Source organism: Mytilus galloprovincialis, chromosome 3 (genome assembly GCF_965363235.1).
Source record: "Mytilus galloprovincialis chromosome 3, xbMytGall1.hap1.1, whole genome shotgun sequence".
Classification (NCBI taxonomy): Eukaryota; Metazoa; Mollusca; class Bivalvia; order Mytilida; family Mytilidae; genus Mytilus; species Mytilus galloprovincialis.
Genome location: NC_134840.1, coordinates 55,149,688 through 55,280,283, shown reverse-complemented (window position 1 = coordinate 55,280,283; position 130,596 = coordinate 55,149,688). Strand labels below are relative to the sequence as shown.

Below are 130,596 nucleotides of genomic sequence, written 5' to 3'. Positions count from 1 at the left end.
AGGATTAAATTTTGTATTTACGCCAGGCGTGCATTTCGTCTACAAAAGACTCATCAGTGACGCTCGAATCCAAAAAAGTTTAAAAGGCCTAATAAAGGATGCAGTTGAAGAGCATGGAGGACCAAAATTCCTATAGGTTTTGCCAAATACAGCTAAGGTAATCTGTTCCTGAGATAGGACAGCCTTAGTATTTCAAAAATTCATTACTGTTTTATTACTAATTCTTGAGAATAGTAATAGTAATTGCATGTTTAGGTGGATTTTGTCATATCATATAAAGTGTGTCCTTTCAATTGACAGAGATTGCATTTCGATTTTTTAATAATTATTTCTTAATTTCCCATAGATAAAAAGTAAACTCACAAAAATACTGAACTCAATTCAAAAACGGAAAGACCATAATCAAATGGCAAAATCAAAAGCTCAAACACATCAAACGAATGGATAACAACTGTCATATTTCTGACTTGGTACAGGCATTTGCCTATGTAGGAAATGGTGATTTGAACCTGGTTTTATAGCTAGCTAGACCTATCACTTGTATGACAGTCGCATCAAACTTCATTATATTGACAACGATGTATGAACAAAACAAAGACATAAAGTCAGTATGTCAAAAATCGGGACAAAGCAGTCAAAGTTGTGTTATAATCTTAATCTCTATATGTAACAAAGAAGCACAAACAGAAATCTGGACAAAGCACATTAGCAAAAATTAAAGACAAGAATACACAAATTTACAATAGATATGAAGTTTGCGTAATACCTTAAAAGAATCGCACTGTTTTAATGCATTGTTTAACGATGTTCAGGGATGTTGTATACATTCGGACAAACAACTACTGTAGTTTCATTGGTTGGTTTAGCTATAGCTTAAAGTTTTATTTAAATAAATCTTTACCATCGATTAAGTTCTCGGAACAATTTTACATAGAAATAATGATTTTACTTTTCTTTGAGTGTGCGTATTTCTGATACTCATATATAGATACAATTTCCAAACACATTTTAGTTCAAGCAAGTCAATCAAAACACTAATTATGTATAACGTTAATGAACTTATTTCTGTGTAAATTTATAATTCTGACATTTTACTTTAGCTGATTTTTTCCTCTTTGGGAGGGTTTCGAAATTTTTAACACTTCTGCAGACATTTTGAAAATGACCGGAAATTCGGTTAAAATTATTTAAAATTTCCAGACTGTTTTATTATTGTAATTGTCTCCATCTCAGATAGTTTCAGGCAATATGTATTCACATACCGTAAGTGCTATCCATTTAGAAACCAAAAAAAATAATTTGAAACAATGATTTGGAGAGTCATTATCAAGATAATTTGATATTTAGTGTTGTAAAACGCATGTCATATTGTGATTTTCAGGTTTTTACCTTGTCTGATATGCAATCGGTCAATCAACCATCAACGGTTTTTAGATGTTCAATGTTTACACTGCTTATTCAGTGATGATCATTGATTCACATGCTTTAAACTAAAATAATAAACATAAGTTCAAGGATAAAATATTGGCTTTTGCAGGTTAATTGCTTGATGTAAAATAGCATCCAGAACTTTAAAACAGTTTCTAATCAGAATTAATATAACCCTTGTTGCACTGTAAATTATCTGATTGTATTTTCATATTTATATATGTTAGACAATTATTAATCATATAATATATGTCTGAGAAGATTTCTATGATGATTGAAATATTACTGTTTTCGACGTTCTTGTTGGTTTCGACGTCATTTCACCCTTTTCGACATAAGAAAATGCATGTACCAAGGCAAGAATATAAAAGTTGTTATCCATTCGTTTGATGTGTTTGAGTTTTTGATTTTGCCATTTGATTAGGAATTTTCCTCTAAGTTTAGTATTTATGTGATTTCACTGATTGCATAGACACTTAAACTCCACAACCTAATATAAGAGGACAAAATAAACTCATCTCAAAAGTTGAACTTGAAAATTCAAATTTTATAAAAAGTTTTAAAAAAGTAAAATCAGGAATAGGCAAACAAACATTTTGAAACCCTTGAATGGCATATAGTTCCCTACGTCTTTCTGTACTTATATAAGCTACAATTGCTGTTTGACTTACATCTAGTAACCAAAATACTGAACTCCGAGGAAAATTAAACTAGAGGCTCTCAAGAGCCTGTGTCGCTCACCTTGGTCTATGTGCATACTAAACAATGGATACATATAAATTCATGACAAAATTGTGTTTAGGTGATTGTGATGTGTTTGTAGATCTTTCTTTACTGGACATTCTTGTTGCTACAATTATCTCTATCTATAATGAACTTGGTCCAGTACTTACAGTTGAAAATATTTTCTAAAAATTTACAAAAAATTATGAAAATTGTTTAAAATTGACATTAATGGGCAATAACTCCTTAAGGGGTCAATTGACAATTTCGGTCATGAGACTTATTTGTAGATCTTATTTTACTGAACATTATTGCTGTTTACACTTTATCTCTATCTACAATAACATTTAAGATAATAACCAAAATCTGCAAAATTTCCTTAAAATTACTAATTTGGGGGCAGCAACCCAACAACTGGTTGTCCGATTTGTCTGAAAATTTCAGGGCAGATAGATCTTGACCTCATAAACAATTTTACCCCTCGTCAGATTTGCTCTAAATGCTTTGGTTTCAGAGATATAAGCCAAAATATACATTTCACCCCTATGTACTATTTTAGCCATGGTGGCCATCTTGGTTGGTTGACCGGGTATACCACACATTTTTCAAACCAGATACCCCAATAATGATTGTGGCCAAGTTTGGTTAAATTTGGCAAAGTAGTTTCAGAGGAGAAGATTTTTTTAAAAGAATACTAAAATTTTTGAAAATGGTTAAAAATTGACTATAAAGGGCAATAACTTCTTAAAGGGTCAACTGACAATTTTGGTCATGTTGACTTATTTGTAGATCTTACTTTGATGAACATTATTGCGGTTTACAGTTTATTTTTATCTATAATAATATTCAAGATAATAACCAAAAACAGCAAAATTTCCTTAAAATTACCAATTCAGGGGCAGCTACCCAAATACAGGTTGTCCCATTCATCTCAAAATTTCAGGGCAGATAGATCTTGACCTGATAAACAATTTATTGATTGTCAGATTTGCTCTAAATGCGTTGGTTTTTGAGTTATAAGCCAACTTGAAACTGTATTTTACCACTATGTTCTATTTTTAGCCATGACGGCCATCTTGGTTCGATGGCCAGGTCACCGGACACAATTTTTAAACTAGATACCCCGAAGATGATTGTGGCCAAGTTTGGATTAATTTGGCAAAGTAGTTTCAGAGGAGAAGATTTTTGTAAAAGATTACCAAGATTTACGAAAAATGGTTGAAAATTGACTATAAAGGGCAATAACGCCTAAAGGGGTCAACTGACCAATTCAGTCATGTTGACTTATTTGTAGATCTTACTTTGCTGAACATTATTGCTGATTACAGTTTATCTCTATCTATAATAATATTCAAGATAATAACCAAAAACAGCAAAATTTCCTTAAAATTACCAATTCAGGGGCTGCAACCCAAATACAGGTTGTCCCATTCATCTAAAAATTTCAGGGCAGATAGATCTTGACCTGATAGACAATTTATCGACATGTCAGATTTGCTCTACTGAAATGCTTTGGTTTTTGAGTTATAAGCCGAAAACTGTATTTTACCCCTATGTTCTATTTTTAGCCGTGGCGGCCATCTTGGTTCGATGGCCAGGTCACCGGACACAATTTTTAAACTAGATACCCCAAAGATGATTGTGGTCAAGTTTGGATTAATTTGGCAAAGTAGTTTCAGAGGAGAAGATTTTTGTAAAAGATTACCAAGATTTACGAAAAATGGTTGAAAATTGACTATAAAGGGCAATAACGCCTAAAGGGGTCAACTGACCAATTCGGTCATGTTGACTTATTAGTAGATCTTACTTTGCTGAACATTATTGCTGTTTACAGTTTATCTCTATCTATAATAATATTCAAGATAATAACCAAAAACAGCAAAATTTCCTTAAAATTACGAATTCAGGAGCAGCAACCCAACAACGAAATTTCAGGGCAGATAGATCTTTACCCGATAAACAATTTTATCCCATGTCAGATTTGCTCTAAATGCTTTGATTTCAGAGTTATAAGCCAAAATCTACATTTTACCCCTATGTTCTATTTTTAGCCATGGCGGCCATCTTGGTTGGTTGGCCGGGTCACGCCACACATATTTTTAAATGATGATTGTGGCCAAGTTTGGTTTAATTTTGCCCAGTAGTTTCAGAGGAGAAGATTTTTGTAAAAGCTAACGACGGACGACGACGGACGACGGACGCCAAGTGAAAAGCTCACTTGACCCTGAGCTAAAAAATAAAGTCATTTATCAAATGGCAAAATAAAAAATTCAAACACATCAAACGAATGGATAACATTTCCATAATCCTGATTGGTACAGCATTTTCTTATGTATACTTTGGTTTATTGTATATTGATATTTTTCTGTTATGATTTCTAATAAAACTTTATAGACCCGAATATCGTTTATTTATACCATTGAACAATTCTTGATGTCAAAAAAGAGAAATGATAAACAATAAGTATAGATTATCGGGTTTTCTACACATTGATATCGTTAAATATCAGCCGCGAGCCACAATGTGAACCTTTTTGGCGAGTGAGCGTAGCGAACGAGATAAAAAGTTTCACATTGTGTCAAGCGGCTGATATTTTACGATATCTATACGAAGAAACCCCGATTATCTTTTTATCGTTCTATTACTGGTCGTTTCTTTCTCCCTAAGACAGGGTTAACGCTTGACGCATTGTGACGTCGCTGATAACTTCTCCTCTCACATTGTGACGTCGCTGATAATGCCTGGTCTCGTTTTGAAGTCGTGATACGAAAATTATGGAGCAACAGAGCAGGGTGATATAGGCGGAGGGAAGGACGATAATAAAAAATATACCAACGTTACAAGGATATACATATACAATAACAAATTTACAAAGTTTTGCTTTGATTTGCAGGCCAACGTTAAAAAATCAAAGTAAATAAAAGATGCCATTTTTTTTTATCAAATGGCAAAATCATTGGACAATTCTTGATGTCAGAATAGAGAAAGGACATTGAAGTTTTTATACAGGAAAGTTTTCTGGTATTGGGCACCATTTTCTGTTTGACATCAATATGGAATATGTATATATAATGTAAAATAATCAGTATTCTGATTATAAAGTTGCCAATTGCATACATAATTCTTTGGATTCTATTGATAACAATAGTTAATAAATATAGTGTTTTTCTGGATTGACCTCCACAAGAAACGCTTAACCATATGCATTTAAAAATCACGGATGTATCAATACGTAGGAAATTTGGAAACTATTTGACAAAAAGGGAAACAGTCATGGAAAACTTCGCCTGAGGGAGTTGGAACCTAAGTGTTCTGTAGTATTTTTAATTTGAAATCGATATAATTAAAGATATCATTATCATTTTTTGCCCATTTCTTGTCTTCAATTTATAAAAGTTCTAGAACGTACTGTCGTGAAATATTTTTACCGATTTTCATTAATGCTTTACAGATCTTTCAATAGTTCAGCTTGACGTCAAATCAGACAAGAAGTATAAAGACTGAAACATATGAAATGATGATAGTAATAAAAAGGTAAGTGGCAGTCTACCCTTTTACTATGCATGAGAGATCTGTAATTGAAGTCTAACACAGTAGTCAATAAAAATCTACCTATATGACCAGTTTTATTCCAGACTATATAGATAATGTATGTATCTACATTTTGTGATTGGGCTTTATCTTTATATTTTCATTTATCAACTGTATTTTTGTAAAGCTGATATCATAAGCAACATGTCCTATGATCACTTTTCTTATATTTTTCGATGTTCACTTGTCTTAAATCAGATAATGAAGATCCGTCTTACAATGTTTTCAAGATGTGCTGTTCTTTGTTCTGCTCAAGTGTTTATCCAAATTTTCAATTACTACCATTAAGAATCGTTATTGGTTATAACCCCAACTGACCAATCCATTAAAAGACAATAAGTCTTGAAAAGCAATTTACCTCTAAAAACTCATCACACTGATAACAGATTTTTTCAGAGTTTTCACAGCTGCTTTAATATATTATTCATTAAAGATGGTATCATTAAATGACCACTATCAACTCATTTTATCATATTGTATCGAGAGTCTGAACTAATACTCACTGATGTTTGGGGCACCCTTATAATATAAAATTCATATTAAAACATTTGTCATGGAAACAGAAGACATTCATTTATATTGTTCCTAATCATCTTAAAAACAAATCTAAGGTCAAATCAAGGTAAATGAGTGCAGTATGAAGAACTATCTTAAAGAAATACGACGACATGTTTTAATAGAACATTTGTCTTTTATTTATGTTTCTCTTTAGATTTAAAACATGGTTACACATGCTGGATGATTACAACGTCCGAGCTAAAGTGGCATATTTGCAATTTACCTGTATGAAATAAGTAAAAGTAACTTTTTAATTACAATATTCAATTATACTGATAAAATTTCGGAAATGGGTCTAATGATAATTTCAATCATTTATATTTATGTTTCTTTTCCCATTTCTCCTCTGATAAGTTACCCGGACGAGATCCATGCTATATTCTATTAGAAAGGTGAGTTTCCCATGGTTTTAAAGCAGACAGATGGTCAGTGAATATTGAATACGATATATATTGGCATCATTTGTCAGCAGGCTACCTGTTGTTTGATTTTTTTTATGTGGAATTTATCGTAAGCACATGATTCCACTGACCATAAAATTATTTTTTTTCTTTGAAAAAAGGATCGATATTTTTTACTTCAAAAGATCAAATAAAAGAACGCGCTGCTTTAAATACGAAAGAAAAATATCCGCCAGTCGCAGAAGAACACATTTTTTAGATACCTGTCCGACGTTTTGTAACGTCGATGGTAAATTTTCTGCATATCATTGCAAATTAGTTTTGTATATAGATACTAAATGCACAACAATAATAGAAAGAGAATAACAAATGTCATCTATACACGATCAAAGTGACCCGGATCATATGCCCTGTGGTTGCCATATGTCGTGATGTTTTGACCCTTTTCCCTGAAGAAGCTTCCGGTCAAAACGGAAATGAAGTCACTTGTTGGTCAGTTTGACCAAAGATAAGAAGTGAACTGAAGTGTTTAATTTAGTAATGCATTGGCTGATTGTTTATAGATGTATTGATATGAAAGTGGTTGTCAATGACATGCAACAGTTTACAAAGACACGAAACATATCCATAGTCATCCGTGACACAGATAAGACAGTCGTTTAATAATATTAACATGATCATACATTTGGGTAGTGAGCAAATTTAGGGAAACTGCCAAAATCTGAACGCCGAATATTAATCAAGCTTCATACATACGATTTGTTGAGTAGTGTATTGTTAGGCATCTTAAGAGATTATGAACTTGGAGAAAAAAGTCTCACTAGTATTTGAAAAATAAAAGATTTAACTCCATTTAACGTAAACAAAGGGAACTGTAGAGTAAAACTGAATGACACATCAATCCAACTACATAGTTAAACTAACAAGACAATTAAAAAGCAATGGTCTTCAATAATGTGTTTCTAAATGCGATTCATAAATCAATAAACTATATTTTGTATTATAATCATATTCGGCTTTTCGTAGAGCGTTATATTTCAAGTTGAGGTTTTTTGGTTTATTCATACTTGCGCTTTCAAAAATACCTTGTCGTCTCGTTTACTTTTACACCTCATCTTCTTTAACTTTGTGGATATTAATTTGAATATACTTTATTTGAAAAGGCATCTAAAGGAGTTCTTATTTACATACAGACAATACTCGAGTTGAAGAGCAATTAATGAGGACCAAAATTCCTAAGTTTTTGCAAATACAGCTAACCGGTTCAAATAATGTACAAAAATGTATTTATTAAATACTTTCGTTGGTGAGATGAATTGATTGTTGCAATCACCTGCCATATACAAAGGTTTTCGAAGAAAGCAAAATCACATTCATATTAGAAATATACTATAGTTCCTTGGCTCTTTTATTCTACATACTTTTTAACCGTTCAATGTGGTAACAATAGGACAAGAGCGTGAAAGGTCATGGCACCAACCATTTTACAGGTGAAAGAGGAGTGACTGGCACTTTTTAAATATCCAAAGCAAGAAAAATATTAAAACCTCCGCTGTTCTTGGTGAAGAACGATAGGCTTATTTCCGTTTTGTCACAAAACATCTGACTTATGTTAAAATGATAATTCCAAATCTTCCACCTTCTTACTTTTGTATTTTCAAATGATCAGTGCCTGTTTTTTGCAACACACAAAACGATAATTTCAATATAACGGTAGTATACAGTTAATTTGGAGACAACATACCATACATGTATATATGGCTTTGTTTTGAAATAATGGACACGAGAGAATCAAAGTTTAGTTCTAAACAATCAGTGTGTGAATTAATTAATTTAAGATTTGTAACATATCTAACTATAATTTTGCTATTCTTTATGTCAAGTTCAATAGGACTAATGCGAACAAGATATTCATAAAACTGAACTGTCAAGTGAGGAGATATCATTTATATGGCGGAATGTGAAGATAAGGGAAAATACCGGCTTTTCTAAAAGCTCAAGTTTGAAACATGAACTAAAGGAACAAGTACAGTCGGTTTCCGCATGAATGCCGATTGTTGAAAAAAGACCGTACCAAATGTATTGTTAATATTGAAACACGAATTTTCATTGATAAAATACAACAGTAGTGAACTGATGTTCAAATTTCATAAATCTATTCAGAATACAACAAGTAACAAACGAAAAAATAAGGGAATCCCATTAACCCATAATGAAGCGAGGCTGGATGTGTTTACAGAGTAAGCTTTTCCTGATATGTTCTAAAGGTTCCAACAACCGCATGCAAGGTTGACCTTCAATGAATTTTTCTAATCGTTTTATATCTCATATGGTGATATAGTTCCTAATGTTTTGTGTATTTATATTTATATATTTATTCAGCATTTGCCCTAACATTTTTGAGTTGAAGCGTTAGCGTTAAAGGTGAAATTTTGGTTATTAAGGCTCTTCAAATTCGTAATATTTAACTATCCAATTTATGAAAAAGCAGTAACCTAAACAACTTTCACTGACAACTCTGGTACCTTTCCCCCTTAAACCAGTCTGTCCTTTCACTTACAATATTCTTTTTGTATTTTACTGTATTGTAATTTCAACCACTTTGTCAACCAATCAGAAAAATAAAAAATAAGTAGTAATATAGTGAATATAGTAAATAATGGTAATTAGGTACATAGTACGTACGTCTTGCAATTTAGAATAATAATGACACAATACAATTAACAATTGACAAGAAGCGCAATGATAGTGCGTCATATCTGCAATGAGAAATTAATGGGAAACACAATTAACAAGTAAAAACTATCCGATGAAGCTCTCAAGAAGTAAATAAGTATGACAATCCCTTTCGGAAGTTAACAACGCTTTATTTTTATTTGTAATAAGTGTAGTTCTGGAATACTGAAACAGTTTTTGTGAAATAGTTTAGCCAAAACCGCAATAATTTGTCCAATTATGGTCTAAAGATAAAGCTGATATCCAGAATTGTCCACCCTTAAAGGTTATTTTCCTATGCCATGTCACGTTAAATGTGTTATCAAATAGAAATGTTTATCCTATATGTAAGGTATAATAATCAACCTTATGTTTCTGTTGAGTTATGTTGTAAAAAGTAAAATCACAAAAATACCGAACTCTGAAAAAAAAAGAGAAGTCAATAATCAAATGGCAAAATCAAAAGCCTAAACACATCGAACGAATGGATAGCGACTGTCATAATTTTGGCTTGTTCCTGTCATTTTCTAATGTAGAAAATGGTGGAATAAACCTGGTTTTAAAGCTAGCTAAACATCCTCGAACTGAGTATTTTTGCGTTCTGTCATTTTTTGGGGTATTCTTTCGACTCCAATTTGCATTTGGTTAGAATCGGAGTTGTTGAGATATATATATATATATTGCGTTGACAACTCCTTTAAAATTCAAGTAGTTGTGAAATTTTGTTTTTTGATGCTTTAATTATTAATCTGCCTTAAGTTAATTATTCAAAAGTTAGTTTATTGTGTATTTTGAAGAGTATTGACTGAGAAACCTAAATTCAGAACAGTGTTGCCAAATACAGTCAGGAAAATCTCTCTTATACCGAACATACTGTTAAATAATTTAAATTTTGTAATCAGTGCAGTTATAAATATGTTCATATTAATGGTATGCCAATTCGACACAGAAGTGCTGACTACTGAGCTGGTGATACCACCGGGGAGGAAACGTACACCAACAGTGGCGACGACCAAGTGGTAGCAAAATAAAACTGATAAAAAATACAAGGCTTAGAATGTTGTACGCCAGTCGCCAATCTTCTTCTCCTTCTCAAAACTAGATATTTTATCGATGGTATTCGTTTTGATTTTTGTAATCGATTTATTATCCTGATTCATTTTACCATATTTTTTCTCCTATGGTTTATCACAATTACATTTGCATTATCTTAATATTATCTTTTAGATATTTGACAAAAACATTTAACCATTATTCTCCCTTTGGTTACTCTTGTCGTGTTTTATCTGAAAACATTGGAACCAAATTTAGCCGCGATTTAAGGATGTTCGCTACTCTGTTTAAAAATAACAAGCTTTTTAAAACACTGTTATGAATTAAATGTATATAAATAAAGAAACAATAAAAGCAGAAAAAAAACTATGAAAAAATAACAAGGATTTAATAAGATTTTTGAAATATGGCTTTTTGAACTTTATGTAAAACAATTATGAAAAGAAAAGTAGGGATTAGTGGGCATTTTTTTTTAATGGTAATACATAGATAAAACCAGAGGATTCCGAAAATCTGGCAAAAATTTAAAAAAAATAGAGAAGCAAACATCCTTAATCTATGAGTTTCTTGCTGGAGGTAAAAATACTTTGGAAAAATATGTTATTCGTATCGCATCATAACGATCTGTCATTCAAGGTTGTTTCTTAGAAGACAATTGTCTTTACTAGCTTATAATCACCGTATAATATATTTTTTACCACTAAATTCAAACTGATATTAATGGTACAAATGTTTATGCATCACATACGCATTTTGACCAATAATGTAGCATTAGTGATGTTTGAGGCTAAACCTTTTGAAAATCCGAAACCTATAAAAGACGTTTCAAGTTGAAGACTAACAGCTTACTTGGAAATGACGACTTCTTACAAAGTTACAAAATAGACCTAACTCATCTATTTTGTTTTTTAGTCTTGTGAATTGCGCATAAGTTAAAAAAAAAAAGTTGTGGTAATAAACGAGATGATATATGATATCAGTCGAGAATGGTGAACCCTACTTTCTCTTCAGGACACTCTTAGTTTAAACATATTCATGTATAGTGGATTGGGAAGTTTTTGCAACTTATATTAATCCCTTTCCACTTTGTGGGCGCGAGAGCTGCTTTGTAACGGCATTAACCTGCTCTTTTTCGAAATCTACAAGGGTGTCTTTTACGTGCAAGAGATATGTCGAACTCTTTCTTAAAACGGGTCAGCCATTTATCGTCCCCTTCCGATGGCTTATCGTCGTTTCCTCAAGACCATACTCGCAAATGGTGTTAAGGGAGAGCCGAAAATTCAGTCCCTGAAATTTTCTTCACGTAGCGGGGATCGCACCAGGAACCTATGTGTTAGTAGTCCGATGCACTAACCAAAACACAACGGCTCTCACGGGCACTCTTATACCCATTGTCTGGATTTTGAATTTAAAAATGCTTTAGCGGTTATACAAATGCATCAAACATTTTATACATGTACTAAGTCAGGAATGTGACAGTTGTTGACAATATGTTTGATGTGTTTGAGCTTTCTATTTTGCCATTTGATTAGGGATTGATTAACTTTTTAATCGACTATTTTTTTCAAATTAAGAAAAAAACTATGAATTACAATAAATCAAAGCCAAATTAAACAAAAAGTTTAATCCTCTCAAAAAAGTGCAAAATATTTTCAAGGTCCATAGATAAACTCATCATAGATACCAGGACTAAATTTAGTATATACGCCAGACGCGCGTTTCGTCTACAAAAGACTCATCAGTGACGCTCGAATCCAAAAAAGTTAAAAAGCATATTATTAGTCTGTGTTCAAGGAACTTAGTAGGCACTTGAGGAAAAGTCGGTGACCGGTATGCTTGACTTCTTTTTTTTTTTGTAGTGCATTTTTATCAATAATATTATGCAATGTCTTCCTTCTACTTTGTATAAAATGTAAGTAATTTTACAAGTTTTTACATAACATCTAATCAATTAAAGAAGCACAGGAGACATGTTCTTATTCAAACACACATAAGCATCAATATATTTCAGTTGAGCCGTATATTTTGTTCTTTATTTGGTCTTTTTAAAAGCATCACTGATATTTAAATAAATAGTTTAAGACAGTAGTTCTACGATTTTCAAATTTGTATGTAACATACAAAACTGATGTTATTTACGTGCATTAAACTTTTAATAACAATAACAAAAGAGGTAAATAATCCAAATATGCCAACTTGGTAACTTCATACATTTTTCGATACTGAATTCCACTTCTTTGTTTAAATTCAAACTTGATATCTCTTTTAGGTAACCCCATACACTATAAGTTATCTACAAATACAAAAAACAAAAACAAAAACAAAAAAAAAACAAAAACAAAAAGAGTATTGCTAACACTGCGAAATAAATTCAAATGAAAAAACGGGAGAAATATTGGAAATGTTCATTATTGGACACCTTGCCGATGAAAATTAAGGACTGATGGCATATAAACAAAACAAAACTAAATATATGTTAAAAAACTAAATAGGATTATCCTAAGAACATAAATGACAAAATACCATATTCAAATTTCAAGCTGACATAAATGAATGATAAAATGGAAAATGTAGATAACTAACATTATTACATTGGTTGCAATGAATTACATTGATTTCCCAGTTAAGTAAAAACCGATAATTTCACATGCGAAATAAACGTGGTCGTGACGTCATACTGTAACATAAAATATTGTCCTCCATGAAACATTGTCTGTCAGACAAATTTTCATATAAAATATTGTCCACTGACAGTATTTCATGACAATATTTCATTATGAAATACTGTCCTTGTCCATGAAATTTTGTCACCTCCTTCTGGACAATATTTCACTATGAAATTCTGTTCATGACAATACTTCACTATGAAATACTGGCTTTGAAAATATTTTTTAATTGAATTATTTCACAATTAGAAATTGTAAAAAAGCATGCAGCATGCACATTTTTAGATTTATAACTGAAATTGTTTTGTATAGTAGAGAATTTATATTATTGTTAATAGTGAGTTTCAAATTTGCATAGATACATTACAAATGGTTAATTATAGCTTAAAGAATTGTCTAACAAAGGTTTCATTTTATTACATTATACTGTACAAATATAAGTAATGTACTGACAATCGCTTATTTTGTAAATATAAACACAGGTACAAAAAAATGTATGTGTCGCAGAAAAAAATCCTATATACCTTCTCTAACATGAATATATGTTGATAACCTCCCCTTCATGAGACAAAATTTAATGACAATCTGTCTATGAAATATTGTCTCAATACTCACGAAATTTAACCAAAATATAACCTCCCTTTAACAGGACACAATTTCGTAGTATTTATCTATGAAATATTGTCTTAATTCCCACAAAATATAACCTCCCTTTAACAAGACAAAATTCCATAGTATTCATCTGTGAAATATTGTCTATATACAGACACAATTTCACTATGCAAATTTGTCCTTCTCTGGACATTTTTCCATAGACGAGGACAATATTTCATGATACATAGTTATGAAATATTGTCTTGTGGTACAATATTTCATAGGACAATATTTTGCTTTACAATACAACAATAGGCGTTGTCAAGACGTCGATAACGTCGGATCAAAACAAATTGTCCATGCGTAGGAAAAAGATATAGTTCCTTACATTTTCTACATTAATTTCATAAAAAAAAAAGCCATTTGCCAATGTAATCAGCACTCGTTTAATCCATAGCGGCGTTCGGTCACAAGTTGTCTTATTTTTGATATTCAAATACGGCGATTAGTTATACTATAATTCATTATTTAAGTACATGTATAGTACAGATTATACGCCTTCACGAGATGGTTTACATCTAGTATGTTATATGTATATACATATTCATGGATCTACAATCTGTCGATACCTGTAACTTGGCATTGCACAAGGTCATGTTTTTCTCTGGCTGTTTATGACGTCTTTACACTAAATCCATTGGATGTTGGATGTGTACGGATGGATTGTTTAGTCTTAGATGCATGATTTTTTTATTAGTTGTTAGTGGCTTTGAACTAGCTGTCAGATAACTGCGAGTACTCTCAGATCTGTTTATTGTGTCTTTTTGTGTCGGGATGTATAAGTACCGGGACACGTCTACTTGTATTTTTGTCCATCTGATGAGTTAAGCCTTTTTCAACTGATTTTTGTAGTTCGTTCTTATGTTGTACTGTTATCACGGGTGTCATTCGGTTTATCGAGAGAAATGATAGTGAAAGAATATCCAACGGCGGTCAAGTATTGAGAGACGATCGTGAAAGTTCTGGTAACGGATCGTGAAAGACATTTAATCGAGAAGACTTATGAAAGGTCAGTAAATATTATAATTAAATTAATTACACAGACACATTTACGACAAAATAAAACTGCCTGTCAAAATGGTTCAACATTATGATCAGTATGTGAGAATATCCAGTTTCAAAAGTACATAGTTATTACAAAACGACAAAAGGCAGATTGCTTCTCGACATTTCAATGACATAAAAAATGTAAACAAACACGATTTTTTCACAAATTCGACTAGAGAAACTACTTTTATCAGAATAAGGGTATTGTATTTGAATTAATTAAACGGTTCTCATAGTTATTTTGTATAAATATAATCTGAAACTTGGTAAATAAAGAACTATTTACACAAAATTGATTTTTTGGATCGTGAAAGATCACGTACCGCATTTTTGAAGATCGTGAAAAGGATCGTGAAAGATCTGATGCTACGAAGACGTTCAAATTATTCTTCAATTATATGACAATTGGTATTTGTTATTGATATAGAGAAAGGCTAGATAGGTCAACATCCTCAATAGGTTTAAGCATCTCAAATATTAATATTTTCAGAAAATGAAAAGAAAAAGAAATAACAACTACGGCAATAAGAAAAGACAATGGGTGACAAAACGCCGAAAAAAGCAATCCAGTGAAGTTGAGCCAATGGAAGAGGTTGAAGATGCAGATAACGTTACAGAAGCAACACACGAATATACAAATACATTAAAATTATTATTTGGGCATTTGTGAACATGGTGTTTGTAAAATAGATGGATGATTGTAGGATGAAGCTTTTTATTGTCATGTGAAGTACTCACTTATCACGAGTTATAGGATACCCACATTTTGTATATTGCATCCTATAAACTACATGTCCGTCAGACAGGATTCACCTGACCCTGAATTTGCCTCATTTCATGGATGAAGATTCATTTTAGTGGTCAAGTCCGTATCGAGGATTCGTTAAGCTTTAGGATAACTGTCTGTTGTTATGATTGTAAGGTGTACATTTTCGACTTGTGCAAGGTTTCAACTAACATTGAACTCATTATCATGCATCATTCGGCAATGTTTGTTTTATGTTGTTTGGCTTTTTGAATATATACCTGTATGCTAAAGCGACAAGGTGTTTCGTGTATGGTGTACATGTCTGTCTGCATGTTTCATTGACCATGATGACTTCAATTGTGTTTGATTTATTGAATGATTGTAAGATGTCTATGTCTGGCTGTCGGTCAGGGTTCATATACTTTTGACCTTATGTTCCGAATTAATTGGCCAAGCATAACTTTTACATGTGTCAGTTTCTAAGGTACTGTAAGGATCGGAACACATTTATTTGGTGTACGGGATATTTGTAGAGATCTGTATGGCATGGTTCATCTGATCTTGACCTTTTTTATGAAACATTGACAATCTTAAGCGCATTTGACACTTCTAGTAAAACCCTTGATATTATAGACGTTCAACAAATATACTATCATAAGTAAAGCAAACAAGACATTACAAAATGTTGGTTATCATTCAATTCCAAATTACACATGAAATGTGCTGTTTTTGCTATGATTTTTTGTTTGATGGATAACACTTTGGGTTAAACGTTGCATATCCATATTATTGGCTAACTAGAGTCGGTCTGCCTGAAGTGCACTAGACTGATTCACAGAGCTGAATCTTGCTCACTTATTTAAACACGTTACTAGAACACACCCGCGAAATCGCGGGCATATACAGCTTGTGAACTGTTGTAGGATGATTCTTTGTAAAAGATATTATGTATGGATAATTTCACAAAATGTATCAAAAGCCCTCTCCCTAAAGTCCGATATTTGTTTCCTTTCTGTTAAATTCAATTATTCTTCTCCTTTGCTACAATGCTTCTTTTGGTAAAAGTCAAATCAAATTAAAAATTTGCACCGTTTCAAACATGAAATAAATGTAACTTCTTATATATGGACCATTATTAGTCTTATAAAATATGCTTCTAGAACAATCCATCGGTGCTTTTTCTTTGAAGAGCCTTATTAACATTCCAATGGTAGGATATGAATCTTGTATAAATGACCAAGACCGACTAAGGCTAATTTGAGGGGTGGTCGGAGGGGTCCTGATCCCGAAATCCCGGGCTTAAAACAATGAAATCCCGAGATGCAGAATTGAAAGAAATTCATATCACGAAATCCCGAAATCGAAAAATATATTCCAGGATCCCGTAAGGATCAATCCCCAAATCCCGAGCTTTAAAACACCAAATCCCGACGCCTCGAAAAAGGTCCTGCCTCCCTCTAATCTCTACCTTACTTTCATTTTTGCCAAATCACTTTTTTCCCTTTCAACAATAAATTTGTATGTCCCTTTTATGGGTATTATGTTTCTAGTCTGTGCATCCGTGCGTTCGTTCGTTTGGTCGGTTGTCCGTCCGTTTCTCCCGCTTCAGGTTAAAGTTTGTGGTCGAGGTCGACTTTCTATACTAACATAGAAAGTCCCTGACAGAATACAGAGAGTCTCTATATATTAAAGTATTACAATCGTAGTTTACATGTAGATAAACGCGAACAATAATTGTCCTCTCTAAGGAGGTATAATAGTTGTGGTTCTTGCGATCTAAACACCATGATATGAAACACGAAAAATAATTGTCCTCTCTAAAGAGGTATAATAGGTGTGATTCTTGCGATCTAAACACCATGATATAGAGAACGCTCTGAATCGCTTATTTATTTTTCATTTTTGTTATCTATCATACGATTGGTTGTACTTGTGTCACATGTTTTACTTATTTTGATAGATATGCAACTGGTAAGACCCCTTAAACAGTAAACATTTCAAAGAAAACAGTAGACAGAATACAGACAGTCTCTATATTTAAAGTAATATAATCGTAATTTACATGTAGATAAACGCGAAAAAATAATTGTCCTCTATAAGGAGGTATAATAGTTGGGGTTCTTGCGATCTAAACACCATGTTATGGAGAACGCTCTAATTGGCTTATTTATTTTTCATTTTTGTAATCTATCGTACGATTGGTTGTATTTGTGCATGTTTCAAACCGGAAGTCTTATCCATGACTAAAATTTAGTCTGATGACGGAATCATATCCGGACTCCTTTTTTGTCGTTTTTCTCCCAAAATAACTCAATCTGAATAATCCTAAGAATGGATGACAAATGCGACTATACATGTTACATATAGAACACAGAGGCATGATGATGGATTTATTGTGGAAGGAAGAGAGGCGACACACAAAATGAGGTCTCCTCGTTTAATAGTATAGATTAGTTGTTGTTTTTTTTTAACTTTCGAGGTGAAGTGTTTAATAGAAAAAAGATAATAGAATGAAATTCAAAACAGTGTGGCTGTGGCCATTGATTGACACATTAAATTCATCCATTGACTGGGACAATTTACGTGAAGGTTTGTCTGTAACGACCACTGTTCACGACGTACCTACGATAGACATTTAAACTGTGGGGTCACCAAAGGTTTCTTAACGCCTTTAATTATAAAATAATTCGAAAAATTAATCAGGAATAAACTTTATGTTTTGATTTATATAATTGATATAAATCAAAACATCGTGTTATTTCTGATTAATTTTTCGAATTACTTTATTAAGGTGTTGAGAACCTTTGGTGACCCCATAGTTTAAGTGTCTTTAAAAAGTACATAGTGAGCAGTGGTCGTTACATATAAACGTTCACCTAAATTGTCCCAGTCAATGAATGAATTTAATGTGTCAATCAATGGCCACAGCCACACTGTTTTGAATTTCATTCTAGCTGTAATGTTCATCCTTATCAAAATAGTTACAGGCTTCAACCACTTGCAGATTTATCAAATGGTAAAAGAAATACTGATTTCTGAATACTAGTATTAAGTCTGGTCACGCATTTTCTTTCACGATCGAAATAATACGTTGCCTGATCTTTCACGATCAAGTTTGATGGAAATTCAACAAATTCAAGGTTTTCATAAACAAATTAACGCTTTTAATGGAAGAACATACTATAATTTTACTGTATTATCAGATACACCAAAGATTAAATTTCAAATATATCATGATATTCTGAAATATGACCATTATAGGTACAAAAAGGGTGTTATTTGTAATTAATTTTATAGACACGCATTGCGCCTTTTGTGTTTTTTCAAAAAGTGCTTCATATTTTCTTTATCTTCTTTCACAGTTATGTTGAGGAAGTTAAACCATTTTGACAGACATATTTTTTTGTTAGGATTTGTTCCGCGTTTTGAAAATTAAGCGATTTTTTCAAAGAATTTGAATTAGAATATACATTAAATGTCTTTCACGATCCGTTACCAGAACTTTCACGATCGTCTCTCAATACTTGACCGCCGTTGGATATTCTTTCACGACCATTTCTCTCGATAAACCGAATGACACCCGTGGTTATACCACTGTCCCAGGTTAGGGGGAGGGATGGGATCCCGCTAACATGTTTAACCCCGCCACATTATTTATGTATGTGCCTGTCCCAAGTCATGAGCCTGTAATTCAGTGGTTGTCGTTTGTTTATGTGTTACATATTTGTTTTTCGTTCATTTTTTTACATAAATAAGGCCGTTAGTTTTCTCGTTTGAATTGTTTTACATTATCTTATCGGGGCCTTTATAGCTCACTATGCGGTATGGGCTTTGCTCATTGTTGAAGGCCGTACGGTGACCTATAGTTGTTAATGTCTGTGTCATTTTGGTCTTTTGTGGATAGTACCACATCTTCTTTTTTATACAGTCATGGAATTTCCGTTTCAGTGATGAAGTCAGAAATATTCCGATGGACGTTACCACAAATTAATCCTATCATCTTTTCTCGAATGTAACCTGCCGTACAGAAATTTATCACGGGGTTTGTAACAATGGGAGCAACATTTGACACAGGATCTGTTTATCCTTCCCAAGCATATGAAATCACACTGATTGTGTCGGGGTTTGTATTTCTCTACATGATTAACATCATGCAAATTCATATTATTTTCTAAGATTATAGTGATAGTAGTTCAATTGACTTTTGATGTTGATGTTGATGTTTTGTTCTTGTTTTAAAGTGTTAAAAAAAATACAGTTATGTTTTTCCATGAAAAGGCTACCGTTCCATTATTGCCTTTTTTATGATTCAACTTCTGTATCAGAAGCCTGTCAACACTGAGGTTATGTTTTCACACACTTCACGTGATAGGTACATTCGACTCCAATCTTAATTAATAAGGATTATCAATTTTCAAGCTGATGGTCTGTGCTTCTCTTTGGACAGTCCATCTTGTTCCACCAATTAAAAATGACCGCCATGAAATAGCCAATTGTGCTGAAAGTGACATTAAATACCAACCCATCAATGAAAAACCTTGTCTGGTGCTGTTTTCCTTCAAATAGTTTCATTTTATTGTCGGTTTCTGAACATTTTCTTACCATTATGATTTCACCATGATATTTATTTCTCACTCCCTTTGCAATCGCTTTGAATTTAGAATTTATTATTTTTAATTACACTCTGTGTTATGCCTGCCCACAATGCAACTTTAAATTGATTTTTAACCGGATTTTTGTGACAAAAATGTCGGTTATTGATTTGGGGATGTACGGCGGGCGGCCGGGCGGGCGGGTGGGCGGTCGGGCTGTCGGGCGGGCGGGCGGCAATCAAATGTTGTCCGTGCATTAACTCATGAACCGTTCAACCAAAGCTTTTAAAATTTTAATATGTTATTCCTGACAACTATACGAAGGTCAAGTTCAATAATGGCGATTTTGACTTTTACCGTTCAGGAGTTATGGTTCTTGAAAGATTGAAAAATGGAGTTGTCCGTGCATTTACGCATGAACTGTTCTACCAAAGCTTCCCAAATTTTAATATGTTGTTACTAATGAAAGAATGGAGGTCAAGTTCAATAATGACGAATTTGACTTTTACCGTTCAGGAGTTATGGTTCTTGAAAGATTGAAAAATGGAGTTTCCAGTCGTGTCCGTGCATTTATGCATGAACTGTTCTACCAAAGCTTCCGAAATTTAAATATGCTGTTACTGATGACAAAATGGAGGTCAAGTTCAATAATGACGATTTTGACTTTTACCGTTCAGGAGTTATGGTTCTTGAAAGATTGAAAAATGGTTTTCCCGTCGTGTCCGTGCATTTTCTCATGAACCATTCAACTAAAGCTTTTGAAATTTTAATATGTTGTTACTGATGACAAAATAGAGGTCAAGTTCAATAATGACGATTTTGACTTTTACCGTTCAGGAGTTATGGTTCTTGAAAGATTGAAAAATGGAGTTGTCCGTGCATTTACGCATGAACTGTTCTACCAAAGCTTCCCAAATTTTAATATGTTGTTACTAATGAAAGAATGGAGGTCAAGTTCAATAATGACGAATTTGACTTTTACCGTTCAGGAGTTATGGTTCTTGAAAGATTGAAAAATGGAGTTTCCAGTCGTGTCCGTGCATTTATGCATGAACTGTTCTACCAAAGCTTCCGAAATTTAAATATGCTGTTACTGATGACAAAATGGAGGTCAAGTTCAATAATGACGATTTTGACTTTTACCGTTCAGGAGTTATGGTTCTTGAAAGATTGAAAAATGGTTTTTCCCGTCGTGTCCGTGCATTTTCTCATGAACCATTCAACTAAAGCTTTTGAAATTTTAATATGTTGTTACTGATGACAAAATAGAGGTCAAGTTCAATAATGACGATTTTGACTTTTACCGTTCAGGAGTTATGGTTCTTGAAAGATCGTAAAATGGCGTTTCCATTCAGGTTGTTGCATTTACTCATGAACCATTCAATCTAAGCTTTTCAAATTTTAATATGTTGATACTGATGACAAAATGGAGGTCAAATTTGATATTGACGATTTTCACTTTCACCATTCATCAGTAATGGTTCTTGTGATATTGCCAGGACACAAATAAATGTTAATAAATCCGGTTTGCTGTCGTTGTGACAGCCTCTTGTTTAAAACTATACAGAAGTAGTTGTACAATTAAATAACATATCATGAACACTTAATCCAGCTTTAAATATCCGATTGTATGACAATTCGAACTTTCATTAAGTACAGTTTAAGCATACTTTATTTTATAATAATCATTAAACGAGATCGTTTTCCTTCCTTTATGAAAAAGTTATACACTATAATCTGCAAGCAAATACTACAATCAGGGAGATATGATTGCTGAAGCTATTACTATTGTATTGGCGTCTGTATTCATTCTCTTCTGAAGACCAGATTATTAAGCTTATCGGAAAATGATTTACTGAAGTCGAATGAATAAAATTTATTAAATGCTCATCGCTTAAGTAGTGATCGCGTTTGACTTCAAATGAAAGATTCTTTCTGTTTGTAGCTATTGAATAAATCGGACATTATAAAAATGTACATAATCTGCAGATATCTGATTCCAATTTATTTCTGTTCATACATTCATCAAAGTAATAGATGAACAAAAAAGCTAAGTTTATATCTTCTTACAGTCCGCTTGTCATGAAATGCAATTGAGATGGGGTATTTTGCTATTCAGCTTTTTTTGTAACTTCAGGTCATGTCATATCATGTCTGCCGCCCTTCCAGGTTTGCTGTTAACATTTGTAGAGACATCTGCATCTATTGTACGCTTTTACCTTTGTTACATAATCGTTAATTTATTTCTGTCATGGGAACAAGTGATGAGCATTATGTAATTTAAAGCTGAGAAATACAGTCGCTTCAAACCAATTTTGACGAAATCACCAATTAAGTCTCCATATATAATGATCTGTATTCCCAGACAACATTTCCTGCAATATCACCATTGCTTTTGCTATTCTTCGTAGCTTCAAAATGTCAGAAGTACCAAATATCAGTTTTATTAGACTTTAAAACTAATAATGAAATCAAGCCAGCCTATCGTTGAAAAAAGATAAGCTTCATGAGAAAAGTTTGGAGCAACAGTACGTTGTAATTACTATTGTGGTACATGTATATCTATTATTGATAGAAAAGCAAGTCACTTTTGGAAATGTGAATGATATGTAGTTGTGGTCTTCGTCTGTTCTTTGTTCGGGTTGTTGTCTCTTTGACATATTTTCCATTTCCATTCTTAATTTTATTACGTGGTTAGATTGTCCTTGTTGTTGTTTCGTAAATACATTTTTTTCTATTCTGGTCTTAAAGTAATATTGTTTTCTATATTATGTTGTTTATAAGAGTTGACATATGAAAGTTAATGTCGCTTATGATAACAAAAAAATGGTGATTTGTTATTGTCTGTGTTAGGTCACTCTAAATTTTTCCAAAGATTATAACAAGATGAAATGACGAGTTTTGTTCCATACGATTTAGTTTAACACCCTTATGTTTTAGTTGTACAGGCCTTATTTCCAATCAGAAATCTGAATCTTTGCGTCCAGTTTGTTTAAAATTTCTCGTTTCATCCTCTCCCTATGGTTTATAAAATCCTAGTACGTTTGTCATTTTGTACTTTATGGTCTTTCTATTTAAGTGTTCTCTTGATTCATGCTACTGTTTTATGGTCAAGAAAAGTAATGGTACTGCAGAATGGATGCAGTTTCATGAAAGCTAACACTTTTTTTTATTATTCTAATTACTTTAACAAGCATTACGTAATTGGAAAATATTTTCAAATTATTTCCTATCATTTTGCTTTAATAGCTCTAAGATTGTTTGTCAGAGGATATTATACAACTTTTTAATCGACTCTTTTTTTTTTCAAATTAAGAAAAAAACTATGAATTACCGTAGGTTTTAACAAATCAAAGCCAAATTAAACAAAAAGTTTAATCCTCTCAAAAAAGTGCAAAATATTTTCAAGGTCCAAATTATTAGTCTGTGTTCAAGGAACTTAGTAGGCACTTGAGGAAAAGTCGGTGACCGGTATGCTTGACTTATTTTTTGTAGTGCTTTTTTATCAATAATATTATGCAATGTCTTCCTTCTATTATGAATAAAATGTAAATAATTTTACAAGTTTTTACATAACATCTAATCAATTAAAGAAGCACAGGAGACATGTTCTTATTCAAACACACATGCGCGTCAATATATTTCAGTTGAGCCGTATATTTTGTTCTTATTATAATGTTAATTTGGAGGACCCAACGATAAATTTATATATCTAGACTCAAATACCCATGAAATAAACATAAGTCTTTCACAGAGGGAATTCTGGTGATTAGAATTATCTCCCTTCCATACTAACTCTTCAAGGTTTGGCACATTTACCTACGAAAACGTTATCAATGATGAGTTCGTCAGAAACATTCAGGAAAATAGGTATTATAATCGAAAGAAAATATTTAAAAAAAAAAAAAGAATTAGACTCAAAATAAAATGAAGTACCCAAAAATATGATTAACGCTTTACTATGCTAAGAAATTAGTAAGTACAGCTTCAAAATAATTTCAAGCAGAAAATTGATTGGATTAGAAAAATTACCGACTGCATTTACCATATTCCTTATAAAAGAGAGGCGAAAGATAAAAAAGGTACATTCAAACTCATAAGTCGAAAATAAACTGACAATGTCATAGGTAAAAAAGCAAAGGATCACGTATGGCATCCCGTCCTGTTGCTCATGTAAGTAGAAAACCTGTGATAAGTCTTATTTGAAATTGGAATACATTCGTAGTCATTTGTGAAACAGATATACCCTAACGGTCAACCTACTCTTTATCTCGTCCATAAAATGATACCATTCAAATATAACTAGATTAATTCACTGGGTTTCTAATATGCGGTATGGGTATATTTCAAACGTATGGCGGGGTTACATGTTCCCGATGCAATGATCATGCAGCAAAGTAGTCAGCCTTTCCGTCTCGACTCAAAATATCTTTCTTCGTTTTCTATAAGTTTTCGGTCTGTTTACCCTGGCCTTAAATGTAAAATCACAAAAAATAATGAACTCCGAGGAAAATTCCAATCTGATAGTCCCTTATCAAATGCAAAAAGCTTAAACACTTGGAAGAAATGCAGAACAACTGTCAAATTCCTAACTTGGTACAGGCATTTTCATATAAATAACATGTCGGATCAAACCTGGTTTTATAGCTAGATAAACCTCTCACTTGTATGACAGCGTTACATAACCATATTGGGCACAACGTTTATGAATTATTTGTATACTGTTGTTTGGTCGTTTTTCATCATGGAGTTTGTCTTCGATATATGTGTTTGATTATCACTTGGTATCTCAAGTTTCTCTTTTGATGACAACTCTCTTAGATATAATGTTATGACACTTCGATACAGTCAGAAATGCTGTACGCATCTAATTTTCGTGGTAATCTTGTTATCATGTGTGAGCACCATTGTTAAAAAACAAAATCAGTAATAGAGTTTTAAAAAGTTTCAAAAATGGGGTTTCATCAACTTCAACAATTTCTTCTGTCATTTTCTATTTCATATATCGAAAATCAGCGCTGATGATTAAAACAAATAATTTCGTTTCCAAAACGTTAATTCAATGGAAATCATTTTCTAGTTCTCCTTTTTTCATAATTGAAATGTTTTGACTTCACGTTGATCAAATGTAAAGCCAATTCTGGACTAAGAACCAGAACATGTATGCTTGAGGGGGATACGTTTCTTAGCTCTTAATAATTTACAAACAGTAAACAACAAGACAATATCCGTATTTTTGTGAAGTACCGAAGTACTGGTTACTAGGATGGATATATCCGCTAGGATTTATAGTCTACTAGACAACATATCGACCCTTTAGATGTAGTTAATATTGTCAAGTATTTTCTTCAAATTTTCTACGGATATTATATAAGTCGACAGTCAGGTCGTTTTAATTAGATTTTTACGTGAAAACTGGTCACTTCAATTTTAACTTTTTTTTATCTTTATGTTGCAATATTCTCGCAGCACGTGCAACTTCAAATGTGTCCCTGTCGGATAGATATTCCAGATATTGATTGCTTCTAACAGGAAAGCAACTCCATCAATAAGGTAAAGGGAATTATTGTAGTGTAGTTCATTTTTTCGAAAGATAAATGGTCGACATCATGACATAAATTCATGTTTACGGAATTAATGAGTCGATATGTTTCGCTTTTTTTTTTGTCACAGTTCCATCATTTCTGAACAGTTCTGATTTATTTGAACTTTTCCACGTGTCACACGAACATGAAATGTTTTACTTGTGTTACAGAAATAGTATACTTTTCATGGCCACTTGCATGGATTATTATTTTAAAAGATACTTACTTTGCTTAACCCTGTATTTATGTATTATCTTATATCAAGATAAACATTGTGATACCGAGCATTAGTCTGTAATTGTAATTCTACGAAAATAAAACGCCGTGGTCCTTTGCCAGGACATAGTATGCGTGCAAACTGTATTATTATTTCTCAAAAATGATTAACGATTAAGTTTATGTATGGATTTCAGGCGATCCAACTTTCAATGAACGATTGTTACCTATCTTATACCAATTTTTTTTAAAATTTTATAAACCTTTGCAAATATGAAAAGTATTTTGATGGATCAGTTACAACAGTACTTTATTTAACGTACTGGGAAATTTCACGTTTTTCATACTAGTATCTGTTGACTTGCATCAGTACCAAAATCAGATAAGGATTTTTCACGCTCGTTGAGATAAATCACTCCTAGTGTTGACTCTTCTATTCCGCAATTTAATAATTTACCATAACATTCATGTTTTCATTCTCAATTTTATTTTATTTGTTGAATATTGTTCCTACAAAAAAATCCACAAGTTGGATGCTGGTATATATGTTTAATTACAGCTCGCTTTTTTATTATTGAAAAGTGATAATATTGAATTTCGGTGGTCACGACTGGTTTGGAAGGCATGTTTTATATTTGCTCTAACCAATATTGCTTCATTTATGTATTTTTTTATAGGAAGAGTAGCTGTAACTCAAGTTGCATTTTCGAAGAACAATGAATTTGGAAAGCACTGTGGGTCCAATAGAACAATTCGGTATGGATGATTCCAATTTCTTCTACTGTATCAATAACTTTATGATACGAATCAGGTCAAATGTGAAAAAAGCAGTTTGCACGCTGCATTTCCATAAGTAATTTTTGGAAACCGATAGATATGTCATCCGATATATCATATGTGAAGATGTAAAATGTCATCGTCCAAAAAATGAGAAATATTCTGCAGTTAACGATGCTGTCAACATCAACAACTAACACAACAGTGAAAGAAGTAGTTTGAAAACTGGTAGAATGTTCGAGATACTAAGTAATTAGCTGGGTCATGCATTAGATATCCTTATTATTATTATTTATCTACAGTTAAACATAATTGTATATACGCAACATAACGAAAACATATTAGAAGAATGTTGTACTTTCTTGTAGATCACATGACTTTGTTGTTGTATGGAATGCTCATCACGTGGAGTAAGTATCTATCTTCAATACAAAGAAATATTTTGCAGAAGATTCCCACGAGTTCTTCTTTCCATATGTAATAAATGAGCACACATGCATGGAATAAAGAAACTCGTTACGTAATGTTCACTGTGCATGTCTGTTAATTAATGTTGTAGTTTTTTTTATCAAACATATTTGTTTGAATGAAATTACATACACTCGAGATATCGGAAGAATTTTAATGCATACAAGAAATATCAGCTATATGAAACATGAGGCAAAATTAGTTTTATATCAATATATGTAGTTGTAAGAATTCCAAAAGAAACAATTAATGTTGTTTCATATAATCATTAACGTTAATCAAATGCAATCAAAGTAAACTGATAAATTGCACACTATTTTATTTGCCTTCAGTAAGGAAACAATTATTTTACCATATAACTTATTCTAAATTTTACAACGATCATATTCTTTTACCGAGAATTATGAACTTAGATTTTCAGATAACTTGAATAGTTGGCCTAACCATGACACAAGAAGGTACTTACCGTTTCTTGTTCTCAATATTTCAATGCTATTCACTGTAAGATTTTGGTATTACAATAAAAAGTAAAATCACCGAAGAAGGCTAGTTGCTAGAACTATCTTTGCATTTAATCTTTTTATATTTTTGATAAGAAGTGGAAGATGACCAACGGGAAAAAAATCATATATGAGAAAACTTTGCTCTGATGTTTCATGCATGAAAGATCGCTCTACATGCATTATTTAAAACTTTTTTTATATCCTCTAGTATAACTTATTTTCCTGGTTAAATGTATACGTTTTTAGTAAATTACTTTCTAATTAGATCATATGAAACAAAGGTTAACAATTCAAATATTGACATTCTATAAGATGGTGACAGAATGACTGAACAAATTTTAATGCTTATTATATTCTTACTTATTCATTCATAAAAACCAAAACATCTGTGACACATATTTCTATATAAACTTATATATAGCTAAAAATCTGTATTGATGAAATTTTTTTCTTTTAAAGAAATTCCTGAAATCAGAATTTATTAAGAAAAGTGTTCGGGCAACATTGATGATTGGAAGGACAATATATTCCAAAATCAAGTCTACCATTAGTTACAGTTTAATTAAACACATGAGGTTCAAACTTAGAAATCAGGAAAATATCAACGGCATCGAAACCCAAAATCGCTAATGTCAACGCAGATAAGGATATATTATAGTATAACGTATTCTATAAGCTCTAACTTATAACTTACAGTACATCATAGTGTGCGAATGATATAGTCAAGTGAAAATGGTGTCGAGAAAGAGTGCAATCAGATACTGAAATCAGAGTATCACCCGACAGTTTGACTCTCATCAATTGGTATCCAAAAATTCAAAATTCAAAACCGATGAAAATTTTTAAAACGGTGAAATCATTCTACCTTTAACACTTTTTCGTATGCATATATCAGCAATGAACAAATGGCACATGAAGGACATAAATAATGTCTATTAGACAATTTCAACCTGTGCATTGCAGAGAGTTAACAGTTTGTTCTTATATATGCTGTGCTGAACATTACATACTGTCACATGAGCGCTCAAAAACATTTTAACCAGTACCATTTTTATGTGCCAGTTCCATGTCATGAGTTGGAAGCAAACAGTATATCGTTGGTGCATTAATTGTGTTATATTAAAATTTTGTCTTTGGCAATTCACAATTTTACTGAGTTGTTATAGTAAAATTGTGAATTGCCAAAGACAAAATTTTAATATAACAATTGTTACCATATTTAAGTATAATGAGCAATCATCTGCAATTGCTTTTTTTATTTAGAAAGAGTACATCATATGTTAGTACAGACAAACCAACTATGAACAATCAAGTACAGAAAAACCAACAACGAACAATGAAGCTACAAATCCGTCAGAAAGCTGTTCATGCAGCCAATATAAAATCAATTTGAAGTAAACAAAAATTTAGTGATATTTCACATAACCAGTCGGTATAATATCGCATATTGTTAACAATTAACATTTATAATGCAGGTAATTTTACCAGTTCGATCACAGATTACAGGTACAAATCAGTTTTAATTATCAAATCAACTTTTCAGTCAACGTCATTGTTTATTCAGATGGTCGCTATAATATATTGTAAAAATTCAATTAAATCGAGCTTGTTTTACATCTAAAACAAGTGGCAACCATAATCACATCGGGCTCTATTTCATCTTTCTGTCAATCTTATGTATAACATTTAATTATACCGGCAATTATTGTGTCAGAATAATATTTAATACAATATCGAATTAAAATTCGTGGATTTTTCTTTCGGTTAAATCCAGGTTGCCGCATTACAGATCTTTACGTACATCCTTACATGTTGCTCATGTTACATCAACCATTTACAAGTATTGTCCATATTTTTCTGACTGCCAAGCTGAAGAAGCGAGACCGTTTTTATTTGTATTTTCTTTTTGGTGTTTTTTTTTTTTTTTGGGGGGGGGGGGGCATTTCAAAATTTAAGCAAATTATTCCCTATTCTGAAAACATGACAGATAAATCAGATATTTTTTTTAAATTGAAAATAAGTCAATTTGTATAGTAAACTGTTTTAATATCTTTTGATAGATTGATGAAACCTTCAAGCTGATTGATTCCTTATTTTTGTACTAATTAAGCATACCTAATATGTATAGATAAATCTTCATGTTTTACCATGACTCATATATTGATTATCCTGCTTTACAATTTCATACTTAAAGTTACCATTTACATAATATAAAACTTCTACAATAGCCTTTTCAGTGTGTGCCCGCAGACAAGGATCGTATTTACTCTTGACTGTTGACTTTTATTGGATTATACCTAGTTCAGAGTTGCTGGAATACACTTGGTGATTGAACAATTACAATAAATGCTGTTTCATGCACGATAAAGTCGGTAAATAGTTCGCCGGTATCTTAAGGTTGACTACAGTACAGACCAATAGGTCTTGGTGTCTCCAACCAGCAAAGTTTAATCAAAGAAACAAAATTCCATTTATTCAGTTGCAAGTACAACTAGCTTAAACACTCAGACATTTGTATTTCAAATACTTTTCTTTATATAAAAATTGCCACAATTGTATTTGAAATATTTTATTATCCGGAATCGATAAAGCTAAATAGAACAAGATTACGACAGAGAGACATTTTAATGATTGTATGCAGAACTGTGAAAAAAGAAAAAAAGATTCTAGTGCAAGTTTTATGTAAATATCTAAAGAGTCCTTTCCGACTTTTTACAGTATAGACGCAAAAGCAATTATGACAGTTATTATAACGTAAACAACTTTGTCATATCTTTGTTGTACTTTTACTAATAATTTTATAATTACGCAACACCATATGAACCTCAGGATGATAACTTTCGTTGTACTTTATTGGTCGTCTCTTAAAACAGGCCGGTAAAATTGTGACTGGTCTAAACGTACCATAAGAAGAATGACGAACATTATGATGAAAATAAAATTGTATTTTAACCGAACTGTGTATTTGAAAATATAAGGTTTATTCGGATACAACAAAATATAGGGTCTATTCTTGTTCTATAAAACTTAAAAGAGACACTTCACAATGACAGATAATAAATGCTGCTCATTTAAACAGCTATCTAAATAAGTACACTTAAAGCTGTTACAATTCCATTGACCTCTTCTATAAAATAAATCCAATTGACGCTTCATATAAAAAAAAAAAACATTGGCCCCCATATATTAGCAAAAATAACTCGATGAAGAAAATCGTCATGTATTTTATGATAAAAAAAAATCATCTAAAACGCATCACCTGGCGAACTTCCCATGTGATTCCATTTACATCAGCAATATAAATAGATATTTGTAATCTATTATTGTATGGAAGTATATACAAGTAGCAAGAAAAGGTAAGACTATAGTTTTACGAGTTTTACGAAATTCAGACTTTTAGTTTTCGAAATCATATTACAAATTGAAAAAATAACATCCGATTTCCGGGTAAGTACGTTGTAAGTCGATGCCAGTAACATAAAAATATTAATTTTATGCGCAATATTGTTGTACTGTATATTATTTCAGTATCGCTTGACGAATTTTCATATGATTTGTAGAATATGTATGCCATTTATATGTGTAACAACCCATAATCCCGTGATTCAAACAAAAGTAAAGTGGTGTTCCTCTGTCCATTGTTAAGGACGAATTAGACTTTTTTCATCCTATTGTGGTGTTTTTTTCGTCTACTGTTTCCTTTGATGGCTGACTGAGATCATAAGTGATGGGACCTACTGGTAATACATCAAAGGTAAATATTGATTTCAGGATAATTGGAAACAAACAGATTTTAATTATGATAGGGATGATTGGTGAGAATAGATTCTACAGACAAATAGATGTATTGCTGCTAATAAATCTAACTCTAGATATGTGTTTTAGCAATAATTAATATTTGTATAGTATACGCAATAACGCTTTTACTACCTGGTGTTATGGTCGCGTGACTATCAAGATCGACAATGTTTTCATGATCCAAGTTTAAATGTTTTATAGATGTATATATACAGAGAATATTATATGGTCTTTTCAATATCACATCTTTATCAACCCGAGACAACAATATAATACCGAGGGCTATGCTCGTGAGATGATATTCAAAAGAGATGTTGTTCCGCTTGACATGCCGTAAAACATACTTTTGTGATGGCTAAAACCTATACAACCATGACTGATATCGATAATACACGAAAAACGATTTCTATTTAGTATATTATACATATGTTCCTACACATAATCAAATTTATTGCGATGTAGCTGGGACCAATATTTAAAGGTTATCAGGTTTTATAAACATTAATATCGTTTAAAACCAGTTGCGAGCGATAATGTGAACCTTTTTTTATCGAGTGAGCGTAGAGAACGAGCAAAAGCTTTTCATTGTGTCGAGCGGTTTTATACGTCTATATAGTTTCATGTTCCAGTTCTTTCTTGGTTCAACTTGGCTGCAGTTGCGATTCCGGCCTCCAACCATGCAGTTATTTCGAACGTTTAAAAATGTTTTACAAGTACATGCAGCATACATAATTATATCTTTGAACGAAGAGTTTATCATTTATTAGTAATAATGATATTATATATATAAAAAAAAAGGAATTTATCGTTTTTTTCCCAATTGAAAGTTATGGTTGTGAACGAGTATACTCTATATAATTGCTCCTCATAAATTGTAAAAGTTAATGCTAGAATAAAATATCTATCGATACTCCCGTGTCCCCCCCCCTTTTTGACCCCCTCGCAAAAAAATACTCATTTTTCAAACGTAAAAAACCTACCAATCTGTTTATCACTCTACGCTAACTTTACCATGCAGCATGCCATTAATCGGAAATGTAATTGCTTTTACTGCATTGAATGAAAAAAGTGTTGAAGTTTCCAACTAATCAATGGACGATACCGAACTCGTGCACTGGCGCCGCAACCATTTTTGCAACAATTAATGGCTGTTAAAAACATATGCTTTGTATTAATTCATTAGAGGCACAAGATTCATATTTTTTGTAACTACAAAAAACTTTTCTAGTGAATAAGAAATGATTGCAAAGATCTATCAGCATAATGTTTTCATATCACTTTACACGGCTAAGTTATAAAAAGACTTTGATATCAAGAAAGTCATTTATAAAGTTAATTCAAGAGATCTGTACTAAGAAAGACAAATTTTGATTCCATGTTGTGTTTCCATTTATAACCAAGGGGTTTATCCCTAAGTGCGTGTTTTATAAAAGGAATCAGTATAATTGACCAATAGAGTACTTGTATTCAAAACATCAGAAAAGTAAAATTTAAAAAAAAAAAAAAAAACAATGATTCGATCTGCAACAAAGAAACCTTGTGCTTCTTTTGAGTCGCATTTATGTTGTATGTATCAGAGCTGCGGAACAATAAGTGTTTACTAATTGAAATTGTAAATGGACATGCTTAAAACGAAACTCCCTCCTCGAGAAATGAGACCATAAGCCTTTCTTTTTAAACTTGATATAGGGTAAACAACTGCTTTCACAAAAAAATGTATTAATTAATTCTGTCGAGATAACATAAATTTGAGGTTTAAGAAACTAAAAAAAATTGTACACTTTTAGAACACGTCAGAAATTTGTAGAGATACATGAAATACCACAAGTATTTATAAAATAGTAAGAGGCAAGACATTATAAGTATAAAAGATAAATACAGTTTGTATGTCTGTGTTACTTATCAACTATATAGTTGAAGTGCGTTGCATCTTAGCGGCAACATGAATTAATCCGGTCGCGGACAAATGTTAAAGGAAAACCATACACTGTTATAGAAAACAACCTTCTTTTTGTGTAATGGATCAGACAGAATCTTGCACCTAAAATAGTAAATTAAGATCTAATATGATAATTTACATCTTTTAAACAAAATGACATTTTGTCAATAGTGTCCTTTATCAGTATACGAAGGGATTAAAGATTGGAATAGCGTCAAATTGTATGCAAGACTTTAACAAGTATACCAATGACCTAATGTTTTTTTTAAGTTTCGGTTTGTTAATACGACATAAATTAAAAATATTAAAAAACGCTTAAGTAATTAAAACGTCCACCTTCAAAACCAATAATTTATACCGCATATCAATAAATAAGTTGGCATATGGTCATCATGCTTTGACATTTTTATGGTCTGCAACACATTGTTTTTGTGACGAACCGTATCATCGACGCGGGGGAAACTGAGAAATCATTCCGATTATTTAAGCACTGGATATACAAACAAATAAACAACATAATATTCGACATACATTCCTTTACGACTCAACGAACGAATATTCAGATCGATATAAACAGACAAAGTCGAACATGGCCAACATTCTTTATTGACTTTAAAGAAAACGCCATCTGGACTTTTAAGCACACAATAGAATGATGCAGTTGAGTGTTGGGAGAACAACAATTATGACATTTGTATAGGTTTGCATTCTATCAGAAATTACCTTGGTTTTAATCAACGTGCAACAGATGAGAATTTAATCAAAGTGGTGATGGTAGGTGAAGGACATATGCCAGATATAAGGAAGTGAAATTATTTTTGAATAAGCGGCAGTTTTTATAATGTTCTTCATGATACCATTCTTTCTTTTCATTATATTTAAGGATAGCCCTATATTTTTGAGATTTTTCTTTTTGTATGTTTTGGGACAGCACAAAATCTAAATCACTTTACCGTATCATTAACTGAAAAGTTTTAACTTTGCTTTATGACTTGTGTCATTATTCATTAGAGAAGCTCGTACAAAAGTTAATAGTTTAAAAAGCTAATTAGAACAATAAAATCCCAATCTTGTTGAAAAGAAAAATCTTATTAAAACAAACAGCAGTTTCTCGTTTCCAGATAATTGTCTTTGGGAATGTGCTGATGATATAAGTTTGACAGAAAGAAAGCGACCAAGGGACGCTTAATTTACGGTTCGTCAACAAAATAAAAGAAAATCTACAAAACACATGTATACATTTCTAAGGTCGTTAATTATTTCTGGTACTCATAAAATGCACATACATTTTATGTCGACACCATTCAGTAACATTGAATATTAATTCTCACAACCGTTAATTGTGCGCTGTGTTTTTTTTCAAAAAGAGAAATATTGAGTTTTCTTTTTAACGACCCGTGAAAATTAAAAGCTGTGACAGTCGGGAAGACATCTAATTGTAATTTGAAAGGTTGAATCGTATTCTGATGCATTTAATTGTCTAATCAATAAAAGAAAGCAGTCAAGGTATCATTATTTTAAATGGCATTATAATTAAGCCAGAATTATGGACCATTACTATAATTAGAATTTAACTGTCACTTCAAGTGTGGATAAGACTGTTATTGTTAGTAAACAAAGTGTGTCCAGTCATATCCTGTCAATCTCTATCTTAGTTTACACCTTTACAGAAACGTGTTGCAGTCCCAAGGGCCAAATAAGAATCAGATTTTAAAGAAAATTGTATATCTATATATCTTGTCGTTTTTTAAACAAAAAACCTCAAGGGAGTCAACTAAATCCGAGACAACGACAGGCATATGGTCTTTATCCACGGGCTCGGATGAGAAAAGACAAAGATGAACTCATATCGAAATTGTGTACACTAGATTTGAGGGGGAGGCATAATTTAAGCATAGATGTAATTACATCTATGATTTAAGAAAGGGAGATTTCAGAAATGATAATAACGTTGTTTTGGGGCGGTAGAAGAGGACGTTGTCATAATTTGTTGAGGATGATACATTTTGATCTATGTCACAAGAATTCAAAATTCGAACCGTTGTAAACGACTATGCAAAATACTGTGTATTTGAAAATAAACCTTATAATCACATGAAAATAATACGCCTACCTTTATTGGTATGTATATATTATGTACTTCAATAAACTTCAAATAAGCTGTAGAGACATGTAGATTTTGTGTGCATTAAATGAGTAATTAATTAATCGTTTATCCCAAATTTACATCATTTATGTAATTTAAAGTGGTATATTCTTACGATTCGTTTAATATATTTCATTATACAGATGTGACAAAACTATATGTTTTACATAGTTAGTGTATTGGTGCGAATAATGAAGTTCTTTAATGTGACATAATCTTCTGGATACTTGCAAAAACTGGTAAATAATACAGACGAGTTTTATTTTGTCGGCTGCCTAGAATGAATAACATTAACAATACCAGTTTTACTGCACCTGATGCAGAGTATAGTAATATGCGTATCACATTCTTCATATAACGGCCAAACTAAATGGTCAGTTCTTAATGATTGGTGAAGTCAATATTTACTTTCTCATCTGGAAGTATGTTTTGATTTTCTACAAACTTAAAAACAGACATATCCTTTGAATGTTTTCATAGAATGTCAGATTAAGTTTCTTTGACACATAACTGCTGTTCAACTCATCAAAACTTCTTGTTTTGTGTAGATTGTCTGGTCATTGTTTATAGACTCTCGTAAGCTTACCAAAACATAACAAACATGTCAATCTACAGGGATCTATTGTAAAATCAAACGACTGCATGATTTTGTTTTGTAAACTTTGACAGTTGTTTGAATACTAAACACTTCCTCTTTATCGGACACTTGATTTTCATCTGTAGGGTCAATCGTACACGAGAATAAATGATTCCATCTTTGCTAATTGTCTTTAAGTAGTATTTTGTCTTTGATATTTGTTCTTTTGATATATTTAAGCTGCGTTGCCATACTTTGAATTAGTGCACTTTGAGTGACCATTCTAATTCAAACCTTTCGTCAAACACTCTATAAGTTTCGATCCTATATTTTCAGTTTATTCGACGGGATCCTTCAATATTATGATAAACGAAATTTTGTACTTTCTGAAAAATATTTTGCCCGTTAGGAAAAGTACATATATTAACCGCAAATCTGGTATTCAAGTATATTATTTACATGTTCGATTCGAGAAACTCACTGGTTTTATTCGTAACAATTTTGACTCATGCAGCAACCTCTTCTTCGATTACAAAAAGTTTTCAATTGTTTTCTACTTTATATGAATATATTTCTTACACATACACTCATGAATAAGGCTATAAATATATAAAAAGATATTATACGAAAATAAACTTTTTAGTTTAACATTGTTTTTACCCATCATGTGCCTGTATGTACGTGCACCTAATTGCACGCAGATCTTTAATCTGACTCACTGTACTTGGTTTGGGATCTTCAAAACATTTTTGCTGCGGACGTTTTTGAAGAAACATTAAATTGTCAAATTGCGGACGTGGTCAAGTAAATTGGTAATAGTTTGTTCATCTTTTTACGTACTTTTGAATTCAACAAAAAAAATGTCTGAAAACACAACATGCTTTTTTATACTGTATCTACTTGGGCATTCAGATCAACTCCTTTACACGGTTGCTGTTGTCTGCAGTTAGGGTTTTATGTTTTCCTTTACATTCTGTTTATCACGATGTTCTGTATACTTACCAGAAATATTTACTTAAGGTTTTTTTTTTTACACATATAGAATTTTGAATCTGTTATTTATTCTACATATTTTCTAGTGCTGCAAATTACACGAGCTGCAGATTTTCTTTGTTGCGTTATATCAATATCAATTTCTCAGACTGTTTTACATCATGGAGTTATTATCTTTCTATAGCAGCATACTACAACCACAAAAAGATAGAGATGTGCAAAAAAGTTTGTTTCCCAGGGTTGAAATATGTCTGTCTTCCTAACATCTGTCTTGTGTCAAATAGTACTCAGCATTAAAGACAAAAGAACATTCCCCATCTTAAAAGCCATTAGCTTTTGAAGTTTATTGTATTCCATCATAGTAATTATTATGTCGCTTAAACATCTGTAAATTGTAGTTAGATTCGTCAAAACATAACTTGAAAAGATGACATTATACAAATGAACACTAAAATGACAATACAGTTGTTGTTGTTTTCCAGCCAAATTCTTTGTTTTCACTGCCGTTTTTTTCTTCGCTCTCGAGGCTTTACGACGTAAATCGAATATCAAGTTGTATTCAGATAAAAATGTTTACACTTCAGATATATAAAAGATGAGCCAAAATTTTTATTAAAATAAATTAGAATTTAATTTGGAAACAGGTGCACTGTAGCTCATAACTCCTTGACGATGTTTGTCTTCAATTTATTTTGTTATCAACAAAGTTTCAACAAATCTTATTTTGATTGTATCACATCATGAAGTATGCAAAGTATGACTATGTATTTTTGGAGGATATTTTAATATTTTGATAATTATAAAAACTTTTAGATGCAGCTGAACATATTTTGCCATATATAATATGCATCTTTTTTTTTAATTTTAATTGTTTCATCTGAGAAACATGTAAACAAGGAAAAATGAAACACACGATAAACATCAGACAAATATTTAAATTGGCATTGCCTCATTACGCGTGCTGTAGTGTAAAACGCATAGTACTACATTGCACCAGGGCACCTTTTTTATGTCGCGTTGCCAACTCATTACTTATTTATTATCTTGTTGCGCATGATCAAAGCCCAGATGAAATAAATGACTTCACGTAATATTTTGAGGCAGTTTTATCTGTTTTCATTCTATTTTCGTAGTTATTCCTGTAACATATGTATGACATATATAAGCCAAACATGCAATGTTAGACATCAGGAAAACAAATATGATTAATATTGATTCGAGCAAAATTATATTTCATCAATTCTAGGCAAAATGAAAGTTTGTAAGTTTCCAACATGACTGTAGTATATTGATTCTTTTCTTACACGTTCAAGGTAACAGATTGCACAGTTATCTTTCTCAGCATGCTTTCTTTAAACTAATTCCTCCTCTAAATGTTATGTTTCATATTGCTAGAATTTCGTACACAGTTCTCTTTATCCACATAGTTTTGTGTTGGTGTTGTAAAAAGTTCTTCTGCGAAGTTAATGTTTAAAAATAGTTAATAAAAGACAAATGATTTTAAATCAATACTGAAATATGGCATTAAAATAGCAACAAGGTCATCGAACCTCCATGCAAAACTAGATACAGGGCAAGTATCGGTTCTTCTTCGTATTTTATAAACAAAATGATTCTAACTATAAAACCAAAAAAATGTATTTTCTGTTAACTGCATATTGCATCATTAAAGATGCGGGCATAATAATGCTCGTTTTGACCGTCACATATATTCCGGAATGTGTGCATGTACAAATACTGCACTTAGCTTTCGGTTCTGTAATGTTATGCAACCTCCCCCTTCTAAACTTGATGTGTCTACTCTGCTTTAATGATACTATGCATAATAAATTTGTTTTAACAAACAAAAATCTGTACTACAAAGCACTTTAAGCAACAGTAAAAATAAGTGGACAAACATGTAATAATTGACAGTTCTCGCAACAAGACGAGATTCAGTAGCTTGTTTTAGCTTATGGCCTCGAGTATACCCGATTAGGGATATAAAAGAGAAGATGTGGTATGATTGCCAATGAGACAACTGTCCACAAGAGACCAAAATGACACAGACATTAACAACTATAGGTCACAGATAGTCTTGTAAGTAATTTTGACTAAATGGACGACCATTTGATAGTTTGGGTAGAACAGGGGTGTTTATTTGCGGATTTGCTGTTCATTGTATAAAAGAGGTTTTAAAAACACTAATCATTCTGGTATCTCATTTTCCCGGGGAAATGTTTACTTGGTCACATGTTCTAGTTACTCTAAAACTACAGGCACGTGTCCATGTTGCTCTACAATCACACACAAAACAATTCATCTTTCCCATTAATATTATTTGACAGAATAATTTACGTATACGAAAAACAGAAATAGTGAGTACAAACAAATAACTTTTCATATAATATATTGTCACAAGCGAAATTCGGTTAGCAACTGTTAATCCTTTTAATCAACTGCTTCTAATGTTTTAGTTATTACAAAACGCGTGATAATTTGACCTAAAACACGTGTAATACATTTCAACTTGAAAGGTTAGATAGGGATAAGTAGAAAATCTGTTAAAACAATTATCTACCTTCGTTTCATCCAAGTACCTCCTCTTTCGTTCAGTTTAAATGCTTCTGCATATATTTGTGGCAATATGACAGCTTGGCTTGTTTTAATTTTATGCTGATAATAAAATTTATTTCATTATGTTAACATCAATCGCTGTAACCGTCTTTGAAATATTTGTGGCCGGAATCAAATTATCATGCAATAAGAGATCTTTCATGTATATAAACTATGCAAGGTGCGCCTTCTCTCCGTCTTTACATAAATAATTGTCCTCCTTGTCTTTGATATTGAACTTGACATGTAGTTATTACGAATTAAGCTATAACCTTATCTCTCAGAGACTCAAAACTGGGTCGGGTACTATACTGTTAGGCTTTGTAAGAAATGTACTCTAAATCTGGTTGAAGATGAACAACATTTTATAACTAGTTGTCCAGCATACAAAAATGATAGGGAGATATTTTTCAAGGAGATAAACTGTATTTGTCCTAATTTTATACATCTTTCAAATGAGGCAAAATTTGTTTGGTTATTTACTAATGAAAATTTGTCTGTACTTAAATATTTAGGGAGATATATTATTACATGTCTAGATGTTAGACTAAATGTTAATTAATGTATGTAATAACAATGATAATTGTAATGATTTTATGGTTCTCATCCTGACTGGAACTAAATGTATTTGATTTTTATAGAATGAAGATAATAACACCTATCTGAACTTTTTTAATGTTTCATTTTATTATATAAAAATGTTTTTCTGTTACAAATCATGATGTATTGTTCTATGTGTACATGTTATGCTGCCCATCAAGGGCCCTTGATTGGAATAATAAAATATTCTATTCTATTCTATTCTATTCTGTTACAGTAATGCAATTTCATTTTCTTTTTGATATGGTAGTACGTGCTTCGTGATAATGATTTTTTGAGTCATCTCAAAATAACGATTTTCACTGATTTTAATGATATACATTTTTTTCGAGCTCTGAAATGTGGTACAAAGGTTACTAAGATCGTGACTCTTCTGTTCAATGAAACTCTGTGCCATTTTCGCTACTCCAAATTATACTATTTTCTATTCTGAAATATATATATATATATAGCGTGGCCATATCAATATAATCGCGTGCCGGTTTTATTTAATTTGACATCTGCTTACTGCTTTTGTGTTCTTGTTCCAAACATTTACGTACGATTTCACTGTTTTACTACCAATAGGTTGATTTTTTTCTTTTAAGCATATCATATCATCATTCATTCATTCGTGTATAGTCCTACCTTATAGCACGCGCCTTTTGTTCATCGATGAAAACAATGGCTACACCTTTATAATATGAGATAATCACGATCGTTTCTTTACCTGATAAAACATTGAAATCACGGTTTGGAAACTGTTGGACATCAATAAACGTATTTGAAAATATCGATTGCGGCCTGACATCATAAGCAGGTGCGCGATTTCTATACACACACTCGACTAAACTATTTTAAGGAAGGATTGAAAATGTTTGAAATTGTTTTTTTTTTTTTTCAATTTTCATATTTTTAACAAATATTGATTTTCTAGGGCGATGGTTCTAATACAAATATTCTCTTGCACAAACTAAAATCTTATGACCTTCTTTATTTCTAGTATTTTCTTCTTTTTAGTTTTTAATAAACACTGGTTTTGTTTAAATGAGAACAAACAGTAGATACTACCACTTATGTAAACTAAGTCGTTTCCAATGTCAAAATATAGTGTTTCTTTATATTTTATTTCTTTGTACCATAAAAATTCAGACATACAAGAAACGAATGCTTACTTATAAGGCAGTAATTATAACTCTATAACATTGTAAGATAGCATCAGTATACTCCAGTTGAACTACTAATTACAGATTTAAAAACTCATCATAGATACCACGATTGATATTTTTATTTGTGCCAGACCCGCGTTTCGTGAAGCAAAAGACTCATCAGTGACGTCACCCTCGAATCAAAAAAGTTGAAAAGGACAAATCACTGAGTACGAAGTTGAAGAGCATTGAGGACTATAAATTCATAAAAGTTTTGCCAAATACAGCTTAGGTAATCTATTCCTGAGGTAGACTGCATATATAACGGTAGATGAGTAACTTTTCATGAAAGCAATGTTTCGTTTATTTTTGTTGTTTCCCTTATTTGTCTTTCTATTTGTCCATCTCTTGACACTGGTGTGTTCGTTTCATGGGAACATAACTGTTGACTAACATCTACGTAACTGTTGGTTTATGTTGGGCGTTGTTTATCTTCAACTATTCCCTGCTTCATCAACCAACCTTTTATTGTCAGACGTATATATGAGCAATAAAATATTTTTAATTACAAAAAATCATGATAAAAGATAATATGAAAGAAATCAACCTAAGGACTTGTCAATAATTAATCTTTTAATTTTCACCGTTCACCACATTTAGTTAATTCATTATATAAATTGCACATTAGGACATGACCGCGAAAGAAGAATCGATTCTGTTCAATAAGCACACGCCATGAAATGGTTTTCAAGTAAATTCAGTGCAAGTCAGGCCTCTAGTATTGTAGCTGTTATTACTGCAAGGACACCTCGCAATACCATGTTTTCGTCTTTTTAGTTCCTTGGTCATTTTTTGCTCATTTGTCAGCATATATTTTCACCACTTGTAATCTTTAAATGTATGATGGTTTGAGACATTTTCATTTTTTTATATGAATGTTTTGACAAACAAAATGTCCGGAAATAGATCCGAATTTATTTTCCTGTAATCACAAGACTTCCTGTTTATAAATATTTGAAATATATACTGAAGCACTCATTGTCAAGACGTGTCACTATGACGAAATGTTAAGAAATTAGGACGTCGTTATCGACATTTAAACTTTTAGATCATAATAGAAAACTTGGGAAAATCCGAGTTGGTCTCTAACCTCTAGATAAGGTGTTATCTGACGCAGTCCTTGTCCTTCCATGCTAAAAATGTGGTCTGTCAATAAACACGTTCAGCTTGAAATGCATATTATCCATTCGTTAACAGTTTAATTTCTGAATAAATAAGTTTCCATAGATTTCAATTCAAATATTTTTATATTTCAAATTTGAGTTATCTTGCTGGATATCATGGCCGGCAAGTCTTTTTTTTTTGTCAATCGTATTTTTATTAGTACATGTATTCAAAATATAATTTCAGATGAGATTAAAAATTCCTTCTAGATTTCGATAACATTCCTCCTTTTGTAGATTATTCGAAGCATTTAGAATTTCTAACCATTTGTTCCTGTTTCGTTCTCATAGCTTAGAAAACTGGTATCTGAAAAGGTCTCTTCTTTTATCACTTTATCAGTGTTCTCTCTAGTAAATCAGTCAAATAAAAATAAGTGTACTGGTATGCCAATAGTCAATATCAAGATGCCTTTGAAAGAAGATATAATATAACCAGGTGCTCCGCAGGGCGCAGCTTTATACGACCGCAGAGGTCGAACCCTGAACAGTTGGGGCAAGTATGGACAAAACATTCAAGCATGATACAGCTCTGAATTTGGATTGTGATCAAATTTTTGACATTACATGGGTTTTTTTTACACAAAACAAATGCCAAGATTTTACAAATCAATTAAAGATTTCTTCTTCAAACTTTTTAAATCTAAAATTAAATAGTTGACACAGCATAGGTTTCTGACACAGAATGAATGTGGTCTAATGAACTTAAAAGGTTTTTTTTGCCTTTGAGCAATTCACTATGCTGTTGAATATTAATCCTCTCAAAAAAATGTTTGAAGAAATTTTCTTTTTATTTATGAAATCTGAAATGAGAAAAATTTAACCCCCCCCCTTTTTTTTCACATCCCCGTTTCCCTTTTTCAAAACTGATATCAATTCAAATTTCTAATGGAGTTTGCAACAATAACTACTCATTTAAATACATCATAAAATATTAAGATGTAAAAAAACTGCTTGTTATCACTGAATGGTAAAGATTATTTAAATTTATCAGTTGGTAGTAAAAAGTGTATATACATTGTATATTGTATATAACAAAGATTTAAGTTGATTCTGGACAAAGAAAGATAACTCCAATTAAAAAAAAATCTTGCTATTGCACAATTGTGCAATAGGATATTTCTTGCTTACTATTCTGGACAAAGAAAGATAACTCTAATTAAAAAAAAATTTGCTATTTCACAATATTGTGCAATTAGATATTTCTTGCCATTGCACACTACTGTGCAATTGAAAAGACTTGCTATTGCACAATACTTAATATAATAATTTTAGATCCTGATTTGGACCAACTTGAAAACTGGGCCCATAATCAAAAATCTAAGTACATGTTTAGATTCAGCATATCAAAGAGGCCCAAGAATTTAATTTTTGTTAAAATCAAACTTAGTTTAATTTTGGACCCTTTGGACTTTAATGTAGAATTTGAAATTTGAAAACAGGACCAAAAATGAAGAATCTACATACACAGTTAGATTTGGCATATCAAAGAACCCCAAGGATTCAATTTTTGATGAAATCAAACAAAGTTTAATTTTGGACCCTTTGGACCTTAATGTAGACCAATTTGAAAACTGGACCAAAAAACTTCAATAATCAAGAATCTAAGTACATTTTTAGATTCAACATATCAAAGAACCCAACCGATTCATTTTTTGTCAAAATCAAACTAAGTTTAATTTTGGACCCTTTGGACCTTAATGTAGACCAATTTGAAAACGGGACCAAAAGTTGAGAATCTACATATACAGTTAGATTTGGCATATCAAAGAACCCCAATTATTCAATTTTGATGAAATCAAACAAAGTTTAATTTTGGACCCTTTGGGCCCCTTTTTCCTAAACTGTTGGGACCAAAACTCCCAAAATCAATACCAACCTTCCTTTTATGGTCATAAGCCTTGTGTTTAAATTTCATAGATTTGTATTTACTTATACTAACGTTATGGTGCGAAAACCAAGAAAAATGCTTATTTGGGTCCCTTTTTGGCCCCTAATTCCTAAACTGTTGGGTCCTAAACTCCCAAAATCAATACCAACCTTCCTTTTGTGGTCATAAACATTGTGTTTAAATTTCATAGATTTCTATTTACTTAACCTAAGGTTATTGTGCAAAAACCAAGAAAAATGCTTATTTGGGCCCTTTATTGGCCCCTTATTCCTAAACTATTGAAACCAAAACTCCCAAAATCAATCCCAATCTTTCTTTTGTGGTCATAAACCTTGTGTCAAAATTTCATAGATTTCTATTAACTTAAACTAAAGTTATGGTGCGAAAACCAAGAAAATGCTTATTTGGGCCCTTTTTGGCCCCTTATTCCTAAAATGTTGTGACCAAAACTCCCAAAATCAATACCAACCTTCCTTTTATGGTCATAAACCTTGTGTTAAAATTTCATAGATTTCTATTCACTTTTACTACAGTTAGAGTGCGAAAACTAAAAGTATTCGGACGACGGACGACGACGACGACGACGACGACGACGACGACGACGACGACGACGACGCAGACGCCAACGTGATAGCAATATACGACGAAAATTTTTTCAAAATTTGCGGTCGTATAAAAACTGTACATTTTTTCTCATGATGGACAGCATTTCCGGGTGTATATATTCATCATTGTTCGTTGCAACAAAATAACATCAAAAATACCACACATGGCATAACATATACTCATTATGCTTCCTCTTATAACAGGCTGATGTTCTAAGTGTCGGGATTTTTGTTGCAGACCAGTTTTGATTTTACGTGTTTTTTATTTTTCGCGTTTGCTTGTTTGACAGTCTTCTCATTATGTTGTTTTTTAGTTGTCTGTTTCATCTTATAAATAACGTATAATTTCTGATTTTCTTTCCAAGACACTTTATCCGGTGTATCATAATGGTTTCGTGAGTTTAGTCGATTATCTATAAATGTGATGATCAATTAGGATACCATTGTCGGCTCGCTTTATAGTAATTTTCATTAAAAAAGAAAGAAAAGTTAAATACCACCTTAAAAGTTGTCATACATTTCCTGGTGTTGGAAACGCGATCAATGTTAGACTCGTGATATCATTTTTCTTGAAGGATTCATTGGAACTAATCTTTTGTTGAATAATCCTGACATTTTCAATAATTCATTACTTCTCTTCGTTTATTTTTTGTTTATAGAAATACTTCCTCTGAATCATTCTTTGTGTTTTGTTTCTGTGAATATGAGCATCAATGCAAAAGCAGAGAAAATAATGTTTAATTTGTTACCAAGATCAGATCAAGATCGATCACGTATACCAGACTATGCATATCCATCATTGTCTATGGAGTACATTGATACCATGATCAGATCACGAATGTGTATCATTGTCCAAAGTGTATGCCTATCTACCATAGTCTATGGAGTACATTGACGCCATGTTCAGAGCTTGATTGTGATTGTAAATCATTGTTCCCAGAGTATGTCTATCCACCATTGTCCATGGAGTTCATTGATGCCATGATCAGATCAGGATTGTGATTGTAAATCATTGTTCCCAGAGTAGGCCTATCCACCATAGTCTATGGAGTACATTGATGCCATGTCCAGATCAGAATTGTGATTGTAAATCATTGTTCTCAGAGTAGGCCTATCCACCATAGTCTATGGAGTTCATGTTCAGAATGTGATTGTGATTGTAAATCATTGTTCCCAGAGTATTCCTATCAACCAATGTTTATATATGAAGTACATTCTTGTGGTGTTCTTGCATGTATTTGTTCTGAATTTCTGTTACGTAATGTTGGCATTTTCCACTTGTATATGATGTTTCCCTTGGTTTTAGTTTTTGACCAGGATTTGTTTTCTCTCTATTGATTTATGACTTTTGAACACCAGAATACTACTGTAGCCTTTATTGCTACCATGTTCAGATCATGGTTGTGGATCAATGTCCCCATAGTACACCTATCCACCATAGCCTTTGGATTAAATTGATACCATGATCAGAGCATGATTATGGTAATTGTCCACAGGGTATGCTTATTCTCCATATTCTATGTATACATTGATACTATGATCACAGCATGAATGGTATCATTGTCCTTAGATAATGCCTATCCACCATATTCTATCTTTGGTGATGAAACTTATCTGGCTTCACAATGACTAAGGCAAAAGCTCTAAAGAAAGATATTTTTTAGCTAGCCAGTAAGACACATTCAACTCGCTCATTGGATATACATATACCATTAAAAGTTCAAAGCTTCCACGAAAATTCAAACGGTTTTTCAAGGATAAAACGCAACCATTGCATGACTCAATGGACAGCCAGTGTTCAAAAGAAAAGGTTGCATTATGTAGGTTTGTAGACTTTCATAATTGCTACGAAAAAAAGGAAACAATATATTACTTTAGGAAAATAGTCACTTGTGACCTCTCTTTATTTCATGATTTTTCATGTGAAATACCAATAGTAATAATATAATAATCGCAATAACAGTTATATACATCCAGAAAAAAAACATTATAAATATACATAATATATACAGGCATCACAGAAAAAACAAAGACATGACTAATGAATGATAGTGGTGAGAAATGATAGATGTAAGTTAGAATGAGATCTGAGCCAGTGTAAGATACATGTAGGATGGGCCAAATGGTAAATGTGAGATCTGTATGAGATGTTACTTCGTGCTGAGAACCTTGGCTTTGCCTGGTCCTTTTTCTGTGGAATGATGGAAGATACTTGACAATATATCTCATTTGTTCATTATAAATCTGGATAAATACTTCTTTCAGAAGTACAAGTAGTACTATATTTTACAGGACAACAACATTTTTACAAAACAAAACTTGGAACTTTTGATCCAGATGCTAAATGCTTAATTTGAATGCCAAAAAGCATCAAAATTTCGATGCTCAAAATGCAAGTGACTCTAATAATAGTAAGGTAACAAAACATTATTTAACTGTAATAATTTGCCCTATTTCAGTGTAATAACCAGGTTGATTTGATCCAATACTGAAGGGAAATTGTTGCTTAGCTTTAAATTAACTGTACAAATTACAATAGTATACATGTATAGCCATAAAACAACAATTCTGTCTGTGTTAACAATTATTACTTCATAAAAAACAACAGTTTTTGCAGACTTAAGCTGAAGCACCAATTAGTAATTTTCAAGCAAAATGTGTTTCAAACAATAGATGCAGCTGTATTGAACAATCGTATTTTCAAAATGCACGATGTAATTTTTCTTCAAATTAACTCGAAGTATATTGAAGTGGTGTAATTACTTTTGTTTTAGGAATCGAGTTTTAAAAATGTTATATATGTAACACCAGCTACATCTAATCATCTCTATTTTGGAGTAAAATCTGCATCAAACTGTAATTATTTAAGTTAAAACTCAACAATTAAATACATACAATAAATATTTCATCTTCAACAATAAGTATATCATATGATCTCATCTGATGTCTAGCGTTTTAAAAAATAGAGAGCATACTGAATCAAACAGACACACTTTTTAACAAATATATTTCTTGAAAAAAAAATAACACTCTTTTTACTCATTTACTCATCTGCACTCACATCATACATAACAAAATACACACGTGAATAGCTGCTAAAAATGCCAGTTGCCAATAAAATTGGCACCAGAAATAATTGGATGGATTATTATCACAACTGTTTCCTTCCGTATTCTTTGCATATATTTTGGCAAAATGTACACAAACTGTACACATTGGACTGTAATCAAGGTTTTATGTCATTAGTGTCATAAATACGAAATTTCAAAGCACTAATCCAATGCTCAAACGAAAAACTTTCAGCCTGCTGAACTCACTTGAAACAATTCGGAGACAGAATTATCCTCACTGCATACTAGTCTTTACAAAAGGCACTTTAAATCACAACGTATGCATATTTTACAGCAATATGTATAAATAAATATAATTTATTGCAGTGTTTTGGAATTGTCTGTCATACTTCGGTCGCCAGTACGTCCTCACTATAACACGAATGTCGATGTGCTGGCTCTAAATATAATGTTGATTTTCTAGAATCTTTTGAATATTCTTTGGAATAGTCTATGATATGAATGTCTGTATTATAACAGCTGAAAAACAAAAAAATAAAACATTATAACTAATTGTTACAAAGGTTTTCATGTTTTCTCTTAAACATTTTACACCTTTCATAAGATTCTTAAGAGTAGAAAATTGCAATGAATTCAGATGCTACGATCATTTCTTTTTATATGTTTTCAAGTGGCACTTCATAAAATACTCCAAGTTATGGTTAAGCCGATAATATAAAAATAATTTGTTTTGCATCAGAAGCAATTCTTCTTTCAAAACCGTACATAAATTTCACAAGTAAGAAATTACCCCTCAAGAATACTTAACGAAATCAAAACATGTTGTAGTTAAGTCTTAATATAAAGCATAACTCACCTAAAATCATTTTTTGATGATGAACTAACTTCAGATGAATAATTATCGTCAATACGATTTCTGTATTTATCACTGTCTTTTTGAGGAGGCGATTTTGAAAACTGCCCCTGTGTATTTAAGTCTTTTCTATGTAAGAACTGCTTAGTGTTTGTATATTTTTCAACCTTTCCAGGTCTGAATGTGTTAAAGTCTACATTTATATCTTTTTGAAGTTCCTCATTAGAAATCTTATTAATACTAGCAGAAGTCTGATTTGTTGTGAAAATATTAGAATCAGTCAATTTATTGTTAATGTTATTCACTATGTTTTCCTCATTTTCTTTGCTTGTGTCAATTGGAGGCGGATCATTCTTTCTCCGAAGTAATAAAAACATAACCATTATAATTATTAGCAGTAATGGTATGCCAGCTCCAAGACAAACAATTAGCAATAGCTTAGTAGTAGTAAACTCTTCTGCGTCTGAACGCACTAAATCCGTGTTTGTTTGGTTATTTACTGCAATAACTACGGGAGTGTTTTCAAGGCTGTCTGGAGTTGTTTGCTCGGTAGGATTGACTCCTTCACGATAAGAACAATCTTTTCCAGAGAATCCAATGGCGCATTCACATTTGAAATCATTGACTAAATCCCTACATGTAGCTCCATTTTTACAAGGGAAACTGCTACAGTCGTTATCATTTACTGAACAATCTTTCCCACTAAATCCAGGTACACAAGTACAGGAGAAATCGTTTATCTTATCCTCGCATGTTCCACCGTTAGCACAAGGCCGTAATTCACAATCATCAACATTAATTTGACACAATGGACCTACGAATCCTGGTATACATCTACATTCGTACCGATTTTCGCGGTCTATACAACTTCCGCCGTTCTGGCATGGGTTTCCGCCTGCAGCTGCGCAGTCATCGATATTTTCCTGGCATAGACTTCCATTATAACCGGAAGGGCAAACGCATCGGAAGCCATTAAGTTCATCGACGCATCTTCCGCCTGAAAGAGAATGCAATGGAAAATTACTAGAGGTTGAATTTTCATAATAGATTTAAAACGCATTTCCCGATAATGTGTTTCTGTTGTTTTGACAAGGACCAGGTGATGACCTCATTTTTTTTATTGAATAATGAAGCAATGAATAAATATGTTGTAAAAATCTATGGTCGGCAACCAATTGAAAATGTGCCATGTGTTACAAATAAACCACATCCATTTCATCAATATATTATTGAAATGGTGTTATGCTAATCATTTATCGTACTATACATGTACTATAGGTTGTGATTTATACCAGACTCGGTATCATTATGACAACTATTGAACCACTAATGTGTAATAGATACTGGCAAATGAGCATATTTTACTACCAATCTGTACTAAACTGCACAGCACTTCGCTCTTGAAGATGCAGATGTCATAGGTATAGAATAGAGAGATGATTTAGTGATGCCAGTTATTGATAAATAATGGTATTCTTGTTAACATCCCATCGTTGTTAACCAGTTTTTTTTACTGAGTTTATTTTCATTCTCATTGAACTACCACACAAACATGTAAATAAGTTGTAATTGTAACAGAGGTTGTACCTCATAACTATATAGCTGGACTAACAAAAGAGGAAATCAATAAAGATACTCTCAAAACAGCCTGAAACCTTAAGCCAAACTTCTATAACTAATATAACAGTTAATTATAGACTTACCATTTTGACAGAGGTTGGAAACACATTCGTTAATTTCCCAGTCACAATTGTAACCAGTGTATCCAGGCTGACATTGGCATTTATACGATCCATGTTCCTCTGTACAGATTGCTTTATTTTTGCAAGGGGATGTGCTACAGGAAACAGCTATGGTTTCACAACGTTTACCAGTAAACCCATCTTGGCATTTGCACTGGTAGCCTGATCCAACATCCTAAAAGTAAAGATAAAGCTATTTTGTACAACTGCTGTTTAAAATATATAAAGCGAACTTGAGGATGTACCTTAATATAAAATAACTGCTGACCTATAGAATTTAAACCATGGATATGATGGAGATAATGCCTCCATATTGAACACTATGATAGGATTGAATATTTAAGAAATTTTAGATGATTAAAACAAAGAGAAAAGATTCTTTTTGAATGTTGAATAAGTGTATGGTGTAAAACATTATATTAAAAAGTTTGATATAATTAACTCAAACTTACCACACACTGTCCTCCATTGTCACAAGGAAGGTTTTGACAATCATCTACCTCTATTTCACAATTTGTTCCTGTAAATCCTTGGGGACATGAACAAGTATAACTGCCTTGACCAGTGTTGGTACATATCCCTTGATTTTTACATGGTTTGTGATGTGTACAGTAGTTCAGGTCTGAAATAAAAGGCGGAAGATTAAAGTAACAAATCATGTATATATCATGTGAATAAAAGTTTTTACACATCTTTAAAATGTATTCTCTGAGTAAGCTATATCATAGTAGATCCTTGAATAAGATTATTTTCACGATCTAAGTTGAGGGTTAATATTTGAAAGTGTAGGAAAAGTTTTATATAGGCAGTTGGTTTGTTTCAGATAGATCATACAATCATCATTTGCTTGTTTGGAGAACCTGTAATATAGTAAATTGACTATATATTTAGTTTGGACTCGAATACAGTTGCTCTAGAAACTTTCACAGAACAAAATCAATGCATATAGAGAAGCTGAGAATGGGCCACAATATTGTATTATAGGAAGGAAATATACCTTGATTACAAAAGAGACCTCCCCATCCTTCTTCACAGTTACATTGCCATGATTCCACACATGATCCATGGAGGCAACCTGGGTAGGGAACACATTTATCACAAAATGGTCCATCCCAACCCATACGACATCTGAAATTAAAAAATGTACACTTAGTAAACTTAGACTTCTAATAAAGCTATTAATTAATATTGATGTAGGACTAATACAATACACTTTGTTTAAGAAAGCAACAGACTTGTAGGCTTACACGGCTGTAATTCAATTATTTTGTAGATATAACAAAGAAAGAATTTGTTCAAAACATTAATTCTTTTAAAACTTGTAATTTCACCTGTTCACAATATTTATTCAATTAGTAATACCTTGTACGATGAATTAGCATGGTCTATTGTCGATAAAATATTCTGTAGGAAGTTCTTTTCATTAATATCAAGTCGATATTGTAGCCTTCTTTTATTAAATACCAAGGACATTATTATTTCTTCTCAAATATTGACTTAATTACTTTATATTGAAACAGTTAGACTTGAGTTAGTTTCATTACATTTTGCAGTTTTTTTGCAGGTCACAAAGACCGGGAAATTTACATTAACGTTGAATAGTACATGCCAAACTAATTACTCATTTACATCTGCTGAATCTAACATCCTAAGAAACTTGCACATACCCAAAACATAATTTGTCTTGTAATGTTTTGCAAGCCATAACGTTTTTAATTTAGTTTTGTTTTGATCCCACATGGGCATGAAGAGTACGTGCATTATAAAAACCACATATTCAAATAATAATACTGTAGTGTCTTCCATGTTGTTATTTTTTGCTAATGTGCCTTACTATTTGTTTACAAACTGCCAACTTATAAAGTCCTTGTCACAATGACACTCTTTATTTTTTTGGCAGATTCAGGAATTTCTGTACTTCACCTTATTTTTACTCAGGGTTAAAACATGTCTTATATTTATACCATCTTGAATACTTACTTGCATTCGTTTGGAGCATCGCAAAATCCATGATTCTGGTGACAGCCAGACAGACAGACAGCTAAAAAGAAAAAAGAGATGAGGTTTTAAACATTTACTTCAGCTATTAAGAATCCATGGTTTAAATAAATGGTTTACAAACTTCACGCTGATAAAACGCCAGGGTTAAACTTAATTCGTACAGGATACACATTTTTCTTGTGAAAGACTATAATTATATTGCTAGCAGATTCGCTGTCTGCTTTTAACATGCCACACTTTAGTAATTTTTTGCAAGCACTGTTCAATTATTTTGGGAGAGTTAGTTTCCTGGGAACTTAATGGTTACATCCTCTTATACAATTATTTTTTCTGCAACATATGTATCATGGGCCATTCTCAACAGAGTGATGACCGGAACTGCACTTAAATTTCGACAATATATCATGTCTATGAGAAGAAACAGATCCTGTCCAAACTATTGGAATCTTACGTTTTAATCAGAAGAATATTTTGTATTTGACCTAGTTAAATAAGTAAGCTAGAGATAGTCAAGAATGATTTAGTAAATAGCATTTAAGAAAAAAACAGCTGTTTTGTGGCTCTGTCTACCTGGCCAAATTATTGGTGTATAGGAATGACAGCTGGTGCGACAAGACGTTTTACGTGTCAATGCTCATAGCAAAATACATAATAAAAACAAAATTTTAAGTTAATAATACAAAATGTACTTGAATTATTTTAAATTTATAGAATAATCCATGCGAAAAAACAATGAGTAACATCAACAAACACGCTAAAGGCTCAGAACCTTACAAGTATATATATATATATATTTATATTGTGTTGTGGGGGTATTGATTTTCCTTGGTTATTTCGTGACTTATGTTAAATGATTCATAATGTCTAAACTATAACAGGTAAAAATGAGATTAACACAAAGTAGGGGATAAGATGTAAATATTTTTATTCAGAAATTTGCTACAAGAATCAATCATTTTAATATGCTTACTGTTAATTTATATCATACAGTTAAATATACTATGGATAATTTGAGTGAATTGAATGCGACAGTTCGATTGAATCTTGGGACGAGATGAAGTATGACGAAACAATGACCCCGGGATAATAAAGCCTATCTTTTACAGGGGAAATGCGACAGATGGCCCAGTCAAATTCCTTTGTACTGTTGAACAGACTCAACAAATCGTTTATCAGCAAATATTAGTACGATTAGACCGTTACGTATGTTTGATAATATCGTCTTCTCCTTATTATAAAATTCAAAGCATTGATTTTTAGAGATCAATTACAGTCTTACGGCAGACCCAGTTTTTCATACAAAAAATATCAATCATCTGAATTATGATTTTGCATATATTAAACGTATTAGATGATGAAAGATATCTAGGTGAGGGTGAAGACCTTGTGTGACCATGTTTGATTTTGACCAATTACATTTTAAATGCCGTATTGGTGCTTTTGTACTTATTTATTTTCAGGGAAATTCATTACACCATTACATATTCTCACCTTGGTCACAGTAAGGACCTTTCCATCCGTCTAGACATATCTTAGTCCCATTACCGTCACAATTATAGTGACCAAACTGGTCATCTCTTGGACGACAAAAGTTTGAGCAACCAGTTCCGTAGTAGTGTTCGTCGCATACTACTCGGTATGAGGACTCCAGAGATGTATACTGCGTATCGTACATCAGCTGTTGCCACGATGATCCTGCTAATATGGACTTCTGAACTGCTAACCTCATGATCTGTTCCCGAGGACTGCCTGCAAGACAAAAACATTGGACCGTGAGAAAGCTATTTCGCTCACACGCCCGTCAAAGCGATACCAAGTTTAATAATACAGGTGAGCTTTAACAAGCGTGTCAACTCTCCATCGTTCGTTTCTGACAATAGCCATGTTTTATTGTTATATGCTAGTCTTGATGACCATCTCAATCCCAAACCAACTGTTGATTTGCATTATAATTTTCTCATGCCTGTTTGCACTCTACATAAAGCGATTTCATTATATTGGACTGACACAAAATTCGGACGTCAATGGAAATTTTTACAAACTGAAGTATTCTATACAACCTATGAAAATTACTTAAAATGTGGTGGGATCAAATAAAGTATTGAGAATTGAGACGATTTTGGCATATATGTTTGTTGTTGTTGAATTTTAAGTCTAGTGTTACAAAATCAACGTTTATATTACTATATCGAAATAAATTGTGCATACAGGTGTGCAATTCTCTGTTTAAAATGTTAATATAAAGCCCTTGTTCATTAAACAACAAAATATGAGAAAACTGCTGCTTTACATTATATATATAAAGAAGCATTAAAATCAGTTACAGGTCATACAATGCCAGGTATATGTTTTGCCATATGTTGAAGTTCACATGAAATCCGGAACGACAGTTGTAAATCTACATTGTAGTAATTTTTATCACCACTAGAAGATATCTTCACAAACAAAAATCCACTTTTAAGAATTCTATAATTATTTGGGTTTCAATGTGCCAACACAGAATCGTAAATTTCCACTTAATATCCAATATCAGTCATGAATGTTGTATGTTCACTATATCCATGGTTATAAACACGAGACACGCTCCACATAAATAAATCCTTGTATGAAATCACAACACCGATCACAAATAACACGTTTGTATCGCTTTTAATCCATAAGTTTATTATATAGATCCATATCTTCAAAGTAAAAATGTAGACTTTTATCATATTTCTGTAAAACATTGTTGCATAAACAACAATTTAATTCAATTAGTGCACTTGAAATCCTTTACAGGCACTGTAAAACAAATACAAACATCAAATTACTTACCCTGTTTGGGACCTTGTGTGGTTTTATCATGCCATGCTTCCAAAATCAATGAAAAAGTACCCTGAAATTGTAAAATTTATACTTATAATGTCTATTGAGTAAGTACATTGTGAATGGGGTTCACATATTAAATTCCTGCTTTTCACCGAGCACTTTGTTAATGATTTGGGAACTCTGTGAGACTTTTGACCATGAATATGTCTCGAATGTCGTAACCATAATCGTGTCCTCCTTTCTACGTTATTGACAACACAAAATGCAACTATACATTGAAATATTACTTGTCTTGAGTATAGTAACATGATGGATGTCACTAGTCGAACAGGAAGTTCATCATTCCAGGCCATCATCGGGTGTTCTTATTGCAGTTTGTTTTCTGCTGTACAGTGTTTTATGGAATTTTGCTTGTTTATTTTAAATTTTGGCTATGATGTCCTTAATTCTACCGCTTATGTTTTTGTATACCCCTTTGATATCTTCTTACCTTAGGTCAACAACGAAACGCATTTGACGAAAGACAGTACATTTGACAGTGTTAACAAGTACAAATAAATACTAAACAACTTCATGTAAAGAGGCAGGCCAATGGTACATTTCTTTTTATGTACACAAAATTATTAGCTAGTGGCAAAGAGGCAAGCTGTTTCCAGCATCATAACGGGATATACCGAGTGCAAATCGATAGTCGCTAGGTCGGTAATCTACAGGTCTAAATCCCCTTTTAAACCATCAACGTAACCTTTTGCTGTGACCAAGATGAAAAAAGATCAGTTGTTCTGTTTTTTATTGGTATGCAATGTTTGATATTGAGATTTACAACAGACTGCATAGCCAAACCAATATTACAGTGCACGTTATTTAAATAGGCTATAAAAAATCTTTGCGATTATCTTACAGGAATGTTAATCTGCATTACAATCGAATGGTGAATATATGTTGTAAAATTCGAATCGTTAATTGTTTACTTACTGGCCATGAAAACTGGAATGGAAATAAGATTGGATTTTCGAACTTCACAGGTAATTCCTCTTTGAAATCAATTGTATTGCCTCCAAGAACGGCAGTCACAAATGTTCCATAATTACACGTTGGATTACTTGAAATCTCTGCTTGATAGTTTGTAAAACAGATAGAGAAAAATGTCCGGCAAGAATATACACACTGACTGTTTCTGTTCATAGTTCCATTGCAACATTCACCATTTACATTAAAACCTTTTGAATTTTTAAACATTGTTAATTCCAATTCAAAAACTCCTGTGCATAACACCTGAAAAAGAAGATAAGTGTGAATTAATTAACTGCAATTAAATTTAATCATTCAATTGTAAAGCGATATGATCTTTTTCTTTAAAACAAGTTAAGCTAATCAATTTGAGAAATACTATAAAACAAGAATATTGGGAACTGTCGGCAATATATCATTAGTAGATTAGATAGATAGGTAAGGTGAGATGTATAGCGTAAAATTGTATAAGTACAAATTATGAAAATGACATACCTTTGTTACTATAGAATACTCTATTAATATCCAAAGTACCACAATACGAGGTGTTTTCCACCACGGCATCTTTCTTGTTTACTCTCTCACTCTGCAGTTGTTCACTATTGAGTTACCTTTACACTAGCCTCGTTCTACACTGACTCCGCCCACAAAATTGATTGACAGATATCCTACAAAGCAGCATTCATATCATTTTCAATAATTTGATTTAATTATCCACACAGGTGTATACATACGCTATTTTCACACCTTTTACTACAATAATGGAGATGACTTTGGAAACAAAAACGTAAATGAGTACAAAATATCAAAATGCATAATTTGAAACTATCATAAATTCAATGCGTTTAGTTCATAAATTGATTCTTACCATCTTATACATATTGTGAATATATCATATTTTATTTACGAAAACTATAATTTGATGAAACGAAAAAAAAATTATAACTTGAAAAAGGTTGCTAAACTTCGTTTGAACCAATAAAACATGTTTTTTTTTTCAATAACTCTTACAAGTGTCGGTAACCTTTATTTGCACATGCAACTTGTTGCTTTTCGGGCTATTTTTACATGATTTAATAGCACACGGTATCAAATTGTATTCCATTTTCAACTCTTACCTTTATTAACCAAAGACAAGTAATATTATTCCATGAATAAATATAAAAAACTAACGAATATAACATTCCGGCAATTGTGTTGAAATACACAAACTCTCTCGCGTGTTTTAAATGTGTGGAGTTTTTGGACAATACATTAAAGGATCCATTGTGCTTTCAGCTGTCGCTCGAGACAAAACACCTGTCTCAGTAACCACTTTTAACAAATGCAAATGACTTCCATATAAGGCAAATACGGCACGCGATCAGGTAAAAAAGTAAGCCATTTTACTTTAATAAAATTTTTAAACAGATTGTAAGAAGTAGGAATTTTTTTTCAGATGTTATAAATTTGATAATTCAACATAATTTTAACAAAATGCACTTGATGATACTTGAAATGATAAGTGCCCCAGATGCAGATCAACCGTTTATTGTCGGGTATTATATATAACATTGATAATATAAAAAGCATAGGTGAGTCAAGAAATTTTAAAACGTATTCATTTTTTTCATTCAACACATTCAGAGAAAATCTGCACGCTTTTCTTGTTTTTATTTTTCATCATTTTATATTTGATAAACCATCCATGTTTACCTTCGACCCTTTGTTATTATTTACTTTCATTGGGAAGATAAGACCTGTTGAAATTGCTATTGTTATTCATCCGTCACTCAGTTAGAGCCGCAAGTCGGAGGAGGAGTCAGTCACGGTTAAAGCTTTGAAATGAATGATAAAACGAAAGTCGGCACGAGTCGACGCGTGCCGTCAACCTTGAGGTAACAGTGAATTAAAAACCCGCCAAATCTAAAATAATTCAATTTGCATAAAGGTGTTACAGATGTTTTATTCTACTTAACCTTCATATTTGCGAAAAAAAATGAAGTAAATTGGTGCATGCGACACTTTGATTAGTCTATAGATAGAATTACAGCTGGAATACACCTGTATCCACGAGATTCTTATTCACGACAAACAAACTGCTGGAATCCACTTGAACCAATTTTGCATATATTAACTGTATTTTGTGAGAATGCCGAAGATGTGCTGATATATATTCTTTTTTATTTTAAATTAAAGACTTACCGTCGTTGAAGTTGCAGATTTTATTTGTATGCGTATGATTAAGAAAATTGTTATTTATATGGTACATTTCAAAAATGAGAAAATATTGTCAAATTATTTTTAACCATTTTATCAAGAGCAAACTTTGACATATACTTGAGTGGGCTCGTTGATGGGCACCATCATTTTTATTTAACCAGATTAAAACAGTGATTCTAAACAATCTGTTGGTCTATTGCTTATTTAATTGACTTAATTTGATTAGCGTGGGACACCGGCGTCGGAGAAATCAAGGGCCATATTCGGACCCCGTCTGTCACTAGGTAAATCCTTTTGTTTCCTCGTTAGTAGTAATTGGTCTACAGTGGGAAGTTTACTTGGCAAAAATTTAACTCCTAATGAGCAACATACACAGGGGGCATCTTGGAAAAAGTTACTTTACAATGCATGTCTAAATGGTGTCGGCGCCAACTATCAAGACAAATAAAATGTTGTGAAAACAAATAAAGAATTACAAATTAAGCATTATTCAAAAATATTAATTTAATGAAAGGGAGCAGATTAAAACTTAATTTATACAATCAGTTATAAATGTAATAAGTACCCATTCCAACGTGCTGAGTAAAAATAGAAATTCTCACGGGAAAACACATGCATCTTTATTTTTATTTTTATTTTCCTGTTGTTGGGTTTTTTTTTTACACTTAGTGTTTTTTTTTAAATAAACAAAAGCATAGACGTTGACATTAGTAGTATAGAAAAAAATGGGTTTCACAATACTCGAGGGTACATATGTGGGCCATTTCAACGACAGATTGGGATAGCAGTACTTTGGCGCGCTTGTCTTTGAAGTAATTTAGTAATCAAGATGTTTGTTTTGAAAAGAAATGAGAGACAGGTGTAGGGACCATCTGCCGTGTAACGGTACTCGTCAAATACCAATACATACAACAGGTAGTCTTCACCTGCTTATTGTGTATTTATTTGTTAAGATAAATTACCATATAATTTTAATATACCTGTTAAAAAAAAAAAAAAACGGAACTTCATTTAAGAACATTAAAATGTTCTGAACTTCAAACACTTTACAAGTGCATAATTTTTCCTAAAATTTAATGCTGAATTTGCAACATCATAAAATAATCGAAAATAAAATTAAATACGGAAAAAATTGAAAACTACTAAATGTTTATTAAAACGCATGTGTATCTTCACTGTTGCACAGAATCGTTCCATTTTAGATAACAGATGTTAGATTTGCATTCAATTTATTTAGTATCCATTAATCGTTTTTGATCAACCAAAGCATAAACTTTACAGGATGCTGGGTCAGGTGATGGGTGAAGCAGACCACGCGTCAACCAGATCAAATTCGGGGGACTTTTGATTAATATTGTTGAATATATACAAATAAATTATTGACAGATGACTTCCGGATTACCACGTGCATTTTCGATTTATCTGTGATCTTTCAAATAAACCCTGACCCTATAAATTAATTCAGCTAAATATCATCAGGGACATAGTATTTATGTCTCTGATATTATAAACCTATGTGAGAAATGTATTCCTTATGTTCATACCTTCATGCCTATTCTAATTTTCAATTCGAAATTTAATATCTTAGATCAGTATTTCATCCCTACACGCGCTTTAACTGAAATGATTTTAGATTCGCGTGTCTACAATATCTGTTTCAATCGTTTTTTAATCAGATTATTTGATTTTGACCTTAGAAACACGTAACAAGACCATGCATACGTATTAACGAGGAATTTGTACTTTACGCGTTAGGTTTAGCGATATTGAGTGTTAACACAATTTATTTGCACCTTATTAATTAGATAGCCAATATTTTACAATATAACTGCCAATGCTTGTCTGGCCATTAGTGCCATCGATGGTGGTAAGGTACTGCTTGAACCATCCGTTGTAGTAACGAACTATCAAATTTAATTATTAAGGTGGTCTCTTTTTATTAACAAATGAGTACTTGCCTATGTGCAAATATCGTTTAAGTATTCAGAAATTTGATAATTTTTTAAAAAGAATTTTGCGAAACATCTCTGTGGAAAAGTGGAATAGCAACCTAAATGCAAAACAAGCACATTTCGGAAGTAGAAATGTGAGCTTTTCTTTGGTTCATATATAAAATCCTTTCAAATGGGAAGGTAAAGATGTACTTTGTGTTTCATGGTCAAATAGCAAGCAATTCACACCTTGGTTAATTTGTAAAAGAATTAAATTAAGAAGTTCAAAAACGAGGGAGGAAGCTTAGTGATATTATTAACAGTAAATTTCTTCACACAGTTGCCTTACATTTCATCTTATTTCATTATATTTAATTGGCCGTATTTATACGCCCTTTTACCAGTGTATCACTGTGATCTACTGAATGGAGCATACTTTATATTTATAAACATTATCGTCGTGCAGCAGCAGCCGTAATAGTTTAGATAAACTTTAACCATATGGTGAATAATTCCTTATGTCTGTCCACGGCACGTGGGAAAAAGTTTTATGCAGAAATTTGATAGCTACTGCTCGCGTACGCCGACCGCGTTTCATCTTTAGGCATCTGTTATCAATGAAGACAAAATACTGAAACTTTACACAACTTTTGAAATTATAATAACCTGCAAGACGCATAATCATATCACACTCTGTCTACATAGAAGCATGTTTTTTCTGGATATATAAGTTAATTTGAATCAAGATGGGAAAGAAATAAATCAACCCGTCGCTTAACAACGACCAGGAAGCACACACGATACATGGGGGACAACTCTAATTAACTTACGTGTATATTGCTTCAGTCCATTAAACTTTTAATATGAAAGCTACATTGAACATCTGAAATTTAAAATATAAAGTTCGATTAGAAATAAATTAAACAGCATGACACGATTTTGCACTGACCATTTGTCATGTGATTTAATTTAGTTTGTATAATTAAATAGTTTTGGTGTTTCACTATTTATAAAATCTTTTTTTTGTTAGTATTTCAGTATAGACTCACTGAGACTACTATATCAGTTTTAGTAACTAGTAGATACTCTTTTCATTTGTATATAGTGGTAAGCAGTTTAATATATTCTCTTTAAAGCGGAAGTGAACATTTCATAATGTAAAAACTTTTTTGGCACAACAACCAACTTGAAAAAATTTACTGAAGGGTCGTTTATAATTTCATCATTCATAGGCGGATCCGGGGGTGGGTGGGGGGGGGGGAGGTCCTGGGGACCCGGGCCCCCCTTTCGTGGGAAAAATTTGGTCGATTATATAGGGAATCATTGAAGCATGACTGGAGCCCCCCTTAGGTCAGTCAGCGGGCCCCCCTAAGGAAAGGTTCTGGATACGCCAGTGTCATTGACATCAAGATTTAGCATCCAGTCTAGAGGTACACATTTATTGACATTTACATATTATAATATTAAGGCTCTGAGCTAATGAAGTATGAACTCTTCACTCAGTGTATAATTAGCAAGTAATCTACATTTTAAATTTCATATGTTGGCGCCTTGCAAGTTTTTACTATACTTTTACGTCTGAAGGTTGAAATGTGGTGTGCTCGAGATGGGACGACAAAATCGTAATCAATAACAAACGATCTGAGCAAACGATAAATTGTCGCTGGTAATATGGGTTGGTAATCACAGGGACATGCAAAATTAGGCTAGAAATGGAACATTAAAATTATATTCTGACTGGTATTAAAGTCGAAAATAAAACTTGACACATTTATTAACGAGAAAAAGACAATATTATAAAGAGAAACAACAGTATACAACAGCATCACGAACCAGACAAAATACTAAGGGTTATCTCAGGCTCACCCGAATGGTAAGCATATGCTACTCCATATAGGGAACGAGTCGTGAATTACTATTGCTCATGTGAGTACAAACCCGGTAATAAGTATAATTCCGTTGGTAAAATTTTGGGAAAAGGAAAACAGAATTGTTATTACTATAAGATGTGAAAGTCGAGGAAGAAACCAAGGACTGAAGGAGGCCAAAACCTCGAACTTTGGCATAAGTGAAAGTGAAACCTAACAATACCATGGTAGAGAAATTGACAACAACTGTTTAAACCAATAAACTGAAAATTAAAGTTTAAAGATTAAGTAAAACAAACCCCACAAAAGGGTGTGGAAAGGGGAGGGGTGTACTTCAAGTGTCAGAATAGTGACACCTGATTTTACTCCTGTTAAAAATTATAAAATGTCCTATCAGTTGATTTTGCAGTTAATAATTTCAGATTGGGAATGTTTCTCGTATACATCAAATTCATTGAAAAAACTACCTCAAAATGTCAATAAAAAATATATATTTGTTTGTTTGTTTGTTTAAATCATCAGACCTTGTTAAGACTTCAACTTGACTCAATGTAAGGTTTTTCAGAAAAAAAAAAGGATAAACAAAACTCTATGTGATACATTAATATAAATTGTGAAAAGATAAAAAGCAATTAATCAGTTTATTGTCTTAATTTTGTATGCCATAACCATTTTATGTAAGGGACAACATCAAAAGATCGATGTAGGATAAAAAACTTAAATCAAATAGTTTGGGGGGGGGGGGGGGGGTTAAAATTCTGCAAGTTTTGTATATCTAAAATCGATTTTTACATATATCCCTATTGGTAAATCAATTTTTCCCAAATTAAGTTAAGAGGGGGGGGGGGTCAGTGAAAAAACTATGTGAATTAAGTTTTTTATCCTTCATTGAACTTTTGATGTCGTCCCTAAATGTGTTTGTGCTAATAAATATTGTCTATTGTGTATTGTCTACAAAACAGCAAACAAAAGCAAAAACAAAAATAATCCCCTAATAGCAAAAAATAAATTATCAGAATGCTCTCCTTTTTCTCAGTACTTTCTTTCATTTTAAGGTTAAATGGGATGAAGCTTTGCCAAGTAAACAATATTAACTGTACATGAACATGCATTTCTTCAACCATTCATTGTTGTATGGGTTAAAGTTAAGTTATTTTAAATCTTACAGAGACCTCCATTTCTAAAGAAATTATTTGTAAAATCCAGTAAAATCCACTAAATTAGTATGACACCCATTTCCACATTGTCTTTTTTACAGAAATAACAAGCTTTTTAAAATTTCTCAATCTGCACATCAATTGTATGTAATTCAATTTTACTGAATGATATTATTTGTAAAATTCTTTTTTGGATGTTCCTATCCATAATATGAATTAATCAAATATACAGAAAAAAAATCAGTTTTTAACACCTGAATAACTTCTTCTTCAGTATTTTTTTGGTTGACTGTTTTTTAATAATTATATATTTGCAAACTTTAAAAAGAAAAACTCGCATGTAATTCTAAATGATAAATTTTGAAAGTACTTGCATGCAATTGAAAATGTTTTAATCCAAAAAATCAAATAGCAGTAATGTTTCCTATGAACATGATACATTTGATCGTCCTTACATTGTATATGATATTATTTCAAGACATGAAATTGTGAAAACAAGTATTAAAGAAGTTTAAAAGGTGTTCATAATAATTTAAATGTTTGAGAAACATGCTCGATACATACCAATACATAGATGTTACTTTGTTCCGTATAAGTTGTGTGGGTTTTTTATATTTTAAAATTCAATGCCTATTTTTACTATTTATGTCATCTTTCACATTCCATGATATTTTCCCACAGTATGTTTATATTTGAATGTACACCAATATATTAATCTCAACCTTAGATTTATCAGTGACATTTGACCTTAGACCAAGGCAATTAAAAATTTGTTGCTAGATTTGTTTCATTGAAGACAAAAGATCACATAACTGCAAGTAATCTTTATTGATATAAATCAATATCTTTATTAATATATTAGTTGTTACTTTTAAAATGTCTGTCTAATAAATAAGATACCTTCTAATCTATTTTAAAATAAGATAATAATCTGTTATAAGCCTATAATTTATTGATTATAATGGAACAAAGTTAAAACATAATTTTGGGGACATTAGGCTTATATTTGACCAATGTAAACATTGATGAATTGACCGCTTAGTTTATCCTTTTTAAATTGTATGAAGGAGGCAAATTTTTTGTCTATGTGATATCAGATTGAAGAATTTTATAATTCTAAGGTATAACTAAAAGCAACAAATCTGTATCAAAGGTTGTCCCACGAATTTGATTTTTTTTTACATCAAACTTTATAATTCAACTTAAATTTCACTGTTAAAAAAAAAAATGAAAATGAAATAGAACTTAAAAAACTGACAGCAGCAAGATATTTTTAAAATTTTATTTTTAAAATTTTTCAGAGATTGATGATGTATCCCTTGTTTGTAAGGCTGATAACCATAGATGTAGATTTGTTTGTCCTGAAAGTCCCTGTGGTGCAACCCTGTTGATATGTATGAGGTAACACTAATAACTTCTACAATTTTTTGTTTATATTTATAACTGACACATGGAACTCAGTGTTACTATTAATAGATGTGATGCAAAACTGTAACAAAAGAACCTGGGAAAAGTTTCTCAAACAGATGTGATAAGATGTATTAGAAGTGAACTGTTTAATTAAGTTTAAATGCTTCTATTTATTTTTAAGCTATGTGCACATTTTAAATGTCTATATAGAAATATCTTAACTGATTTATATATATGTTATTACACCATCTCTGTGTGAAACGTGATGGTATTTATCAGATAAAGAATAAATTGTTCCAACTATATTCTGTATTTGGCTATAAACTATTACTTATGTATTTATACGTATGATACATGTATTACAACATCTCTGTTTTTTTAATGTGATGGTATATATCAGGTAAAAACAACCTTTTTCATGCTATATTCTTGATGTGGCTAAAAACTCCTAAATTTATACCAGTAAATGTATAATGCTACAATATGATTTATTCAGTATTTGTAAGGAATTTATTACTTCTAACTTAGTGGCTTTTACTTTTACCGCTTAAGTCCCCCCTTTTTTCATGGCTCAAATGTCCTGATCTGACACTTGGATAAATAATTGATGTTAAGGAATTCTCAAAAAATGTAAATAAGATGTTAAAGTATTACTGGTGCACTTAGGGTCCAAAGCAACTAAAACATGTTTAGCTACTTCAAAGAAAAAAATATATACAGAAGATCATAGATATACCCAACTACAACAAAAATAATTTAATTGTTTGTCCTGTTATTGTTCATGAAAGTAGCAACAGCCTATTTGCCATTAATTCTAATGGAAAGAAATCTTTTAGCGACAATTTTCCCTTTCAAAATCTTTACAAAAGTGCACCTCGTTTTATTACAGAATCACCTGTGGTGAGAAAATATTGACATGCAATACCCACTTCATTATCCTATTTTGTGCCTAAAGTAATATCCATATATGAATTTCCAATTATTGTGGTATTAACTGTTACAATAGAGACACACAATGTGATAAAATAGTTGCTGAGGACTGAATATAGAGAAATGCCGTTTCCATTAACAGTGAAATTAATATGGAAAAAAAAGTATTTACGTCAATTATCTACAAATGAATAAATTAACTGAATTATTGTTTAAAGACTTTTAATCTAATGTTTTTCATCAATCATGCTCAAATTGCTTCATTGTTTTCAAAATGTTTACAGTAATCTGTGTACTCAATTCCATGATTATGCTTTTGACAGACATATTTTTTTCTCATTTACAGCCCGGGGAGGGGAGGCCTTGGTGGCCAAGTGGTCTAAGTATTTTTACTACTATAAATTAATCACTAGCCAGTCAACACTGAGGTTGTGAGTGAAAATCCTGCTAGTGCAGGTGCACTCAAATCCTCATAATTGACTAGGATTGTCAGATTTTTTATTGGAGGTCAGTAGTTTTCCGCAGTCCATCTTCCTCCACCAATAGCCCAAAAGTGGCGCTTAAAAGTAGCATTAAAACACAATCAATCAATCAATCTATCAATCTTATTAACAGCCAAATGCTTTATAATAGTGTGTTCTAGTAGATTTTGATCTCATCCTTATTATAGTAATGTCGATATTGGATTAAGGCCCTTGATTTTTTCATAATATTTTAAACAGTGCTTCTATATATATGATAATGAGAAACACCTCAATAAAATATATTGGAACTTTTTTGGAGTTATAAAACCACTAACTAATAAAATTGAGAAGGGAAATGGGGAATGTGTTAAAGAGACAACAACCCGACCATATAGCAGACAACAGCAGAAGGTCTCCAACAGGTCTTTAATGCAGCGAGAAATCCTGCACCCGGAGGCGTCCTTCAGCTGGCCCCTAAACAAATATATAGATATACTAGTTATGTATATTTTAATTTTTATTCATTTCACTTTAGAGTTATTGCCCTTGATTTACTAAACAAAGTATATGTAGGTCCAGATTCTAAAAAGAGAACCCTTATACAATATTTATATAATTATAAAGCATGATGAAAAATATAAAATTCAATTCAGCTTTGATTTGATAATTGCCTCCCCCTTTTTTCATAAAAAAGAAACGCTCAAATCATTTTTATAGAAATAAAAGCTGTACATGTATAAAATTTTTTGTAAACTTTTATTGTTCAAGAGACATGACCTTTTAAATCCCCAAAAGTCAACTGCTTGTTGTCTTGATCTTTGATTACAAGGAATTGCTAAATAGGATTTACCACCAAGTCAGTCAAAGACTCGGTAATGCACAAAAACTTTAATGTAAAACATTTAAAACAAATATGATGTAATATAAAATTGAACGTGTGTTCAAATCACTGTTAACATTGGGCAAATTTAATGTTATTTTTTGAAAACTGAAATTTTGTTACAAGAGTTTATTAGAAGATTAACTCCTTCTTGATTGCCTTTGAGATGAATTAAAGTTTTAAATTACAATCAGTGAGTATTTTAAAGATTTGTAAAATGAAGAAAGTACTGATTTTGTATTTTGCTGGTCTTTCATTGCTATTGTGTCAAACTTTATAAACTTATGTACTAAAGAATCTGCCACAGACTTGTTAAATCAAATTTATTTCAAGCTCAGTGGATCATTCTGGAAGTGAATGATGCTTGAAGGTTAACTGCAGGATTTGATTAAAGACGTCTGTAAGAGGATGCATACTAAATAAGTAATCAATATTACCAGTAGAAAAACAATGATATGCACACATCCATGCATTATTGATAAGTGTTTTTAAATTTTAGATAATCAAATTTCTCTGGTAAGACCTTTAGGATTGTCTGATCAATGAGTTTGAAGTTCATCTTAAGAATGATTTATTAGAAAATGTTGTGATGAACAATTGAGAGAAGATGGTCTCAAATGGTCTGTATCAAAAGCAATAACATGTAAGCAATGTCTAATTCATGAGTTGTCTGATTAAAATGGTCCATTGTTTGATGTTGCACACCTTTTGGTAGTTAGACACATGTTTACTTGGCCTAAACTGTGGTAACACCTTTCTATTGTCTGATTAATTATTTGATATTACAGGTTTGCATGTTACATTTTGTGCATAGTTAGCAATAAACTATACAGATAATCAAGGATAAAAAGTAATAGCTACAATCTATCTTATGCATGAAATTTTAATTAGTTTGTGTCTACCCTTGTTTTGTGCTGTTATTGCATAACAGTTATGGGAAAAAACATAGAAGGAATATAAACATGGAATGGAAATAAAGCAATTTTAAAGAACACATTAATAAGGCAGACTGTACTATCATATTGATCAAGATTGGTTTCAAAGGAATTAAAATGGGAATCGGATTTAAAAAATCATAGAATATTAGAATGATAGGCATGCAGTCTACATGCAGTTTATCTATATACTCTTTATCCAAGTGTTCATAGAATTAGTTCTTGCAAATGTAAAGTTGCACAAATTTCATTGGGAAAATCAAAAATGTCTTTTTCAAATAACTTAATTTTGATTCAAGAGGTGGCAAGTATATGTTTTGTTGAGAAAAGAAGTTTTATGATGGAACTAAATCCTGTTTCACAACTTTGAATTTCTGTTGATCCACTCAAATCAAATAATTAATAATAGTTTTGTACTTTTCATCTCAAACAGATTTTTATTGGAACTTTTCATTAATTAAGTTAGCGTATTCACTGATTAAATTTTTCATATCATGGGATTGCATGTTATATCTCATATTGTGAAATTCATGATAGCTAATACAATATTACAAATACCTTTAAAGGCAGTTGTATAAAATTATATATCTAACCAATATCTAAATGTATAAAATGTTAATCTTTTATTATTACTATCACAATTCTTATACAGTAGTTTAATACATAATGAAAAAGGAATACCATACTGCTTTGTCATAGTATAGCAATGCAAACTATTGTATTATATTCAATTGTTAAGAAAAACTACTTGCTAAAACTGTTTAAAAGCTAGCTCTTTCGAGTCAGTATCCATTATATCTTTTAATTGAGATCTGATTATGAATTTAAACATACATGGTACTGAATTGTGTTTGATATAATAACGTGGTAATGCTATGTGTGAAAAAAAAATGAAGGGTTTGAGGAATATAAGACAATAGGACAGCAACCAAAAGAAAAAAAAATGAAATCTTGAGGGCAACATACAGCCTTGAACAATAGTTTAGTTTAAACATATTTTATTGTTCAGAACAAGTGGATTAGACACAAGTTTTTCAGCTTAGATCTGTCTTCTCCATATTCATTGAACAATAGTGAATTTCTTTTATTGTAAATGCAATATGCTGAGTTAAAAATTTTATTAATATCATCAAATTCTCAATTAACGTAGAAAATTTAATTTAATGAGCAGGCCTACTCAGTTAGTTATTTATTCAACTGTTCCTGGAAACGTTAAGGATTTAAATATTCCTTGACATTAACTTCAATCTACCCACCCTATGTTAAACTTTTAATTTAAAAGTACTTGTTATTTTACGTATTTATAACATTAAAAGAATAGGATGGTGCAAAAAAATCTGCTCATCCTACGTATAAAATTTTAATTGAATCTACAATAGCTGTTCTGATGTAATTCTTGCATAATAAATTGGGATAAGAATCGTGCTTCACCATGCTTAGAGGAAGGATTGCCTTGTCAGCATCCTGTCTATGCTACTGTCAACTGGATGAGCAAGCATGTTATATGAATGAACACGAAACTGCATGATCAATGTACATGATTGAATCCGATATTCTGACTAAAAATAAATTTTATAATGATTGATTTAATTTTAAATTTTAACGACAAAGGAGAAATATTGCACTGCTATAATAAATTCGAAAAGATGAAGATTATCAAGTTTAAAAAAGGAATTAGTTAACATTGTTTATATATATATATATATATACCATATTTGTCTTACCAAATACATGTATGAACTTTTAATGAAGCCAAACAAACAGATACTTTGTTTCTATAGACATGTTATATGGTAATGTAAAACCACCTTATTTAAAAGACGCTTATTATCTTGTAATATCATCAAGGATTATTAGGTATCTTATTTTCAACTGAATTTTTAAACAAGTTCCACCAAGTAGCCACCGTACTGGGTGATTAATTTTGAATGGAAGACATCTTGGAGACATAGAAAGGTTCTTTACTTGGTTGATGACACATTGTAAAGTACCGTTGTATGACAGTTATAGGTACTACAGGTGGCCTACCAAAGATTTTAATCGGGAATGCAATTTAAGATGTAACTTAAATTTTGACCATAAAAATAATTGGGACGTATTGACTACATTGATATAAAATAATGATTGCAGAAGTTTTGTAAAGTGATAGCCGGTTTGCTGTTCATATCAGACAATTTATCAGAGACAGGTAATGGAGAGGCACCTGTCATGATTTCTGAGGTCAACTGTCATGTAGTTCCCATTAATAGGATTAATTGTTGTCAGTTATTGAGTAGCAATAATGATCAATTATTTATTTATAGCCAAAACATCTTTTTTATTCACATAAAGTTTTCTACTGTTCTTTCCTCAGTTATATGCTTACATTTATAAAGTAAGAATGTTTTTATTATCCCCCCCCCTTTTTTTTTATCTTCCACTAAATTTCTACATAAGAAAATGCCTGTACTAAGCCAGGAATATGATAGCTGTTGTCCATTTGTTTGATGTGTCTGAGCTTTTGATTCTGCCATTTGATAAGCGACTTTTGGTTTTGAATTTTCCTTGGACTTTTTTTTATTTTACTTTTTCCATACTTAGAAAAAGTTTCTGTCAATGACATATATAACTAACAAAAACTTCAATTACTAAAATACAATAAATACATGATTAGGAATAAAGCGAATAGTTATCATAGCTAGGATGTCATATGTGTAGAATGCACACATTGGTACTTGGATGTCATGTGTGAATTTTGATATGATACACTAGGTTTAAAGATAGCTTGGAATTTGCCAGGTATAAGTTTCAGACAACTTAAGTAATCCATCGTTGATGACTAACTAAAGTCTTTTTCAGTAAACCGCATATTAAAATAAGAAGATGTGGTGTGATTGCTGACGAGACAACTCTCTACCGTGCAGAAACCAAATAATATAGAAGCTAACAACTAAAGGTCACTGTACAACCTTCAGCAATGAGCACTATCCATACCACATAGTAAGCATACATGAATTCTCAATGAAATTTATAATGACATCACATAAGTAATTAATACTTTTAAATTTTCAGATGCATTAGATTTGGTAATGATTGGTGATGTAAACCAACGGTGATTCAATTGTAAAGCAGCGTCACAATAGTAAGATTTTGTTTTAATTCACTCTAAGGTTAAGAATGTGTTTTATGAATGTATATCTTTATAATATCTTTATAATACCTACATACATGTTTTATGAATAAATTTCATTCATTGTTTAGTATTTGTACATGCATTAAAAAAGAATCGTGAAGCTACGTAACGAAACAGAAAGCATTGATGTATTAAATCTATGTTGACCAAAGAAATAGATCAATGAACAGATAGCATGATTTTTTGATAGCTTTATAGAAGATCGTACAATGGTGGTATTGTACAATGATAGTGATCACACAAGTTTGATCATTTATTGATATCCATTCAAATACCACCCATTCATTGCATACTTTATAACTTAATCACAGATAAGTCGAGTAGACGACATATTGAATACTTTTGTCAAACACATATTTTGCATGAAATTTTCGATAAAGGATGATAGTTGTATCATTAATATACTGTACAATCGATTGTCTCTATTGATAGGTAACAGATAATCCTGTCATAAGTGGTTAATAACCATGTACATAGATTGTCACTCGTGAAGCAGCGCTGGCCAGGTATTTTACATTTAAAATTATGCTTAGGTTTTACATTTCAGGGGTATGATATATTTTATGTATTCAGAAATATAGATAGTCTTTTTTGGGGGTTTCTTTAGGAAGGACGAAAAAGTTAACAGAAAAAAATCACTCAATATCGACCAAAATATGAAGTTATTATTAATGTCTCAAAATGATGCTATATCATGAGTTATTTTTCAAAAATAATTAATCATGTCATGTCTTGCAGTTATCTTTGGTGTTTATAAATTTAAGATAAGAAAACAAGTGTTATGTCCACACTGATTCAGAAATGGTGACATTCATGTTTTGGATCGTGGTGTCCACTTCTTCACAGATATCACCATTTATCCTTTAATCCCATCAGATAGCTGATCTTAATAGTGCAGACATCATTTAAATGCAGGTGACAATATTGATATTTGCTGCAAGTCATTCAAACGACCTGTCTTTGTTATATAATCGTTAGATTAACTTCAATGATAAAAGGCATAAAAGTTCTCAATTTAATTCATTGTTAATTAAAAGACTTTGGCGATATTTGAAATTGATTCAACAGTTGAATAACTGAAAAAAATCTGATGAAATATTTTCCCCATGATGTATTTTGATTGTCTGAACTTGTTTTATTGTGAGGTATCACTAGAGTTAGGTGCACAGAGATTTTGAATAAATTTGTGTCAACCAATTGCACTTTCTAGCATATATATAAAAAAAAGATTAAAGAGGAATTGATTTAAGAAAACCAGTTGTTAACAGAGATCACCATTAACTTCTAATGGTCCTATAAAAACCACCTTACTTGAAAAAAATCCTATATCTTAATGGAAAAAACAAAGAATTTGATAATGATTTTGTTGAGACAGATCTCAGCCTACATAGTTATTTACAGTAATATAATCCAGTATTTATACTGACATTTTAATAACTTTCTTTTATATAAATAATCAGATATTGGTAATTTTTATTATTTTAGCCAGACAAATTCATATAAAATGCCTAATTCTAATGCTCACTAAAAGCCTAGTCTTGTATTTTTATTTCACTGCTAGATCTAATGTTTGAAAGAGGTTACTGATAAAACTGCTGAGTTGTCTGATCTTATTGATTCTTTGGTAAAATATGATGGAAGTAATAAGAAACAAAAGATGTAATTCAAAGAAGAGGAAAAGATTAATATTTTACATAGAAGCTTTGTAATGTAAACATTTAAGGTAGAATTTTCCTTGTAAAAACATTTTGTTTTAAAGTTTAAATTCTTTCTTTTATTCATTGTAAGAAGGAAGAAATGTATTGATACAGTATTTCATTTGCGGTTTCTTGCATTAAATTGTCAGTATTGTTTAATCCCTGGAAGCAATTTCGCAATAAATTGCTATTATTATTTCATAAAGAATTAAATATTTAGTTCTAGATATTAACTTTAACTGAAGCTTTATACACTATTGTGTAGATGTGTGTTTTTCAGTTTAAAATATTTCTTAAATATTTAATATTTTTATCTTGGTTGAATGATATTTTTACAGTTGGCTTTTGTTTTTAACATTTGATATTGGTGGGCCCACACATTAATACCGGCATATATAAGCTGATTAAGTATGATTCAACTACGCAATTGTCAATTAATAAAGTATTACACCCATGTCCTTTCTTCCATCCTTTTGAAAATCAAGCAGTTGTGCAGATAATTTTCATATTGCCTACTGATTTTTTTTCATAAGTTTCTACAGTCTTTTGGATGACCTACTTTTCATGCTTTCATTGCCCCTTCAATTTGACAGTTACATAAAGCCACCTTTGTGGTTTGTAATAGCTAGCAAGTGTGACAGTTATGAGCTTAAACTGTGTCTGGCTGAAACCAAAGACATGAGTATTTGGTATTTGTTGGTTCTATAACAAGTATGCTTCATTGAGGAATCAAATGTATTCTATGAATCAAAATAATATGTTTTGAAACTGTGGACATATCGTTCTATTAACTGATTCCCTTTGAATTAGTATATTCAAAACTAGACACAACCTGCTTAAGTCTAGTACATAGTGGAATACATTCTTATATGCATGTAATATTTGCCACTTGATGTTAAAAGCCATCAACCTTACACATTGATCGAAATTGTTACGTAAGCTTGGGAACTAACCCAGTTTCTAAAATAGACTTCTTCTATTTTTGAAGAACAGATTGTCATGCAAAATGATTTGATTTTAGCAGTCAGCAAATATTTCTACTTGTACTCAAAGACTGCTTTGATTTTCTCTCAGTTTCAGCATCGATTTAGGTATTGATGTTTCTCAATGGTCTAGTAAACTAGTTATAAATATTGTTACATATTCATTCAGAAAGCTCTTAACCATTGTAAAGTAACAATAGCAGTACATAGAGAGCCAAGTACACGTAATTGAAATAACTTGACAAGTAATTGATCAGTTATATTACATACTCACCAGTTTTAGGAGGTGCAGAAAAAACAACATAACCTTCTAAAGTCCTGAGTCAACTATAGCAGATCTTAAGCCATGAGAAATATAACAAATATGTGGAAATATTGTCAGGTTTATCTTTAATATCTAAACTTAGTTTAGGATCATTTAGGAAACTGTTTATCAATAATTAATGCTTAAAGGACCAATCCATGTTCTTTTGTGCTGCGATCAGAATAGTTTCAATGTATCAAGTGTATGTAAGCTTAGTAACAATTGTCGGCAACAGAGCTGAAAAGTTTAAATACAAGGAGAATTGAAGTTCTAGTGATGCATTAAAATGGTTGTGTCAGATTTCATAGTACTGACTTGCTGGGAAACAATAAAGTCTGATAACCTCGTACTGATTTCAATCTACTATTGAGTCTCGCCATCAATAGTCATTTACCATTAATTATGTTTTAAAGGGATTATACAAAATAGTTAAATAAATTATTTTTAACTTTATCAAAAATAGTTATCATATAACTTAAGCTTAAATTAATGAGCTTTGATTCATATGTATAGATATATGAACCTATGTTATGAATTGCTTCATTATCACACTTGAAATTTCCTAAGACACCATTCTTTATGTCTTCTCTTTAACATTTTATTTACTCCTAAAGCTATCTTAGGTCAGATAGAATTTAATTATTTTGTTAAAGTTTGTTACCGGAACTTCAAAATAATAGAAATATTGTAATTTATTGTAATAATTTATAACTGCTTTTTTTCCAGAAGAGATTTAAAAATACTGTTGTGTGTATTTTGTTTACAAATTGATTAAAACATTTTTCTATTTATCAATTTGTAACATAATTCAATCTAAGCTGGAGATGCAAGTATATTGAATACCTGAACATCCATCCTTGACTTTGATATTGAAGGAGGTTTATAAAAGTCACTGTCCTCAGCGGAGGTTCTAAAAGACACTGTGGCTATTGAAAGTTATGGCTGAATAAATTTTCTATATATTACTATTTTGTTTTTATTTGCATTAGGATGGATTAATTTGGTGTTTAATGCACCTTTCAGCATACTATTGGCTATTTGGTGGCGGCTAGATTTTCTTGGTGGACGAAGCCAGGGTGCCAAGAGAGAACCACTGACCTATTGTAAGAAAACTGGCAATGTTAGTCGTTTAAGATTGAAATCAAACGCACCTGACATGGTAAACTTCTTATTTTCTATAAATCTGAAAGGCATTTCTAATTTTATAATGCCTTGTTAAATTCTTGATATGTTAAAATCATAAATTCATATAGCTTTGAGCATCGTCATTAAGTTGAAAAAATAAAACATTTGTTTTATTTTCTTGCAGTACTGCACAGATGTGCATTATGCTAATAATAAGTTACATCCTGATGTGTAAAGTTCTCCCACAAAGAAGATTTCATTGATGAAATTTGATGAGTCAAAAAAAATGGAAACAGTATAGTATAAATTATAAGTTTCCCATGCCCTTCTAAACTTGTTACATTTTTTTGTCATGATTTGTCAACAAATTGAGGCTTTGAACCTGGGTTACTTAATAGAAAAATTGAAACAAGTATCATGTTATTATATGGACCAAAAGATTGAATGAGTTAATATATTACACAATAGATTTGATAACATGAATAATGTTATTTGCTACGTGTAATTTTAGTGTAAAGCTCACGTGTTCACACAAGATACATCGACATGTGAACTGTTGTACCTTTAAACATTTTAATCTCCTCTTTAATATATAGCTTTTCAATTTCTTCAGTTAATTTTATACTTTTGAAATCTTAAGTTCTTCACATTAGCATAACAGAAAAACGTCAAGATGTGTTCTTACAATGAGGTGCTTTTAAATAAATTTACTGGGCTTGAGTGTGAAATAAGCAATTATTCAAGTGATTTGCTCTTTGAGTGGATTAGCAAAACACTTTTTCAAAATTATAAACTCAAAAGAGATAGTTTTGTAAAAAGAAATTTAAATGATAGAATGCAATGTTTAGGTAGGTAAGAGTATACATAGGATTATTTACCCTGGGAAAATCTCAAATTCAAATCTTACTTTCTGAAGTTAAAGTTATTTAATAGATTGCTCAATTGCACAGATTTACAAATTAACCTTTTAAGTCAGATTTCATGGAAAGGTGATTTTTAACAATTGCATTAAAAAGGAAAATAAAATTAAGTGAAAAATGTAGAAATATCTTAATGGGTCCGTAATCTTTGCAATATGATGACTTTGGTGTGTCTTTCAGTTTCTTACAATGTTGTACCGGAGTGTCAGAGCTTTAAAAATCATATAGACAACATTTAACTCCAATTTGAAGAGATAGATAATATTTTATAGGATGAAGAAGAACACAAAAATTTCATTTCTTTTTATTGCCTAATAATTGAATAGAAAATATGATATTTCCATATTTTCTATATATGATTTTGTTCCCACGCTCTGAAATATAGAGGGTTATCATATTTAAAATTGAATTTAATAGTTGAAAGATGTACACCTTAAGCACATTCTTTTTTATCACATTAGCTAGAAGCAACAACAGACTTTTCTCAGACTATAAGATATTTTTTGGTTATCTATTGAATAATTGTTTTAAATCAAATCAACTAGCACTTGCTCTTTCATCATCCTTGTAATAAAATTGGCAGATGAATAAATCTTATCTTTTTTTAACATTCTTTTTGCTGGGAAAAATTACTGGAGGAAGTTCTTAACTATAAACGAGAAGATGTGGTAGGATTGCCAATGAGACAACTCTCCACAAGAGACCAAAAAGACACAGAAATTAACATTTACTATAGGTTTAGAAAATTTCACACCAAATAAGAATTAAAAAGATGATATTTAACTTATGTTTTCAGAGCAGTGGTGCAATGTTTTTGAATTTAAGTAGTTTTAAATTACACCAGGAGGAGTGCAAAAATCAAAACCTTTTATTATTGCTCTGTAAATAAAGTTAATGTAGTATTCTAATAAAATGTAATACCAAATTAATTCGCAAAGTTTTCTTAAAATAAATATGGGAGTTCAAGGTGAAGTAATAGAAACCTAAACTTATTCTCCATTTTATGCTGGATACTGTTCATCTGTTGAAATTTGTGTAATATGAATAACAATGATATGGAGTATATGTCAATTAGACAGAAACCCATTAACATAAAGAATGAAAAGACATTTTAGAGGTCAACATGATGGTCCCAATGATATACAAGTATCTATATTGTATGTCAAGCCATCAATTGCTTATACTCTAGTCAAGTATTTACTTGCTTAAACTGAATTGGTAATTATTTCATGCATACTCAGAATGAGTAATCATTATCAACTAATACAATATGTAGGAGCTGCAAGTAAGGTTGACTTGAACGAACAGTTAAACATTTGGACTTCCATTGAAAACAGTTGGATTTTGCCTGGCAAAAGACTCCCAAAATAAGTTTTTGCAATAAAATTGGGCGCCTCCTCACTTGTCCTTTTTGAGGCATCAGATTTAACTTTCTAATTCGATCAGAATTTCCTATTCATTTATACATCCTGCTCAGCAAAATGGATGCCCAACTCAAGCAGGGGTTTTACTGCTGGAACAGGAGACGTCCAGGTGACCAATCTTCTATAAATCAGACAAGTATTGAATCAATTAACCGGATCTAGTAAAGATTACCCATTTCAACAAATGTTTTAAAATATAAAAAAAACCATTGGCAAACAATATTTAAATAAGTCAACTACCACTAATGAGGTTCCTGATGAGCAAACTAGGGATTTTTTTCTAAAAATTACAAACATACTTTTTCTTGTGAGATATATAATACAAAGAGAAAAAAGAAAGTTTGCTATATTTTTGTTATTTTTCTCACACATCTTTAGAAACAAAGTGTTTGGATAATCCCCAAGGGAGGTAATAATCTTCCTCAACCAATATTTGACTCATAACCTCAACAAAAGACATGTTTAACAGATTCAGGGTTTGAAGGGGTTGTAGCTTTTAGAGGTTTACAGTTGCTGAACATTGATTACTTACTGCATTTGTCGATTTAAAATCATTTACTCAAAATAAGCTTTTGAATACTATGGACAAGTTGTCTCCCTTTTTATTTAATTTTTATCTTAATAGAACTGTAGTTAAATAGAATCAGAACAAAGTTTTAAAGATTTAAAATCAATATGTCTTTGACACAAACATTAGAATACATACAAATGTTAAGCATGCAAGTTGAAAATATGTTTGAGAAGCCTTTTAAATGAGAACAAAAGCTTCTAGAATTGAGGTACATGTATAGCAAACCTTATCAATATTTTGTTAGTTGTAATTCAGTTGTTTTGATGCACTACATCTGTATCCTGGTATGACAGATGAAGCCCTTGAATTATTGTGGTGACAATACTGTCATCAGTAATGCAAATTTAATTATTTTGAAGCATATTTTGTCTCAGTGCTTTGCATTAATGAAAACTCTGAAGTGATTTCTAAATTTAGTGCACTTGAATTTATTCTGTATGGAGTGTAAGATGATGTGCAGTAAATGATATTAATTTCTGAAATGTTTTTGACATGCTATTAATCCAGTGCAAGTTTGCCAAAACAAACAATATATGGCAATACATCTTTGTCATATTAGAAATTTTTGGACCAGATGTGGCACATTTGCAGTTTGATAGAGGAGTAAAAATGTTAAAATGCTATAAATACCATCTATTTGTACATGGTGTTTATAACTGGTGGAATGAACACATCCATCTTTTGACGTACTCCTTCATACAACCTGCTACTGACCCCAATGAAAAAAAATTGATCTCTGTAATATGGTATCAATCATAAAAATATATCATTACTTGTCGTTTCAATATTTATGACCAAATGTTACCTTACAGTAAACAATCCATGACACATAACACTGTTGACAGCTTATGCTGGCTTACATTTGTCATATTTTTATACATGGCATTTTCTTTTTCAGGAATTTTTTTTTTGCTTTTTGAAAGAGAGATTGATGGAGTAGTTTCCCTTTTAATCAACATCACATTCAAGATTGTTTTTACAGAAGGTATATTATTTTGGAGTAGATACATTAAGTTTGATCATGAAAAAATGACAATGTATTTAGTTGAGGTAATAGAAAAGGCTGCATTTTAGGTAGATATAAGAAGATGGGGTATGAGTGCCAATGAGACAACTCTCCATCCAAGTCACAATTTGGAGAAGTAAACAATTATAGATCAAAGCATGGTCTTCAACATGGAGCCTGGGCTCACACCAAACAATAAGCTATTAAAGGCAATGCTAGTAAAGTTCCAAGACAATTGTAATGTAGTTTTATGTTTAAAAAAAGTGAATTTTCTCCATTATTTTATGATGACATACAGGTTTAATTTGAACATAAAATATACATTTAAAACATTGGAGATAGGTGTAGATTAAAACTTATTTAGTACATAGATTAAGATTCTATGATAATCAAACACTCAACAAATTTACTTCAAAACAGATTTGAAGTATATAGTTTATAAGATTTGTAAATTAGAAAATAAATTCATATTTTTGATTATTAAAAGTAGATTTTGTTATGAAAGAAACAAGATTAAAAAAAAGTGAAAATTTATTTTCTAAGATAAGAATTTTAACATGCTGATACAGCTTCTAAATTATGTTTTTTTTTTCTCAATTAATGCATGATAGTCTGTGATTGTTATGTAATATAGTTATCTGTTGCTGATAAATTTTAAAGTTATGTCCCTTTATAACTGATAAAAGTCTCAGAAATTGGATATAAATCAGCTGTTGTCTCAGCCATAGGATTTTCTTGGAATGATTTGATGCTAGCTTAGAAAGCCCATATTTCTTTTTAGTTTGCACCTTATTTTAATCCTAACGAGTACCTATGGTCCTAGCTTTGCCATGAGTAGTTATTTACCAGGTGCTGTACTTGAAAATTACATTTTTAGGCAAAAGGTTTTAAAACCAGTATTATGAAGAGGGAACAAGAGAAGACCCAGCAATTTGATGGAAAGAAATATTTTTGTTTGGATTTACTGGTGGGGGATTATTGAAGGTATTTTGCCAATTTTTAGCTCACCTGGCCCAAAGGGCCAAGTGAGCTTTTCCCATCACTTGGCGTCCGGCGGCGTCCATCGTTGTTAACTTTTCTAAGATCTTCTCCTCTGAAAATACTGGGCCAAATTAACCAAACTAGGCCACAATCATCATTGGGGTATCTAATTTAAAAAATTTGTGGCGGGACCCCGCCAACCAACCAAGATGTCTGCCATGGCTAAAAATAGAACATAGGGGTAAAATGCAGTTTTTGGCTTACAACTCAAAAACCAAAGCATTTAGAGCAAATCTGACATGGGTAAAATTGTTTATCAGGTCAAGATCTCTCTGCCCTGAAATTTTCAGATGAATCGGACATCCGGTTGTTGGGTTGCTGCCCCTGAATTGGTAATTTTAAGGAAATTTTGCTGTTTTTGGTTATTATCTTGAATATTATTACAGATAGAGATTAACTGTAAACAGCAATAATGTTCAAAAAAGTAAGATTTACAAATAAGTACACATGACCGAAATGGTCAGTTGACCGCTTTAGGAGTTATTGCCCTTTTTAGTCAATTTTTAACCATTTTTTGTAAATCTTAGTAATCTATTACAAAAATCTTCTCCTCTGAAACTACAGGGCCAAATTAATCCAAACTTGGCCACAATCATCTTTGGGGTATCTAGTTTAAAAAATGTGTGGCATGACCCGGCCAACCAACCAAGATGGCTGCCATGGCTAAAAATAGAACATAGGGGTGAAATGTAGATTTTGACTTATATCTCTGAAACCAAAGCATTTAGAGCAAATCTGACATGGAGTAAAATCATTCATCAAGTGAAAATCTATCTGCCCTGAAACTTTCAAATGAATCGGACAACGGGTTGTTGGGTTGCTGCCCCGAAATAAGTAATTGAAGGAAATTTTGCAGATTTTGGTTATTATCTTGAATATTATTATAGAAAGAGATAAAATGTAATCAGCAATAATGTTCAGCAAAGTAAGATCTGCAGATAAGTTAAGATGACTAAAATGGTCAGTTGACCCGTTAAGGAGTTATTGCCCTTTATAGTCAATTTTGACCAATTTTTCGTAAATTTTTGTAATCTTTCACAAAAATGTTCTCCTCTGAAACTACTGGGCCAAATTAAACCAAACTTGGCCACAATCATCATTGGGGTATATTGTTAAAAAAGTGTGTGGCGTGACCCGCCAACCAACCAAGATGGCTGCCATGGCTAAAAATAGAACATAGGGGTAAAATGCAGTTTTTGGCTTATAACTCAAAAACCAAAGCATTTAGAGCAAATCTGACATGAGATAAAATTAATTATCAGGTCAAGATCTATCTGCCCTGAAATTTTCAGACAAATCTGACATGAGATAAAATTAATTATCAGGTCAAGATCTATCTGCCCTGAAATTTTCAGACAAATTGGACAACCTGTTGTTGGGTTGCTGCCCCCAAATTAGTAATTTTAAGGAAATTTTGCAGATTTTGGTTATCTTGAATATTATTATAGATAGAGATAAACTGTAAACAGCAAAATAAGATCTACAAATAAGTCAACAAGACCAAAATTGTCAATTGACCCCTTAAGGAGTTATTGCTCTTTATAGTCAATTGTTAACAATTTTCATAAATTTTTGTTAATTTTTGTAAATTTTTAGGAAATATTTTCCACTGTAATTACTGGGCCAAGTTCATTATAGATAGAGATAATTGTAGCAACAAGAATATTCAGTAAAGAAAGATCTACAAACACATCACCATCACCAAAACTCAATTTTGTCATGAATTTATCTGTGTTTATTGTTAATATGCACAAAGACCAAGGTGAGCGACACAGGCTCTTGAGAGCCTCTAGTTTGTTTGTCTGATGAATGCAATGGTCTAGATGTGGAAGATAAAACACTTTTAGGATGCAAACATGTATTATTGTTATTAAACAAAAAAGGAAGATGTGGTATGATAACTAACCACAATAGATCAATACTGTATAGTCAGCTATAAAAGGCCACAAAATTACAAATGTAAAACAATTCAATCGAGAAAACTAAACACAATATGTTTTATGCTTATTCAAGGTCTACAGGGATCTCCATGGCCTGTTTAACGATGGAGCCCCGCCATCGTTCAAATGTCTTGCGCCATCGTCAAATGACTCGCGCCATCGTCAAATGACTCGCGCCATCGTTAAATTGTCTTGCGCCATCGTTAAATTGTCTTCCGCCATCGTTCAAAACTTCATCGTTTTTTGTAGCCCGACGCCATTTTTTTTATCAATTATAATCAAATGCATGTAATTGCATAACCCTTAGGCTTTTTATGTTATAATCCAATACAGTTCTAACGCCTGAGGGATATCCGGATTAAGATCGCTAATTACTTGTACCTGAGCTTGTACAGGTAGATCAACAAACCAAACAGGAGAATACTATCTGAGGATAGACGATCCATTTGTCGAAGTAATCAACTAAGTTTCAGCAAATGATTATGATCATTTAGATTAAATAAATAAATTAATAAATGAATCCAGTTACAAAGAAAACAGTTTAACAAGTCGAACACGTGCTTTATTTTGACTTACGCAATCAGCATCCCCCTTTTTTAAGAAGTACAAAATAAGACGCAAAACAGTAAATATTATTTCATCGTAAATAAATCGAGTACTGCTGTAACGATAATTTAGAATTACTTTAAAAGTTTAAAAGTAAAAACTTAAATATTTCCTGTAAAGAAATATCGTATCTAAATTCCGAATTCATTTCGTATATTACAATCAAATTGATACATCCGCGTTTCCGGTTTCTATTCAGACTCGAAAGATGCATGTTGCAGAGCATCAATTTTTCCAGATAGTCATTAAAAACCTTTTCATTTGTCGACGTTTGCTTTACAAATCTCTTTAACCTTTTACATAACCCGTACGAATTGTTTTGTTGTTGCTGCAAATCAGCCATACCGGTAATGGGCTCTGAATTTGACAGTGTCCACGAAAATAAGCTCCACATTAGATGATTTTTAACCCCCATAACAATTACCAAAAATAAAAGAAATCTGCATGGGGACCTTCATGACAGCTTTTGGTCATTCTCGACTAAGGGGGGGGGGGGGGCATGATGACTTAGCATTTGAATGGTTAAAAACGGCAATAAATGAAAATATTGATACTTCTAATTCTATAATGAAAATTCAAATAAATATAATTTAAATAAGCAATGAATTAGCATTTTCACCATTCCTTGTATGGAGGGATAAAATACTTCCGATCGCGCTACACTGTACAGTGTAGACAAGGTTTGTAATGGTGAAAGTTCCTCCATGGTTCAATTTTCATCCATGGAGATCCCTGGGTCTATCTGGTTTTGTGATTTCTCTCTGTTTCCAACATGTTTGTTTTGAAGAAGTAATGGTTTCCAGTACTCGTTTTTCTATAATCTTAGAAATAATACATTGAAACAAGTTTTCAATTCAATCATACAGAACTTCTTTTCTTACATTAAATGCACCAGTATGATACATGTTGCACTTTGGAGTACAAGTGACTTCATGCCACAAAGATTTATGAATTGTATCTTGCTTATGGAACCAATAAAACGTACATTTTTACTCTTGCTAAATATTATTATGTCACCTGGCACAGGAAAACAGTGATGTAACTTTAATGCTGTAGGCATGCACATCAAATAAAGAATACACAAAGCAATAACAATTTACTCTAGAAGTTGTAATTTTCAATTGCTTGTAAATTGTTTCTAGTGATACTAGTGGAGTACAGTAAAATCTGACTCAAAATAGTTTCTCACCGCTTGTTTTTCACGCTGAAGTGCAATCTCGATTAAAACATAGAAATCCAAGTTACTGAGTGACTGTGTACAGTCAAACCTTTATATAAAGGTCTTTCTCAGGGGTAAAATGTATATAAAAAGTATTGGATGCATACAACATGTCTACATTCATAGAAGGACTGTTATTAAATTTTTTTATGGAGCAGACATGCTGGATAGATTCAAACATACAGATACTGGGGTAGATCCCATACAGTGGCATAATGAGTCTTTTAATGCACTTTGTAGGTATAATATCTACTTTTTTTTAACCTTAATAAGTCAATAGAGTGTTGGCATGTTGGCTTTACAGTTCACAATAACTCAGGTTTTCATTGACCTGAATTTTCAAACACCAATTATATTGAATTAATGAAGTAAGCATGATTCTTGTATAAAACCACTTTATAACTGTATGGAGATGTAATTAACAGTGTGATGTTTTGCCAGCAAATTTGTGTCATTAGGACATATATTTCTATTTCAATGAGTTCCTTACTATCATGTGACCTACTTTCATGCTGTTTTGTTTTCAGGCTTTGGTTTGCAAGTTCTCTACAAAATATAGGTCATTATATATTTTTGCCGAAGATGACTGTCTTAGCTTTATAATTATTGTTTTGTAAAGTGATGTGTTTAGGGAAGTCTCATCAGCAACATCACACACTTAATTGTCTGTTGTAAAGTTTGCACTCAAGTACAGCTCTTAGTACAAGCTAAATGACATGAAGTCATGCAATTTTGATTGGGGCTAAATCTATATAATGGAGTCTTTCAAGCATCTCACTAGAGAAATAGTAAATATGTCCATGCTTCACCGACTTTTAAGCTTTGTATTTTGATACTTAGAATAGCATAAAGTCATACTTTTGTGAGCTTTGATTTAGAGGTGGAGCATAGCAATGGCCTGATACTAAAAAACACAAATTTCAGCAATAAAAGAGACCACGTCTCACTTAGTCAACCCCCTGGATCTGCTTCTGCTAGAGTTGTAGCAAATGTTACACAACATTGTATTTTAAAATCTATGGGTAAATGGACATGATTTAAAAATACAGTGCTCTCAAGATTTTTAGCTTTGTAATTTCATAAGACATTTTTCCACAAAATAGTATTAGTTCAGTAATAGTATTAGTAAGGGTTATTTTTGGACCCTTATATATCAAGTTCATTATTTCATGATGAAAAGTGTTTCAATTTGATGCAAGTATGTGATAGAGAGTGAAACAAGTCAATTTTTGATGAGTTTTTGTTAGAAGCCTTCCCAGTTACACCCCTATTAGGGAAAACATTGAGATTTTAGTGAAATTTGACAAAGTCTCCCAAATTCAGATTAGGAAACGTAGAACGCAGATAATTTAACAATTGATATATTCATGCCAGATTGTTTAATTGTTAACAAACAAAAAGTTAAGTATATTTTTTGTTGAGGCATGTTCTATATGTTTGTGGACCTAAAAACTTATTGAAATTTGCATGTTTTTATTGAATTTGGCGGAAAATTAAGATTTAAGTTAGTTATTAAGTCATAAAAAGAACACTGATATGTAAATTATCATTCCAATTATATACCTATTTCCTGTCAAGTCATTGTCAAGGCTGTAAACATTGTGATAATTGCCATTTAATCCTAATTTGAAAATTAAACCAGAAATAGGGGTAAAATTGTGACCTTTTCAAATAATTTTCTTTGTTTGAAAATTGTTGGGATTTTCTGTCACATGCAGTGCATTGTGCAGCGTATGCATTTCAATCTGACATACCAATGGAAATAAAGATACTTCAAGGACGGCTGAAAACAATGCCTGGTATATTTTCTAAATACAACATGTTTTTTTTATCATTGTATATTGTTTAGTTGGACGAAATAAGGTTTAACTGTAATTATGTTGCTTTACTCATTTCAATTTAAAATAAATTATTGATATGTTCCAGGCGAGAAGATGCAGCTAACGAGATTTAGGAATGGAATATGTGAGTATTTTGGTTTATTGCTTCAATACTGTCTGCAGTAAAAAACTGACCAAGTAGAAAGATAGTGATGTTAATAATACATGTAAGGCAATAAAATGAGCATCAGATCTAACTAGATTTCCACGAATCCTCCACGGCACTTGATTACTACACCTAATTGTTAACAAGATCTAATGTAGATATTGATATTCATTCTCTTCACCAATCGTTGTTTACATGCACTTCTTGAAGCAATCAGTCATGTGAATGATTATATTTACGTTTTCAAGATTTTCTTTGCTATTTGATTAAAAAAAAACTGCTATAAAGATTGACTGTCCGACAAATATGAATAAAGTTAGAATATGAAACACTATTTTAAATGAAATATGACAAGTAGATCCTATCAGGTTTTTGTGCTAGAAATAGGATAATGACAAAGTAAGAGATCTGAGGTCACTGTTCTGGAAGTATAATAGAAATAATGGTTTTGTACAAAATAGTTTAATCTCTTGTGTGAAATGAAGGCTGTCTATGTTGTGTTTTTTTTATGTGTGGAATCCAAAATTTCAAACCCCTCAGCCTTCTAAAAAGTAAAACTTTCAAAATCAAAAACACACCCATACTATATAAAATTTGATGACAATTTTTACATTCAAATTATCCCTGTTCAATAACTTTTATCTAAAAAACACCACTGTTGCCTTATTTAGAAAAAGAAATCTACGATATTATTGAAGTTAGAGAAGATGGCAAAAAGTTTCTCTGTAAATAGACTTAGCACTTCTGTTTTTTTTGTTAAAGCTGCACCTTTAAATCTATTAAAATTGCCAAAAAAGTTAATTTCAGTTACACTGGAGATGTTTAAAACACCCTATCACATTAGAACACTCAATATTAACCCTTCAAAAGAAATCCTAAAGAGTATGTTTTTATAGAAAACCACATACCCTGTTTGATAGACAGACAATTTAGTTAACATATTGAACTTCAATGTTTCTAAGTTACCTCTATAAAATAGAAAATTATCTAGAGTAAACACATGTTGTGTGAAGCTATTGATTTGTAAAGTACCCTGCCGGGACATGCCACAGAATATTTTTTGAAAAAATACAGAATCCAGTGATGCTATCTGGCATTTAACTTGTCTTGTGATTGTAAAAAGATTGGAAGCGAACTTTTCATCTATCTACATTGTCAGGTTACATGCTTAAATAACATTACTAACCTTAAAATACGAAAAACAAGTCCAACAATACAAGAATCCATTTTATCCACGCTATACTATATTGATGTGGTAACACAACCTTTGTGCCAGCTTCCACTTTTAATTATAACACCTGACTGAAATGTTTTCCCAGGTACGATAATCAATTAAAGGTAGAAAATTCAATAATGTTTATCATAATCAAATAAGTACATTACAACTTATTTACTGTCCCAAGTGTCCAGTAAAACATATATTTCGATCAAGACGGTTTGATAATGTATAAATACATAACTTAAAACTATCCATAAGACTTGATATGTAAAAGCAGTGGAGCCAGGTTTTGTAGCCATATTGATTTTTTAAACAACAGACTGCACAATCTTTTGTTATTGTTGTGAAATGAAGTTGATATTTTTTATAAGAAGTATTTTTCAATGGGATAAGAATTTTTACATTTGTTCAGGAAGACAGGATACATGAGGTTATTATCCTCAACATTTTTTTATTGTTACCTGATGTTACATAATTACTTCTCCTTATGGATTTTGCTTGCTATTTCTACCTTATGTTATACAATGTTGATATTAACCTTAATGAGTTTCCTTTAATTCTATGGGAACCAAATTTTTATCATTAAAATTTTGATTCCAAGAATGAAACATTGACAAAATTAGATAATTTGAGGATGCATTTTGTTTTGGTATCAGTTTGATTCAAATACTTTTAACATCTTTTACCATTAACTTTCCTATTATACTTTGAAATAAAAGGTAAAAAGCCATAATATTAAGGTCAATTTTTTTCATAGCAATTTGAGCTTTTAAATTCTTTATTTTGAATCTTTATGAATTCAATGAACCATATTAATCAGAACATGAAAGTATCTGCTTGCATGTGCTTTTCATTTGTGTGTCTAAAAACCAGTTTTGTATGGAGTCTTCTTAACAATAGCTGAGGTTTGGAATTAATAACTTATCAAAGTATTCCATTCTACAATAGACATTGTATGAAACCATTCCACTTGTTTAAAGATTGTTTGGTTATCATCTTCAATAAAATCCATTAAAGTTAATTGTGGACTAATGTATTGCCATTATGGCCATCACTGTGGTCAATTTTTTGCTAATTACTGGTCCGGGATGTTATAACAATCTGTTGTAGAAAATTGACTGATTTTATTGATAGTTTACATTGTAATATAAAGTGATTGATTGTACTGGTTCACTCTAGTACTTTGTCCTGTTATAACAACCCACATCATAGAATCAAATAATAATGGCAAAAATAGCAACATGGAAATCATCAACAGCAACCATGCTGATTTGAATAACAGCAACTGCATAAAAATGTGTATAAATATTGATCAAATTTCTGAGCCTGTACTTAAAAGACTTATAGAGTTTCAAATACAATTTCATCAGCAGAATATGCAAGAAGCAAAGAACTAAAGCTGCAGAAAGTATTAGAAAGGCATTGATTGGAAGGTTATGTTGTATAGATTATGGTTAGACACCAAGGACCTTTTCTAATATAACAATACAAAACGTACTGGATGAACCCAGCCAAACAACCACACAATGCCACCACAGCCACCTGTATAGAAATTAACCCTATTTTGAGTATTTTGCTAGTTTGTTTCTGGTCCTGAAATCATTTATTTCTCGAATTTTTATTTATAGAGGAGTCGTTTTTCAAAATATATAACTTCTCTTTAAACAAAGAAGGACAGATTTTTCATTCTATTTAGACTGAGGAAGTTTTTATTTATCCATTTTGATGGAAGTTGAGAAATGATTGCTACCATATTTTGATGATTAGACGCTAAGTAGCCTATATCCGTGTATGTTGTTTGTTTTGATACATAGAAAGTAATGAGGCTTCATGCTTTCTTTCTTTAAAGTAAACCATTTGCACAAGGATTTAAGACTTCTTGACAGAGTTTGAAGTATCCTTGAAAACTAAATCTGGGTTTTAAAATCTGTTGATATAAGTTGAGGAAGGATTTAGGGAATTTAACGGTTAATAATCCCAGAAGTGTTCTATCCCTGATCCATGCACTGTGTGAGATCGGTAAAAAAAGAAGATAAAACTTACTTTTTTATGTGATTCAACATGTTCTTCATCTGCAAAAGAAAAAGATGAATGTAAATAAATTGATGTAATTTTAGAATACAAATAATCAGCAAGTCACTAATGAATGTGTATTTCAGCTATTTAACCCTTTACTATGCCGATAGCCATTAGAATATTAATGAACATACCAGAGCATACATTTGAACTGTCTTTGTTGTGGTGGTTTCTTAAGAAGGCAAAGAAGTCATTTGCCTCAGAAGTCATTGAGAATAGATAAAACATGTTCTTGTCCCTGTCATGCAGACCTGTCATTTGTCTTTTAAAGAAATAATCATGAAGCAATTGCTGTAAAATCCAATTGCCAAAGTTCAGAGAATGATTAACTTATGGCAAATTTATTCTGTCCCTGCATGGCAATCATAAAGCTAATTAACCCTCACTGGTGTTTAATCATTAGGTAATTTGAAGAAAAATGGATTGGTCTTTTCATTTAGACAAAGTATTCGTAAAATCTTGATAGAAAGCCAAATATAAAAAAAAAAAAAAAAAAACGTGATTGAGAAAGAAGCATAAATTTCTAGAAAATGTATTTATTGGACCCAAATATGCTGTTTCAGCTGGTCTGATTTTGTTTAATGTGTGCTTGTCATGTTTTAAGATCTCTTGTCAGTCTGTCCTTGTTACTCTTTTCACATAATTGTTGCTGAAACTATCAAGTGAATTTGAACCAAGGGTTCAATTATCATTTAGGACATTAAGCAACCAACAATTAATCAGTCGATTGATTGTCAATTAAAAAAGGTGCAAGTGAAATAAAAAAACAATCAGTCAACATTTTTGTTATCAGATTTAAAAATTTTGCTGGTCTTTAAAAAGTGATTTTTTTCAATTTAAGCCTTTTTACATTTTCAACATGCATAACACTTTTCTAACTTAGCTACTATGAACATTTTGGTCCCTTTCGATATCGTGGGATAACTAGAGAATGACTATTAGTATATTATGACCTAATGTGTTCAAGGTTATAAAATTGTATGGAAAGTAGAGAAAAAGTGATGTATTAGCTGTTTTATTTGATAAAAGTTACTTTGCTGTCAATCCTTATGTTTAATTTAGCTTTCGTATTAAGATTCTATCTATTGAAACAGGTAACTTCTTGAATAACATTATAAAATTTATGTTGGCAATTATTTTTACTGGATAGAATTCCCAGGGTATATTTTTATATGAACAAAGATGCACAAATTGAAATTTAAATGTCTATAAATTTTGAGAGGTGTCCTGTTTAGTTCAGTTTCCCACCCATTACTTTGTATAATATGAGATAAAATAAATCACCATTAAATGGAATTAAAAGTTAAACTTCCCTCTTCACAAGATATGTGCGAGACCAAATACGTAAATGGCATTGTTTGTTCAAAGTCTGTTGATCAGAGCCTTTGTTTATAAATTGAGTGACCTGATATTTTAGGAATTTTATTCACAGCATGTTCAATCAGTGTTGGTAAAATAAATGGTCAATAGTTTAGTTTTCTAGACCTGAAATTTGTTTGTTTAAGATTTTGAGTGGACTAGATTGTCACCCACTTACAGGGTACAGATTTTAAAGGAAGGATATATTTTATTTAATCTTTGTTGAGATTTCAGGAAATTGTATAGGACAGGTATATCCTAAGTTCCTTTTAACTAATAGAGTTACAAAAAAACTCCTAAAAAGTTCAAATTTGCATCTCATTATCGCCATTTTAATTCACACAAAGTGTAAATAAATGTCCTATTTAAATGATTAATCTTGTTTTCAACGCATTTGCAATTTTTTTGTAATAGCATTAATCGTAGGTGGACGTTTAAAGGGTCTTCCTCTCTTAAAGGTTTAAATAATGAGGTTCTTCATTCAGGAGATAACAAAAAGTTTCTGAAAAGAAAAATGTGTTAATGATAATTTATGTTTGCTAGTTCAATGACAGGTTGAAAGTAGATGGTTAAACTTGTGTGTCTCAATACTCTCTCATTGTATTTTCTGTATGAATATCTGAATTTATAGCAGATTATCTGATGAATCTTTAAAGGTTATCAGATAATATGCATATTGATATCTTAAAAAATATCTACTGGTAGTTTCAAATTATAACCTCAACAAGCAGCTGAGGATTTCACATAAGGAAAGCATTGATTTTGTCTGTTCTTGACTACTGCTGTATAGAATTTGAAAAAATAATTATGTTTAAATATTGCTGACTTTGATTTCTGCAGAGATTTTTGGTTTGAATTTGAAAAAAAAAATCCTTGATGTCTACTAGGAAAAATAATAAAATTAAGATTTGAAATGGGTAATGTGACAAAGAATCAACAACCCAACCAAAGAGCAGAAAACAGATGAAGCAACACAGCAAGAAAATCCCACACCCAAACGCAGGCTTCAGCTAGCCCCAAAACAAAATAACCATACTAAATACTTCTATATCAATTTATTTAACAGAAAAGTCAGGAGTCAGGACAAATGTATTTACAAATATTAGACAGTAACTATGATGTTTAAATAACATGCAACAGAGCTATTGGACTGTCTGGTCTATAAAGTCTAAATGTCAAAATGGATCACGTACGCTGTTATGTAATTTAATGAATTCTGCGTCTTTCTTTTCCCTTTCCAATAGTACTTAGTATAAATATTAATTCTTTCTCTGATAAAGAAGTTTCTTGCATGCAAAACAATAATAAACTGGTTAAGAAGATTGAAAACATTTTGTCTTGTGATTTCAGATTGATATGGAGTTATTGGAGTGATGTATTGACTTTGTCATGAGAAAGGGGATTATAGAGTCTACAATCAATCCCCAGACTAATAACATCTGAAACAAAAGACTTGACGAGCCATTCATTACTATTGATGTAATGTTTTCAGGTATCGTAGATAGTCATCTTGTAAACACCCTGCATGCACCAAATAAACCTGTAAACGCAGCAAATAACATGGATGTACTGCACTCAAGTACCATAGTTCATGTAGTTGTATGATGCTTAAAAACCATTCAAACATTTGATGGGGGAACAATGATGTAATGAAATCTTTTTGAAAACTTCATTTTCTCTTGTTTTGAAACTTTTCTGGAATTAGGTGTGTTGGAAATAAAGATAATACATTAAGGATTTTTTTAGTATGGAATAGTTTTTAATTGGCAAATTTGGTAGAAAAATAGGTACATGTGCTTATAGGAATAGGTATTTGGCAAGAATAAGTTTTCATTATAAGAATATTGTACTATTGTACAAAGCCTACAAAACTCCCATATTGTTATAACTAGTACATATATATGATCACATATATATGATCACATATATGACTACTAAAAATTTCATTAAAAAAAATTAATCAAAATGTCTTAGTAGAAGTTTTTTTAATTAAATATTTCAATTACTGCACCAGGTATACTTTGAAAGTGACAAACAGTTACATAAGAGGCTGTCATAATTCAGGTCAACAACATTATTACAGGTGAACATACAAGTCAATGTACAAGTCGAGGGAAACATCAATATTTACAGTTAAATGCATCTGCAATATACTCAGCCATGCTGATGCTGCACAGAATATAAATCATCAATATTTTTTATCAAACATATTTCTATTTCCTGATTTTTATTGCTTGATCAATAATCTTGAATAATAATTGAGTTTTGTTTTGTTCGGGAGTTGATACGCTGACCCTATAATTATCTATTTTTTTTCACCTGGTTCCACCCAACCATGATCGACTTACCTGTCAGATGTTCACATGACATTTTCACTCAATTTCACTGCACAACCTTTATAATGTCTATAGATTTGTTCATAATTTTATGCATCATTTAAATGTTTATAAATTGATCTGATCTTACAGTGAACTTACTCTTGTTAAATTCATTATTTATTCATGGCCAAATTGTATTATTTTTATGCTTTGATGTTTATTGTTTATCGATATTCATTTTGATGTGTTTATTTTGGAACTAAATATTTCAACAGAAGGGTATTTGGCCATTATCTGTTTGCTTTTAACCATTTGTCCATTCTTATCAATTGATTTTAGAAGCAAGTTATGTTGAATTGCTGTAAGCCATTTAGACCACAAGAGAGAAAAAAATAGCTCTGTAGAAATCAATTTTTGGGGAATAACTTTTTTGTAATGTGTAACCAGGTATAAAGAGTTTACCTGGAGATAGGAATATCCTATGACAGCTCTGATCTTCTCGAACAACTGAACATTTAGATGCCTCATTGAATGTCAAGTGTATTAATGTCTCATGCCAATTGATTCCTTTGTATTTATAGTTTTTGGAGAAACCCATTTATATTGCTCAATCAGAAGTCTGAAATATTGTGTGTAAATCTCTGTGGTATTTTGATTATTTGCATTTCTAGGAATTTGCTGATTTCAGATAGTGATTCCAATTCCGTGTAGTCATAGAACAAACACTAGAAAAAGAAGTTTAAGTCTCAACACCACTTCAAGATGTAGAAATTTTGATTTTATATTTTAGTTGGTTTCGGAAAATTGCTAGTTTTCACATTATTCAGGATGTTTGTATCTACTTTGGTATTAATCTGAAAGTTACTTTTATTAAACAGCAGGTTCTCGTGACAATCAGTGATTTCTATTCAGTTTCCTCCTCATGTATGACTTGTACTAAAAACAAGTCCATTATAGTCCTACAGTGATTTATTTCCATGTTATATTTCTCAATGAAAATTCATAGATAAAAGATTGCTTCATCATTAAAAGTTGGCTAACATTTAAAAGATCCATGTGCTATTTAAACTAATGGACGCAAACATAAAAATAATCAATCAATCAATCAGAAACAAGTTCCATAATGTGTTTTAATGAGTTATTTCCCTTTCAATTTTCTGAATGGCTCTAATGTGACAGGATTACAATTTAAAAAAAAAGTAAAATCTCCACCGAATTGTGTAGAATTTGATAATCTATTCAACTTTTGCAATTATATTAGCTTTAATACTCTATGTTTAAATAATTTGTTAATTTTGTTTTGTCATATTTCTATATCTGTTATTTATTTTACCTATCAATTTATAGGAGTAAAATAGCTATTTAAGTTGAGATTTCTGAGCCTCAGGGTCGAGACTTGAATAATAATTGTATTTGTACACTCAACTTCATTTTTTGAAATCTTTTTATGGAGAAAATTGTTATTTGAGATGGAAAATTATACAGTCACTCCCAAAAATTAATAAATGTTTTAAATATTTGCTAGTTCGTAACTAAAGTGCTTTAAATTGTTTGTTTTTAAAAGATAAAACATTATTAATTGTTTAGACATAATGGATCTTTAACAGATAGAATGCTATTTACTTTATTATTTAAATTATGAAGTAATAATTTTTATGAATAAAACACCCAGACATATTTATTTCACGATGTAGGTAAATTTTCTTTTGTGATCTTTAAGAGGATACAAAAATATTGAAAGATGATTTCATAGTTAATGAAAATTATTAATACATTATAGACCTTTGAATGCTAAAATATTTTCATGAATAATTCAAATATTATTTAAAAATTCTTACCATATAGTCTTATATGTATCCAGTAAATTCCAATTAGATACTCGATATAAATAGCCCACAGTAGTTTCAAATTAGTCCATGGGAAAAAAATATTGTGTCATAAAATATATTTCCTCATTTGTTTTAAAGGTAAATGAAATATAATTAATTTACCTGGTAAAAACATCCATTATTACATGTATTACGGTCTTATGAATTGTCAACTTTGACCTTGCATTTAGCTCATCAAGTGTCTCAAGACCGTGGGAAAACTTTCAAGCTTAAATATTGATATAAAAATTAAGTGACATCACTTTATTGTTGATAAACTTTTACCTGTAAAATATACCTGTCGTTCCTTTAAGGTAATACTACTATCAGTATAAAATATCTTATAATGAGTTTTCATGGTTTGTTATCACTTTCATTCTAAGATCTGTAACAATTGTCACTCGAGGGGTCAGAGTAACCGAATCAGTGAGAACAGGAAAGATGGTGGGACAGTTACTTTTTATGGTAATCTACCCACCGATCATTATCTACTTGAATTTGCATTTTGTTTTCAATAAAACAGTATATTTATAGAGGTATTCTGAAGTTTAGAACCTATCATCTTTAAATCAGTTAATTTTAGGTCTGTTCAACGAAGGGATGATGGATTTACCTGACTTCTGCCTGTATTCAAATTAAACATCCATCAATTGTTGTGGGTCTTCTTTTCTTTATAGTTAAATAGCATCATAATCGGTAGGGGTTAATATGTATTTCTTATCATGTCTAATATCAAAGAATTCATATGAAAAGGTGTTGACATCACTATATTTCAGATGAGTGAAGAAATCCATGATGGAAATAGCTTAGTCATATTTTGATCTTATGTTTTTACATAAAACCTCTAAGTAGAGGTAAATGCATGAAACAGAATGTCAGTCATGGTATCATCACAAATTACCCATATTTGTTTGAGGTGGTAGCTAAAGGTCTGATATAGGTAAATGAAAGATGTAGAGGTTGAATAATAAAAGAGTGTTTTTGACTGTTTGCCCACTTTGTGTGTTTGCCAAAGTCACAGACTGTCATATAGTGATGTCAGATGGATGGGTGGGCAGGTGGAGAAATATAATTTGTGTAATCAACTCTAAATCAACTCTTCCTTTAGTTTTCATCCAGATTGCACACAAATTGCACACCTGATATGATTATTAAAATTGGTTAAGGAATTTTAACCCTTTCCTCCATTGAATTTTTTTTTTTGCATACTTGATTCGCATAAGGATTTTTCAATAAAATGCTAAAAATATGCTTTAAAGTATTAATGCATTGCGAAAAACAAATATTTTATCAAATAAATTAAAGTCAGATATTCCTGCGATATTCCTTTTCATATTGGATACAAATTTTATTAAGTCTACTGCAGACAATTTGTAGTCAAAGCATTTCAACTGAGGTTCTACACAGGCGTCAAAAGGCGTCATTATGGAGTAAAGGGGTTGGCGTCAAAAGGTGTCACTATGGAGGAAAGGGTTAAAGCTTAGTCATTTTCAGCACAATTTACAAAATATTGTCTAGTTCTTTATTCATTTTTCAGCCCAGATCCCTGAAATGTTATTTTTCTTTGCTTGAAATGATGGCAATTTGGAGTGACCTAGGAGCTTGAAATTTTTATTTTTACACAGAACCCAATTATTTTGTCCACTGTTACTATGTCCAGCACATTTCTGTGTCCACCCTTGGATGTATTAAGCAACATACTGTATGAACATTTGTTTTCAACAACACTCTTATACCAGGAATGAGGGGGATAGGACTCCGGGATCAGGTGTTTTTAAGCTTGAGATTTCGGGATTGACCCTTTCGGGATCCGGGAATTCTTTATTTGAATTTCGGGACCTCAGGATTATGTTGTTTTTAAGTGAGGGATTTCGGGATTTCGTGTTTTTAAGCCCGGGATTTCGGAATCAGGACCCCTCTTACCCTCCCTCAGGAATTTGATGTTCTTATATTTAACTGTTTCCATTGTAACTTGCTGCATTAGTAAATGAAAGCCTCTATACTTACTTTTTTAGTATCGAAATTTTTTTCCCTGTATGTATCTCACTTTTACGATTTGTAGTTCTTCATTATAATATATTGTAGTAAAAATTGAACCTCTGAACCAAAACAGTATTGTCATTTTTATCTAGATAAATTATTTGATCTTTTCTTTTGAAGATTTTATGGGAGCTACTATTTTTCTACTGAAGTTGTTTTTATAGTAAAAGTACAGTTAAACACATATCATAGCATTATCATTAGGAATGTTTTGTTTTTATCATTGCTTAGGGGATCATTTTAATAAGACCAAGTTACCGACATAAATCATGATTCAGTCACAGTTTGAAAAAGTTGTATAAAGGATAAAAAAAGACGTGGTTTATATCCTTATTGTGAAGAATTTTCCCATACCTTGTGATTGTATGATAAATATTACGGGTTAACTCCTGTATAATCACAAAGCAAGAAACGTTGAATGAGAAGCCGACAAGTATTTTAAATGATCAAACTATGGAAGACCATAGTTTTTACATTCAAACCTGTTGATATGGGGGTATTGTTTAATTGAGTTGTTCTTGACAGATAAAATATAAAAATATCATTTAATTTTAATACAACTGGTTCATTTGTTAATCAAGACTAGAAAAGGGTCAAGTAAGCTTCATTGTTCCGTATTTTAGGATGAATTTCTCACTAAAACATGTAAATCCTTTTTGACTTTGATATCTGGCACCAGTATAAACCAGGTGTTGGCATATCTTAGGAAGTATCCATGAACCTTATCTATATATAATATTAGAATAAATAGGACTTATATTTTCAGCTTAGAGTGTGGTAACTTGTGGCTCTACTGTTCACATGGATATTTTCATGTACTATATCTAACATTCAGAGTAAAAATATGAATATTCATTACACAGCAGAGATATTGTGACAAGCCACTCACATTCATATTCATACTCAACAGTGGCAGGTCCAGAAATTTTCATAAGTGGGTGCCCACTGACTACCTGAGAGGTCATGCTTCATGCTATATAATCAACCAAATTTTTAATTGCATTTAACATAAAGTATTTATGAAACTTTTAACAAACTCTAATAATGGCCCTTCTGAACTTGCTTCTCTTATGTCTGAAAAAGCTTCCATTAACATTGCCTTTACTGGGAAATCTAAAATGATAAAAATTGCTCAAAATGAGCATTGCTCTATATTCAGATGACCCAAATTTAAACAATGAAAACAACAAATCAGCCAAGTACATCATAAAAAAAGAAAATCCATATTGTACCTAACTTACTGTAATGTTACAAGATAATTTATTTACTTATTTTTTTTATTAAGCATTAAGTAAATATTTATTCTTTTCTAAAGAAAAAGAGTGCAGTTTTGTTACATCATACTTGATTTTTATCATTTCATAAAACAGTCACAGATGCATGTGATTATAAAATTTTAATGAAATAAGATAAAATTGATGTAGAAGACTTATCAAATATTTTTATCATATGATGACAGACATGCCTTGTATCTTCTAAGGGGAGATGAGATATAATTGAGGAGAACTAGGAGGAGTCTTTGGATACGATAAGCCAGTTTAAGGGAAACTTTCAGGACAATTGATAAGACTTTCATATGAAGTAAGATTCATGTTTCACCAAGGTTAGTGCAATCATAGGGTATACATAAACCCTTTGTGAAATAAACACCATATTTCGTGATGTGGTATTAAGTGGGTCCTAAAGTTAATTTTTTGCTGAAATAAAGCCAATGCGGTGGTCGATGCAGAAGGGGTAAAGGGGTGGGGGTGGGTGGTTCTGGGGGTTGGAACCCACTTTTTGTTTTTTTCGACAATCAATGCATTTGAATGGAGAAATATGGTTGGAACCCCCCACCCCCACCCCCTTTATCCTTGGTTAAGAACCCCATTCCCCTTTTTAAAATGGCTGGATCCACCCCAGCAATGTTAACTAACATTAACCACAGCTTAGTATTGGACCAATAGAAAATGTCCATTTTCTTCACCTGCTGCTTTGCCTTATTTGTCAAAAAGTTTCATTTTCAAAACTAGGTATAAAACAAATTATTGAAAGATTATTCATAATGCAAATTTTCTAGAAAATAGTGAAGGAAAGGAAATATAACTTAGACAGATAATTACATTAAGGAAACCAATTTAATAATTATTTTAAATGAAATGATACAGATTTACGCCCAAACTCATACAGGTGTTATCTAATTTGTCTGGATAAAATGCAGGTGAATTTAAGGTAAAGGAACCTAAAACAAACTGTTTCACCATAGCCATTTGGATTCTCATCACCTAACAAATGTTTGAATGGCTCTAGGTAGAATTCATATTTAACTGACCAGTTGTAAGATAATTAGTTAAAACCTCTATAATTTTGAATGTAATGTTCAGTATTGGTTGAGAAAAACATTACAATTATCAATTATTTATGGTGGCAGGCAAATTTTTATTTTTTTAAATTGGTCTTTTTGATCACATCAATGACTTGCAAATTACACAGATGCCAATAACCAAAATAATACTACTTGAATGATTCTTTGTGACCCTGTCCTTATTATAAGGTCATATCATACTTAGTTCATCAAACATTTATAACATTGATTGTTTAAAAAGTGAAGGATTTCTAATATAATTTTATGTTATATTACATTGGTACATAATAAGTTTATAGATATGTACTTTCCTACCTTGTTTTTATCAATTCATTCTCCAGAGAATTCCACATAATAATAGTAAATAAGGCTAATAGCTTAAACTGATCAATTTTTTAGTCTTTCAATTTAAAACCCAAACAAATACAATATTGAGAATAATTGATGAATGGATGTTTGTTTATGGAGTATGGCTCATTGTATTGTGGAATGTAGCGTTAAAAACTGAATCAGGTCTAAAATGGTCGGGAGTTAAGAGAAAGAAAATCACTTTGCATAATGATTAATGATAGAATAAAGGTACGTTTGGTATAAAACAAAGGTGCGTTTGATTATTGATCAAGGTAGTACAGGTGCTTCATGACAAAGTTTTTTGTTAACAGATATCAGATCTAATATAAACACAGAAAGGTGAAAAAATATTTAAGGAAACATGTGACCACCTGTGAAGTTATGGGCCTTATTTATAATTAGATACCATGGGGGTCAAAGTCAAGTTTATATATTTATTCATAATGGTATTATAGTTTCATTTGATGCCAAATTGATGCTTCATCCTAGTGGAACTTGCAATGATTGCCAGACTATTTTATATACAGAAAAGCTAATAACAGATATATAAAGTTGGTCGTATCATGTTGTGTAACATCTGAAATGAGCATGATATACCTGCAAATCCCCCCCAAAAAATAATTAAGTCAATGCTCTCCTATTAAACAACAAAATTAGGCCATACCAAGTACTTTCTTATTTCACTAATGATAGAGACAGTTTTTCAACACTTAACGGCACATTATCTTAGAAGTATGTAATATGCAAAACGATAGTATCTTTACTTTGAGGCATTAGGGAAAAAAGCAATGGATGCTCACTAAAATGAATTTATCAGCATGCAATTAATTTGACCCATTTTTTTCAGCTGAAGATGGTGACATTTATCAAATATGTCATATTAAGATTCCCAGAATGAAAGCCATTATTTAAAATACTGTAAAGTGGTGTGTTTTTCTTTCAAGATTTCTAAGGGCAAACCTGTTTGCATGGTTGAATTTTCATGTTTTCCTGCATTTTTTCATAATTCCTAATTGTGAACCTATTAAAATTTAACTTTTTACTAAAATAATCATCTTTATGATAAATATTCAGTTATCACAATAGCATCAACTTAGCATATGACCATTGTGCATTGTAAAAGTTGAAAATTGAAAAAAAATGTATGTATCATCAGCTTTATATGAAAAATATTTTATTTCATTATCCACAAAAAGAGAAATATAGTTTTGTTTCTTTAAAATAGAAAAAAATCTCTGCTACAGTTTCACAATCGTTACAAAACCTTGGTGGTACAGATTTTTTGTTTATCTTCTACCCATAAAAATAAGAGCTTTTACTTGTTGTTCAGTATGTAACAGATAAAAGTTTTTTTGGGATTAGAATTATTTAAGATAGTAATTACAGCATATGCATTTGATTAGAATCTTAAAAACTATAGTTAAGATCTGCATGTCAGTCACTTATTTATTTATTGTTTGATAAAAATTCTTATTTGCATCATTTGTAGAAAATTGACATATCTTAAAAGATAAAACTAAAAAAGAAAGCAATCATGCAGTTGTCCTCTAATCATAACAAATACAAAAAGCAACCATTCTACTGCAGCTCAAAGTTTGTTAGTCACATCACTTAGTCTATGAGCAATTAGCAGTAGAGCAGTGAACTATCCAGTTTGAAGCAGCTAACAGTACAGTACAAGATAGTCCATAAGCAATACTACAGCTAGTTTAAGCAACTTGCATAACATTGGTTCCCTTATAATAATACTAACAATTTAACAGCTGATAGCATAGGCGGATTCAGGGGGGGCCTGGGCCCCCTTTCGTGGAAAAAATTTGGTTGATTATATAGGGAATCACTGAAGCATGACTGGAGCGGGCCCCCTTAGGTCAGTCAGGGGGAACAGTTCTGAATCCTCCACTGGATAGTACAAAAGTCAGGTTATATTAACACCAATCGTTTTACAGTAGCTTATAATGTGGTTGGCCCCTTGTTTAAACAGTAACCAAAGTAGACTCATTATCACCAACCAAATGAATACAGTTTAGGGATCTTATAGTAATCTATCAACATTAGTAGCAGTAAAATAATGGCCCAAACCATTCTTCATCAATATACAGTTCAATGGTCCATTTATAATAACATTGACCTTTCTACATGGTCAAACAATACATAAGTCCCCTTTAATATAATTGTAAAATCAACAATTCTACATTAGTATGGATAAGAATGAATAAAAGGATAATATCTTCGATTATTCCAGCAATGTACCACATGACCTTGGGGACATTGAATTATTACGTAACATTGCTAGGCAATACAAATAGATTTTTCATGATTATTATTTGAATACTATCTGAATAAGAAAAATCAAGCCTTGCTCCAATTGTTTATGGGGTATACATCAATCACAATGAGACAACAACCCAACGACAAAAACAATCAAAAGACATCTAGACTGACTTGAGGGCAGTATGCAGTCATGAATAAAATTGGTGAATTCATTTCAAATAATAGCAAAAAACATTATTTATAAAACAAGTATTGGATGGGACATTTTTACTATTATATATTTTCTCAAGATTGGGTAATAGAAAATCCTATCAGTATATTTGTTGGGGGAACTGTCAATTGATTCTTCACAAATATTTATGATCATCATTAAAAAGTGATAAATTTTCAGACTGAGAACTTTACTGCAGAAAAAATGAAGTTAAATCTGTTCAAACAAAAGATAGGATGGTAGCTATCAGTTGTTGACAGTATATTGCTTCACTGACAGAGGGGTCTGGCAGAATACTTTAGATAATGTCAAACTTTGCCAATTTGGGTACACTGACACAGTAAATAGACTCTATCAATTTCATAATATAACTATGGCAGTGTTTTATATTGATTGATTACTTTACCCTCAAACAGCCTTATCATCCTTCTTTAGGATGGTTTGGTAACTTCAGAATTTCTTCAAAAAGGAATGAAGGTTATCTTTATTACATCTAAATGATCTTTTCTTTGTTATCTATTTACTCCTAACCCCACATCTTTGTTGTACTAATGTACTACAGTGAAATTTGTATTTTATTTTGTAAATGTTGCCAAGTTTCAACTTATCACAAAAGTTAGATTCCCTTTCTCTCATTATTTTTTAAGATATTGCTATGAGATATATCTTATCATTTCAAATTGATGCATTAGAGTTTTTATATTTCTGAAGTCTGTAAAATTAATAGTTACTATTAGAATTAGTGATAAGATGTGCGAAGGCATAAGTTAACTTCTTTTTTCAAGATTATATTGTGATTCCTTCAGAGAATTAACAACGTTAGGGAAATGATATAAAGTATTTTAACAATTGTGTATTTTGAAGTTGATTTTTTGTCGAGCCTGCAACTTTTGTTGCAGAAAGCTCGACATAGGGATAGTGATCCGGCGGCGGCGGCGGCTACGGCGGCGGCGTTAGCTCACTTCTTAAAAGCTTTATATTTTAGAAGGTAGAAGACCTGGATACTTCATACTTCGTATATAGATGCTTCATGTTACGAAGTTTCCGTCAGTCACATGTCCAATGTCCTTGACCTCATTTTCATGGTTCAGTGAGCACTTGAAAAAAAAGTTCAAATTTTTTGTAATGTTGAATTCTTTCTTATTATAAGTAATAGGATAACTATATTTGATATGTGCGTACCTTGCAAGGTCCTCATGTCTGTCAGACAGTTTTCACTTGACCTCGACCTCATTTCATGGATCAGTGAACAAGGTTAAGTTTTGGTGGTCAAGTCCATATCTCAGATACTATAAGCAATAGGGCTAGTATATTCGGTGTATGGAAGGATTGTAAGGTGTACATGCCCAACTGGCAGGTGTCATCTGACCTTGACCTCATTTTCATGGTTCAGTGGTTATTAGTTAAATTTTTGTGTTTTGGTCTGTTTTTCTCATACTATATGCAATAGGTCTACTATATTTGTTGTATGGAATGATTGTAAGGTGTACATATCTAGCGGGCAGATGTCATGTGACCCTGACCTCATTTTCATGGTTCAGTGGTCAAAGTTAAGTTTTTGAGTTTTGGTCTTTTTATCTAATACTATATGCCATAGGTCAACTATATTTGGTGTATGGAAATATTTTATGATCTTTATGTCAGTCACGCAGGTTTTATTTGACCCTGACCTCATTTTCACGGTTCATTGCACAGTGTTAAGTTTTTGTTTTTTGGTCTATTTTTCTTAAACTATAAGTAATGGGTCATCTATATATGTTGTATAGAAGCATTGTTAGCTGAACATGTCTGCCTGGCATGTTTCATCTGACCTTGACCTCATTTTCAAGGTTCATTGGTCTTTGTTTAGTTATCTTGGTTAATGTTAAGTTTATGTGACAGTTGTAATAAAGCTTAGCTTTACACCTAGGACTATCAACATAATATCAATGATTAGTATAGAAGGCGAGACATTTCAGCGTGTGCACTCTTGTTCAATATGTATATTACAATAAAGGAAACATTCAAATTTTTCGATGAGCAAGAATAAAAAAAAAACAAAAAATTGCAGAGTTAATAAGTTGATTTTCTATGGAAATGATTGCTCCAGATGAGTTGACAATAATTGAACCCCTCAAAGGAACTTGTAGCATAGGAACAACCCTTATCCAACCTCATTCTTTTGACAGTTTATTTGTTACATATAATGATTTTTCTTTATCATTTAATCTCATTTCTTGTTTTTGTTCATTGCTCATGCATTGTTTCAGCAGCTAATTGTAAAATTGAAAGGAAGGTACATATAAGCTATGGTTACTCTAACTATGTACAATGTATTTAAATATATATGTGCTTGTTGAATTAAGTTAGTTGTAGGGGTTATTACAGTTTATAATTCTTGTGAATTCAATTGGGAATTATACTTAACATAGGGCTTGAAAATCTGCAATGTTTAAGATTTTGCACTAGAAAGAATAAGCAGTTGGGGAATTTTTAAGTAGTAATATTGCATAACTGATAATTTTGCAGTGGAGACATCATATTTCAGTTGGTAAATATCTTTTTGAGCATTAACCAGCAGTTGTTTTTAAACATCTGTTATTGAATATCATTGCACACCCTCCCAACTGTTAAGTCTGTTGTGTCAACTTTTTATTTATCAAATGTACATGTCATGTAAATTGTAGAAATAAAAACAAGTGTTGCTTATCCCAAACATCTCTAAAATAGCAAAAGAAGCCTTTAACAGGTTGAAACCTCGTGGGAAGAGATAAAATTTAATTACTATCTGTTGGAATGGTAGGCTTATCAGATAAAATCCTATCAAAGTGCTATTACTGACCAGTGTCAATCAGATAGAGTCTGCAGACTAAATTGCCTTACAGATGTTTAAAGATAACTCAATACAACTACCCAAATTTAATGTTGAAAGATCAAAACTCTGATGCTGCTGCGAAGAAAATAAGCAAAGTTCCAAAAACTGTACATTATTATAGTTTACATGTCAGAAAATCATGAAGATTTTCGATAACTTTGGCTCGCTTCATAGTGCGTAAAATACAATCACAGAAACAAGAGAAATCTTGGTGCGTAGCCGAGTTATATAACTTATTGATATAACAGTGTCTTATCTGCTTACTATGACAAGAATGCATGTCATACAAGTGTGGCATAGATAAGGCAAGGGCATTAACCCATACATCACAAGTAGGTATTGTTGTTTTCCATGTTTATAAACAATGTATGGCTACTCCTCGTAATTCATAGCATTGTTTATACTTCAAATGCTAAAAATAAGGAGAGACTCTTCACAGAATTATTGCAAAGGTTGTTTACTATTGAAGAAAATGTTGCAGTTGATCTTTCTCTAGGAATTTGGCCTGGCAAAGCAGTGAGCTATACTGTATAAAATGTGCAACTAGAACTATTTTATTATATTGCTGAAGGCAGGAGAAGACACTGAATGTACATTTCTTGAAACTTGCATAGTGCCTACTTTGATATAATGAAATTGTGGTAGTCACAAAAATCCTTGCTGCTTTAAAGCGTTTGATTGAACAAAAAAGTAGAGATGAACTCAATCAGTCATACAGTTTGCCTATCAATAATTAGTTTTACTTATTACATTATTATTTCAAAATGAAAGAACAGCAGAATCAAGACATCTTCAGTAATGTAGGGTCTTTCTCATTACACTTGGCTTGATTTTCTAAATATATGAAGGTCAAGGTGATTTAGAACTCAAATAGGTTAATGGTACTATTAACATGTAAAAATAGACCTTTTTAACATAAAAAATAAAATAAAAATGTAAAAAAATATTCCAATTTCATAACTGCAATTTGAGAGATATGCCCCATGTACTATCTTTGTTAAACATAATTAAAAAATAAAAACTGATGAAAAATATTATCATACTACCTAGGCATACAGTATAACATTGAGAGCATGGACATTTTTATCTATGTGGAATGCTACGAATATTATTTTGTTTCTGGGGTGCATTCTGATAAACCCATATCTAATGCCAAGTTTCAAGCCTATATGTTTGTTTTTGATACAAATTTTATATCATCATCAAATACAAAATTTTGCACTAAGCTTCTTAATTATAAGGGCAAAAACATTAAACTCATTATACCTGTATGCCACACAGTTTATGGTGTATAATGTTACAAGCAATTTGTTCTGTCCATCTGTTCTTCATTTCTGATTTACTATAAGAATTTAAACCTTGGTAAAGATCAGGGGCATAGTTTACAAGAAAATAAGTTTTTGTCTATTATAATTTCATCAATGACACAGTCAATTTTTCTCAATGGTCATAAGAAGAAATATATTTGCAGCTTTCATTTCATCATAGTGGGTGTAACTCTATTGAAGAAGTACTTTTCTTTTTCTATCTTTTGCTATTATTACAAAATTCAAGTTAGATAATACTCTTAAAAACTGTACTAATAATTGATTACATATACTGGTAATCTTTTGACATACAAGTATGCTGTAACTCAGTCTATGAAAAAGTGCAGCGCCTAATAAGTACCTTATTCCCATTAAATAATTTGAGAGTAATTTTTTATACAAAAGAATCTGATATGTACAATCTTTTTGAATTTTAGATTCACGATTGTTCAATCCTGAATATAAAAGATGATTTATGTTTTATTAGACAACTCCACTTCATTGATACTATATTGATATGAATGACCTGCTGGTCAGTGAATGGAGATTAGATTTTTTATTACAGTTTATGTGTATCACAAAAATTCACTGTATCTTTGATGTATTATAATCCCCAATACAATATTGTGAAAGATAAATCATTATGGAAGATCTTGTTGAGGAAAAAGAGTATAGGACGGTAGATCCCCCAACCTGTTACCAAATCTATTTAGAATAAGGGTTGGATTTAAACACTTTCTTTTAACGCAGTTTCAGCCAAACTATGGCACCATCTGATAAGAACCCCTTATTAGACTTTAGTATCTGCTATTGCTATATTGGTATGCTATCTAAGAAGCTTATCAGTGTATGAATTCTAATACACTATATTCTGTTGGTAACCTTGACTTTTTTTAGAACAAAAAATAAAGGTGCACTCTATTCACACTAATTAGTGAAAAAAGTGCAAAGGTATTGACATCATTGACAATAAGAAACAGAATGGAGTTGAACTCATTTTATAAGTACATATAGTTTGACATCAATGTATTTCAAACAACTATCTTGCTTCTACTATAAGTTACTACAAGTAGCATTAAACACATTGATCAGTCAGTTGGCTAATAAATCGTGTTTCTACTAAAATCAATGCTCTGTCGATTTTTGTATTGAAACACCTTGTTCCCATTTATCTTTGACAAAACATTATCTTTTTTTATTGTAAAAGCTGCCAAATTTTAACACAAAGATCTGGAGAAAACATCACTTTTGATTGTTTTAGTAGTTGGTATCAGGATGAGGAATAATTACTTAATTATTGTTGACTTACACGTGTAAACAACTAATTACACATATTTACTTTGTGGAATTTACACTTTTTTCTGGAACAGTGTGTACTGAAAGCATGATTTTCTGGGTATGATTCAACTTTATTATTTATAAATGGAAAATGGATTGTTATTTATACATAAATATTGGTAGATGGTCAAAATTAGATGATGATATGCATTTCTATCCTTTCTACATTTGCTATTATTAATATTAGCGGAAATTGTTGTTTAGTAATCGTAAACTTCATCTGTAGAATGAACATAGATTGAATATAATATTTTTCTGGTTTTTTTTTTTCAGATAGAATTTACTGGAGGTTATAGTGCTGTTAATACTGTCTAGGTCCAATAATATTTCTGGAAGTAAAGTGTCACTTCTTGAAAACAAGATTGTATGCTGACCATTTATTAGTAAGTTATCGAAAGATTTTCATTTGCTTGCAGTTCTGTTGAACTTGAAAATCACATGTAAATACTTAATAGTAACCTGGTTTATATCTTAAGGGACTACTATGAATAGAAAAAATTTTGTATGGTAAATAATGTCAGCCAAAACATTTTTTGTCTTTCTTCAAAAATGTTTCATTCTCCTTTCCAGCATGTATCACTGATAAAAGGACCTCTAGTCTTTTTTTTTGTGTTTTGTATTGTTGGGTTGCTGTCTTGCTAAAGTTTACATTCCATTTATTCAAACAAATTTTTTTGTAGTCTATATATTTTGTGTATACTTATCATTAAAATGTATAATGAACCAAAAATTACTATGTATGAAAAAGATGAGACAGCAACCCAATAAAACCATTAAACAACAATATGTATAGAGGATGACATGGGGTACACAAGTGCTCAGTCCTACCTTTTTGTTTTGTTTGACAATGTTATACACCTGAGTGAAAAATTTTCAGACCATTTAGAAATTTCTTTTACCCAGTATACAATAATACATCTGCCTTTGATATTACTGAGCAAAATATGATGACCAGAGCTGTCATTTACATCCTTAAAACATGAATGTACCTAATCAAACAAGCTTTTTACAAAGCATATGCTTACAATGATTAATCCATCTCAAAAATTTGAAACAAATGTTTTTAATACCAGTTCATGAAGATAGATAAACAGCAACACGCTTCATGTTCTGAAATGTCCTTAACAAAATCTAGATAGTAGACATATAATTGATTAACCTTCATTTGATGAGCAGACTTTAGCCTAAATTTTCTCATAAAGTTGTCCACAAAATAGATCTAAAGTAGTACACTAATTAACTAAAGTTATAACAAGTCAAATGAATTAAGGACAAGTTGAGGCCATTCTGTATGAAGCCTCTATACATTGATACCATAACTTTAATGTTATCTATAAAAACAAACAACATTATTGGTAAATAAAGATAATTAAAGTCTACAAGAATTAATCTCAGACTCACCTGTACAACTAAATGTAAACAAATTGTTTGACTTAAGATTCCATGTTATAAAATCCCTGCTTTGTCCTGCGAGAGGAGGCGCTGGGCATGTATCCAGAGAATGTCTTAACTTTCAAACCAGATGTCTTACTACAGCTTGTTTAACAGAACGCGTTGCTTTTTATGTTTCATTCATCTGATTTATAATTTAATCCGCTTGAAAGAATTTCATTATGCTTTTACAGATTTCCCATTATAATTTGTTTATGTTTTCCATGACAAATCATCTATACCTCACTTTCTTGTTATAGACATTTTTTGTTATGATACAGAATCTTTGTTGAAGTCATTCCAACAACTTCTTGATAAATGTTTGCTTTTTCTAGTTTTGATATCTGTCCAGATTTAATAACTAAGAGTTCCTTCCAATTAGTGACGTTACTAGTACAATTAATGAGATGTTATCATATTTTATGCATTTTTTGAGATGACAGTTGTGAAGAGAATATTGTAAGTTATATTTATTCTTTAGCTTTTGTGAGGGATGTATCATTTCAGATTTACAATATATTTTATAAAAACATTTTAATCTCTACATCTTTTGTTTTGTAGAATTTCATGATAGAGGAATCCTTCAAAGTTTGGTTTATATTAAAGATGGCAGGTATATTAAAATAAACAGTCACTTAACTCATAACATCTCAACATGGAAACTCAACTTACTCAAGTGCTTTGCATCTAATGTGACTTCTGTTGACAAAAAACAGATAAGATCTTACTACAACAGAATGCAATTCAGATGTAAAAACTTCCGCTGACTTTTTTCTGCCATTTACTTTCTTGTTTCCATAGAAACAGGTGTACACAAAATGAATTGCCCCTATATCAATTTTGGGCGTAAGTATTATGATATAAAAGTAATAGCCCCTATGTTATTAAATAAATGTCAAGACAAGATATTCATACCTTTATCAGGGTTTTGTATGCTCAAAATGATTGAACAATCAATCAGCACTAAAAAATAGTTAGGAGATTTCCTGAATGTGAAGGATGCGATATGATATTGACCTCGTAATTTATTGCGATGAACAGGATAATATATATTTTGCTTGCCAATTCCCATCTGTATTTTATGATAGAGAAAACACATGAATTTAATGTGCTAATTGCCTAATTAACATAATTGATGTATAATTATATTGCATAATTTATAGATAGGTATTTTGTATTGTATTGTTTCCTTCCTCAACACATATCAAAGGGAGATAACTCCTGTTCTGTTCTTAGTTTGCCAATAAGTAACAAGCTGTCTCAGCACTGCTAGTGGAATGTTACATGCATTTTTATTTTTGGATAATTCATGCATTTTTGCTGTGATTTAATGCTATCTGCTGTTTGCTATGACATATCGCTACATGTAATTTTGTGTCATTGAAGCACTGGGGCAAAAATAAGTGCCAAATTTGATGAAAACCATTTTTTTTGTCTCTGGATAGATTGAAGTGCTGTTGGATGTTTTACAAAATATATTTTTATTGTAATGAGTATTTTAATTAGCTCTTCTGCTTACAGATTTATTTGTGAAGTGACATATTTATCACATAAGATTTTTTTATTGTCTTGAAAAAAAAAGGGAAATGGATAGGGAATTCCAATAATGTAAGAATTTTATTACAATTTTAATTTGTCCCTAACTTTTCAACACAAAATCAATTCCATGTGATGGTGAGAAGAATATTTTTATGCCCCACCTACGATAGTAGAGGGGCATTATGTTTTCTGGTCTGTGCCTCCGTTCGTCCGTCCGGTTAAAGTTTTTGGTCGAGGTAGTTTTTGATGAAGCTGAAGTCCAATCAACTTGAAACTTAATACACATGTTCCCCATGATATGATCTTTCTAATTTTAATGCCAAATTATAGTTTTGACCCCAATTTCATGGTCCACTGAACATAGAAAATGATAGTGCAAAGTTCAGGTTAAAGTTTTTGGTCAAGGTAGTTTTTGATGAAGTTAAAGTTACATCAACTTGAAACTTAGTACACATGTTCCCTATGATATGATCTTTCTAATTTTAATTCCAAATTAAAGTTTTGACCCCAATTTCACGGTCCACTGAACATAGAAAATGATAGTGGGAGTGGGGCATCCATGTACTATGGACACATTCTTGTTAAAATATATGAAGGTCACAGACAGTGTTTTCCAAATCTTCCAAAGTTTTCAGAAGACTTAATTGACAAAAAAAATAAGTCTGAAAATAATCAAAAATACAGAATTTTGTTAAAGATTGGAACTATTTTATCCAACTGAAGCTATTTCAGGAATAAGTTAACAGGTTATTACGACAAAAGTTTTTAGTCTAGGATGAAGAGATTAAGAAATTTTCTCTATTCATTATTCCCACAAACCACAAAGATTTTGATCTGGACTTGTTTGTTATGTCTAACGTATTGTCTGATTTGTGGCTTATCTTGTCTGAGATGATTTCATACCTGACTAACTATCCTGTCAGGACAACTAAATCTGCCAGATACCTCATCCACTTCAACCAGTCAATCCTTGCATAAAGTATTTAAAAACTCATAAATATTCTATAACTATTTATAAACTTACTGACTTGCATGCAATCAGGAAGAAGAATATGTTCAACTTTAAGCTAAGGTTAAACTAATTCATTGCTTATATTAAACTCGTGCAAGTGATGTAGATATTTTATTTGATTCAGCAGTTTCCAAGTGATGTAGATATTTTATTTGATTCAGCAGTTTCATATTATTTTTACTTCAGCCTGTTTTGACCATAACTCAGTTATGTTGTTGAATTCATGACATACAAGGTTAATTCCTCAAACAAAACAATCTCAAAGGTGGAATTCAAGTCTTGTAGGATATTTTGTATGCTTTATTAGTTAACTTTGCACTTTGATGACTTGACTGTGAGTCTCTATAGTGGTAGGATAAAATTTCAGAACAGTTGAAGAGTTTGATTGATAAAACAAATTGCAATTTGGTCAAAATTTTACTGAATTGCAGAGAATTAGAGAGAAACACTGCTGCTAAAGTTACACATTTCATATTTCTCTTTTGATTATTGTTACACAAATATGTTAAATCTTACAGTTAAGAGGTTATGTCATTATAAATAATGCAACTAAAAAAATGACAACTTATATTAATCTTACAAGTAAAAATACTTTCAGTATACATGTACCTTAAATTATAACATAAAGATGTTATGGGAAAAGAGTGACAATAGCTTTGTATTGAAAATTTTATCTAAAAAAAATTATTCATGCAAGTTTGTTTGAATTTTACATTAAAAATATGTTTTGACAGACCAGTTATCTATAAAGTTGGAACTGGTAAATTCTTTTGATTTTTGTTAGTAAAGTAGAGAAAAGTTTTAAGTATCAGCTGGCTCACTATTTTTACTATTCTAGGGTTACATGTTTTCTTGAAGACTTTAGATACACTTGAAATCATATAAAATGAAGTCATAATGTGCTTGAATTTGAGAGCACTGATAAGGTAACAGATAGTGTTTACTATATTGCACCTGTCATACTACAAGTCCATATTTCATCTACATATATCCTACTGTTTGATACATAACATTTTAAATGATAATTGCATGTTATCATTCAAATATTCCAATCAGTGCAAGTTATTCACTTTAAATCTAAGTCAGTAATGTGAAATTTATATCTTTAACAAATTTTTACCATTAAATTCAAATGACTGAATAGTTTAGATGATTTCTATCCAGGAAATGCATTCGTTTCTTTATCAAACAAAATCCAAAACAAAATTTCTTGGCTAGGGAAATTGTTATTACGTAAGTTGAAACAGTGAATTTCAAAAATTTCATATTTCACTTTTAAAGACATTATCAGTCAGTTCGAAATACATTTCTACAGTATTTTGGTATCATAAATGCAATTTCAATATTTGCAAATCTAATCAAAAAGTGTTTAACTGTCAACTCCCTTATTATTTACACTGCTCATAGGAGAAGAACAAGTTTTTAAGATATTACTATAAAGCGGTCACTACAGTTAAAAAAATCTTAAGATATAGAAGTCTTTAATCCTGTAGGAGTAGGCTTTTCCCCTCTTTCATAGAGGTTTACTAATACAGTGCCACTGAATTGGGCCAGTAATCTTGAATCAATATTACTTTAGTGGGTCAAAGTACTTTAAACAAACTTATTTTTGTTGATACTTTTTCACAGTGATTTATTTTGGCAATTTTCTAGTTTTATTGTTTTTCTTCTTCTTTTAGTTTCTAATTTCTTGTTGTATTAAAGTATGCTTAAGTTATATATTGTAACAGCACTCTGAGAGTACTTTTTAAGCTGCTGATTTAGAATCTTGCTGTCAAACATTCTGTTATATTAGCAACTGTGCTCATGTCATCCAATCCATCATATCTCTTCTTTTTTAAGTTACATATTACATGTAATGGTATTACTTAGAGGTTTTAGCTTGTTTGATTGGAAATACATGTCTATTGTTTCTCCAGTAACCAGGAGGCAACAGACATGCTATGGTCTATTTTTAATGCTTCTATTAAATGTGTATTAGATTATGATTTGACGTTTGATGAAATTGATTTTTTATAAAGATATGACAATTTTATCTGAAGAATTTAGTACCTTGACAAGGTTTGGATATGATTTTCTCCAAACAGCATACCATTGACAGGAGTCTGACTGTGAAATCAATAATGAAAGATTATCTTTTTGACAATGATAAATTTGAGCAAACATTTATTTTTTTAAACTCAATTTTGTGATTTAACAGACAGATTCGACTTTGTCGACTTGATTTTTTCTGTAAATAATAGACATCATATTGGGTAGGCCGGAAATATGACAAATGACAATTCAGCTATAGTTTAAGATATCAAAGATGTACCGCTTCTCATACCAAGCTGTGATATATTTTCAACGCCTTTGTAATTTTGTGGTTTGCTTTATCTTTAAGTTCAATGTGAGAAAATATCTCAAGTATATTTTTACCTGAAGGGTTTTAATATGTGATGTTAGATTTTCCCATAGAAATAACTTGTAGGTTTTGTCACTGACAGTAAATAGGGTGATATACAGTTCTGATTCTCATTCGTCTTGTGAAACTTAGAAAGTGGCTTAAATTGTACAACCAATCATTTTAATATTTGCTTGTTAAGAGGAATCCAAAATTTGATAATTTAAACTTGAAACTTCAAAATTTAATATCAATTTTGCACTTTTTAAAATTGTGTAAATTGATCTTGTAGCATTTGAAATTGAGCTTTTGTTCCATGTTGAAGACCTCAGTGTGACTTTGAAATGAAGAACAGCAATAAAAGCACTGTTCCAGGGCACATAGGGATTTTGTGTCATGAACAAATATGCAATATCTCTTCTTTTCTATCAATAATGTTTTTGAAATGTGCAAAGAGAAGCTTTTAAATACAACATTAAAATTTTGAAACCATCAATGTAATAGTATCATAAAATAAATGGTAATTTATGATGTTTTTAAATTAACAGAGATCGTTATGTAATAGATTACCATATATTAAAAAATAACATTTGTGTGAACTTATTTCAGATAAAGTATGCTGATTAGCTGCTGGGACTCACGGTGAAGTTTGACCAACATGAAGGCACCTGATGAGCATGGAGATAAAATTGTAGACATTTCAAACATAAAAAGTTTTAGAACTGAGGTAATCATCAAAAACTAGATACCATTTTATCAAAATAATCTTTCAAAGATCTAAAAGGGGTGAAACTTTAGAATGGTTTGAGTAAGAATGCCCAGTATATGTTAAAAATTGAAGGTTTTTACCTCTGATTCATTAGCTTTCAAGTACGTAAAGAAAACAGCAATAATGAGGGTGTATAGGTTGCTCTGACCTCCCCAACACCTGCATTTCAAGATTGTTAGCTGCATAACTATGCATTGGCTTTCCCATGGTCTTGTTTATCAGGAAAAGGTGAAATATTTGCATAACTCAATTGATTCTTAATTTGTTGTTTATAAATGACTGCAATAGTCTGCATAATGAAGTACAAAAATCCATTTAGTTGTGGCCATTCATAAACATTTAGTGATTGAGAAAAGAAAACCCAAAATAAAAACCTGGCTGTCTTTTGAAATTGTCAATTTGAAAAATTCTTCTGCATTTCTTTAATTGCCATTTCAAGCCAAACCCTAAGATTCACTTAAGAATTGAATGCTTCTTTTTGTAACTTCATTGGGGTGTAAAAGCATTGACCGAAGTACATTTTGTATGAAGCGCAGAAGCGCTTCATACTAAAAATGTGCGCACGGTCAACGCTTTTACAACCCTATGAAGTTACAAAAAGAAGCATTCAATACTTATAATTACATTTTTTTTAGCAATAATCATGAAAATACGAATTTTATTATTGTTTTATTTAATTCACCTGTGCACTTTATTGCGGGACCATGTGTTATCATGAATGAAAAATTTTATTGAACAATGCAATTGCTTACGGAATAACAGGTGATGTGCAGTTAGCCAGTCAGAATAAAGTATCATAATGAAACATACATCTAATGTAATTATTTAGGTATGAAAATATGATTCTCCTGGACTTATAAGTCTACCAGTAAAACCCTTGCTAAAGTGTAGCATGCCCTTGGCTGTTCAATATGTATAAAGATACGGCAATGTCCAGTCACTACTATCAGAATGGGGACATTAAATGTGATGCAATGTGAAAAGGATTATTTCGAAATAAGTTTTAATATTTATATCAAACATTGGACCAGCATTTTCATCTGTAACTGCCACAACATAAATAGGTATACAATCAGTACCAGCATACTGACTGTTTCTTTGAGCATGTACAAACTTAATTAAAAAGTCATATAGTAAACAACCAGCATGATTACTATGATTTAAGTTTTAGCTATTGACGCTGAAGCCACAATTTCAAGTACATTTGTACTCTGAAGATAGGCTATTGATTTCAATCAGCAAACAATTGCTGATCAATTCATTTCAAAAAGCTAATTTTCTAAATATATTTGTAAAATCTATGATAATAACTTAGTGACAGAACAAATTTAAGCATTATTGATGAGAAATCGTTGTCATTAATAACACTAAGAGTCAACAACGTATCCTTATCTGCATATTATACAAGAACTTGCTAAAACAGGATGTAGTCAAGTAATGTTTTTGTTTAATTACAGTCAGGATGATGTAAGTTTCCATACAAACACTTTGGCAATTAAAAGCCAGGTAGAATAATAAACAGCTGCAGTGTCCAGGTAGGTTGAAGTTTGTTGCACCTCTAGTCAGGTGTGTTAATTTCCATCCAATAGATTCACAGTTTTTATTGTAATATTGTCAAACTGATAGTAATACTATCATGTTTTATTGATCAGGTGAAGAGGATTCTCATTTCATTAGGATGTTTGATTATGATAAAGAATTGGTCATATTTTTCTGAAATATTTAGGGGTTCGACCTTTGAAAAAATTGTAGAATTATGCACTTTTATCAATTTGTTCCCAAGCTTTTAAAATCTTTATACTGGAAATTAACTAGTCCTGAATTAGCTTGTTATGTTACTACGCAACAAGTATAAAGTTGTTAACTGAAGTAAAGAAAACACCAGGAAACTGTATCTCAAATACCAAAGTAAGGGTCAAGACCTGCAATCCTTTGATTTGAATATTTTATTTCTTTCATTCTACCTATAGGTGTAGATTCCAATCCAAGGGAGATAACTAAAGTTAAGAAGCCTCCACTGCAGATAAGCCATCTATTGAAATACAACAATGTTATTGTATGAGTTGCATAATAAATGAAGTAAATCTGTCACTTGAAACATATTTATATAATGGTGCTGTTTACATCTTTTCAATGATTTTTAAATATTTATTGTCAATTTTTTTGAGTCGTTCAGTTTAAGAATTCAGACCTTTCAAAGTCAAAGTTGTATAACTGACAGGATTTGTTTTGCAAGCTCGTGTCATAATAATATTTCTAGTAGGTCCCTAATGGTAATTAAATATTATATGTTTATAAATTTATTGATAAATTATCATTTTAAAAAGCATTGAATCACCACATTGACAATAAAACAGCATTTTAAATAGCCACTTAAATCAAATTTTGGAAGAAGAATGCATTGTGATCCATTTTCAACATTACTTGATCCTTTTAGCTTGCTGCTGCATAAATAATTAGGAAAACTTTATAAATTGAACTTAATCCTCAGACATAAATTCTAGCAAGTGTTTAATACTTCATTGAAGATCCTAATGAAAATTACTATAAATGAGATCTTGTACTAATAGAATTCTGATTAAGTTCTACACATTTTTATGGTTAAAAAATTGATGTCTTGCATTTAAAGTTGAATTTCATTATCAATCATAATGTGTGTTTAGGATTTTTACATCTAATATATTATCTAAAGTCATAATCAGAAAGAGAACTTATAAATCCATAGTAAACCAATATGCTTAAGATTTTTTTGTCATTGGAATCACAGTATGACCCTCTATGTTATATCAGCAGACCCTTTATCATATCAAGAGAAGCGATAGTTGCATTTTCTAGATTCAGTATCACTGGTTTGCTTTTACTCCTAAGTGTTGGAAATTTGTAAAGACGCTTCAAATACATCTACATTATTCAATGTCTTGTTGTTTTCTTATACTTTTAGGGTCCTAATGACTTAGAGGCAGATTATATGACTTTGTGGCATAAGAGTTGGTCAATATCTAACTGTACAGATCACATTGGCATACCATTCCTAGGTTGTACAGAAGGTATTTTAGATTTACTTAGGTCATTTGTAAAAATTGTAACCATTGATACAAAGCACTCAAAAATACCATTGAAAGTTCATTAATTTGATGAAAATTCAATAGAACTACAATGTATAATGTTTCGCAAGGTAAGATTGAAAATTAGGTTATGAATTTTTCATAATTGATAACAAGTATTCCAAAGGAAATTTGTTGATTGATCTTGGCTTAATGTCAGATCAGCATCAAGATTCTAAATTTTTACGAATCAGATGAAATTGAACTCTGTATGATAAATCTGTTATTCAATTACTAAAACTTGTGCAAGCTTTTTGGTCAATCCATAAATTAAAAACTACCAATACATAATTTGTTTTAGTAGAAATTTGTTTGTCATAAGACTTTGTCAGTAAAGTAACCATAGTTTCCTTAATCCATCAAAATGACCACCATGAGAAACTTTAAAGTGTAAATTTTAAAAGATGTTTGAAGGAATTTTAAAAAAAGAACCCCTTGGTCTTCTAATAAAACATATATCACTAATTCCTTCATCATAGGTATAAATGATTTGATGTATTATCTGATGTTAATTTTATAAATGTATACTGAATCTACATTTTCATTGTAATCCTCATACAAATGTTTTCAAAGTAATAGAAAAATTGGATCATTCCGGTTCTAACAACAGCATTTACAGCTAGCGTTTCAATAATCATGTTCTAGAACTAGAGCATAAAAAGTTCTATAACCAGAACATAAAAAAATAGATGATGTCATTGCGCTGATTGGGATAAAATTATTGTCTTTTCCCATTATAAAGTAATTATATTCTAGTCCATTTCATTTCACTTCAAAGATCAAAATCATGCCATTAAATAGTTTCCCACAAAAAATCACATCAAAGGAAGTAGGTATTCAGGTAAAAACGTACAGGTGAGTAGAAGATATTAATTGACTGATAGTGATGGATTACATGGCTAAGTAGATAATGACCAATCATTGAATCCTCCCTATAATTGTCACTGGTATTGTTCCCGCTGATGACAATATAATACTGACAAAATGACATACAAGGCTGAGATTTGTCCCTAGTCCGTAATTTTTGGCTTATTTCAGAAGTGTGTTTGATGAAGTATAATTCGTATAGACAGAAAATCTATACTACAAAGAAGAAGGCTGGTCATTTAGTTTAAATGGATTAATAATTTTCGATGTCTTTTCTTTTTCTATTTGTTTGTTTTAGAATTAAGGTAGACACTTTTTGTACCTTTTTCTCAGGTAGCATAGGTGAAAATATGTTCATTAGTTAGTAAAATTGGAATGTGATTGAAGAATTACAGGCCTAGATCTCTTATGATCAATTTGTCAAAAGTTTATCAAACAGAATACTGCATAGAAGGTGACAATCCTGGACACTATAGATTATATAATCAAATTCTTCTCCAAAAATTGACACATAAAAGTAAATATTTTATTCCCGAAGATGATTGTGTGACTTTCTTTGTATTCAGATTGTTATAAGGTTATGTATATTCATGTCTGATCTTATCCAAGATTTTTTTCAAAATTATCTCATTGTTACTTGTGGATAAAAGTCTTGAAAAAGAAGGCAACATTTCCCTTCTACTTCGAGTAGAATTAATGAAAAAAAAATGAAGTGAAGTAAAATGTAACTAGTCTGTGTGCTTAATTTTAAACTGTGTGATATTCAGATATACTGTTGATTTATAACTAAAATGGAAAGAATAGAAGTCAGTATTTTCCACTATTCAATATTGTATTAACCAGCCATTTCATTAACAGATTAATGATTAGATTGGGGAGGGGGTGTGAGTGGGTGGTAAATAGGTTATTGTCTAGCCCACTGCTTAATCCAAGAATATATCATGACAGCTTATTGGGAATAAGTGTCATATAATAAAACAACTAAAAGACTTTTAATTTGATGAATACAAACTTTATCATCCCAAGAAAAAATCATATCGACCTCAGCCAATGACCTTGGTAAATATGATACATGTATTCTTTTGTTATTAAGTCTTAATAAAAGTCGTTTGTTATTAGTCTATCCACTAGGTAAGTCTTTGTTAATTCTAACTGCAGGCATTTTTGAAGATTGAAAAAGAGGATGTTGATTCTGATAGAAGTAAAGAAATCAGATGTGGTACTAGGAATATTTCGCTACAGGCATCTACAAAAAAATAATAAAATATATAATTGCCCCAGTGGATGACTTTGTGTGGTAGTGATATATTGTAATATCTAGAAATCTTTGAACTGATCTCAGAAGTTTTAGATAGATTGATTGATTGTTGCTGTTTTAACTTTAAGAGCCACTTTTGGGCTATTTCATGGCGGTCTGCTTTTACTGGTGAAGGAAGCCAGAGTGCCTATATTTTTAGAAGATAACCTTTCCTATGACATAACTATAAATTTTCATCATTTAACCAAAGACTAAAACTAAATATATTTAAAATTAGTTTCATCATTACTCACAATGGTCATCTAGACTCATTCACTTAGTCTTATATTGGTCACAACACTTCAATATGTTGAATTATTTACAAAAAGTTCGTGGGAGCCTCTGGTTTAAATTATATGATGTATAATTTAGAACTTGATATCATTTGAAAATTTACATAATTTGAATTTTGGATTGTCTTTAAGACTGACTTTAATAAATATTTAATGATGTTTATTAAAATTTGATAATATGTTCATTCACCATTGTGGGAATAAGATTACAAAATGAAATCAAACCCTTCATGTTCTGAATGAATTAATACTTTTAAAAAATGCTGACATTGAAAAGAATTATATTTCAATGTTTCAGCATGTTGGTAAAACAATGTATATGATTGCTACTGAATTATATATTAATTTATATCAAGGTTGGAGAACAACATAATATGATAGACTTTAATATAAATGCAGGAACTTCCCATGATTTGATGTTGGGGCGTCTCTTCTCATGAGATGAAGAGTTATTGGACTTGAGGGACATCTGGAGGGTGTGTCCCTCTGGCTGAATCTGTGCCTAAAATGTGAAGCTCTTGTTCATCCTTTAAAATCGATTTGAGAAATTACTTATTATTCCGTTGAATTTCTATCATGCATGTTTGAATTTTTGTCTCCATACAAATAAGAAACAAGTTATCATTTTAAAGGAATACCTTTTGGATTGATATAAAACTTATATCCATAAAATTTTTACTATGCAGTATAGTCCCCTGTTACAGGGTTCCTAAAAACAATTGCTAAGGATAATATAATATATTAGTAATGCAACCCCTTCAGTTCTATTATTATGACAACATTTATTTTGTTGAAAATCATACTGGTGTAATCATAAGGAAGTATTAAGGAAAACCATATCAAGAAATAGAGGGGCAAAAAAAAGACCCTATCCAACACCTTTGAAAATATAAAGAAAAAGAATACATGTATATTACAATGATATTCTTATCAAGAGCCAATAATCAAAAAGTTATACATGAACTGGTAATTCTACTGTACAAAATGCATATATTATTCAAAGGATTTGTGTCCTATGAATATTATTGCGCCCTCAAAGGCTTTTTGTTATCTTATAAATATTTGAAATTTATGTGGAAATTATAATGACATTTCATTCATGGTTGTCAAAAAATGTAACTGAAGATTGAAATCAAAATGAGGAAATATGGACAAAATTGTCTAAAAATTTCAAGTTCTGAATGAAATAATAATCATCCTTCTATTATATTATTAAGAATTGTATATCAATGCGTGGGCACTTATAATATTGTAAAACCAGATCTTAACCATTAAAAGAGGGTTGAGAAAAGTGAAAGATTGAAATCAAAACAAGGAAATAAGGACTAAATTGTCTGAAGATGTCAAACTCTGAATGAATCATAGTAGTCCATCTTGCTTTTTGTGAATTATTTATTTCAATGTGTCTGCTTTTCTGATTTCAATGGGATAATTCAGAAGTATAAAGAAGTGAGTTTAGAAAATGGAACAAAAGTGGGTGTCTGATTCATGTGGGTTTTGGTTAAACCATGGAAGTATAATATTGAAAATATAATACTTCCATGGTTACACCAATTCTTAAATCACTGACAATACAGAAGACTTTAAACATTATTGTTCCTTTGTTTCACTCTTGAGATGATTTTTGTCATATCATTCTGTTTGCTCATTTGAATCTGATGGTACCAATATGATTTTCAATTAATTTGTAATAATCTATATTTACATTGTTAATGTCATCTGGTTTTGTTAAAGCAACTTAAAAAAATAATATTTTTAGCATCATTGACCCTTAAATGTTATTTTATTTAATTATTTGTAGATTTTTAAAGTTTTGTTTTTTTTTTCAACTGATTTGAATTGTTTAACAATTTTGCTGATTAAGAAAAAAAAAAGATTTGTTAAGGGTTCTACTGAAACCAGTGCCTGCATCAGCAATAGCTGCTTTTGTTAATTCTAACTTCATTCATTTCTCAGTGAAATACTGATTTTTGTCTATAGATGCTATTTCTAGTTTTTCTAGAAGCTTCTTTCCTGGTTTCTTGACATTCACTAAAGGTTTGACAAAGTTATGGGTGTTGAAAATAGCCCAAGACTATATAGATTTTTATTTTAGTAAAAACTAAGTCCATTTATCAATAAAATATGGAAAAAAAGATATTTTTTCTAAATTTTGGTTACTGAATGAAACAATAGTCATCTGTTTTGCTGTTTTTGTGAAGATTTAAGTATATTTCTATATGACTTTTTGAGCCGAATGAAAAAAAAAATCTGTAAAAAAGAAAATGTAAACAAAAAGGGTGTGTTTCATATATGTGCATTGAATTACACCAATATTCTCAAAAATATGGACAACACAATTGGGGTATTATTATTCTGTAGATCAGAAAGATAATGTTTACCTGTAGGACAGGTATTTTCTATATACTGAAATATTACTTTCATATTTTTGGTACCTGTTAATGAGGAAAAACATAAAGTTACAAATATATATGTTTTTTGTGGTATTATCATCTACTCCTCAGAATAACAAAACATATATGATTCACAATTGTATCCTTTCCGTAAACTGCATACCAAAGGTATTTGCTGCAACATGCATTTTTTCATGGATTTTGTTTTTCTTACTTTGGCCATGGATTTCCATATACTCTGTTACATAAAGTTGTGTATTGCCTAAAGTGTGAGCTAAGTGGAAAAGTACATTTTCAAATCAAATTTACCCATAAAGCTAAGCCATATGAACCTGTATCAACTTTTAGAAAATACCAACTTACGGAGAAATGTGTCTAAATGCTTGTACAAGGGCAATGGATAAAATCAATATGGTAACTAACATAAGAATGTCTGAGTTTTAAAGGCATCCTCAATTAAAGATATTTCAGTAATTTTCTTTACTTCCTTACAAGTATTGTTCTACTCGCTCATTTACTTCATATTGGTATTTCTGTGCTCCTTATTAATTGTGAAGCTAATGTTTGTTTCAAGAAATAATGAACTAAGAAATAAAACCATATGATTTTTATTTTTATTGATTTATATAACTTTGATATTTTGATTAAGTTTCCCATAAAAAGGTGCTAATGAGTTTTCCTCACCTTTTGGTTCTGTTTTGATTTTATTTTCCATCATAATAAATCGTTAGAAATTAATGCATTTTCAGAATTTGTATGTCTCCAAGAAAACCTTTTTAAGTTGAAATTTTTGAAAACCTTTGAAGGCAGAAGCCCCAGCTGAATTGATTTTCTGGAAATTATGATATTGATTATTAGGGTCTAAATACAGAATTTAGGTGCTTTTCATAGATGTTTGGGATATTCCAGGAGCTATATTCTTGATTAATCATGGCTGTTAAATCACAAAACAAATAAAATATAAACAACAAAATGTAAATTCTTACCTGTTAAAGAACTGCAGGTATCAGTGTAATTATCCCAATCTTGAAGAAAATTGTTTATAAATAATCACTACTGTATCATTTCACAATTATCCAATTATAATAAATGGCACGATTCCACAAAAAAAAATTATATCAGTTCACCAAAATTTGTCTATGGATGTAAATGTACAACTACTAGATGATTGCACCTTTCTGATTATATGATTGATGTGATCGTTGAGACAATTGGCTTGACAAGGAGAGGTGAGAGATGCTCCTGGCTATGTCAATATCTGATCACTGACCACATTATCAATGATTGACTGACTAATCTTGACAAAATGATTGCCTCCCAGAAAAATGTAGAAAAATATAAAGTCATCAGTTATACACCCCAATATACATCTCTATCGATAATCAGCTGATTATAAAGTCAAATGATGTGAAAAGTACCTGACTGGCACCTCCCAGTTGTACAGGTGGCCGAGGCAGGTAGATTTCACCTTTGTTTCAAGGCATTTAGTGATTTTTGTACAAAATCTGGCCATGTATATAATTCGATGTTGATTGAATTATAACTCTATCAAATTTAATATCTAAAATTTTAACATAACAAGGACATTTACACTGCATTTGATATAATTTCCAACAATTGATCCGAGTTTAAATAATCGAACAATATCAAAAAAATACTTTGTTGTTAGAATTTTAATTACAACTGCAAGGCATTGGCATGCTAATAACTGTTTATTGTAAGAAGGAAAACTTAGTCTAGTTAGTTGTTTTTTTTAAGCGAAAGTAATTTATTTTAATTTCTACTCCCTTTATTATATAATTTACATTCCATCTACATGAAAAGTAGACCATGGTTTAGATGCTTTTGATTCAAAAGTTTGTTATTTTAAAAAATGAGTTTTTCTTTTTTATATTATTTGTTTAATTTGAAACAGGCAACCAGATTCTGCTAAGTAATAGTGACATTTGCTGGAATGATCATTGATTGCATGGGGAAGGAATTGGCTTTCCAATTTTGTTTTACTTACCCATCACAATAACTGTACATGAAAAGTGACTTTGTGGTAAAGTGACTTAATTAGTTCAACTTCTGTATCACTGAGGATGTGAGTTTAAATCCCCCTTAGTGGTAGATGTGTTCAAGCCAAACTTTATTGAATAGGCTTGTCAGTTTTCCTATCAAAGGTTGATGGTTCTCTCCAGACACACCAGTTTCTTGCACCAATAAAAACTGACTGCCACAAAATAGTGCAATTGTTCTGAAGTGGCGTTAGACACAAATCATTCAACCCATACATGAATAATTTTTATTGCAAGCAAGATTAATAAAGACTTATTTATTTTAAGATGGTATGTAGCTTGCAATATGATTATAATATATGATCTGTACTCTGTAGGTATCTTTATAATTGAGATAATTAATTACAAGTAAAATGATTTTTAAAATTACCCTATTTAAACTCAAAATGGAAGAGTTTATAATGGCCATCAATGAGGAAACCTCTTTCTGATGGATATTTTCTGTAGAAGTGCAGTGATGCTTCAGGTAAATGGTCTATACCGATCACCATTTATGCTGAGCATGACTTGTAATTTTTCGTGTATAGTATGGATACTTGAGAATATGAAAGTCATCGCCTCGAAATTCAAGTCTTGTCTTTTTAACTTGCAATATTTCTTGCGGTTTCAAATGACTCAATTTTATGAATGAAAATGTGTATAAATCATAGTAACAATGTGTTGTGTGCTCAAAAATGGACTTCAACTGCAACACAGTCGATTTATTTTTGTTCCTTGATTTGGGAGGAGAAGTAATCTGAGTTCTAAATGGACCTGTTTGTTTATGTACACCTGCTATAAACTTTATATCCCTTCACATAAAATTCCCACTATTATGCAACTAGTTAAGGTAGTAATTCTAAAAGGTAAAAAATAAAACAAACGTTATTAAAGATTTTTTTGTGAAATTATGGATATTGTGTCCAAAGTTAAGACATAAAATAGATTTTTCCATTTTAATTTCAGTTTTATTATTTTATCAGTTTAATTCCCAAAAGTATTTATTACATGTATATGACATGAGGGTTTGTTATCATTTACATCTATCAGAAGTAAAAATAATAATTTCCTTAAATGTTAGAAAGAAATTCCCTAAACAAGTTTAAAGTTTGAAAAAATATAGAGAAATTATTTTTCTTTCATGTGAAGAATGTTTTAGACAAAAGTTATTGATCAATATAGCCCTCTTTTTATAAAGTTGATCAATAGATATACATATGACCATAAGTTTACCACAAATATCTGACAAATGCTTTATCATAAAATAAGAGAAGGAAATATATATGAAATATATATAATCCAATAAATCATTTGTATAATTATTGTCATATACATAGAAACAAATTGTTATATTATTGACCCATCATGATCAAACTTATTATTGCTCTGTTGGTCACTTCACAGGCAAACAGTACATAAACTGTTACCCTCAGGCCAAGTTTAACACAAAAACTGCTATTTCTTTTGTTTAGAAAATAAATTTTCTATCGGATCATTTGACTTTAATCTGTTATATTTGACATGTTGTTCTTTGTGATTATTTCTACAAGTGGTTGGACAATGTTAAGTATGCGAGATGGTGACTTTTTTTAGACGCCAGTCACGTAAATCACCTGATGTTTCAAAGCCTACGGACAATTATTCCTTATAATAACTTCAAATTATTTTTATATCCTTTGATAGAAACATTTTTTCCTTATTAAATTTTTAACAAAAGGAATTATATTTATAGTTTATTAAATATTTAAAATTCTTTTATAACGGGCATTTGGTTTGTGAAAATAAAAGTATATAACATGGACAGCATGTTTGGTTTAATTATTCTGTCAAGTGAAAATCTTTGGTCTGAAATCAAATAATTGAATTAACTTAATTTTTGTTATCATTTTGTTACATGTCAATTTGGTATGTTGAATTTACATAGATTTTACGTAACTTTATAATTATTTTATTTGATAAACTCACTTTTACATTGTTCCGTAGAAATATAATTAAATTTGAGAGAAAACTCTTTGGCAGTGATTCAGTTTAATTGCATGGATTACATCAAGTCTTTTTAAAGAACAGATTTCAAATGCCCACATGTTTAATTTGGTAAGATTTTTTTCATTTTTTGTGCATGAATTGTATTTGTATTAATTTCTGTTATGTTGGTAAAGACTGTACAAATTTTGACACTTTTAAAAATTACTACATTCTTCAACCCATCAATCATCAAAGACGGCTACTTTGGAACGATCAATTTTGCTCATATTCCACTCCTCGAAATAAAAAGTTTCAAAATCACAATAGATAAATTCAAAATACAAATCATAAAGATGGTTTTTATAGGGTTAAGATATATAAGTAAACAAAAGTAGCTTCCCTATCTAAACTATCTTGTATTAAGTACTGTAATGGTCAAGATGGTATAAAATTGTCTTCAAATGCAGACCACTGAAAACATCCTACAGAATGGAACTCAACCAATATTGTTAAAGCTTATTCAGATGAAGAACCATCCTAAACATTGCACTGTAAAACAATGGGAAAAAAATATTCATAGTTGTTTCCTGAAATGAGCCAGTTGCTACCACTTGATGGATGATGGCTATAATTATAGAGAATGATAAACAATGAAAAAAAAACCTAAATGCTAAACTTATTTTAGTATATTCAAATTCAAATATATCATCTTTTTTCCAAAAAATATCAGCAGATTTATAAATGCTAGTAGAACAAACTGAATAAATGGCACACGATTCATGCAGATGAATGATCATGGAGCCTCTAGCTGAATATCTAACTGTTACATCTGTTGATGTCACATATTGGACTATCTTCTCAGACACTTTTTCTCTAGTGAAGGTTTATTAAAGGTTTAAATTATTACCAAATCACTTAAGAAGACATTTTAAAGATGCTTTAAGAACACCATATGGTTACATTTCATTATAGTTGTATTATAGTAGTCAATAAAGACATGAATAAATTTCAAATGATAATAATAAAATCACTTAAACATTCTTAAATAAATAATGTCAAAGATTTGAATATAAATTGTCAACAAAGACACATGCATATGAATTTCCATGATTTCAGATTCTGGAGTAGTTGGTGTTTATATTGGATGTCATTTATTGTAAATTTATGAAGGTATTCAGGCTATTTTAGCAATTAAGTTGCTGTAGGGACAATAAATTAGAATATCACTTTTATTTTACATGTTTATCAGAATTATGTTAATTTTGTAAAGATTACATAGACCAGAATAAATTAGATTCTGTAAATAAGAATCAAAATAGTATTCAATGAAAACTTTTTAACTTCATATATTCCATACAGCCTTATTGGTACCTCACACATATGTATTGTCTTTAAATAAAAAAGAAATTCCAAAGGTTGAGGTCTAATACGCTTGGAACTTGTATACAAAATTACTATGTATCAAAATAATTTGATTGTTTAAATTCTTTTGTAGCCTTAACATTTTTAGGATAGTTTTGAGTAGATCAATTTTGAAAAAATAGCAGAAGAGAGTTTTCTTTTACATGTAGTTTATAAAGGCATGTATGTAAAAGAACATGAAACTGCGTCACACTAGCACCTTAACTGTTTCAATAGCTTTCTCTGTAGTATGGAAATCCACAATATTGGTATTGAACAAATGTACAAATAGTTATGAATCCACAGTAATGCCAAACATAATCTGCTTAAATATCTTTCTGAATGAATCTCAAAAGGCTTTTCTACAGTTTAGACATTGTTTTCAGCATCCTTACATAAACATAAGTTGACAATATGCATATATTTTATGTGAGTAATACTGAATCCTTGAAGATACTAGTTGAGCAATACTGGTTCCTTAAAGATACCAGTTTAGCAAAACTGGTTAGAAACTGGTGAGCAATACTGGATTCTTAAAGCCTTTTGTAACATAAATATTTGAAGGCAGGGCATCTATGTCTTACAATTGCCCTTCCCAATTTCAATTGTATATCAAAAATATTGTTCACCTATGATTAATAGTTGATATATAAATATAATATTTTTAGCTTTATAGTACATAACTATCTTACAAAATTACACCAATGAGATTGTATCACAGGCAACCAAAAAACAATACAGTAGCTTAAGGACAAGCAGATTATATAAGGAAAAAGAAAATGCATTTACTTTATAAGTTAAAAAAAAAAAAGAAGCTCTTTAGATGAAGAAATTGGTGTCAACTTCTTGCTTTGTTCTAAATTGGCAATTTGCAGTGAAATATTGTTTTTTCAAATTACATTAGCCTGTTGTTTGTCGAATAAATAGACATTCCAAATTAAATTGAATATCGATAAAAAATGAGAAATGATTGATAACCGCCCTGTTTTTCACTATGCTAATTACACCATAAAAGGTATGACTGGTTCAGTGAGGTCAATAGAGAAAAAAAAAATAATCAAATAAAAAATATCTCTATATAAAATCACGGTAAGATATAATCATAATGATATTTACCTTTTTATATGGGGTCGTGTTATCCATTATTCTTTTAATGACCATGTTCTCAGGTGTAAAAACAATCGATTGACATGTGCGTCGTTACTTGTCCAGCTTGAACCATCTTTTCTAATTGCCGTGCATTGAAAAGAGGATCCTTATCTCTTTGAAAAAATCTTATTAAACGAAAAAAGTCATTAAGGAAGTTTTTTCCCCTCGAAAGATTTGAAAGATTTCCCAGAATGTAAATGATCAAACTGGCAAATTTGATTTAGAAAATTTAATACTTGAAATAATATTCAATGTTATTGTTTTGATTAACAATCAAAGCAGGTTAAATATTGATGAATTGATTCAATAATGCAGAAAAGAGGGTTTAAATTGGAACATACCTGGGTTAAATAGATTCTTTTAATCAGAGACTCTCTGCAGGCCATTTTATTATAAATATTACAAATTCCTTGAAATAACACTTTGCACGAACATATGTTCCTTTATTGATATACACGACATTTAGTAGAAAGCCATATTGGACTAAATTTTAGACTGAATTATAAAAAAAGACCATGAAATATTAAAAGGACAAAAAATGAAACAGTTTACTACTTTTACTGGAGTAGTACTAGTAAGGTTTATTATATCTGAGCTTTCTCAAGACATTAGTCTGTTAGATATCAAAAAGGTTATGACAGTATTTTGCATTTTTATCTGTACAGGTTTATTCAAGGCATTGCATAAGGGGGGTATATGTTGCAGGGGCTTTTTAAAAGGGGGTTCCAACCATATGTCCTCATTCAACTTCTGTCTTTTTTAAAGGTCATTAAAGAAAAGTGAGACTCAGTACATGTACTACACATGACACCAAAACTATGATGCTGTGGCCAAAATGTAGGACCAAGACCTAAAGACTGCCTAATCTGAAGAACTCTTAGTCTGTACCATACAAAGTTTCATGAGGTAAGTTAAAGTTGTT

The 130,596-nt window shown here is 31.2% G+C and overlaps 1 protein-coding gene and 1 long non-coding RNA gene across 7 annotated transcripts; one reads left to right on the top strand and one right to left on the bottom strand.

Moving 5' to 3' along the window:
• The first annotated feature begins 14,663 nt into the window (after positions 1-14,663).
• LOC143066480 (uncharacterized) lies at positions 14,664-15,881 on the top strand. Its single transcript, XR_012975634.1, has 2 exons — positions 14,664-14,798; positions 15,327-15,881. It is a non-coding gene; the product is annotated as an uncharacterized LOC143066480 (long non-coding RNA).
• Positions 15,882-47,085: 31,204 nt separating this feature from the next.
• Positions 47,086-129,793, bottom strand: LOC143068351 (uncharacterized). Of its 6 annotated transcripts, none has more exons than XM_076242339.1 (13): positions 129,642-129,793; positions 89,736-89,764; positions 61,666-61,718; positions 57,198-57,370; positions 56,667-56,966; positions 55,698-55,758; positions 54,375-54,632; positions 52,863-52,923; positions 51,880-52,010; positions 51,335-51,504; positions 50,844-51,057; positions 49,144-50,137; positions 47,086-48,806 (listed from the first exon to the last, which is right to left on the bottom strand). In XM_076242339.1, exons 4-13 carry the CDS (start codon positions 57,264-57,266, stop codon positions 48,671-48,673), a joined length of 2,394 nt encoding a protein of 797 aa, XP_076098454.1. In that variant the 5' UTR covers positions 57,267-57,370; positions 61,666-61,718; positions 89,736-89,764; positions 129,642-129,793; the 3' UTR covers positions 47,086-48,670. The 6 variants fall into 6 exon arrangements, with proteins under 6 accessions (XP_076098454.1, XP_076098450.1, XP_076098452.1 ...); XM_076242335.1 differs by lacking the exon at positions 129,642-129,793 and adding an exon at positions 124,107-124,419; XM_076242337.1 differs by lacking the exon at positions 129,642-129,793 and adding an exon at positions 95,437-95,489.
• Positions 129,794-130,596: the final 803 nt, after the last annotated feature.

Coding starts and splice junctions, on each gene's coding strand:
- LOC143068351 (XM_076242339.1), bottom strand. CDS start 57,266: ATGCCGTGGTGGAAAACACCTCGTATTGTGGTACTTTGGATATTAATA. Junction 56,967..57,197: donor AGTATTCTATAGTAACAAAG/GTATGTCATTTT, acceptor CTTCTTTTTCAG/GTGTTATGCACAGGAGTTTT. Junction 51,058..51,334: donor ACAATGGAGGACAGTGTGTG/GTAAGTTTGAGT, acceptor CTTTACTTTTAG/GATGTTGGATCAGGCTACCA.